The 144,179-nt window shown below is 53.0% G+C and overlaps 2 protein-coding genes across 6 annotated transcripts; both read left to right on the top strand.

Annotated features, from left to right (window-relative positions):
- The first annotated feature begins 22,685 nt into the window (after positions 1-22,685).
- On the top strand, positions 22,686-113,865 carry LOC132836107 (EH domain-binding protein 1-like). Of its 3 annotated transcripts, none has more exons than XM_060855381.1 (19): positions 22,686-23,037; positions 47,918-47,975; positions 50,855-50,950; positions 53,902-53,955; positions 59,057-59,235; positions 60,199-60,341; positions 70,090-70,167; positions 71,365-71,800; positions 81,883-82,297; positions 83,449-83,612; positions 85,184-85,232; positions 87,090-88,976; positions 91,855-91,957; positions 94,184-94,269; positions 99,973-100,093; positions 102,210-102,309; positions 103,312-103,385; positions 112,317-112,431; positions 113,724-113,865. In XM_060855381.1, exons 1-19 carry the CDS (start codon positions 22,934-22,936, stop codon positions 113,809-113,811), a joined length of 4,350 nt encoding a protein of 1,449 aa, XP_060711364.1. In that variant the 5' UTR covers positions 22,686-22,933; the 3' UTR covers positions 113,812-113,865. The 3 variants fall into 3 exon arrangements, with proteins under 3 accessions (XP_060711364.1, XP_060711363.1, XP_060711361.1); XM_060855380.1 differs by having other exon boundaries at positions 22,687-23,037; positions 83,452-83,612; positions 87,090-89,000; XM_060855378.1 differs by having other exon boundaries at positions 22,687-23,037; positions 87,090-89,000.
- A 2,090-nt stretch (positions 113,866-115,955) lies between these two features.
- LOC132836145 (malate dehydrogenase, cytoplasmic-like) lies at positions 115,956-143,690 on the top strand. Of its 3 annotated transcripts, none has more exons than XM_060855463.1 (10): positions 115,957-116,067; positions 123,075-123,173; positions 124,156-124,252; positions 125,932-126,107; positions 127,096-127,218; positions 128,948-129,106; positions 133,558-133,662; positions 138,203-138,292; positions 139,582-139,702; positions 141,237-143,690. In XM_060855463.1, exons 1-10 carry the CDS (start codon positions 116,065-116,067, stop codon positions 141,245-141,247), a joined length of 984 nt encoding a protein of 327 aa, XP_060711446.1. In that variant the 5' UTR covers positions 115,957-116,064; the 3' UTR covers positions 141,248-143,690. The 3 variants fall into 3 exon arrangements, with proteins under 3 accessions (XP_060711448.1, XP_060711446.1, XP_060711447.1); XM_060855464.1 differs by lacking the exon at positions 115,957-116,067 and adding an exon at positions 116,354-116,402; XM_060855465.1 differs by lacking the exon at positions 128,948-129,106 and having other exon boundaries at positions 115,956-116,067.
- Positions 143,691-144,179: the final 489 nt, after the last annotated feature.

Below are 144,179 nucleotides of genomic sequence, written 5' to 3'. Positions count from 1 at the left end.
TGATGTCCAGCACAGAAACAGACCCTTCGGTCCAACCCATCCATGCCGACCAGATATCCCTACCCAATCTAGTCCCACCTGCCAGCACCCGGCCCATATCCCTCCAAACCCTTCCTATTCATATCCCCATCCAAATGCCTCTTAAATGTTGCAATTGTACCAGCCTCCACCACTTCCTCTGGCAGCTCATTCCACACACGTACCACCCTCTTGGTGAAAAAGTTGCCCCTTAGGTCTCTTTTATATCTTTCCCCTCTCACCCTAAACCTATGCCCCTCTAGTTCTGGACTCCCCGACCCCAGGGAAAAGACTTTGTCTATTCACTCTACCCATGACCCTCATAATTTTGTAAACCTCTATACGGTCACCCCTCAGCCTCCGACGCTCCAGGGAAAACAGCCCCAGCCTGTTCTGCCTCTCCCTGTAGCTCAGTTCCTCCAACCCTGGCAACGCCCTCGTAAATCTTTTCTGAACCCTTTCAAGTTTCACAACATCTTTCCGATAGGAAGGAGACCAGAATTGCACGCAATATTCCAACAGTGGCCTAACCAATGTCCTGTACAGCCGCAACATGACCTCCCAACTCCTGTACTCAATACTCTGACCAATAAAGGAATGCATACCAAACGCTGCCTTCACTATCCTATCTACCTGCGACTCCACTTTCATGGAGCTATGTTGGAGCAACACACAGTGAATATCTTGTCAGTTTGAAATATACGTGCTCTCAGCATTGTCAATTTCACCAAGACACTGTCAACTTTTCATCAATTTGAACACACAATGTCTTGTCAGTTTCAGAAGACAAAAGGGTAACTAGGGAGAGAATAGGGCCCCTCAAAGATCAGCAAGGCGGTCTTTGTGTGGGGCCACAGAAAATGGGGGAGAACTAATGAATATTTTGCATCAGTATTTACTGTGGAAAAGGAGATGGAAGGTATAGACTGTAGGGAAATAGATGGTGACATCTTGCAAAATGTCCAGATTACAGAGGAGGAAGTGCTGGATGTCTTGAAACATATAAAGGTGGATAAATCCCCAGGACCTGATCAGGTGTACCCGAGAACTCTGTGGGAAGCCAGAGAAGTGATTGCTGGGTCTCTTGCTGAGATATTTGTATCATCGATAGTCACAGGTGAGGTGCTGGAAGACTGAAGGTTGGCAAACGTGGTGCCACTGTTTAAGAAGGGCAGTAAAGACAAGCCAGGGAACTATAGACCAGTGAGCCTGACCTCGGTGGTGGGCAAGTTGTTGGAGGGAATCCTGAGGGACAGGATGGACATGTATTTGGAAAGGCAAGGACTGATTAGGGATAGTCAACATGGCTTTGTGTGTGGGAAATCATGTCTCACAAACTTGATTGAGTTTTTTGAAGAATTAACAAAGAGGATTGATGAGGGCAGAGCAGTAGATGTGATCCATATGGACTTCAGTAGGGCATTCGCCAAGCTTCCCCATGGGAGACTGGTTAGCAAGGTTAGATTTCATAGAATACAGGGAGAACTAGCCATTTGGATACAGAACTGGCTCAAAGGTAGAAGACAGAGGGTGGTGGTGGAGGGTTGTTTTTCAGACTGGAGGCCTGTGACCAGTGGAGTGCCACAACGATCGGTGCTGGGCCCTCTACTTTTTGTCATTTATATAAATGATTTGGGTGTGAGCATAAGAGGTAGAGTTAGTAAGTTTGCAGATGACACCAAAATTGGAGGGGTAGTGGACAGCGAGGAAGGTTACCTCAGATTACAACGGGATCTGGACCAGATGGGCCAATGGGCTGAAAAGTGGCAGATGGAGTTTAATTTAGATAAATACAAGGTGCTGCATTTTGGGAAAACAAATCTTAGCGGGACTTATACACTTAATGGTAAGGTCCTGGGGAGGGTTGCTGAACAAAGAGACCTTGGAGTGCAGGTTCATAGCTCCTTGAAAGTGGAGTCACAGGTAGATAGGATAGTGAAGGCAGCGTTTAGTATGCTTTCCTTTATTGGTCAGAGTATTGAGTACAGGAGTTGGGAGGCCATGTTACGGCTGTACAGGACATTGGTTAGGCCACTGTTGGAATATTGCGTGCAATTTTGGTCTCCTTCCTATCGGAAAGATGTTGTGAAACTTGAAAGGGTTCAGAAAAGATTTACAAGGATGTTGCCAGGATTGGAGGGTTTGAGCGACAGGGAGAGGCTGAACAGGCTGGGGCTGTTTTCCCTGGAGCGTCGGAGGCTGAGGGGTGACCTTATACAAGTTTATAAAATTATGAGGGGCATGGATAGAATAAATAAACAAAGTCTTTTCCCTGGGGTCGGGGAGTCCAGAACTAGAGGGGCATAGGTTTAGGGTGAGGGGGGAAAGATATAAAAGAGACCTAAGGGGCAACTTTTTCACCCAGAGGGTGGTACGTGTATGGAATGAGCTGCCAGAGGAAGTGGTGGAGGCTGGTACAATGACAACATTTAAAAGGCATCTGGATGGGGATATGAATAGGAAGGGTTTGGGGGGATATGGGCCGGGTGCTGGCAGGTGGGACTAGATTGGGTTGGGATATCTGGTCGGCATGGACGGGTTGGGCCGAAGGGTCTGTTTCTGTGCTGTACATCTCTATGACTCTATGGTCAGTATGGAGGGGTTGTGCCGAAGGGTCTGTTTCCATGCTGTACATCTCTGTGACTCTATGGTCAGTATGGAGGGGTTGGGCCGAAGGGTCTGTTTCCGTGCTGTACATCTTGATGACTCCATGACTGTGCGCTGTTGAAATTGACGAGGGGTTGGGTGCGGGTTGTCGAAACTGACACGACACTGACTGGGTGCTGTAAAATTAACAAGGAGTGTGTGTGTTGTTCAAATGCTGTGAGCTTCGAAACTGACAAAACATTGACTGTGTGTTGTCGCAACTGACGAGGGGTTGGGTGTGGAGTCGCTCACACGTCCCTACCCCCCAGGGCCTCCGACTCTGCAGGGGGCGATATATCTGCCCATGCGGAGGCCGGAGCGTCAACTTATCGAAAGCACGGACCTCCACCCAGGGTCAGGGACCCCTTCCTCGACGCCAGTTTGAATACCAGGGGAGGAATTTGTCTCCCGGAGAGAGAGAGAGAGGTGGAGTGGTGCGAGGGGGGAAACGGAGGGAAGAGGGAGCGAGGAACGCTGGGAGGAGGTGGAGGGCGCACGAGGAAAGGTCAAAGGTGAAAGGACAGAGAGAGAGAGGCGTGGGGAGGACAGAGAGAGGGGAGGAAGGTGGGCAGCGAGAGGGAGAGACGAGGAGGAGAGGGGGACGGGGATGGGGGGAGGAGTGAACGAGATACAAAGGCAAATGGAGGAATACGGGAGGAACGAAAGGTTATTCAGTGAGAGGCGGGAAATGTGCCTGGGGAAGTGGTCATCATGATCAGTACCAAGGGAGTGCAGCACTGTCGGAGGGTCAGTGCTGAGGGAGCGCCGCACTGTCGGAGGGTCAGTACTGAGGGAGTGCCGCACTGTCAGAGGGTCAGTGCTGAGGGAGCGCCGCACTGTCGGAGGGTCAGTACTGAGGGAGCGCCGCACTGTCGGAGGGTCAGTGCTGAGGGAGCGCCGCACTGTCGGAGGGTCAGTGCTGAGGGAGCGCCGCACTGTCGGAGGGTCAGTGCTGAGGGAGCGCCGCACTGTCGGAGGGTCAGTGCTGAGGGAGCGCCGCACTGTCGGAGGGTCAGTACTGAGGGAGAGCCGCACTGTCGGAGGGTCAGTACTGAGGGAGTGCCGCACTGTCGGAGGGTCAGTACTGAGGGAGCGTTGCACTGTCGGAGGGTCAGTGCCGAGGGAGCGTTGCACTGTCGGAGGGTCAGTGCCGAGGGAGCGTTGCACTGTCGGAGGGTCAGTACCGAGGGAGCGTTGCACTGTCGGAGGGTCAGTACCGAGGGAGTGCCGCACTGTCGGAGGGTCAGTACCGAGGGAGTGCCGCACTGTCGGAGGGTCAGTGCCGAGGGAGTGCCGCACTGTCGGAGGGTCAGTACCGAGGGAGTGCCGCACTGTCGGAGGGTCAGTGCCGAGGGTGTGCTGCACTGTCGGAGGGTCAGTACCAAAGGAGTGCCGCACTGTCAGAGGGTCAGTACCGAGGGAGTGCAGCACTGTCGGAGGGTCAGTACTGAGGAAGTGCAGCACTGTCGGAGGGTCAGTACTGAGGGAGTGCCGCACTGTCGGAGGGTCAGTACTGAGGGAGCGTTGCACTGTCGGAGGGTCAGTGCCGAGGGAGCGTTGCACTGTCGGAGGGTCAGTACCGAGGGAGCGTTGCACTGTCGGAGGGTCAGTACCGAGGGAGTGCCGCACTGTCGGAGGGTCAGTACCGAGGGAGTGCCGCACTGTCGGAGGGTCAGTGCCGAGGGAGTGCCGCACTGTCGGAGGGTCAGTACCGAGGGAGTGCCGCACTGTCGGAGGGTCAGTGCCGAGGGTGTGCTGCACTGTCGGAGGGTCAGTACCAAAGGAGTGCCGCACTGTCAGAGGGTCAGTACCGAGGGAGTGCAGCACTGTCGGAGGGTCAGTACTGAGGAAGTGCAGCACTGTCGGAGGGTCAGTACTGAGGGAGTGCCGCACTGTCGGAGGGTCAGTACTGAGGGAGTGCCGCACTGTCGGAGGGTCAGTACTGAGGGAGTGTTGCACTGTCGGAGGGTCAGTACCGAGGGAGTGCAGCACTGTCGGAGGGTCAGTACCGAGGGAGTGCAGCACTGTCGGAGGGTCAGTACCGAGGGAGTGCCGCACTGTCGGAGGGTCAGTACCGAGGGAGTGTTGCACTGTCGGAGGGTCAGTACTGAGGGAGTGCTGCACTGTCGGAGGGTCAGAACTGAGGGAGTGCTGCACTGTCGGAGGGTCAGTACTGAGGGAGTGCCGCACTGTCGGAGGGTCAGTACCGAGGGAGTGCAGCACTGTCGGAGGGTCAGTACTGAGGGAGTGCCGCACTGTCGGAGGGTCAGTACTGAGGCAGCGCCGCACTGTCAGAGGGTCACATGTTGTTAATGTTCCCACCTCAACCACTTCCTCTGACAGCTCATTCCATCTGCGTACCACCCTCTGGGTAAAATGGTGCCCCTCAGGTTCCCTTTTATTCTTTCCCCTCTCACCTTAAACTGATGCCACACTGTCGGAGGGTCAGTAATGAGGGAGTGCTGCACTGTCTGGGAAACGTGTCCCACACACACGTACTGACTGTCACTGGAAAAAATATTTTGGAAAGTCAAATCAAGGCAGGAGTTTCCTGGTGAACGTTCGGGCCTTAAGGAGTGTAGTGGGACAGAGGAACCTTGGAGTTCAGGTGCAGGGTTCTCTGAGAATGGAGTCCCAGGTAGACAGGGCAGTGAGGAAGGCTTTTGGTACACTGACCTTCATCAGTCAGGACCTTGAGGATAGACGTTGGGGAGGTATGTTGCAGTTGTACAGGAGGTTGGTGAGGCCGCACTTGGAGTATTGTGTTCAGTTGTGGTCCCCGTGTGATTGGAAGGATGTTATTAAACTGGAAAGGGTGCGGGAGGAATTTACAAGGATGTTGGCAGGACTCCAGGGTCTGAGTTATAGGGAGAGGTTGGACAAGCGAGGGCTGTTTCCGTTAGAGCGTAGGAGGCTGAAGGGGGGTCCTTATAGAGGTGTATAAGATCATGAGAGGCATGGACAGGGTGACCGCACTCAGTCTTTTCCCCAGGGTCGGGGAATCGAGGACTAGAGGGCATCAGTTTAAGGTGAGAGGGGAAAGAATAAAAGGGAACCTGAGGGGCACCATTTTACCCAGAGGGTGGTACACAGATGGAATGAGCTGTCAGAGGAAGTGGTTGAGGTGGGAACATTAACAACATTGAAAAGGCATCGGGACAAATCCATGGGTAGGAAAGGGTTAGAAGGATATGGGCCAAGTGCAGGGACATGGGGTTAGTGTGGACGACCATTTTGGTCAGCATGGACCAGTTTGGGCTGAAAGGCCTGTCACTGAGCTGGAGGACTCTGTGACTCTCTGACTCTGTTCGATACAAACATTGACCCTCACTGGGTTACAGTCACACACACTGACCCTCACTGGGGTACAGCTCCCACACACACACTGACCCTCACCGGGGTACAGTCCCACACACACACTGACTCTCCCTGGGGTACAGTCCCACACACACAGTGACCCACACTGGCGTACAGCTCCCACACACACACTGACCCTCACTGGGGTACAGTCCCACACACACACTGACCCTCACTGGGGTACAGTTCCCACACACACACTGACTCTCCCTGGGGTACAGTCCCACACACACACTGACCCTCACTGGGGTACAGCTCACCTACGTACACACAGTGACTCTCACTGGGACTGTACCCCAGTGAGGGTCAGTGTGTGTGTGGGACTGTACCCCAGTGAGAGTCAGTGTGTGTGTGTGGGACTGTACCCCAGTGAGGGTCAGTGTGTGTGTGGGGGCTGTACCCCAGTGAGAGTCAGTGTGTGTGTGGGACTGTACCCCAGCGAGAGTCAGTGTGTGTGTGTGGGAGCTATACCCCAGTGAGAGTCAGTGTGTGTGTGGGAGCTATACCCCGGTGTGGGTAAGTGTGTGTGTGGGAGCTGTACCCCAGTGAGAGTCAGTGTGTGTGTGGGACTGTACCCCAGTGAGGGTCAGTGTGTGTGTGGGAGCTGTACCCCAGTGAGAGTCAGTGTGTGTGTGGGACTGTACCCAGTGAGGGTCAGTGTGTGTGTGGGACTGTACCCCAGTGTGGGTCAGTGTGTGTGTGGGAGCTGTACCCCAGTGAGGGTCAGTGTGTGTGTGGGACTGTACCCCAGTGAGAGTCAGTGTGTGTGTGGGGGGCTGTACTCCAGTGAGAGTCAGTGTGTGTGTGGGACTGTACCCCAGTGAGAGTCAGTGTGTGTGTGGGACTGTACCCCAGTGAGGGTCAGTGTGTGTGGGGGGGGCTGTACCCCAGTGAGAGTCAGTGTGTGTGTGGGACTGTACCCCAGTGAGGGTCAGTGTGTGTGTGGGACTGTACCCCAGGGAGGGTCAGTGTGTGTGTGGGACTGTACCCCAGGGAGGGTCAGTGTGTGTGGGACTGTACCCCAGTGAGAGTCGGTGTGTGTGTGGGACTGTACCCCAGTGAGAGTCAGTGTGTGTGTGGGACTGTACCCCAGTGTGGGTCTGTGTGTGTGTGTGTGTGTGGGAGCTATACACCAGTGAGAGTCAGTGTGTGTGTGTGGGAGCTGTACCCCAGTGAGAGTCAGTGTGTGTGTGTGGGACTGTACCCCAGTGAGAGTCAGTGTGTGTGTGGGAGCTATACCCCGGTGTGGGTCAGTGTGTGTGTGGGAGCTGTACCCCAGTGAGAGTCAGTGTGTGTGTGGGACTGTACCCCAGTGAGAGTCAGTGTGTGTGTGGGAGCTATACCCCAGTGAGAGTCAGTGTGTGTGTGGGACTGTACCCCAGCGAGAGTCAGTGTGTGTGTGTGGGAGCTGTACCCCAGTGAGAGTCAGTGTGTGTGTGTGGGAGCTGTACCCCAGTGAGAGTCAGTGTGTGTGTGTGGGACTGTACCCCAGTGAGAGTCAGTGTGTGTGTGGGAGCTATACCCCGGTGTGGGTCAGTGTGTGTGTGGGAGCTGTACCCCAGTGAGAGTCAGTGTGTGTGTGGGACTGTACCCCAGTGAGAGTCAGTGTGTGTGTGGGAGCTGTACCCCAGTGAGAGTCAGTGTGTGTGTGGGACTGTACCCCAGCGAGAGTCAGTGTGTGTGTGTGGGAGCTGTACCCCAGTGAGAGTCAGTGTGTGTGTGGGAGCTATACACCAGTGAGAGCCAGTGTGTGTGTGTGGGACTGTACCCCAGCGAGAGTCAGTGTGTGTGTGTGGGACTGTACCCCAGTGAGGGTCAGTGTGTGTGTGGGGGCTGTACCCCAGTGAGAGTCAGTGTGTGTGTGGGACTGTACCCCAGCGAGCGTCAGTGTGTGTGTGTGGGACTGTACCCCAGTGAGGGTCAGTGTGTGTGTGGGGGCTGTACCCCAGTGAGAGTCAGTGTGTGTGTGGGACTGTACCCCAGCGAGCGTCAGTGTGTGTGTGTGGGACTGTACCCCAGTGAGGGTCAGTGTGTGTGTGGGAGCTATACCCCGGTGTGGGTCAGTGTGTGTGGGGGGATGGTGGGGGGAGATATCAGAGTATGTTCCAGTGAGGAGTGTGGTGTATACCAGTCTGTGTTACAGTGAGGGGTGTGGCATATATCAGAGAGTGTTACAGTGAGGGGTGTGGTGTATATCAGAGAGTGTTACAGTGAGGGGTGTGGGATATATCAGAGAGTGTTACACTGAGGGGTGTGGGGTATATCAGAGAGTGTTACAGTGAGTGGTGTGGGGTATATCAGAGAATGTTACAGTGAGGGGTGTGGGGTATATCAGAGAGTGTTACAGTGAGGGGTGTGGGATATATCAGAGAGTGTTACACTGAGGGGTGTGGGGTATATCAGAGAGTGTTACAGTGAGTGGTGTAGGGTATATCAGAGAATGTTACAGTGAGGGGTGTGGGGTATATCAGAGAATGTTACAGGGAGGGGTATATCAGAAAGTGTTACAGTGAGGGGTGTGGGGTATATCAGAGAGTGTTACAGTGAGGGGTGTGGGATATATCAGAGAGTGTTACACTGAGGGGTGTGGGGTATATCAGAGAGTGTTACAGTGAGTGGTGTAGGGTATATCAGAGAATGTTACAGTGAGGGGTGTGGGGTATATCAGAGAGTGTTACAGTGAGGGGTGTGGGATATATCAGAGAGTGTTACACTGAGGGGTGTGGGGTATATCAGAGAGTGTTACAGTGAGGGGTGTAGGGTATATCAGAGAATGTTACAGTGAGGGGTGTGGAGTATATCAGAGAGTGTTACAGTGAGGAGTACGACCTCAGTACTGACCCTCTAGTTTACCCACGTTTAGCCAAATCCATATGTCTGCGTGCCAGCCCTCTGCCCGCTCACCTTTGTGAATTGCTTTACCATCAGACAGTGCCCAGGACTGAAGTGAAGGAGGAAGACTGTGGGAATTGCCTGTGATGAAGGAGACCATTTGAGGCCCTGAAGGGATTATCTCCAAGGGGCAGAGCGCGGTCATTGCCATTCACTGTGGACAGCTGTTTGGGAGCAACAGGTCAGGGGAGTACTCCATGAATGGCAGGACTGAAGGAAGCTGTTTGGAACAGAGAGATCCTTGGTCCTGGCCCACAGGTCACTGAAGGCTGAAGCACCCATTACTCAGGTATTTACAAAGGCTTACAAGATTTTATCAGGTCACAGCAATGGGTAGTGAAGCCATTGTTTGACACACTTGCCTACATTGGTCAGAGCATTGAGGATAGGGGTTGGGAGGTCACGTTGGAGCTGTTCAGGACCTTGGTGAGGACACTTTTAGAATACTGCATTCAATTCTGTTTGTACTCCTACAGCAAGGATGGTGTAACTCCTGAAGGGGGGTCACAAAAGATTAACCAGGGTGTTGCCAGGATTGGGCTGTTTCAGCTATAGAGAGGGGCTGAATACGTTGGGACTGTTTTCCCCTGGAGTATCGGAGGCTGAGGGCTGACCTTATAGAAGTATCTCAAAGGGACATGAATAGGGCGAATAGGCAATGTCTTTTCCCTGGGGTGGGGGAGTCCAGAACTAGAGGGGCATAGGTTTAGGGTGAGAGGGGAAAGATATAAAAGAGACATAAGGGGCAACTTTTTCACCCAGAGGGTGGTACCTGTATGGAATGAGCTGCCAGAGGAAGTGGTGGAGGCTGGTACAATGACAACATTTAAGAGGCATCTGGATGGGGATATGAATAGGAAGGGTTTGGAGGGATATGGGCCGGGTGCTGGCAGGTGGGACTAGATTAGGTTGGGATATCTGGTCGGCATGGACGAGTTGGGCCGAAGGGTCTGTTTCTGTGACGTACATCTCTATGACTCTGTGATTCTCAGTCAGAACAGGGTCTCATGCAGTCAGAGCTGGTCAGAGTCTTGGTCCAGTTGCTGGGAAATGTGTTGATGTCCAATACTGTGCAGCTATTAATGACTGGGTTACTTGAGACAACATTTATGAACGGCATGATGGCACATTTTTGGCAGAAATGATCATGGGCCTGATATAGCACCAACTGATCTCACACATCACAGGCAGCACCAGGTGTCACAGCACCAGGTGTCGCAGCACCAGGTGTCGCAGCACCAGCGTACATCAGCTGGTAACCGGGGTTGGGAACAACAGTGCATACTGTAACACTCTCTGATATACCCCACACCCCTCACTGTAACACTCTCTGATATACCCCACACCCCTCACTGTAACACTCTCTGATATACCCCACACCCCTCACTGTAACACTCCCCGATATACCCCACACCCCTCACTGTAACACTCCCCGATATACCCCACACCCCTCACTGTAACACTCTCTGATATACCCCACACCCCTCACTGTAACACTCTCTGATATACCCCACACCCCTCACTGTAACACTCTCTGATATACCCCACACCCCTCACTGTAACACTCTCTGATATACCCCACACCCCTCACTGTAACACTCTCTGATATACCCCACACCCCTCACTGTAACACTCTCTGATATACCCCACACCCCCCACTGTAACACTCTCTGATATACCCCACACCCCTCACTGTAACACTCTCTGATATACCCCACACCCCTCACTGTAACACTCTCTGATATACCCCACACCCCTCACTGTAACACTCCCCGATATACCCCACACCCCTCACTGTAACACTCCCCGATATACCCCACACCCCTCACTGTAACACTCCCCGATATACCCCACACCCCTCACTGTAACACTCCCCGATATACCCCACACCCCTCACTGTAACACTCCCCGATATACCCCACACCCCTCACTGTAACACTCCCCGATATACCCCACACCCCTCACTGTAACACTCCCCGATATACCCCACACCCCTCACTGTAACACTCCCCGATATACCCCACACCCCTCACTGTAACACTCCCCGATATACCCCACACCCCTCACTGTAACACTCCCCGATATACCCCACACCCCTCACTGTAACACTCCCCGATATACCCCACACCCCTCACTGTAACACTCCCCGATATACCCCACACCCCTCACTGTAACACTCCCCGATATACCCCACACCCCTCACTGTAACACTCCCCGATATACCCCACACCCCTCACTGTAACACTCCCCGATATACCCCACACCCCTCACTGTAACACTCCCCGATATACCCCACACCCCTCACTGTAACACTCCCCGATATACCCCACACCCCTCACTGTAACACTCCCCGATATACCCCACACCCCTCACTGTAACACTCCCCGATATACCCCACACCCCTCACTGTAACACTCCCCGATATACCCCACACCCCTCACTGTAACACTCCCCGATATACCCCACACCCCTCACTGTAACACTCCCCGATATACCCCACACCCCTCACTGTAACACTCCCCGATATACCCCACACCCCTCACTGTAACACTCCCCGATATACCCCACACCCCTCACTGTAACACTCCCCGATATACCCCACACCCCTCACTGTAACACTCCCCGATATACCCCACACCCCTCACTGTAACACTCCCCGATATACCCCACACCCCTCACTGTAACACTCTCTGATATACCCCACACCCCTCACTGTAACACTCCCCGATATACCCCACACCCCTCACTGTAACACTCCCCGATATACCCCACACCCCTCACTGTAACACTCCCCGATATACCCCACACCCCTCACTGTAACACTCCCCGATATACCCCACACCCCTCACTGTAACACTCCCCGATATACCCCACACCCCTCACTGTAACACTCTCTGATATACCCCACACCCCTCACTGTAACACTCTCTGATATACCCCACACCCCTCACTGTAACACTCTCTGATATACCCCACACCCCTCACTGTAACACTCCCCGATATACCCCACACCCCTCACTGTAACACTCCCCGATATACCCCACACCCCTCACTGTAACACTCTCTGATATACCCCACACTCCTCACTGTAACACTCCCCGATATACCCCACACCCCTCACTGTAACACTCTCTGATATACCCCACACCCCTCACTGTAACACTCCCCGATATACCCTACACCCCTCACTGTAACACTCTCTGATATACCCCACACCCCTCACTGTAACACTCCCCGATATACCCCACACCCCTCACTGTAACACTCTCTGATATACCCCACACCCCTCACTGTAACACTCCCCGATATACCCCACACCCCTCACTGTAACACTCTCTGATATACCCCACACCCCTCACTGTAACACTCTCTGATATACCCCACACCCCTCACTGTCACACTCCCCGATATACCCCACACCCCTCACTGTAACACTCCCGATATACCCCACACCCCTCACTGTAACACTCCCGATATACCCCACACCCCTCACTGTAACACTCCCGATATACCCCACACCCCTCACTGTAACACTCTCTGATATACCCCACACCCCCCACTGTAACACTCTCTGATATACCCCACACCCCTCACTGTAACACTCCTGATATACCCCACACCCCTCACTGTAACACTCTCCGATATACCCCACACCCCTCACTGTAACACTCTCTGTTATACACCACACCCCTCACTGCAGCATACTCTGATATACCCCACACTCCTTAATGTAACACTCTCTGATATACCCCATGCCCCTCACTGTAACACTCTCTGATATACCCCTCACTGTAACACTCTCTGATATACCCCACACCCCTCACTGTAACACTTTCTGACATACCCCACACCCCTCACTGTAACACTCTCTGATATACCCCTCACTGTAACACTCTCTGATATACCCCACACCCCTCACTGTAACACTCTCTGATATACCCCTCACTGTAACACTCTCTGATATACCCCACACCCCTCACTGTAACACTTTCTGATATACCCCTCACTGTAACACTCTCTAATATACCCCACACCCCTCACTGTAACACTTTCTGATATAACCCTCACTTTAACACTCTCTGTTATACCCCAAGCCCTTCACTGTAACACTCTCTGATATACAACACACCCCTCACTGTAACACTCTCTGATATACCCCTCACTGTAACACTCTCTGATATACCCCAGCGCCCCACGTTAACTCTCTCTGAAATTTCCCAACCCCCTCTCTGTACCAGGTTTCTCTGATCCTGTGTTTGTCTGCCTGAGCATGTGGGGAAGAGAGGGCACAGCTGATGTGTCATGTGGGTTAAATTAGCATCCTGTATCCTGAACACAAACATACTGAGGTCATTGTGAATGTTAAATAGAAATTACTCCATAGTCCTATTGGAATTATCTTTTTCCTGTTTCCCACATTGGAATATTTCCAAAGAATGTAAACCCTTCTCCCTTATCCCCATTGTGCACAATCCCAATGGACTCAAATCCCTTCCCACTCACACCCATTGTACACAACCCCAATGGACTCAAAACCCTTCCCATTCACTCCCATTGTACACAATCCCCAATGGACCCAAACCCCTTCCCATTCCCTCCCATTGTACACAATCCCCAATGGACCCAAACCCCTTCCCATTCCCTCCCATTGTACACAATCCCAATGGACCCAAACCCCTTCCCATTCCCTCCCATTGTACACAATCCCCAATGGACCCAAACCCCTTCCCATTCACTCCCATCGTACACAATCCCAATGGACCCAAACCCCTTCCCGTTCCCTCCCATTGGACACAATCCCAATGGACCCAAACCCCTTCCCATTCACTCCCATTGGACACAATCCCAATGGACCCAAACCCCTTCCCGTTCCCTCCCATTGGACACAATCCCAATGGACCCAAACCCCTTCCCATTCACTCCCATTGTACACAATCCCCAATGGACCCAAACCCCTTCCCGTTCCCTCCCTTTGTACACAATCCCCAATGGACCCAAACCCCTTCCCGTTCCCTCCCATTGGACACAATCCCAATGGATAAAACCCCATTCCTGTTCTGTCCTGCCTAAATAATCTTGACGAAAGAAGAGGTGTGGATGAGGCTGACCATTCACCTCAGGGCTAGCAGGTCAGATTAGCATTGACTGAGCCGGATGTAGGCCCGGCTTTCCCATGACCACAATAGACCCTTTCATCCACTTTCCTCATTAGCACACCATGTGATGACCCCTGACCCACATCACAAAGAGTGTGGAGGAGGCACTCTGATTGGGCAGAAGATTTAATTGACCAGCGACAGGAGGAGGACATCGCTCACAGTCTGCCTGACCTGGAGCTCACTGGCTGAGTATCAATTACTACTGGGAGGGCAGAGAGAGGGAGCTTTACTCAGTGTCCTGTTGTTGGTCTCCCAGACACAGCAGCCCCACTGTAACACACGCCTTCCATACAAAATATGACCACACTGGAGTAACCCCTTTCCACTGCTGTACAGTGAACGAGCAGGCACTGGGACATACACACACACACGGTCAGTAATGAGGGAGGGCCGCACTGTCGGAGGGTCAGTACTGAGGGAGTGCCGCATGTCGGAGGGTCACTACTGAGGGAGTGCCGCACTGTCGGAGTGTCAGTGCTGAGGGAGTGCCACACTGTCGGAGGGTCAGTGCTGAGGGTGTGCCGCACTGTCGGAGAGTCAGTACTGAGGGAGTGCCGCACTGTTGGAGTGTCAGTACTGAGGGAGTGCCGCACTGTTGGAGTGTCAGTACTGAGGGAGTACCGCACTGTTGGAGTGTCAGTACTGAGGGAGTACCGCACTGTTGGAGTGTCAGTACTGAGGGAGTACCGCACTGTTGGAGTGTCAGTACTGAGGGAGTACCGCACTGTTGGAGTGTCAGTACTGAGGGAGTACCGCACTGTTGGAGTGTCAGTACTGAGGGAGTACCGCACTGTTGGAGTGTCAGTACTGAGGGAGTACCGCACTGTTGGAGTGTCAGTACTGAGGGAGCACTGCACTGTTGGAGTGTCAGTACTGAGGGAGTACTGCACTGTTGGAGTGTCAGTACTGAGGGAGTACCGCACTGTTGGAGTGTCAGTACTGAGGGAGTGCTGCACTGTCGGAGGGTCAGTACTGAGGGAGCGCCGCACTGTCGGAGGGTCAGTACTGAGGGAGTGCCGCACTGTCGGAGGGTCAGTACTGAGGGAGTGCTGTACTGTTCAAATCTAGAATTAAAAGCCAGCCTAAAGGTAACCATTGTTGACGACTGTGAAAACCCATCTGCTTCACCAAAGGTGGGTGGGGGGGACATCTGCTATATCCACCTGGACTGGACCTATATGAGACTCCTGACCCACAGTGAGACCGACAGCGCGCTGTCCTTGAGCCAATAGGGGAATGGACAGTTACTCTCACAATTGATGAACTAAGAATTAATAGCCACTAGTTGGATGAAAAAGATCTGAAAGCCTATTGAAACATTGAGTCTCTGGCTCCCCAGAACTTTCCAAATCTGGGGAACCAGGCCCCAATGTGTCCCCTATGCTTCAGGAAGGCGACACTGCAGCTGGTAACAATCCCGGGACCGAAGGGGTTAAATTAAACGACGGGGTGAGGTGGGGGTTCTACCCCCATGAGTGGGAGACATTAAGGAGGCGAACACTGGCCTGGTGAATGTCAAACCCCACCCGCTTCCTGGCTTGGCCTCACCCCCAACAACTCGAACCCAATATCTCAGCCTGGGGGCCAACTTGGACAGGGATCCCATCAGCCACTTGGTTGGGGGGAGGGGGTTTGGGGCTGGCGGGGTGTGTGTCCTGACCACGGCCGCCTCCACCCATCCCCACACACACCCCCCCCCACCCTCTCCAACTTTCCAGCTGTGTAAACACAGGTCAGTGTGTGTTTGAGAGAGGGAGAGAGAATGAGACAGAGAAGTAGAGAGAGAGAGAGAGAGAGAATGCTAAAGAAGTGATGTCCACACGTGGCTGGGGTGGATAGGTGCTGCACTGTTCAGAAGAGCTGGTCACACACACACACACACACAGATACACACACACAGACACACACACACAGACACACACAAACAGATACACACACACACACACACAGACACACACAGACACACACAGACACACACAGACACACACACACAGACACACACAAACAGGCAGACACACACACACAGACACATAGACACACAGACAGACAGACACACACACCCACAGAGACACGCACAGACACACACAAACACACAAACACACACAGACATACTCACACAGAATAACACACACACAAACACACACAGACACATACAAACACACAAACACACATACACAGATAAAAACACACACAGACACAGACTGACACACACACACAGACACAGACATGCACACACACACACACATAGACACACAAACACCCTCCCCCCCACACACACATACAGAGACACAGACAGACACGCACACACAGACATAAACACAGACACGGACCCGCACAGGGAGTATTTACACAGACAGGGAGGGTATTTACACTGACAGGGAGGGCATTTACACAGACAGGGAGGGTATGTACACAGACAGGGAGGGTATGTACACAGACAGGGAGGGTATGTACACTGACAGGGAGGGTATGTACACAGACAGGGAGGGTATTTACACTGACAGGGAGGGTATGTACACTGACAGGGAGGGTATTTACACTGACAGGGAGGGTATGTACACTGACAGGGAGGGTATGTACACAGACCGGGAGGGTATGTACACAGACAGTGAGGATATGTACACTGACAGGGAGGGTATGTACACAGACAGTGAGGGTATGTACACTGACAGGGAGGGTATGTACACTGACAGGGAGGGTAAGTACACTGACAGGGAGGGTATGTACACAGACAGTGAGGATATGTACACTGACAGGGAGGGTAAGTACACTGACAGGGAGGGTATGTACACTGACAGGGAGGGTAAGTACACTGACAGGGAGTGAATGTACACTGACAGGGAGTGAATGTACACTGACAGGGAGTGAATGTACACTGACAGGGAGGGTATTTACACTGACAGGGAGGGTATTTACACTGACAGGGAGGGTATGTACTCAGACAGGCAGGTTATATACACTGACAGGGAGGGTATTTACACTGACAGGGAGGGTATTTACACTGACAGGGAGGGCATGTACACTGACAGGGAGGGTATGCACACAGACAGGGAGGGTATTTACACAGACAAGGAGGGTATTTACACTGACAGGGAGGGTATATACTCAGACAGGGAGGTTATATACACAGTTGAAAATGTGTTGCTGGTTAAAGCACAGCAGGTCAGACAGCATCCAAGGAACAGGAAATTCGACGTTTCGGGCATAAGCCCTTCATCAGGAATGAGGAAAGTGTGTCCAGCAGACTAAAATAAAAGGTAGGGAGGAGGGACTTGGGTGAGGGGCGATGGAGATGTGATAGGTGGAAGGAAGTCAAGGTGAGGGTGATAGGCCGGAGTGGGGTGAGGGCGGAGAGGTCAGGAAGAGGATTGCAGGTTAGGAGGGCGGTGCTGAGTTGAGGGAACCGACTGAGACAAGGTGGGGGGAGGGGAAATGAGGAAGCTGGAGAAATCTGAGTTCATCCCTTGTGGTTGGAGGGTTCCCAGGCGGAAGATGAGGCGCTCCTCCTCCAGCCGTCGTGTTGTTACGTTCTGCCGGTGGAGGAGTCCAAGGACCTGCATGTCTTCGGTGGAGTGGGAGGGAGAGTTAAAGTGTTGAGCCACGGGGTGGTTGGGTTGGTTGGTTCGGGCGGCCCAGAGGAGTTCTCTGAAGCGTTCCGCAAGTAAGCGGCCCGTCTCCCCAATATAGAGGAGGCCACATCGGGTGCAGCGGATGCAATAGATGATGTGTGTGGAGGTACAGGTGAACTTGTGGCGGATATGGAAGGATCCCTTGGGGCCTTGGAGGGAAGTGAGGGAGGAGGTGTGGGCGCAAGTTTTACATTTCTTGCGGTTGCAGGGGAAGGTGCCAGGAGTGGAGGTTGGGTTGGTGGGGGGTGTGGACCTGACGAGGGAGTCACGGAGGGAGTGGTGTTTTCGGAATGCTGACAGGGGAGGGGAGGGAAATATATCGCTGGTGGTGGGGTCCGTTTGGAGGTGGCGGAAATGACGGTGGATAATACGTTGTATGCGGAGGTTGGTGGGGTGGTAGGTGAGAACCAGTGGGGTTCTGTCTTGGTGGCGGTTGGAGGAGCGGGGCTCAAGGGCAGAGGAGCGGGAAGTGGAGGAGATGCGGTGGAGGGCATCGTCGATCACGTCTGGGAAGAATCTGCGGTCCTTGAAGAAGGAGGCCATCTGGGCTGTACGGTATTGGAACTGGTCCTCCTGGGAGCAGATGCGGCGGAGACGAAGGAATTGGGAATATGGGATGGCGTTTTTACAGGGGGCAGGGTGGGAGGAGGTGTAGTCCAGGTAGCTGTGGGAGTCAGTCGGTTTATAGTAGATGTCTGTGTTGAGTCGGTCGCCTGAGATAGAAATGGAAAGGCGTGTTGCTGGTTAAAGCACAGCAGGTTAGGCAGCATCCAAGGAACAGGAAATTCGACGCTTCGGGCATAAGCCCTTCATCAGGAATGAGGAGAGTGTGCCAAGCAGGCTAAGATAAAAGGTAGGGAGGAGGGACTTGGGGGAGCAGACAGGGAGGGTATGTACACTGACATGGAGGGTATTTACACTGACAGAAGGGTATTCACACTGACAGGGAGGGTATGTACACTGACAGGGAGGGCATGTACACAGACAGGAAGGGCATGTACACAGACAGGAAGGGCGTGTACACAGACAGGAAGGGTATGTACACTGACAGGGAGGGTATGTAGACAGACAGGGAAGGTATTTACACTGACAGGGAGGGCATGTACACAGACCGTGAGGGTATGTACACTGACAGGAGGGTATATACACTGACAGGGAGGGCATGTACACAGACAGGGAGGGTATTTACACAGACAGGGAGGGTATGTACACAGACAGGGAGGGTATTTACACAGACAGAGAGCTTATGTATATAGACAGGGAGGATATTTACACAGTGAGGGAGGGTATTTACACAGACAGGGAGGGTATGTAAACATACAGGGCATGTATGTACACAGACATGGAGGGGCCTTACACTGATAGGGAGGGTATTTACACCGAAAGGGAGTGTATGTACACAGACAGGGAGGGTATGTACACAGACAGGGAGGGTATGTACACTGACAGGGAGGGTATTTACACTGATATGGAGGGTATTTACACTGATATGGAGGGTATGTACACTGACAGGGAGGGCATTTTATACAGAGAGGGAGGGTATTCACACTGACAGGGAGGGTATGTACACAGACAGGGAGGGTATTTACACTGACAGGAGGGAATGTACACTGACAGGGAGGGTATTTACACTGACAGGGAGGGTATATACACGGACAGTGAGGGTATGTACACTGACAGGGAGGGCATGTACACTGACAGGGAGGGTATGTACACTGACAGGAGGGTATATACACTGACAGGGAGGGCATGTACACAGACAGGGAGGGTATTTACACAGATTGGGAGGGTATTTACACTGACAGGAGGGAATGTACACTGACAGGGAGGGTATTTACACTGACAGGGAGGGTATATACACGGACAGTGAGGGTATGTACACGGACAGGGAGGGCATGTACACGGACAGGGAGGGCATGTACACAGACCGGGAGGGTATGTACACTGACAGGAGGGTATATACACTGACAGGGAGGGTATGTACACAGACAGGGAAAGTATTTACACAGACAGAGAGCTTATGTATATAGACAGGGAGGATATTTACACAGTGAGGGAGGGTATTTACACAGACAGGGAGGGTATGTAAACATACAGGGCATATATGTACACAGACATGGAGGGGCCTTACACTGATAGGGAGGGTATTTACACCGAAAGGGAGTGTATGTACACAGACAGGGAGGGTTTGTACACAGACAGGTAGGGAATTTACACTGACAGGGAGGGTATTTACACAGACAGGGAGGGTATTTACACTGACAGGGAGGGTATTCACACTGACAGGGAGGGAATGTACACTGACAGGGAGAGTATGTACACAGACAGGGAGGGTATTCACACTGACAGGGATGATATGTACTCAGATATGGAGGGTATGTACACTGACAGGGAGGGTATTTACACAGACAGGGAGGGTATTTACACTGATATGGAGGGTATGTACACTGACAGGGAGGGCATTTTATACAGAGAGGGAGGGTATGTACGCTGACAGGGAGGGTATTTACACTGACAGGGAGGGTATGTACTCAGACAGGGAGGGTATGTACTCAGACAGGGAGGGTCTGTACACAGACAGGGTGGGTATTTAAACAGACAGGAGGGTATTTACACAGATTGGGAGGGTATTTACACTGACAGGGAGGGTATGTACACTGACAGGGAGGGTATTTACACTGACAGGGAGGGTATATACACGGACAGTGAGGGTATGTACACTGACTGGGAGCGTATTTACACAGATTGGGAGGGTATTTACACTGACAGGGAGAGTATGTACACTGATAGGGAGGGTATTTACTCTGACAGGTAGGGTATGTATGCAGACAGTGAGGGTATTTACACTGACAGGGAAGATATATACACGGACAGTGAGGGTATGTACACTGACTGGGAGTGTATTTACACAGGCAAGGAGGGTATGTACACTGACAGGCAGGGTATTCACACTGACAAGGAGGGTATTTACACTGACAAGGAGGGTATTTACACTGACAGGGAGGGTATTTATACTGACAGGGAGGGTATGTACACTGACAGGGAGGGTATTTACACTGACAGGGAGGGTATGTACACTGACAGGGAGGGTATTTACACTGACAGGGAGGGTATTTACACTGACAGAAGGGTATGTACGCTGACAGGGAGGGTATTTACACTGACAGGGAAGATATATACACGGACAGTGAGGGTATGTACACTGATAGGGAGGGTATTTACATAGACAGGGAGGGTATATACACAGACAGGGTGGGTATTTAAACAGACAGGAGGGTATTTACACAGATTGGGAGGGTATTTACACTGACAGGAGGGAATGTACACTGACAGGGAGGGTATTTACACTGACAGGGAGGGTATATACACGGACAGTGAGGGTATGTACACTGACTGGGAGCGTATTTACACAGATTGGGAGGGTATTTACACTGACAGGGAGAGTATGTACACTGATAGGGAGGGTATTTACTCTGACAGGTAGGGTATGTATGCAGACAGTGAGGGTATTTACACTGACAGGGAAGATATATACACGGACAGTGAGGGTATGTACACTGACTGGGAGTGTATTTACACAGGCAAGGAGGGTATGTACACTGACAGGCAGGGTATTCACACTGACAAGGAGGGTATTTACACTGACAAGGAGGGTATTTACACTGACAGGGAGGGTATTTACACAGACAGGGAGGGTATTTACACTGATATGGAGGGTATGTACACTGACAGGGAGGGCATTTTATACAGAGAGGGAGGGTATGTACGCTGACAGGGAGGGTATTTACACTGACAGGGAGGGTATGTACTCAGACAGGGAGGGTATGTACTCAGACAGGGAGGGTCTGTACACAGACAGGGTGGGTATTTAAACAGACAGGAGGGTATTTACACAGATTGGGAGGGTATTTACACTGACAGGAGGGAATGTACACTGACAGGGAGGGTATTTACACTGACAGGGAGGGTATATACACGGACAGTGAGGGTATGTACACTGACTGGGAGCGTATTTACACAGATTGGGAGGGTATTTACACTGACAGGGAGAGTATGTACACTGATAGGGAGGGTATTTACACTGACAGGGAGGGTATTCACACTGACAAGGAGGGTATTTACACTGACAAGGAGGGTATTTACACTGACAGGGAGGGTATTTATACTGACAGGGAGGGTATGTACACTGACAGGGAGGGTATGTACACTGACAGGGAGGGTATTTACACTGACAGAAGGGTATGTACACTGACAGGGAGGGTATTTACACTGACAGGGAAGATATATACACGGACAGTGAGGGTATGTACACTGATAGGGAGGGTATTTACATAGACAGGGAGGGTATGTACACAGACAGGGAGGGTATGTACACTGGTAGGGAGGGTATTTATACTGATAGGGAGGGTATGTACACTGACAGGGACGGTGTTTACACTGATGGGAGGGTATGTACGCAGACAGTGAGAGTATTTGCACTGACAGGGAGGATATATACACGGACAGTGAGGGCATGTACACTGACTGGGAGTGTATTTACACAGACAGGGAGGGTATGTACACTGACAGGGAGGGTATTTACACAGACAGGGAGGGTATGTACACAGACAGGGAGGGTATGTACACAGACAGGGAGGGTATGTACACAGACAGGGAGGGTATGTACACAGACAGGGAGGGTATTTATACCAACAGGGAGGGTATGTACACTGACAGGGAGGGTAAGTACACTGACAGGAGGGTATTTACACAGACAGGGAGGGTATTTACACAGACAGGGAGGGTATGTACACAGACAGGGAGGGCATGTACACTGACAAGGAGGGTAAGTACACTGACAGGGAGGTGATTTACACAGACAGGGAGGTGATTTACACAGACAGGGAGGGTATGTACACAGACAGGGAGGGTATATACACTGACAGGGAGGGTATTTACAGCGACAGGGAGGGTATTTACAGCGACAGGGAGGGTATTTACACTGACAGGGAGGAGCACTGACAGCTGACAGGAGGCAGGCCGATGTAGAATTTCATTTCCTGAAAATGTGCAGTTGCCAGTGTTGGATCACAGCGAGAAGTTCTCTAGGCAGTCTGCCGCTCTCCTGTGTCCTGGGGGTGGGGTGAGAGCAAGTAACACTCTTTGCCTCTGTCTGTCTCCCCTCCCTCCCACCCCGGTGGGGGTAAACCCCACACCTTCAGGGATTTACCAGCCAAGGCGACTCCTGCAGAAATGACCTCGGTGTGGAAGAGGCTCCAACGCGTGGGGAAGCGAGCTTCCAAGTTTCAGTTCGTCGCCTCTTACCAGGAGCTGGTGATCGAATGCACTCAGAAATGGTGAGGACCCTCTCTCTCTTTCTCAGGGGTTTGTCTGTCCGCGGCTGGGGAGGGGGAAGGGGGTGGATATTGTAGGAAACAGCGAGTGGCTGCAGCCCGGGAGCTTGACACAAAGTTTGAGGAAGTGAGATTTTCTCTTTTTATAGCATTTGACACAAGCTCAATATCCCCGTCTCTCTCTCTCTCTCTCTCCCTCCCAGGAACCCTTATCTCTCTCTCTCTCTCCCCAAAAACTCTTCTCTCTCTCTCTCTCTCCCCATAACCCCTTCTCTCTCTCTCCCCAAAAACCCTTCTCTCTCTCTCTCTCTCCCCATAACCCCTTCTCTCTCTCTCTCCAAAAACCCTTCTCTCTCTCTCTCTCCCCCCATAACCCCTTCTCTCTCTCTCTCTCCAAAAACCCTTCTCTCTCTCTCTCTCTCTCCCCATAACCCCTTCTCTCTCTCGCTCTTCCCCTTCTCCAAAAAGCCACTTCTCTCCCCCCCCTCCAAAAATCCCCTCTCCCACTTCTCCAAAAAACCCCTTCTGTCTGTCTGTCTGCCTCTCTCTCCCCCCCACTCCCTGAAACCCCCCCTTCTCTCTTCCACTTCTCCAAAAACACCCCTTTTCTCCCTCCCTCTCTCTCTGCAATCCCACATCTATCCTTATCTATGTACCAGCTCCCCGACCTGCAGGCTGGAAGGGAAAATATCTCAAATTTCACCCCCCCACATACACCCCCCCGCTGCACTGTCAGTCCCTAACCCCCCCCCCACACCCCCCTGCACTGTCAGTCCCTAACCCCCCACACCCCCCTGCACTGTCAGTCCCTACCCCCCCCACACACCCCCCTGCACTGTCAGTCCCTAACCCCCCACACACCCCCCTGCACTGTCAGTCCCTAACCCCCCACACCCCCCTGCACTGTCAGTCCCTACCCCCCCCACACCCCCCTGCACTGTCAGTCCCTACCCCCCCACACACCCCCTGCACTTTCAGTCCCTACCACCCCCACACACCCCTGCACTGTCAGTCCCTACCCCCCCACACACCCCCCTGCACTTTCAGTCCCTACCCCCACACGCACCTCCCCTGCACTGTCATACCCTGCCCCCACACACCCCCCTGCACTGTCAGTCCCTAACCCCACACACACACCCCTGCACTGTCAGTCCCTACCCCCACACACACCCCCCCTGCACTGTCAGTCCCGACCCCACCACACCCCCCCTGCACTGTCAGTCCCTACCCCCACACACACCCCCCCTGCACTGTCAGTCCCGACCCCACCACACCCCCCCTGCACTGTCAGTCCCTACCCCCCCACACCCCCCTCTGCACTGTCAGTCCCCACCCCCGCACCCCCCCTGCACTGTCAATCTCCACCCCCACACACACCCCCCTGCACTGTCAGTCCCTACCCCCCCACACACCCCCCTGCACTGTCAGTCCCTACCCTCACACCCCCCTGCACTGTCAGTCCCTACCCCCACACACACCCCCCTGCACTGTCAGTCCCTACCCCCACACACACCCCCCTGCACTGTCATACCCTGCCCCCACACACCCCCCTGCACTGTCAGTCCCTAACCACCCCCCACACCCCCCTGCACTGTCAGTCCCTACCCCCCCCACACACACCCCTGCACTGTCAGTCCCTAACCCCCCCCCACACACCCCCCTGCACTGTCAGTCCCTACCCCCCCCACACACCCCCTGCACTGTCAGTCCCCACCCCCCGCTCCCCCCTGCACTGTCAGTCTCCACCCCCACACACACCCCCCTGCACTGTCAGTCCCTACCCCCCCCACACACCCCCCTGCACTGTCAGTCCCTACCCCCACACACACCCCCCTGCACTGTCAGTCCCTACCCCCACACGCACCCCCCCTGCACTGTCATACCCTGCCCCCACACACCCCCCTGCACTGTCAGTCCCTAACCCCCCCACACCCCCCTGCACTGTCAGTCCCTACCCCCCACACACACCCCCCTGCACTGTCAGTCCCTAACCCCACACACACCCCCCTGCACTGTCAGTCCCTACCCCCACACACACCCCCCCGCACTGTCAGTCCCGACCCCACCACACCCCCCCTGCACTGTCAGTCCCTACCCCCCCACACCCCCCTCTGCACTGTCAGTCCCCACCCCCGCACCCCCCCTGCACTGTCAATCTCCACCCCCACACACACCCCCCTGCACTGTCAGTCCCTACCCCCCCACACACCCCCCTGCACTGTCAGTCCCTACCCTCACACCCCCCTGCACTGTCAGTCCCTACCCCCACACACACCCCCCTGCACTGTCAGTCCCTACCCCCACACACACCCCCCCTGCACTGTCATACCCTGCCCCCACACACCCCCCTGCACTGTCAGTCCCTAACCACCCCCCACACCCCCCCGCACTGTCAGTCCCTACCCCCCACACACACCCCCCTGCACTGTCAGTCCCTAACCCCCCCACACACACCCCCCTGCACTGTCAGTCCCTACCCCCACACACACCCCCCTGCACTGTCAGTCCCTACCCCCACACGCACTCCCCCTGCACTGTCATACCCTGCCCCCACACACCCCCCTGCACTGTCAGTCCCTAACCCCCCCCACACCCCCCTGCACTGTCAGTCCCCACCCCCCGCACCCCCCTGCACTGTCAGTCTCCACCCCCACACACACACCCCTGCACTGTCAGTCCCTACCCCCCCACACACCCCCCTGCACTGTCAGTCCCTACCCCCACACACACCCCCCTGCACTGTCAGTCCCTACCCCCACACGCACTCCCCCTGCACTGTCATACCCTGCCCCCACACACCCCCCTGCACTGTCAGTCCCTAACCCCCCCCACACCCCCCTGCACTGTCAGTCCCTACCCCCCACACACACACCCCTGCACTGTCAGTCCCTAACCCCCCCACACCCCCCTGCACTGTCAGTCCCTACCCCCCCACACACCCCCCTGCACTGTCAGTCCCTACCCCCCCACACACACCCCTGCACTGTCAGTCCCTACCCCCCCCACACACACCCCTCCACTGTCAGTCCCTACCCCCCACACACACACCCCTGCACTGTCAGTCCCTAACCCCCCCACACCCCCCTGCACTGTCAGTCCCTACCCCCCCACACACCCCCCTGCACTGTCAGTCCCTACCCCCCCACACACACCCCTGCACTGTCAGTCCCTACCCCCACACACACCCCCCTGCACTGTCAGTCCCTACCCCCACACGCACCCCCCCTGCACTGTCATACCCTGCCCCCACACACCCCCCTGCACTGTCAGTCCCTAACCCCCCCCACACCCCCCTGCACTGTCAGTCCCTACCCCCCACACACACCCCCCTGCACTGTCAGTCCCTAACCCCCCCCACACACCCCTGCACTGTCAGTCCCTACCCCCCCACACACCCCCCTGCACTGTCAGTCCCTACCCCCCCACACACACCCCTGCACTGTCAGTCCCTACCCCCCCCACACCCCCCTGCACTGTCAGTCCCTACCCCCCCACACACCCCCCTGCACTTTCAGTCCCTACCCCCCCCACACCCCCCTGCACTGTCAGTCCCTACCCCCCCCACACCCCCCTGCACTGTCAGTCCCTAACCCCCCCACACCCCCCTGCACTGTCAGTCCCTACCCCCCCCCACACACCCCTGCACTGTCAGTCCCTGCCCCCACACACCCCCCTGCACTGTCAGTCCCTACCCCCCCCACACCCCCCTGCACTGTCAGTCCCCACCCCCCCACACACCCCCCTCTGCACTGTCAGTCCCTACCACCACACACACCCCCCCTGCACTGTCAGTCCCTACCCCCCACACACACCCCTGCACTGTCATACCCTGCCCCCCCACACACCCCCCTGCACTGTCAGTCCCTACCCCAACACACCCCCCTGCACTGTCAGTCCCTACCCCCACACACACCCCTGCACTGTCAGTCCCCACCCCCCCCGCACCCCCCCTGCACTGTCAGTCCCTGCCTCTGTGTAAATGCTTTCATAGTGTGTGAGAGAGAGAGAGATAGGGGTAGATGTGTTACCCCTCCCCAGGCTGTGCTCGTCTGGGGTGGTGTTGGGAAAGGGGTTTATCAGGGCAGCTCGCTTCTTGTTCTCCAGCGGTGCCGCTCACTGGCTGATCGACTGCAGGAGCTTCACGAGCCTGCCTCTTAGCAGTAGGGTGTTGGACCGGCCCCCCCGACTCCGACACACTGATGGTTCCCCACCTCCCCCCTGACTGGATGCCCCTTCCCCGCCACGGCCATGCTCTGGCCAAAGCCGACGTCACTCCAATCCCACCCCAACCAGCCTTGTCCGCTCGCCACAACCTCACCCCTCGCCCACCTACCACTCCTCTGGCCCCAACAGCTTGGGGTGTGAGGGAACTGGCTTGTTGAGTTTACAATTCATGTTGGGCTGTGTAGAGGAAGCTTTACTCTGTATCTAACCCCGTGCTGACTCTGCCCTGGGGAGTGTTTGATGGGGGACAGTGTAGAGGGAGCTTTACTCTGTATCTAACCCCATACTGTCCCAGTCCTGGGAGTGTTTGATGGGGGTACAGTGTAGAGGGAACTTTACTCTGTATCTAACCCCGTGCTGTCCCTGTCCTGGGGAGTGTTTGATGGGGGGACAGTGTAGAGGGAGCTTTACTCTGTATCTAACCCTGTGCTGTCCCTGTTCTGGGGAGTGTTTGATGGGGGACAGTGTAGAGAGAGCTTTACTCTGTATCTAACCCCGTGTTGTCCCTGTTCTGGGGAGTGTTTGATGGGGGACAGTGTAGAGAGAGCTTTACTCATTACCAAACCCGTGCTGTCCCTGTTCTGGGGAGTGTGTGATGGGGAACAGTGTAGAGGGAGCTTTACTCTGTATCTAACCCCGTGCTGACTCTGCCCTGGGGAGTGTTTGAAGGAGGACAGTGTAGAGGGAGCTTTATTCTGTATCTAACCCCATACTGTCCCAGTCCTGGGAGTGTTTGATGGGGGTACAGTGTAGAGGGAACTGTACTCTGTATCTAACCCCGTGCTGTCCCTGTCCTGGGGAGTGTTTGATGGAGGGAGTGTAGAGGGAGCTTTACTCTGTATCTAACCCCGTGCTGTCCCTGTCCTGGGGAGTGTTTGATGGGGGACAGTGTAGAGGGAGCTTTACTCTGTATCTAACCCCGTGCTGTCCCTGTCCTGGGGAGTGTTTGATGGGGGACAGTGTAGAGGGAGCTTTACACTGTATCTAACCCTGTGCTGTCCCTGTCCTGGGGAGTGTTTGACGGGGAGGACAGTGACGTTGCACAGCGAGGAATGAGAATGGTGCTTTCTTTGAGAGGATGGTGGGCTGATTATTGACTGAGACTTTGCTGGGTATGGTCACCATCTGTGGGTCTAACGGATTGTCAGGTATTTCCAAATCCTGATGCTGAGTGAAACAGGATGGCAAGCAATCGGAGGTTTCTCGCATTCTCTACCTAACAATCCTCTCGCTGTCCCTTTCAGGGACAGTGTGTGCTGGTTACAGTCAGTGTTGTACCTCAGATGTCCTTCAGAAGTGGTTGACGAAAACAAGGAGGCTTCAACCTCCCAGGGAAAAGGGGAATTGAGAAACTGTTGATTAACAAGCAGAAGCTGGCCAGTGGGGAAGTGGGATTGGAACAGCTTGCTTCAGTTCACCACTTCCTGGGTTTTAGGCTTTGCGTGTGTTTTGCAGGTCCTCATTGTCCCATCCATTATCGCTGGGCCCTCAGTCCTCCCTTTGTTATCATTGGGCCCTTAGTCCTCCCCCTGTTATCATTGGGCACTCAGTCCTCCCTTTGTTATCATTGGGCCCTCAGTCCTCCCTTTGTTATCATTGGGCCCTCAGTCCTCCCTTTGTTATCACTGGGCCCTCAGTCCTCACTCTGATATCATTGGGCCCTCAGTCTTCCCTTTGTTATCACTGGGCCCTCAGTCCTCCCTCTGTTATCATTGGGCCCTCAGTCCTCCCTTTGTTATCACTGGGCCCTCAGTCCTCCCTTTGTTATCACTGGGCCCTCAGTCCTCCCTTTGTTATCACTGGGCCCTCTGTCCTCCCTCCATTATCACTGGGCTCTCAGTCCTCCCTTTGTTATCACTGGGCCCTCAGTCCTCCCTCCATTATCACTGGGACCTCATGCCTCCCTCTGTTATCACTGGGCCCTCAGTCCTCCCTCCATTATCACTGGGCCCTCAGGCCTCCCTTTGTTATCACTGGGCCCTCAGTCCTCCCTCCATTATCACTGGGCCCTCAGTCCTCCCTTTGTTATCACTGGGCCCTCAGTCCTCCCTCCATTATCATTGAGCCCTCAGTCCTCCCTCTGTTATCACTGGGCCCTCAGTCCTCCCTTTGTTATCACTGGGCCCTCAGACCTCCTTCCTTTATCACTGGGCCCTCAGACCTCCCTCTGCTATCACTGGGCCCTCATGCCTCCCTTTGTTATCACTTGGCCCTCAGTCCTCCCTTTGTTATCACTGGGCCCTCAGACCTCCTTCCATTATCACTGGGCCCTCAGACCTCCTTCCATTATCACTGGGCCCTCAGACCTCCCTCCGTTATCACTGGGCCCTCAGACCTCCTTCCATTATCACTGGGCCCTCAGACCTCCCTCTGTTATCACTGGGCCCTCATGCCTCCCTCTGTTATCACTGGGCCCTCATGCCTCCCTTTGTTATCACTTGGCCCTCAGTCCTCCCTTTGTTATCACTGGGCCTTCAGTCCTCCCTTTGTTATCACTGGGCCCTCAGACCTCCTTCCATTATCACTGGGCCCTAAGTCCTCCCTCTGTTATCACTGGGCCCTCAGTCCTCCCTTTGTTATCACTTGGCCCTCAGTCCTCCCTTTGTTATCACTGGGCCCTCAGACCTCCTTCCATTATCACTGGGCCCTCAGACCTCCCTCTGTTATCACTGGGCCCTCAGACCTCCCTCTGTTATCACTGGGCCCTCAGTCCTCCCTCTGTTATCACTGGGCCCTCAGTCCTCCCTTTGTTATCACTTGGCCCTCAGTCCTCCCTTTGTTATCACTGGGCCCTCAGACCTCCTTCCATTATCACTGGGCCCTCAGACCTCCCACTGTTATCACTGGGCCCTCAGACCTCCCACTGTTATCACTGGGCCCTCAGTCCTCCCTTTGTTATCACTGGGCCCTCAGGCCTCCCTCCATTATCACTGGGCCCTCAGGCCTCCCTCCGTTATCACTGGGCCCTCAGGCCTCCCTTTGTTATCATTGGGCCCTCAGTCCTCCCTTTGTTATCACTGGGCCCTCAGTCCTCCCTCCATTATCATTGAGCCCTCAGTCCTCCCTTTGTTATCACTGGGCCCTCAGTCCTCCCTCCATTATCATTGAGCCCTCAGTCCTCCCTTTGTTATCATTGGGCCCTCAGTCCTCCCTCCATTATCATTGAGCCCTCAGGCCTCCCTTTGTTATCATTGGGCCCTCAGTCCTCCCTTTGTTATCACTGGGCCCTCAGTCCTCCCTCCATTATCATTGAGCCCTCAGGCCTCCCTTTGTTATCATTGGGCCCTCAGTCCTCCCTTTGTTATCACTGGGCCCTCAGTCCTCCCTCCATTATCATTGGGCCCTCAGTCCTCCCTTTGTTATCACTGGGCCCTCAGTCCTCCCTCCATTATCATTGAGCCCTCAGTCCTCCCTTTGTTATCACTGGGCCCTCAGTCCTCCCTCCATTATCATTGAGCCCTCAGTCCTCCCTTTGTTATCATTGGGCCCTCAGTCCTCCCTCCATTATCATTGAGCCCTCAGGCCTCCTTTTGTTATCATTGGGCCCTCAGTCCTCCCTTTGTTATCACTGGGCCCTCAGTCCTCCCTCCATTATCATTGAGCCCTCAGGCCTCCCTTTGTTATCATTGGGCCCTCAGTCCTCCCTTTGTTATCACTGGGCCCTCAGTCCTCCCTCCATTATCATTGAGCCCTCAGTCCTCCCTTTGTTATCATTGAGCCCTCAGGTCTCCCTCCATTATCACTGGGCCGTCAGTCCTCCCTCTGTTATCACTGGGCCGTCAGTCCTCCCTTTGTTGTCACTGGGCCCTCAGGCCTCCCTCTGTTATCACTGGGCCCTCAGTCCTCACTCTGTTATCACTGGGCCGTCAGTCCTCCCTTTGTTATCACTGGGCCCTCAGACCTCCCTCCATTATCACTGGGCCCTCAGTCCTCCCTTTGTTATCACTGGGCCCTCAGACCTCCCTCCATTATCACTGGGCCCTCAGTCCTTCCTCTGCTATCACTGGGCCCTCAGTCCTCCCTCTGCTATCACTGGGCCCTCAGGCCTCCCTTTGTTATCACTTGGCCCTCAGTCCTCCCTTTGTTATCACTGGGCCCTCAGGCCTCCCTCTGTTATCACTGGGCCCTCACACATTCTTCCATTATTGCTGGGACCTTAGGCCACCCTCCATTATCACTGGACCCTCAGGCTTCCCTCCATTCACTAGGCCCTCAGGTCTCCTCCTCCCTCATTATCACCCGGCCCTCCTATTACGACGGAACCTGCAGACGAGGCCCTGAGCTTCCCCTCTGACCACTGGCTGCTTGGGGGCTTCTTCTCTGGCTGCAGGGCCTCCCTGATTAACAGGCCTCCCACTGTGCCGCCACGTGTGAGGAAGGGGTCGGTCAGTGAGAGCTTGCTGTTCACAAAATGGCTGCCGATTTCCTGCATGACGACCCCTTCGCTAGCCCTCTGTTTGGCAGTGACGTCAACTTGGGACATCAGTTGCCTTGTGGGAGATTATGCAGGCGCTCTGTTCCTCCTCCTTCGGTCCGAAGGGGTGACTGAATCGGGTAGGCCCCGTATCCAGGGAGACACCAGATGGGATGGCCTGACGAGGTGGTGTTTCACCGGCTTGGATCCCAGTCCTGGGCCACTCCTCTGGGCTGGGTGACCATCTAGTCAACCCACCATCCTGCCAATTGCACTGTCTTGTTGTGAAAAGAACTTGGGAGGGAGGAATTGCATTTATGTAGCGTCTTTTACCATTTCGCTGGTGGGGAAGCGCCGTAAATTTGTTTTGCGATGGAGGAAGCGCCAATGCAGCTGATCAGGCACACATAAAGATCACAACCCAGTTTGCCAGGGGATGGGGAGGGAGCATTAGGCCTGGGATTTCAGGCTGGCTGGGATCCGCTCGCTTCCCAGGCTGAGAAACAGGAATAACTGAGCTGGAGCAGAAAGGGAATTGAGCAGGCACTGGTTCTGAGTTTACATTTCACAAATTCCCCACTGATTCAGACAAAGGCCAAGTGACCAAAACAGGCCAACTGAGGGAACGCTGCCAACGATCAGATGATCTCACTGGGATTCTGCGTCTCTGTGTTACTTCTCTTTTCATCCCAGTCCTGCGATCCGAAATCACTTCCAGAGGTGGAAGGCAGGATTGGGAGAGAACATTAGGCCAACCTACCCTCTGAGCCAGCACTACCTCATTCATATAGGAATGTGCTCAGTTAGACACAACGCACTGTCGGAGGGTCAATATTGAGGGAGTGCCGCGCTGTCGGAGGGTCAGTATTGAAGGAGTGCCGCACTGTCACAGGGTCAGTGCTGAGGGAGTGTTGCACTGTCAGAGGGTCAGTACTGAGGGAGTGCCGCACTGTCGGAGCGTCAGGACTGAGGGAGTATAGCACTGTCGGAGGGTCAGGACTGAGGGAGTATAGCACTGTCGGAGGGTCAGTACTGAGGGAGTGCCGCACTGTCAGAGGGACAGTACTGAGGGAGTGCCACATTGTCAGAGGGTCAGTACAGAGGGAGTGCCGCAGTATCGGAGGGTCAGCGCTGAGGGAATGCCGCACTGTTGGAGGGTCAGCTCTGAGAGAGTGCCGCACTGTCGGAGAGTCAGTACTGAGGGAGTGCCGCACTGTCGGAGAGTCAGTACTGAGGGAGTGCCACACTGTCGGAGGGTCAGCACTGAAGGAGTGCCGCAGTGAATGCAGGGTCCTTCAGGTGAGGTATTTATCTCCGGGTTCTGAGTGGCTGTGTCAGCAAGAATGGTTGATCTTGGCGACAGTGAGTGTGAGTTCTTCCCTTAATGCCTTGGGGCCAGTACTGAACGCTCAACAGCACCGTGGGTGGGTGAGTCAATGCCTCTAACCACTTGACAACGTTTCACAATTTCCAGCCCCTCACCCCAGTCACTGAGAGAGAAAGTGAACATCAGGCTTTGTTTTCAGTTTGACTGGAGCACAGAGTTGCCTTCCCGGCTCGTGGCAACGATGCCAAGGATTACCAAATCACGGAGAAAGTGTTTGGGAGTCCTTTCGGACGGTTGCCCAGAACGGGAAAGCCAGTCAAACGTGGCCATTGGGAAAACCTGGTCCGACCTGCGTATCGGTAAAATCTGTTGTGAAAATCCGAGAGGGGACAGAAACGCTATAATCAGGATGTTGCCTGGTTCGGAGGGGATGAGCTACATGGAGAGATATGACTAACTCGGAGGGAGCATCACTCAACCTGAAACGCAAACTCAGATTTCCCTCACCAGAGGCTGCTCCAGAACCGCTGAGGAATTCCAGCTAAATTGTCCCATAGTGCTCAGGGATGTGCAGGTTAGGGTGGATTGGCCATACTAAATTGTCCCATAGTGCCCAGGGATGTGCAGGTTAGGGTGGATTGGCCGTGCTAAATTGTCCCATAGTGCCCAGGGATGTGCAGGTTAGGGTGGATAGGCCGTGCTAAATTGTCCCACAGTGCTCAGGGATGTGCAGGTTAGGGTGGATTGGCCGTGCTAAATTGTCCCATAGTGCCCAGGGATGTGCAGGTTAGGGTGGATTGGCCGTGCTAAATTGTCCCATAGTGCCCAGGGATGTGCAGGTTAGGGTGGATAGGCCGTGCTAAATTGTCCCATAGTGCCCAGGGATGTGCAGGTTAGGGTGGATTGGCTGTGCTAAATTGTCCCACAGTGCCCAGGGATGTGCAGGTTAGGGTGGATTGGCTGTGCTAAATTGTCCCATAATGTCCAGGGATGTGCAGGTTAGGGTGGATTGGCCGTGCTAAATTGTCCCACAGTGCCCAGGGATGTGCAGGTTAGGGTGGATTGGCCGTGCTAAATTGTCCCATAGTGCCCAGGGATGTGCAGGTTAGGGTGGATTGGCTGTGCTAAATTGTCCCACAGTGCCCAGGGATGTGCAGGTTAGGGTGGATTGGCTGTGCTAAATTGTCCCATAATGTCCAGGGATGTGCAGGTTAGGGTGGATTGGCCGTGCTAAATTGTCCCATAGTGCCCAGGGATGTGCAGGTTAGGGTGGATTGGCCGTGCTAAATTGTCCCATAATGTCCAGGGATGTGCAGGTTAGGGTGGATTGGCCGTGCTAAATTGTCCCATAGTGCCCAGGGATGTGCAGGTTAGGGTGGATTGGCCGTGCTAAATTGTCCCATAGTGTCCGGTGATGTGCAGATTAGGATTGATTGGCCGTGCTAAATTGTCCCATAGTGTCCAGGGATGTGCAGGTTAGGGTGGATTGGTCGTGCTAAATTGTCCCGTTGTGCCCAGGGGTGTGCAGGTTAGGGTGGATTGGCCGTGATAAATTGTCCCGTAGTGCCCAGGGATGTGCAGGTTAGGATTGATTGGCCGTGCTAAATTGTCCCATAGTGTCTAGGGATGTGCAGGTTAGGGTGGATTGGCCGTGCTAAATTGTCCCATAGTGCCCAGGGATGTGCAGGTTAGGGTGGATTGGCCGTGCTAAATTGTCCCATAGTGCCCAGGGATGTGCAGGTTAGGGTGGATTGGCCGTGCTAAATTGTCCCATAGTGTCCAGGGATGTGCAGGTTAGGATGGATTGGCTGTGCTAAATTGTCCCATAGTGCCCAGGGCTGTGCAGGTTAGGGTGGACTGGCCATTTCAGAGGGACAGTTTTGACCCGATCGGCCAAACAGCCTGCTTCCACACTGGGGGGACTCTGGGCGGGGGGACAGCGAGACACAGACAGTGCAGAGGCAAAGGGTATTCCAGCCTTGAAATGCCCCCATGGGTCAACACAGGCTGGATGGGCTGAAGGGCCTGATGGTCTCGATGTCCTGGGTTTCTCGCGCGTGGCGTGGGTTGGTGGGATCTTGCTGTGCGCACACCTGTTCTCCCGCGTTACGAAAGCGTACGTTCAGATCGACACCAGCTCCTTCCCCTCGCTGAGGAGGGAGGTGGGTGGCGGAGGAGGAGCGGGGGTGATGGAGAGAACATTGACCCCGCGCCAAACCCGCAACACCCCCTTCCCCCCACTTCCTCACGGCTGGGATTTAACATCAGCGCACACCCCACACCCCCCCACCCCTAGCCCCATCTCTGCCGCAACACTCCGCAAACGTCACATGTCGGAGAGAGAGGGAGAGATCGCTCCCCCAACCCGACCTGACCTTAACATTTCCAAAAGAAAACGGAGAGAGTTGTTTTTCCAGCCGGGAAGGTGTCCCTACAGTATGAGATTCTGGGAATCGCTCCCCGGAGCTGCTAGATGGTTTTCCCAGGGGTCAGAGTTCGAGAGTGCCAGTGGCATAATCCCCCAGCCACCCCCCTCACCACTTCTCTCTGTGAGTGATGAGCTGAATGCCCCATAGCCCCAGAGAGAGAGAGAGAGATGGTTGTAGCAATCACTTGAGAAGACAAGGAGCCATAACTCAACAAAGGGCAATGTACAAGTGGGTTGGCAGCTTTAATCTGTCGAAGGTTAATTGTTTGTCAAGTGCGATATCATTCCAGCTGTCGCCTGTCCAAAATGCGCGCTCTCTCTCTCTCTCCCTTCCTCTGTTTTCCCCACACTGCCATCCTGTTCTGTCCATCCCACTCCACCCCCTCGTCCCACTCTCTCTCTCCCCATCCGTCTCTTCACCTGTCTTTCAGTCCCTTGCTTTCTCTTCCTCTGTACCCCAGGGAGACCCGCGCTGTTCAGAGGGTCAGTACTGAGGGAGTGCTGCACTGTGGGAGGGTGAGTGCTGAGGGAGTGCCGCACTGTCGGAGGGTCAGTACTGAGGGAGCGGGCACTGTCGGAGAGTCAGTACTGAGGGAGTGCCGCACTGTTGGTGGGTCAGTGCTGAGGGAGTGCCGCACTGTTGGTGGGTCAGTACTGAGGGAGTGCCGCACTGTTGGAGGATCAGTACTGAGGGAGTGCCCTACTGTCGGAGGGTCAGTACTGAGGGAGTGCCCTACTGTCGGAGGGTCAGTACTGAGGGAGTGCCGCACTGACAGAGGATAGCGCTGAAGGAGCACCGCAGTGAATGCAGGGTCCTTCAGGTGATGGTTTGGAGAGACCGGTGTTGGATTGGGGTGTACACAGTTAAAAATCACACAGCACCAGGTTATAGTCCAACAGGTTTAATTGGAAGCACACTAGCTTTTGGAGCAACACTCCTTCATCAGGTGATTGTGGAGGGCTCGATGCTAAAACATAATTTATAGCATAAATTTGCAGTGTGATGTAACTGAAATTATACATTGAAAGATTGATTGTCTGTTAAGCCTTTCATCTGTTAGAATACAGTGATAGTTTCACTTCTTTCATGTGTAAATCACAAAACCCTTCTTTTTAAAGTTGCATTCTCGGGTTAGCTGTTAACAATGGTGATAGCTAGACAATATGTTGAAGGTGTTAGCCCCCTGTGTTCCCTGTCTATGACCTGATGTTTAGATTGATTCTAATCTAAAAAGTGAGATAACAAAGTTTTACATAAATTCCTGCAGTGTTTGAGCTCAGAGTTCTACATGAATGTGTGCAGTTTTTGAGCAAAGTGGAACGTAACTCTGCAAGTACAAATTCATCCCACAAAATAGGTGTGTGTGTGTGTGTGTGTGATGAGTCTGTGAGGGGGTGCATGTGTGAGTGTGGGAGTGTGTGTGTCTATAAGGGTGTGTGGGGGGTGTCTGTGTGCGCATCTGTGTGTACCTGTGTCCGTGTGTATGTGAGAGTGTGTGCGTGTGTGTGTGTGGTGCAATGGTGATCACCTGTAATGTGACATGAACCCAAGGTACCCTATGGGTACCGAACTTAGCTATCAGCCTCTGCTCGGCCACTTTCCTCTGCTGCCTGTCCTGAAGTCCACCTTGGAGGATGGTCACCCGAAGGTCCGAGGTTGAATGTCTTGGAGCACTGAAGTGTTCCCCAACTGGGAGAGAACCCTCCTGTCTGTTGATTGTTGTGCGGTGCCCATTCATCCGTTGTCGTAGCCTTTGCTCGGTTTCCCCAATGTACCATGCCTCCGGGCATCCTTGCCTGCAACATATAAGATAGACAACGTTGGCTGAGTCACATGAGTACCAGCCATGTACAGGGTGGGAGGTGTTCCCACGCGTAATAGTGGTATCTATGTCCACAATCTGACACGTCTTGCAGCGTCCACCGTGACAGGGTTGTGTGGAGTTGTCCTGAGAGCCGGGCAGTTTGCTACGAACAATGATCTGTTTGAGGTTGGCGGGTTGTTTAAAGGCAAGTAGTGGAGGTGTGGGGCAGGTCTTGCTGAGGTCCTTCAGGTGAGGTATTTATCTCCGGGTTCTGAGTGGCTGTGTCAGCGAGAATGGTTAGTCTTGGCGACAGTGAGTGCGAGTTCTTCCCTTAATGCCTTGGGGCCAGTACTGAACCCTCAACAGCACCGTGGGTGGGTGAGTCAATGCCTCTAACCACTTGACAACGTTTCACAATTTCCAGCACCTCACCCAATTAATGAAAGAGAAAGTGAACATCAGGCTTTGTTTTCAGTTTGACTGGAGCACAGAGGCAGCTTCACGGCTCATGGCAACGATGCCAAAGATTACCAAGTCACGGAGAAAGTGTTTGGGAGTCCTTTCGGACGGTTGCCCAGAACGGGAAAGCCAGTCAAACGTGGCCATTGGGAAAACCTGGTCCGACCTGCGTATCGGTAAAATCTGTTGTGAAAATCCGAGAGGGGACAGAAACGCTATAATCAGGATGTTGCCTGGTTCGGAGGGGATGAGCTACATGGAGAGATATGGCTAACTCGGAGGGAGCATCACTCAACCTGAAACGCAAACTCAGATTTCCCTCACCAAAGGCTGCTCCAGAACCGCTGAGGAATTCCAGCTAAATTGCCCCATAGTGCCCAGGGATGTGCAGGTTAGGGTGGATTGGCTGTGCTAAATTGTCCCATAGTGCCCAGGGATGTGCAGGTTAGGGTGGATTGGCTGTGCTAAATTGTCCCATAGTGCCCAGGGATGTGCAGGTTAGGGTGGATTGGCCGTGCTAAATTGTCCCATACTGTCCAGGGATGTGCAGATTAGGGTGGATTGGCCGTGCTAAATTGTCCCATAGTGCCCAGGGATGTGCAGGTTAGGGTGGATTGGCCGTGCTAAATTGTCCCATAGTGCCCAGGGATGTGCAGGTTAGGGTGGATTGGCTGTGCTAAATTGTCCCATAGTGCCCAGGGCTGTACAGGGTAGGGTGGATTAGCTGTGCTAAATTGTCCCATAGTGCCCAGGGCTGTACAGGGTAGGGTGGATTAGCTGTGCTAAATTGTCCCATAGTGCCCAGGGATGTGCAGGTTAGGGTGGATTGGCCGTGCTAAATTGTCCCATACTGTCCAGGGATGTGCAGGTTAGGGTGGATTGGCCGTGCTAAATTGTCCCATCGTATCCAGGGATGTGCAGATTAGGGTGGATTGGCTGTGCTAAATTGTCCCATAGTGCCCAGGGATGTGCAGGTTAGGGTGGATTGGCCGTGCTAAATTGTCCCATAGTGCCCAGGGATGTGCAGGTTCGGGTGGATTGGCCGTGCTAAATTGTCCCATAGTGCCCAGGGATGTGCAGGTTAGGGTGGATTGGCCATTTCAGAGGGCCAGTTTTGACCCGATCGGCCAAACAGCCTGCTTCCACACTGGGAGGACTCTGGGCGGGGGGACAGCGAGACACAGACAGTGTGGAGGCAAAGGGTATTCCAGCCTTGAAATGCCCCCATGGGTCAACACAGGCTGGATGGGCTGAAGGGCCTGACAGTCTCGATGTCCTGGGTTACTCGCACGTGGCGTGGGTTGGCGGGATCTCGTGTGCGCACACCTCAGCAACCCCATTCTCCCGCGTTATGAAAGCGTACGTTCAGATCGACACCAGCTCCTTCCCCTCGCTGAGGAGGGAGGTGGGTGGCGGAGGAGGAGCGGGGGTGATGGAGAGAACATTGACCGCGCGCCAAACCCGCAACACCCTCCCCCCACTTCCTCACGGCTGGGATTTAACATCAGCGCACACCCCACACCCCAGCCAGCCCCAGAGAGAGAGAGAGAGAGAGAGAGATGGTTGTAGCAATCACTTGAGAAGACAAGGAGCCATAACTCCACAAAGGCCAATGTACAAGTGGGTTGGCAGCTTTAATCTGTCGAAGGTTAATTGTTTGTCAAGTGAGATATCATTCCAGCTGTCGCCTGTCCAAAATGCGCTCTCTCTCTCTCTCTCTTTCTCTCTCTCTCTCTCTCTCTTCCTCCCTTCCTCCCTTCCTCCCTTTTCCCCACACTGCCGTCCTGTTCTGTCCAATCCCCACCCCACCCCCCCGTCCCACTCTCTCTCTCCCCCCCATCCGTCTCTTCACCTGTCTTTCAGTCTCTTGCTTTCTCTTCCTCTGTCCCCCAGGGAGACCCGCGCTGTTCAGAGGGTCTGTACTGAGGGAGTGCCGCACTGTCGGAGGGTCAGTGCTGAGGGAGTGCCGCACTGTCGGAGGGTCAGTGCTGAGGGAGTGCCGCACTGTCGGAGGGTCAGTGCTGAGGGAGTGCCGCACTGTCGGAGGGTCAGTGCTGAGGGAGTGCCGCACTGTCGGAGGGTCAGTACTGAGGGAGTGCCACACTGTCGGAGGGTCAGTACTGAGGGAGTGCAGCACTGTCGGAGGGTCAGTACTGAGGGAGCGCCAGTCAGAGAATGAGGGTCCCTTGAGACCTTCGTGTCTGGAATTTGATACCCCGTTGAATCCTGCCTGGGCGTAGGAACAGTGTAATCTGAAAATATCCTGTCGTCAGTTGTGCATATCCTTGTTGCGAAATCTGGGCTTGTCAATTTGAAAACTCTCATCTGGGCAGGGACAGCACGAGGTTAGATACAGAGTAAAGCTCCCTCTACACTGTCCCCCCATCAAACACTCCCCAGGACAGGGACAGCACGGGGTTAGATACAGAGTAAAGTTCCCTCTACACTGTCCCCCATCAAACACTCCCCAGGACAGGGACAGCACGGGGTTAGATACAGAGTAAAGCTCCCTCTACACTGTCTCCCCATCAAACACTCCCCAGGACAGGGACAGCACAGGGCTGGATACAGAGTAAAGTTCCCTCTACTTTTTAAGTCTAAAGACAGCACTGCAATTAAATGGTGCTAGGCATTTCAACAACTCCCATGAGGAGGGGGCTCCACAAATCTCCCCATCCTCCATGATGGAGGAACCCAGAACATCAGGGCGAAAGAGAAGACTGGACCTTTCGATCTTCAGTCAGAATTGCCCAGTGGATGATCCACCTCAGCTCCCTCCAGCTGTCCCCACCATCGCAGAGATCAGTGTCCATCCAATTCCACTCACTCCCACGTGATATCAGGGAATGGTTGAAGGCACGTGATACTGCAAAGGCTGTGGGCCCTGATCCCATTCCTGCAAGAGTACTGGAGACCTGTTCTCCAGATCCTGCTGTTCCTGTCCAGTTCCAACACTGGCGCCCACCCGACACTGTGGAACACTGCCCAGGCACGTCCTGGACATAAAAAGCAGGATAAATCCAACCTGGCCAATTACCACCCCATCGGTCTCCTCTCCATCATCACCGGCAGTGCCAACAACTCAGTGATACCCAGTTTGGGATCCCCCTCCCCCAGGGTCACTCACCTCCTGACCTCATCACAGCCTCGGTTCAAACATGGACCGAACATGGATTCCAGAGGGGAGGGAGGGGAGAGGGGCAACCCTTGGCATCGAGGAGCCCCTGGCAAATCCGGAATCGGTGGGCATCGGGGGCAAACTCTCTGCTGGTTGGAGACGCAGGTGGTGGTTGTTGGAGGGTCAGTCATCTCAGCTCCAGGAGATCTCTGCAGGAGTCCCTCAGGGGTGTGTCCTCAGCCCATCAGCTGCTTCAACGATGACCTTCCCCTTGTCATGAGGTCAGACGTGGGGATGTACCCCAAGGATAGGCCCAATGGTCAGCACCACTCGCCACTCCTCAGAGACTGTGTTCAAGCCTTGAAGAGGTGCCAAGGGGGAGGTCTCAGTCTCCTGGGGTCAGTAATTAACATCAGAAGAAAGCTGAAGATAGGGTGACCATTGTATTAGAACTTGGATTGTTGGTGTTGCTGGCTGGGCAAGCCCCTAGCCCTAATTGTCCCCTTTGAGAAGGTGGTGAGCTGTTGGTTTGAACCACTTCAGTCCCTGGTCAGTGGGTCGATGCCCTGAGGGAGGGAGTTCCAGTGACACTAAAGGAACGGCCGCTATGTTTCCAAGTCGGGATGGGGAGTGGGAACTTGCAGGGGGTGATGTTCCCACTGGCCCCTGTCCTTCTGGATAAAAGGTGCTGTCTGAGGAGCCTCCGGGAGTTGCTGCAGTGCGTCTTGTAGATGGTACACACTGCTGCTACTGAGGGGGGTGGAGGGAGGGGGTGTGGTGCCAATCGAGGGGGGCCTGGATTGTCCCTGGATGGTGTGGAGCTTCTCGAATGTTGTTGGAGCTGCCCCCCCACCCCCCATCCAGGGGCAAGTGGGGAGTATTCCCTCACCCTCCAGACTTGTCCCTCATCGACGGTGGACAGGAAGCCACTGGGAATGCAAACCGCAAAGCAGGTAACCGCAGAGAGAAATCGAGAGTCAGCGTTTCGGGTCCAGCGACCCTCCCTTCAGAACTTGGTGGACTGGGGCATGGGGGGTGGGGTGGGGGGAGGGGTTTGGAGTCAGGAGGTGAGTTCCTCACCCTGAACTCTTGATTGAGGGGGGGGCGTTTCGAGTGCAGGAGTCCTGCTCTGAATCCTCCAGCCTTTTGACGAGACCGCGCCAGGGGATATTGGGCGTGGGATTTCGGAATCCACACTCGAGGAAGGATAGGGCTGAATTGGAGGCAGATTAATCCCGCCCCGTGATGGGGAAGCTGAGGAAACTGGGATCGGTAGTCTTCGGATTTGGAAGCATGAGCGTTGGAATGTACGAGATTCTGAAGGGATTGAGGGGGTCAGCGCCGCGAGATTGGTTCCCCTATTGGCGTCCAGAACTCGGGGGCCCAGTTTTGGGCTAAAGGCCCAATCGTTTAGGACCGAGATGAGGGGAAATTGGTTTTCACTTGGAGTGTGTGAAACTCCCCAGAGAGCTCCATCATTGAAAATATTAGAACAATACAGCACAGAACAGGCCCTTCGGCCCACGATGTTGTGCCGAACATTTCTCCTAGCTTAAGCACCTATCCATGTACCTATCCAATTGCCGCTTAAAGGTCGCCAATGATTCTGACTCTGCCACTCCCACAGGCAGCACATTCCATGCCCCCACCACTCTCTGGGTAAAGAACCTACCCCTGACATCCCCCCCTATACCTTCCATCCTTCACCTTAAATTTATGTCCCCTTGTAACACTCTGTTGTACCCGTGGAAAAAGTCTCTGTCTATACTATCTATTCCCCTGATCATCTTATAAACCTCTATCAAGTCACCCCTCATCCTTCGCCGTTCCAATGAGAAAAGGCCGAGAACTCTCAATCTATCCTCGTACGACCTATTCTCCATTCCAGGCAACATCCTGGTAAATCTCCTCTGCACCCTCTCCAAAGCTTCCACATCTTTCCTAAAGTGAGGCGACCAGAACTGCACACAGTACTCCAAATGTGGCCTTACCAAGGTCCTGTACAGCTGCAACATCACCTCACGACTCTTGAATTCAATCCCTCTGCTAATGAACGCTAATACACCATAGGCCTTCTTACAAGCTCTATCCACCTGAGTGGCAACTTTCAAAGAGCTATGAACGTAGACCCCAAGATCCCTCTGCTCCTCCACCTTACTAAGAACCCTACCGTTAACCCTGTATTCCGCATTCTTATTTGTCCATCCAAAATGGACGACCTCACACTTGACAGGGTTGAACTCCATCTGCCACTCCTCAGCCCAGCTCTGCATCATATCTAAAACGTAGATATCTATTATCAAAGAACATAGAACAATACAGCGCAGAACAGGCCCTTCGGCCCTCGATGTTGCGCTGACCTGTGAACTATTCTCAGCTCGTCCCCCTACACTATCCCATCATCATCCATTGTTTAAATCTCCCTAATGTGGCTGAGTTAACTACATTAGCAGGTAGGGTATTCCACACCCTTACCATTCTGTGCAAAGAACCTACCTCTGACATTTCCTTTTTTTAGTTATTCCCCCTTGTACAAGCTGACATCATCATCTTAGGGTAGACAGAGAAAGTCCTTTTCCTATCTAATCCTCTGATCATCTTAATGTCTCTATTAAATCCCCCCCTTAGCCACCTTCTTTCCAATGAAAACAGGTTAAAGTCCCTCAGCGTTTCCTCATAAGACCTTCCCTCCAGACCAGGCAACATCCTGGTAAAGCTCCTCTGCACCTTTTTCCAACGCATCCATATCCTTCCTGAAATATGGGGACCAGAACTGTACACAATATTCCAAGTGCGGCCGCACCAGGAACATTGTTAATCCAGGACCCAGTTCCTGGGTTCAAATGGCGAATAGTGGAATTTGGTTTTTATTTTTAAAAAAGTAGAATTAAGAACCTGATGGTGACCGTGAATCCATTGATGGGAAGAATGTGGCTGGGTTCACGAAAGCAAAAATAGGTCCCAAAGCCTGTCCCACCCTAAACTCTGAAGAAGGAGGACCCACAATGTCAACTCTGCTTTCTCTCTGCAGATTTGCTGAGTTTTTCGCAGCAGTTTTTCTGTTTTTAATCTCCTCAAGGGCAGGAGACTGCCCGATCCTTACACACAGCATAGAACACTCCAGCGCAGTCCAGGCCCTCTGGCCTTCGATGTTGCGCCGACCTGTGAAACCGATCTGAAGCCCGTCTAACCTACACTATGTTCCGTTTTCATCCATATGTTTATCCAAATGCCTTTAAAGATGGTGAGCCTACTACTACCCTGGTCTGGGCCTACGTTATACACCCACAGCAATGCCTTCTGGGTAATAAACACTGGCCTGGCCAGCCTGCCCCTCATCCTGTGAACGGACAGCACGAGAAAGGAAAAGGGAGGGGTGGAGTGACAAAGATTTGGGGTGGGGGAGGGGTGATCAAGGGGATGCGGGGCTGAAAACCGGTAACCGAGGTCCGAGATTAGTCGCGGTCATATTGAAAGGGGCAGCCGGCTGAGGGGGTGCGTGGGCTCCACCCACGCCCCGATCTGGTTTAGCGTTGGCCGGGTGAAGTGGGTCGTGACAGAGACATACTCAGCTGTCATAGAGAAGCAACAAAGTAGGTGTGGTGGGGTGGGAGTGGCCTACAACCACAGGCCGGAATGCTGTCCTTGAGTGTCAGGGGTGGGATAGGGGTTGTTAGCTGAGCTGCTCGGCTATGAGATACGCCCTTGTGGCCTGAGAGGAAAGAGATAAGCAGCCGGCTGGGTAAAGTGACGGAGAACGTAGCTAATTCCGGGAAGCCTGACTCAGGAGGGCTGAGCTCCATTGACATGCAAGGGCGAGAGAGCCAAGGGCTCATTGTTTCCGACTAAAATAGGCCGGACTCGAGGGAGATAGATAGATAGAGAGAGAGAGAGAGAGAGACAGAGCTGAACTGAGGCAGCTAGCTGACCGGTGAAGAATCTCCCTTTAATCCTCACACCCGCATTCCCGCCCTGTCGCATGATCCTGTGTCTGCCTGTGGGTGACGCCAGTGTTGCCAGGGCAACAAAACCACGAGCTAGGCCCTGCTTGAAGCCTGCTCTGTGGGCTCATGCCAAGCCGTGCTGTTGTCCTCTGACAGGGCCTCCGGACTTCCAATAATGGAGTCATCCAGCACGGAAACAGGCCCTTCAGCCCAACTCGTCCATGCCAGCCAAGTATCCTAAATTAATCTAGTCCCAATTAGAGTCATAGAGATGTACAGCACGGAGACAGACCCTTCGGCCCATCTTGTCCATATCCTCCATTAATCCAGTCCCATTTGCCAGCACTTGGCCCATATCCCTCTAAACCCTTCCTATTCATATACCCATCCATTTTCAATGTTGTCATTGTACCAGCCTCCACCACTTCCTCTGGCAGCTCATTCCACATACGCACCACCCTCTGTGTGAAAACATTGCCCCTTAGGTCCCTTTTAAATCTTTCCCCTCTCACCCTAAACCTATGCCTTCTAGTTCCGGACTCCCATACCCAGGGAAAATGACCTTGTCTATTTACCCTATCCCTGCCCCTCATGGTGTTATAAACCTCTATAAGGTCACCCCCCAGCCTCTGACCCTCCAGGGAAAACTGCTCCAGTCTCTTCCTATAGATCAAACCCTCCAACCCTGGCAACTTCTTTGAAGGGAGCGGTTGTGTTAATTCCCGTAACACAGGAACCAGCTACCGAGAGTTTAGGGGCACAACAGACATTTCTCATTGCTCCTGGTAACCACTTCCATGAAAACCCATGTGGCCAACACGGTCGCTCACTTCCCTCAGCACGCCACACTTTAAGTGGCCCCAGTTAGGAGAGATTCTGAGACTTTTAACCCCTTATTTCACATGCTCTGATACCGTGACAATACGCTGCAAGTTATATTGGCAATCAAATGTATGACACAGTGCGACATATACCCATCATTCCTTGGCGCCACATCCCCCATCTCAGCTCCTATCCCTCCAGTAGACAAAGCCATGCTGTGCAGAGGACAGGCCTCAGGCTCTTCAAAAACACTAGGCCCGTCTTCATGACAACATGTCCCATGATCAGCCAGCACCCTGACACACCCACCAAGTGAGAAAATTGACCGTACTGACCACAGTGAGAGTCAACGGCCTTCAGGAAGTTAATTACATCCCAGAGGCCAGGCCAACAGGCCAGTCATCCACGAACTTATGGTGTGCATGGCTATGACCCATCCCTAATTCCAGACGGGCAGTTCAGACTCATCCACATCACAATTGGTCTGGAGTTATGTGCAGGCCAGACCAGGTAAGGAAGGCAGATTTCCGACACGCAAAGGCATGAGAGACACATATGGGCTGTTCCTGATAATGAGCAATGGTTCTCGGTGACCATTACACTCTTAATTCCATGTTTTTACTGAATCCAAAGTCCACCTTCTGCAGGGTTGGAATTCAAATCCTGTCCCCAGAGATTTACCTGGTTCTCTGGGTTAACAGTCCAGCGATTATACCACAAGACTACCACATTCCCTTTTGGAGGGTCAGTACTGAAGGAGTGCCGCACTGTCAGAGGGTCAGTACTGAGGGAGTGCCGCACTGTCGGAGGGTCAGTACTGAGGGAGTGCCGCACTGTCGGAGGGTCAGTGCTGAGGGAGTGCAGCACTGTCGGAGGGTCAGTACTGAGGGAGTGCCGCACTGTCAGAGGGTCAGTAATGAGGGGGTGCCGCACTCTCGGAGGGTCAGTACTGAGGGAGTGCCGCACTGTTGGAGGGTCAGTGCTGAGGAAGTGGGCACTGTCGGAGGGTCAGTGCTGAGGGAGTGCCGCACTGTCGGAGGGTCAGTGCTGAGGGAGTGCCGCACTGTCGGAGGGTCAGTACTGAGGGAGTGCCGCACTGTCGGAGGGTCAGTACTGAGGGAGTGCCGCACTGTCAGAGGGTCAGTAATGAGGGGGTGCCGCACTGTCAGAGGGTCAGTAATGAGGGGGTGCTGCACTCTCGGAGGGTCAGTACTGAGGGAGTGCCGCACTGTTGGAGGGTCAGTGCTGAGGAAGTGTCACTCTGTCTGAGGGTCAGTAATGAGGCATTGCCGCACTGTCGGAGGGTCAGTACTGAGGGAGTGTCACTCTGTCTGAGGGTCAGTACTGAGGCATTGCCGCACTGTCGGAGGGTCAGTACTGAGGGAGTGGGCACTGTCGGAGGGTCAGTACTGAGGGAGTGTCACTCTGTCTGAGGGTCAGTACTGAGGGAGGGCCACACTGTCGGAGGGTCAGTACTGAGGGAGTGCCGCACTGTCAGAGGGTCAGTACTGAGGGAGTGCTGCATTGTCGGAGGGTCAGTACTGCGAGTGTACTGTACTGTTGGTTTCAGTTGAGTAGTTAACCTGAGGACCCTCCTTGAGGGTGTAACTGATGTTAACAGCTGGATTCGGTAGATGTGATGGGGAGTGTCACAGTGCAGAGACCTTCTCTCTGTGATCAATAACTCTCAGTCTTATAGAATAGAATAGATGTCCTACAGTGTGGAAACAGGCCCTTCAGCCCCACAAGTCCACACCGACCCTCCGCAGAGTATCCTAACCAAATTCTTTCCTCTGCCCTATTACTGTACATTTACCCCTGAATAATCCACCCTAACCTGCACATCCCTGGGCACTATGGGACAATTTAGCACGGCCAATCCACCCTAACCTGCACATCCCTGGACACTATGGGACAATTTAGCACGGCCAATCCACCCTAACCTGCACATCCCTGGACACTATGGGACAATTTAGCATGGCCAATCCACCCTAACCTGCACATCTCTGGGCACTATGGGACAATTTAGCACGGCCAATCCACCCTAACCTGCACATCCCTGGACACTATGGGACAATTTAGCACGGCCAATCCACCCTAACCTGCACATCCGTGGGTAAATGCAGGTCTGCGGTGTTGTGCCATTACGAGGTGGAAGAGGGACAAGGTGACAGCGGTGGCGAGCAAGACGGGCTGGTGGTCTGTCACTCGGGAAGGGTTGGGGGTTGGCTGGAGGGTGTGAGGGGAGCGCGGTGCCCATCGTGGCTGGGCGGTGGGGGGAGGGTGCTGGTCCGGGCCGGAAGATCCTGAGGGCACTGACGCCTTTCCTATCCTTGTTGCAGGCAACCGGACAAACTGATTGTGGTGTGGACCCGAAGGAACAGGAGAATTTGTTCGAAGGTACGGTGGAAGTGAGCTCCCGTCACCGCCCCCCCACCCATCCCACCCAACCTCCGTCTGCGTGGTGCAACGACAGAGAGCTGCCTTTCACTAGCGCCTTTTGACACAATCGACAAGAGCAGGAGGAGGCCATTCGGCCCCTGCTCCGCCAGCCAATGGGATCATGGCTGACCATCCGACTCCTTCCTCCCTGTTCCCCGCTGTCTCCCTGTTTGCCCCAAGAACTCAATCCAACTCCTTCCTGAAAACATTCAATATTTTGGCCCCAGACTCCCCCCACCTACTCTCTGGGGAAGACATTTCTCCCCATCTCAGTCTGAACCCCACCCTTCCCACCCCATAATCCTTAGACTGTGACCCCCCACCCGGTTCTGGGCTCCCCGGGTCAACATCCTTGGCCCAGTCTGGTCCTATTGGAATTTTATCGGTTTCTCTGAGATCCCCCCTCCTCATTCTCCCCCAACCCACCCTTCCCTGCTCCCCCTCCCTTGTCAGAACATCCGTCCTCAGATACGGAGACCCCCAAACTGCTCACAATACTCCGGGGGGGGGGGTGGTCTCACCCTGCCCAATGGCTCCTGATACCCCAACTCTCTCGCTGTGGAGGGCAACGTACCATTTACCTTCTTCCCCACCTCCAATGCTCACTCTCAGTGACTGGTGTACAGGGGCAGGCAGGTCTCCATAAGACCGTAAGATGTAGGAGTTGAAGGAAGGCCATTCGGCCCATCCACTCCGCCACTCAGTCATGGCTGATGGGCATTTCAACCCCACTTACACACACTCTTCCCCCGTAGCCCTTAATTCCTTGCCAGATCAAGAATTTATCAATCTCTGCCTTGAAGATATTTAACGTTCCGGCCTCTGTGGTAATGAATTCCACAGGCCCTCTGGCTGAAGAAATGTCTCCTCATTTCTGTTCTAAATTGACCCCCTGGAATTCTAAGGCTGTGCCCATGGGTCCTAGTCTACCCGTCTAACAGAAACAAATCCACCCTTTCTAAGCCATGCGTTATCTTGCAAGTTTCTGTTAGATCTCCCCATAACCTTCTAAACTCTAACGAATACAATCCCACGATCCTCACACCCCCCCCCCCCCTCCAGCTTTCCCCAATCTATCGCCGTCCGGATAATAATCCACCTTCGTGCGTTTGCTCCCAACGTGGATTTGCCTCAACGTTACACTGCATCTGCTGTTGCTCTTGCCCGTCCACTCAAGCCTGTCCAAATCACACTGCACCCACCCCACTGCTCACCCTCCCACTCAGCTCTGTGTCAAACCTGGGAGATATTGCAAAAATATCCGAAATTAGAATCCTCAGGATATATTGGGAATAATCGGAGTCCGAGCACCGAAGGTGGAAAAAGATGGTTTTATTGCTGCTCTGTGTTTCCTGCCAACTCTCCATCGGAGCCAGGACGCTAACCCCAGTCCCACGTGCTTTAATTTTACCAATTCATCTCCAAAGTCGGGCCTTAGTGGAAGCCTCCTGAAAGTCCAAAGAGACCACATCGGCCTTGTCAACTCCCGCAGTTCCATCCTCAAAACGTCCCAGGCGAATGTGGCTTCCCTTTGGCTGACCCCGTCACGTTTTGGCCAAGGGCTCTGCATTGCAATCTCTCCGAGGCGATGGCCTGGTGATTGTGAATCCAGAGACTCGGGGAATGTTCCAGGGAGGCTGGGTTCGATTCCCGCCCAGGGCGGCTGCTGGGACTTGAGTTAAAAACAACACAATCTGGGAATTAATGATGATCGTGAATCCATTGTTGGAAAGAGAAACCCACTCGGTTCGTTTATATCCCTTCCCGGAAGGAAACTGTCTGGTCTGGGCCTACACGTGACTCCAGACCCCACAGCGGTGTGGTTGACTCTCAACTGCCCCTCTGGGTAATTAGGGACAGGACAATAAATCATACAATCCCTACAGTGTGGAAACTGGCCATTGGGTCCAACATGTCCACACCGACCCTCCGAAGAGTAACCCACCCAGACCCATTCCCTTACCCCATTACTCTACGGTTACCCCTGACTAATGCCCCACACCTTCATATCCCTGGACACTATGGGACAATTTAGCACGGCCAATCCACCCTAACCTGCACATCCCTGGGCACTATGGGACAATTTAGCACGGCTAATCCACCCTAACCTGCACATCCCTGAGGACTATGGGACAATTTAGCATGGCCAATCCACCCTAACCTGCACATCCCTGGGCACCATGGGACAATTTAGCGTGGCCAATCCACCCTAACCTGCACATCCCTGGGCACCATGGGACAATTTAGCGTGGCCAATCCACCCTAACCTGCACACACTCACAGACACGCACACTCTCTCTCTCTCCCAATCCCCCAAAAACATTCACACACATCCACTCTCACACTCACCCACACACCCTCACATCTTTGAGACACACACTTACATACACATTCCCCCCCACACCCCCACCACTCTCAGTCACACCCATATGCACAACTCATACACACTAACAGATACACACTCCCTCACACTCTCTCAACACTGGACTCGCTCCTCAGTCCAAGATGGCCAATCTCTGTGTGGCCCTGACTCCACTCACCCACTTCGGAGAACCCCCCAGCCTTGCTCCCTCCCTCCATCTTGACAGGCCCTGAACTCCACTCCCTCACCACCCTCTGAATGAAAAATAAAACCCTTGTTCATCTCTGTCTTCACGTACGAGGGGAGAGGTGGTCTCAAAGTTCAGTCTGTATGTCCCCTCGAGGATATCACAGTTCTAGGTTGTGCGGAAGGCCTCGTTGTCCAGCTTCCGGACGGTTCGGAGACGTTTTTGCCGGGGAATTTGGCCTGTGCCTTCGTGTGTTTCCGATCAGTCCCTATTTCTGTTCTCTTTCAGCCTCACAGCTGGCAGCCGGGCATCAATAACCCGTACCGGGGCATGGTGCTGTGGCCTGTACCGGAAAACGTCGACATCTCCGTAACCTTCTACAAGGTAGGCAGGGTCAACCCCTACAACACTCCCTCAGCACTGACCCTCCGACAGTGTGGCACTCCCTCAGCACTGACCCTCCGACAGTGCGGCACTCCCTCAGCACTGACCCTCCGACAGTGCGGCACTCCCTCAGTACTGACCCTCCGACAGTGCGGCACTCCCTCAGCACTGACCCTCCGACAGTGCGGCACTCCCTCAGCACTGACCCTCCGACAGTGCGGCACTCCCTCAGCACTGACCCTCCGACAGTGCGGCACTCCCTCAGCACTGACCCTCCGACAGTGCGGCACTCCCTCAGTACTGACCCTCCGACAGTGCGGCACTCCCTCAGTACTGACCCTCCGACAGTGCGGCACTCCCTCAGCACTGACCCTCTGACAGTGCGGCACTCCCTCAGTACTGACCCTCTGACAGTGCGGCACTCCCTCAGCACTGACCCTCTGACAGTGCGGCACTCCCTCAGCACTGACCCTCCGACAGTGCGGCACTCCCTCAGCACTGACCCACCGACAGTGCGGCACTTATTCAGCACTGACCCTCCGACAGTGCGGCACTCCCTCAGCACTGACCCTCCGACAGTGCGGCACTCCCTCAGCACTGACCCTCCGACAGTGCGGCACTCCCTCAGCACTGACCCTCCGACAGTGCGGCACTCCCTCAGTACTGACCCTCCGACAGTGCGGCACTCCCTCAGTACTGACCCTCCGACAGTGCGGCACTCCCTCAGCACTGACCCTCTGACAGTGCAGGACTCCCTCAGTACTGACCCTCCAACAGGTCAGCACTCCCTCAGCACTGACCCTCCCACACTGTGTAGCTCCTTCAGCACTGACCCTCTGACAGTGCGGCACTCCCTCAGTACTGACCCTCCGACAGTACAGCACTCCCTCAGCACTGACCCTCCCACACTGCATAGCTCCCTCAGCACTGACCTTCCGACAGTGCGGCACTCCCTCAGCACTGACCCTCTGACAGTGCGGCACTCCCTCAGCACTGACACTCCCACACTGCGGAGCTCCCTCAGCACTGACCTTCCGACAGTGCGGCACTCCCTCAGCACTGATCCCCCGACAATGCGGCACTCCCTCAGCACTGACCCTCTGACAGTGCGGCACTCCCTCAGCACTGACACTCCCACACTGCGGAGCTCCCTCAGCACTGACCCTCCGACAGTGCGGCACTCCCTCAGCACTGACCCCCCGACAATGCGGCACTCCCTCAGCACTGACCCCCCGACAATGCGGCACTCCCTCAGCACTGACCTTCTGACAATGCGGCACTCCCTCAGCACTGACACTCCCACACTGCGGAGCTCCCTCAGTACTGACCCTCCCACAGTGCGGAGCTCCCTCAGTACTGACCCTCCCACAGTGCGGCACTCCCTCAGCACTGACCCTCCCACACTGCGGAGCTCCCGCACAGTTGGCAAGTTGAAGGATGGGCTGGGTAATGTGATCTAAATTTGGTCTCTCCCAGTGAGGGAACTGGGCAAGATCTGGCATGCCCCATTGGTTGCCAGTCCCCTGCCTAGCTTCGCGTGCAGATTCCAAACTGGCATCCAGGGTAATCGGGAGACTGGCGAAGGCAGCGTTTGGCCTGCCTGTTTATATCTGCAACTCTGTGCCTGTGCTGAAAGCACAGTGACACATTTGTCACAACCATTTCAAACCCTTTGCTCCATTCTGCCTTGACTTCCAGGCCGTGGTATGTGCAGAGTATTTGCATGTAAACAAAGATTTGTTTTAGTTTTCACTGTCCTCCTGCGAGGGGAGATTTCATGGGTCTCTGCCTGTACAAACGCAGGGCATTAATATTATCCACAGTGTCCATCAGACCAAGGGGTTGGCACAGCCTATTCAGCCTCTCCCTGCAGCGCCAACCCTCCAACCCCTGGCAACATCCTTGTCAATCCTACAGCTACACTTTCCCGAGACCGTTTCGAATGCCAACAGGGTACCCCTCTGAACTACTCGCCACCCCACCCCCACTCCAATTTAACTGCAGCTTGGTGACCTTTCACCTGTCCGAGGGAGGGGCTCTCTCTACACTTGCAAATGGAATGTAAGGCTCCCTCTACGCTGTCCCCCATCAAACACTCCCCAGGACAGGGACAGCATGGGGTTAGATACAGAGAAAAGCTCCCTCTACACTGTCCCCCAAACACTCCCCAGGATAGGGACAGCACGGAGTTAGATACAGAGTAAAGCTCCCTCTACACTGTCCCCCATCAAACACTCCCCAGGACAGGGACAGCACGGGGTTAGATACAGAGTAAAGCTCCCTTGACATGTCACCCATCAAACACTCTCCAGGACAGGGACAGCACAGGGTTAGATACAGAGTAAAGCTCCCTCTACACTGTCCCCCATCAAACATTCACGGGACAGGGACAGCACGGGGTTAGATACAGAGTAAAGCTCCCTCTACACTGTCCCCCATCAAACATTCACGGGACAGGGACAGCACGGGGTTAGATACAGAGTAAAGCTCCCTCTACACTGTCCCCCATCAAACACTCTCCAGGACAGGGACAGCACGGGGTTAGATACAGAGTAAAGCTTCCTCTACACTGTCCCCCATCAAACACTCTCCAGGACAGGGACAGCACAGGGTTAGATACAGAGTAGAGTTCTGAGGCCTAGCTCTCCAGGCCTATAGCAGTGACCACCTCTCTGCTCGTGTGTGTGCTCACGGAGAGTGGTGTTGGTGTGCCCTCCACCTTTCTCTCATCTCCTCCCCCCATCCCCACCAGCCCAGCCCTGTGAGCGTCTGAGGGTCTCAGCTGACGCTCGGATTTTGAGCCCTGGTGGACGCCAACCCTCCAGCCTCGCGCCCCTTGACCCCGAGAGGTCAAAGGTCGGGTGGCCATTTCCTTGTTCCCAAACCGGAAACGTGGCAGGGAATTGTGGGCCGCCCTGACCCTGAACATGTCCCTTTTTGTTTTCTGACAGGACCCCCTCGCTGAAGAATTTGAAGATAAGGAATGGACCTTCGTTATCGAAAACGTAAAGCCAGCCTTAACCGTGTTAACGGCGACCAAACTCACGCGGGGTTTCGATCGAGCCAACGCTGGGGGTGGGACAGTGTTTCCGGTGTTGGGAGGGTGGCGCTGGGGTGGAGCAGGAAAGGCCCAGAGGTGTGCGGGAGGGCACCCACGACAGGGCGAGAGATCAGGAGGGTGGAGAGGCGCTGGAATCGGGCAGCTCTTTCGCAACGACAGCGCTGCACCAACGGGCCAGATAAGAACGTCAAGAACCCGGAACAGGAGTAGGCCATTTGGCCCATCGAGCTTGTTCCGCCATTCAATGAGATCATGGCTGACCTTTTCCTGGCCTTAGCCCCAACTTCCCTGCCCTCTCACCTTCACTCTTAGTTCCTTCAATGTTCAACAAATATCTCCCTTTAGCTTTAAAAACATTGACTGAAGTGGCGTCAACTATTTCACTGGGCAGGGAATTCCAAAGATTCAAAACCCTCTGGTCGAAAAAGTTCCTTCTTATATCAGTCCTAAATCTGCTCCCCCTAATCTTGAGGCTATGCCCTCTTGTCCTAGTTTCACCCTGCAGTGGAAACATCCTCTCTACGTCTATCTTATCTATTCCCTTCATAACTGTATACATTACTAGGGCAGCACGGTGGCGCAGTGGTTAGCACTGCTGCCTCACAGCGCCAGGGTCCCAGCTTCGATTCCAACTGCCTGTGTGGCGTTAGCACATTCTGCGCGTGAGGTTTTTTCTCCCACAGTCTGAAGATGTGCAGGTTAGGGTGCATTGGCCATGATATATTGTCTACAGTGTTAGGTGTTGGGGTGGGTTACTCTTTGCAGGGTCAGTGTGGACCTGTTGGGCCGAAGGGCCTGTTTCCATACTGTAGGGAATCTAATCAAAGTTACCCCACCCCCACCTTCATTCTTCTGATATCCAATGAATATAATCCCAGTCTCTCCCCATAAGCCATCCCCCTCAACTCCGCCATCAACTGAGTGAACCCCCTCTAGTGCCTTTCTCAAGTAAGGAGACCAAAGCTGCATGAGTATTTATAGCCATAGAGTCACACGGCACGGAAACAGACCCTTCGGTCCAACCAGTCCGTGCCGTAAAGAATAACTCCAGGTGGGCCCTCACCAGCACCCCACACAGCCGCAACATAACCTCTCTACTCTTAAACTCAATCCCTTTAGCGATGAAGGACAAAATTCCCTTGGCCTTCCTAAATTACCTGCTGTACCTGCACACCAACCTTCTGGGACTCATGCACAAGGGCACCCAGGGCCCTCTCTGGATCAGTGGTGCTGGAAGAGCACAGCAGGTCAGGCAGCATCCAACGAGCAGCGAAATCGACGTTTCGGGCAAAAGCCCTTCATCAGGAATAAAGGCAGTGAGCCGGAAGGGTGGAGAGATAAGCTCCAGGAGGGTGGGGGTGGGGAGAGAGTAGCATAGAGTACAATGGGTGAGTGGGGGAGGAGATGAAGGTGATAGGTCAGGGAGGAGAGGGTGGAGGGGATAGGTGGAAAAGGAGCTACAAAGTCCGGACAAGTCGTGGGGACAGTGCTGAGCTGGGAGTTTGGAACTCGGGTGAGGTGGGGGAAGGGGAAATGAGGAAACACCCAGGGGCTCTCTGCATAGCGGAGGAGAAGGTCACGCTGGAGTCGAGAGTGTGTGGTGCTGGAAAAGCACAGCCGGTCGGTGCAGCAACCGAGGAGCAGGAGAATCGCCGAATCAGATGAAGGGCTTCTGCCCGAAACGTCGACTCCTCAGATGCTGTCCGGCCGGCTGTGCGTTTCCAACCCCCCACACACTCTCAACTCTGCTGCAATCATTTACCATTCAAGTAATAGTCCTCTTTGCTGTATTTCCTCCCAACATGGATTCATTAACATTGTCATCCGTCTGCCAGGCCTTTGCCCACACACTCAAAGGATGGGTGTCCCTCTCCAGAGATTGGCCTCCGTCTACCCCAAATGATGCCCTGACAGGAACAAACTCCAAGTGTTGAATGTCCAAGCAGCGTTTTCAGAAACTGAAGCTTCCGAAAGGAACACGATATCATGGGGTGGCTCAGTGGTTAGCACCGCAGCCTCCCAGTACCTGGGTCCCAGGTTCGATTCCAACCTCGGGTGACTGTCTGTGTGTGGTTTGCACATTCTCTCCGGGTCCTCCCAAAGATCTGCAGGTTAGGGTGGATTGGCCGTGCTAAATTGCCCATCGTGTTAGGTGCATCAGTCAGAGGGAAATGGGTCTGGGTGGGTTACTCTTCGTTGGACTAAAGGGCCTGTTCCCCACACTGTAAGGAATCTAATCTAACCAGTGCTTGGAATGATCAGGACCGAATCACAAGAATGCCGAATCACGAAGGGAACGGGAATCTCCAGCGGGTGAAAAATGCACTGAGCATAAGGGCTAGGAGCACAAGTAGGCCACTCAAGTCCCTCCAGCCTGCTTCCCCCATTCAACGGCTGATCTTATCTCGGCCCCGCTCCCTTTAACCCGGCACTGATTAAACATCTGTCCTGAAATTTATTCAGCGGCTCCTGTGTGTTAGAACATGGAAAAGTACAGCACAGAACAGGCCCTTCAGCCCATGATGTTGTGACGAGGTTAAATCCTAATGTAAAATATAACAACCTAACCTACCCACCCCTCCCTCAACTCCCTGCTGTCCATGTGCATGTCCAGCAGTCGCTTAAATATCCCCAATGACTCTGCTTCCACCACCACCACTGGCAACACATTCCATGCATTCACAACTCTCTGGGTAAAGAACCTACCCCTGATGTCTCCTTTATAACTTCCTCATAATATCTTCAAACTATGACCCCTCGTCCCAGTCAATCCTGCCCTGGGGAAAAGTCTCTGGCTATTTACTCTATCTATTCCTCTCATTACCTTGTACACCTCGATCAGGTCTCCTCTCTTCCTCCTTCTCACAAGAGAGAAAAGTCCAAGCTTATTCTTCATAAGGCAAGGCCCTCCAGTCCAGGCAGCATCCTGGTAAACCTGCTTTGCACCCTCTCCAAAGCCTCTGTATCTTTCCTATAGTAGGGCGACCAGATCTGGACACAATACTCCAAGTGCGGTCTCACCAGGGACTTGTAGAGCTGCAGCAAAACCTCGCGGCTCTTAAACTCGATTCCCCTGTTAATGAAAGCCAAAACACCATATACTTTCTTAACAATGTTCGGGGTAGAGGGGTGGGCAGTGCGTTCCACAGTTTTGCCACTCACTCCCTTATCCTGAAACGATACCCTCCATTCTCAATTGCCCCCCACCCCAACAAGAGGAAACATCCTCTCTACTTGTCAGTCCCTCCCTCTTCAGCGTCGCACAGGGCTCGATTGGATCTCCTCCTGTTCATCTCAACACCAGCGGGTCTCGGCCCGAGCTGCTCCATCTCTCTACAAAACTTTTCATGTGTAGGTTAGCCGCGTTTCTCAGGGGTTAATGTCAAGTAATAGGGGAGGGGAAAGGGGTCTGGGAGGGCTACTTTCCGGAGGGTTGGTGTTGACTTGTTGGGCTGAATGGCCTGCTTCCACACTGTTTTGATTCAACGAAAATCCCCATCTCTCGAAGTACAGGTGGCTGGGGCATTGCAACATTTAAGAGGCATCTGGATGGGTATATGAATAGGAAGGGTTTGGAGGGATATGCTGGCAGGTGGAAGTAGATTGGGTTGGAGGTGCCGGTTAGGGTGGATTGGCCATGCTAAATTGTCCCATAGTGCCCAGGGATGTGCAGGTTAGGGTGGATTGGCCGTGCTAAATTGTCCCATAGTGCCCAGGGATGTGCAGGTTAGGGTGGATTGGCCGTGCTAAATTGTCCCATAGTGCCCAGGGATGTGCAGGTTAGGGTGGATTGGCCGTGCTAAATTGTCCCATAGTCAAAAGTGCATTAATCAGGGGTAAATATAGGGTAAGGGTAAGGGAAAGGGTCTGGGTGGGTTACTCTTCAGAGTGTGGACTTGTTGGCCTGTTTCCTCACTGTAGGGAATCTAATCATAAAAACATAGGCAGGGACACCAACTGGCATATCACAAAAATGAAACTACTTCTGACAACACAGCACTCCCTCAGTCCTGACCCTCCGACAGTGCGGCACTCCCTCAGTCCTGACCCTCCGACAGTGCGGCACTCCCTCAGCACTGACCCAGAGGTGAGTTTTCCTGTTTGTGATAGCCTTCAGACTGTGGCCCATTAACCTGCACTCTGCCCTGAGTCACTGCGCTGACTCACTGTGGGGAGGGTAAACATTGTGCAAATCTATTATAGCACTGCCGCTGAGTACCGGATGTGTGATTTGAGTCACATGTCAGTGTCATCCTTGTACAGGGGGAGACACTCCCTCCTAGAAACAATACTCATGAACCTGTCACCCAAGCATCATCAATCAACACTGTTGCAGATTACTTAACCAGTTATTCACTTGACTAATGTGTTCTACTTGGGATAAAGCAGCTCGCCCCTCCTTGCTTGGCCCCCCACCCACAACCAGCCACCCCCCCCCCCCCCCCCCCCCCACATCCCCCCCTCTCAGGAGCAGCAGTGTGTACCATCTACAAGACACACTGCAGCAACTCCCCGAGGCTCCTCAGGCAGCACCTTCCAAACCCACCACCATCTTAGAAGGACAAGGGGCAGCAGATACATGGGGACACCACCCCCCCCGCACGTTCCCACCGCTCCCCATCCCGACTTGGGAATATATCGGCCGTTCCTTGGGTCAGAATCCTGGAACGCCCTCCCCCAGTGCATTGTGGGTCTAACCCAGAACACACGGACTGCAGTGGTTCAAGATGGCCGCTCACCACCCAACCCCCCACCACCTTCTGAAGGGGGGCAATTAGGGATAGGAGGGGGCGATGAATGCTGGACCCTGCCAGGGTTTAGTGATGGGCACTGGATGTTAGTTCAGCCAGTGAGAGCCACATTGCAGGAATATATGAAACTTGCTCTGTCAACTGCGTTCGAAACAGTTCATTTGTGGCTAGGTATCTCCTCTCTCGGACATAAGCTTTCTTTTGGAGGAGAGAAATTGAGATACTTAGAAATAGGTTGTGTGTGGGTTTGAGGCATGAATCATGAAAACTCCGTCTGTTTTTCGTCCTCCTTAGGAACGAAAAGGGCATCGAAAGGTGCTGGCATCTGCCGATATCAACATGAAGAAATACGCCAGTCCAATGCCCACCATGACAGACGTCAAGCTCAAACTCAAACCCCTCTCCGTCAAGGTCATCTGTGCCACACTGCAGTTCTCCCTCTCCTGTGTCTTCCTCCGAGAAGGACGGGCGACGTGAGTGACAATATGGCACTCCCTCAGCACTGACCCTCCGACAGTGTGGCGCTCCCTCAGTACTGACCCTCCGACAGTGTGGCACTCCCTCTGTACTGAGCCTCCGACAGTGTGGCGCTCCCTCAGTACTGACCCTCTGACAGTGCAGCACTCCCTCAGTACTAACCCTCTGACAGTGCGGCACTCCCTCAGTACTGACCCTCTGACAGTGCGGCACTCCCTCAGTACTGACTCACTGACAAAGTGGCACTCCCTCAGTACTGACCCTCTGACAGTGCAGCGCTCCCTCAGTACTGACCCTCCGACATTGTGACACTCCCTCAGTACTGACCCTCCGACAGTGCAGCACTCCCTCAGTACTGACCCTCTGACAGTGCAGCACTCCCTCAGTACTGACCCTCTGACAGTGTGGCACTCCCTCAGTACTGACCCTCTGACAGTGCGATGCTCTCTCAGTACTGACGCTCCGACAGTGCGGCACTCCCTCAGTACTGACTGTCAGAAGTGCGGCACTCCCTCAGTACTGACCGTCAGAAGTGCGGCACTCCCTCAGTACTGACCCTCTGACAGTGCGGCACTCCCTCAGTACTGACCCTCTGACAGTGCGGCACTCCCTCAGTACTGACCCTCCGACAGTGCGGCGCTCCCTCAGCACTGACCCTCCGACAGTGCGGCGCTCCCTCAGTACTGACCCTCTGACAGTGCGGCACTCGCTCAGTACTGATCCTCTGACAGTGCTGCACTCCCTCAGTACTGAAGCATCTGGCCTGAGATGTGTACCTCTGGGTCTGAGCTGAGGGTGGTGTGCCCTTGTAAGCACTGCTCGTGGTGAGGGAGTCCCGTTGGCTGGTGTGACAGGATCGTGTATCCCGAGATGGGCGTGTCAGAGTCTGCTCACTCCTGCGTTAACCGTCATCTCAGCGTAGGCCGCCCCTGAGCCCCTGCCTCTCCTTGTGGTTGCAGGGACGAAGACATGCAGAGCCTGGCTAGCCTGATGAGCGTGAAGCAGGCTGACATCGGGAATTTGGACGATTTTGCCGAGGAGAGTGACGAGGAGGGGGATGATCGCCGGGTGCATCAGGAAGACAAGGCTAGCAGGACGAAAGGTGAGTGCGCGTGTTCGCGCGGCGCTGTCCCACTCTCTCTACAAACCCAGCAGCGTTCGACTGAAGACGTTTGGTGTCCCCGAGGGTCCCCCTAGTTTGTCAACCGTTTAGCTGTCAAGTTTTTTGGCTTTCTGGCAATCGGCCAACTGCAGGTCATCATCCCCCTGGATTGGAACCCCCGTCCTTTCCCTCCAATGGTAGCCGCGTGTGCTATCCACTAGCTCCCCCGTGGAAATTCATCTTGAATCAGCACCTTCCAAACCCGTCACCTATCCAAAAGGACATGTCACTACGTGGGCACACCATCTCCACCCACACCGCGCAAAATCCCTCGCGAGCCACCCACCCACCCACCCTGACTTGGAAATATATCCTCTCTCGGTCAAAATCCTCCCTCCCTCCCAGCACCGCTCTAATCTTGACTCTGATCTCTGCAGTCCTCACCTTTCACCTCCCTCCCTAAGGGTCTACCTACAGCACACAGACTGCGGCAGTTCAAGGAGGCAGCTCACCCCCCCCCTCCCCACCTTCGCAAGGGGTAATTAGAGACAGAGAAATCATGTTGACCCCAGCCAGCGATGCCCACGTCTATCCTGTGACCAACATTTCACAATGAATAATTGACTGAGTTTGTCTGAATGTTGAATGACAGACTAGAGTCTGCAGACTCTATCAAGACAGTCATCAACAGAAACATTCGATGTAGTCTATTTAAGAAGTTAGTGCCAGCAGACAGTCCATTTAACCACTGAACGAAAGCAGCCCACAGAATCGATCTAACTGCTAATCGACGATCTGCAGAATCTAAGCAGAGTCTCTGCTAACTACAGCAAACAACACTCTTAAATAAAACTTACGCAACTCCTTCCTACAAACATTGCAGGGGATTTTTTGGCAAATTGCGGGCTGTCAGATTTTTTTTTGAAAAATCCCCCTGTGGGTAATTTTGATCCTAGCCTCTTCCTGCACTCCAAGGTCTCTTTGTTCAGCAACACTCCCCAGGACCTTACCATTAAGTGTATAAGTCCTGCTAAGATTTGCTTTTCCCACAATACAACACCTCACATTCATCTGAATTAAACTCCATCTGCCACTTCTCAGCCCATTGGCCCACCTGGTCCAGATCCTGTTGTAATCTGAGGTAACCTTCTTCACTGTCCACTACACCTCCAATTTCGGTGTCATCTGCAAACTTACTAACTGTACCCCCCTGTTCATATCCAAATTATTGATATTTATGACATAAAGCACAGATCCTTGTGGCGCTCCACTGGTCACAGGCCTCCAGTCTGAAAAACAACCCTCCACCACCACCCTCTGTCTTTTACCTTTGAGCCAGTTCTGTATCCAAATGGCTACTTGCCCCTGTATTCCATGAGATCTTCACCAGTCTGCCATGAGGAACGCCTCACTGAAGTCCGTTTGAATTATGTCCACCGCTCTGCCCTCATCAATCCTCTTTGTTGCTTCTTCAAAAAAACTCAATTAGATAAAATTTCCTACAGTATGGAAACAGGCCCTTCGGCCCAACTTGTCCACACCGACCCTCCAAAGAGTAACCCAACCAGACCCATTTTCCCTCTGACTAATGCACCGAACACTATGGGCAATTTAGCACGGCCAATCCACCCTAACCTGCACATCCCTGGGCACTATGGGACAATTTAGCACGGCCAATCCACCCTAACCTGCACATCCCTGGGCACTATGGGACAATTTACGAAGTTAGGTGGACAGGCAGGTAGTACTGAGGAAGTGGGGAGGCTACAGAAGGATCTAGACAGTTTGGGAGAGTGGTCCAGGAAATGGCTGATGGAATTTAACGTGAGCAAGTGCGAGGTCTTGCACTTTGGCAAAAAGAATAAAAGCATAGACTACTTTCTAAATGGTGAGAAAATTTGTAAAGCCAAAGTACAAAGGGATCTGGGAGTGCTAGTCGAGGATTCTCTAAAGGTAAACATGCAGGTTGAGTCCGTGATTAAGAAAGTGAATGCAATGTCTCTTATCTCAAAAGGGTTGGAATATAAAAGCAGAGATGTGCTTTTGAGACTTTATAAACCTCTGGTTAGGCCCCATTTGGAGTACTGTATGCAGTTTTGGTCCCCACACCTCAGGAAGGACATACTGGCACTGGAACGTGTCCAGCGGAGATTCACACGGATGATCCCTGGAATGGTAGGTCTAACATATGAGGAACGGCTGAGGATCCTGGGATTGTATTCATTGGAGTTTAGAAGATTAAGGGGAGACTTAATAGAGACGTACAAGATAATACATGGCTTGGAAAGGGTGGACGCTAGGAAATTGTTTCCGTTAGGCGAGGAGACTAGGACCCGTGGACACAGCCTTAGAATTAGAGGGGGTCAATTCAGAACAGAAATGCGGAGACATTTCTTCAGCCAGAGAGTGGTGGGCCTGTGGAATTCATTGCCGCAGAGTGCAGTGGAGGCCGGGACACTAAATGCCTTCAGGGCCGAGATTGATAGATTCTTGTTGTCTCGAGGAATTAAGGGCTATGGGGAGAACGCTGGTAAGTGGAGTTGAAATGCCCATCAGCCATGATTGAATGGCGGAGTGGACTCAATGGGCCGAATGGCCTTACTTCCACTCCTATGTCTTATGGTCTTAATTTAGCACGGTCAATCCACCCTAACCTGCACATCCCTGGGCACTATGGGACAATTTAGCACAGCCAATCCACCCTAACCTTCACATCCCTGGGCACTATGGGACAATTTAGCACGGCCAATCCACCCTAACCTTCACATCCCTGGGCACTATGGGACAATTTAGCACGGCCAATCCACCCTGACCCGCACATCTTTGGACTGTGGGAGGACCCGGAGGAAACCCACGCAGACACGGGGAGAACGCGCAAACTCCACACAGACAGTCGCCTGCGTCAGGAATTGAACCCGGATCTCAGGCGCTGTGAGGCAGCAGTGCTAACCCACTGTGCCACCGTGCCACCCACGATATTGTCCCCGAGCAAGGGGTAGATTTGCGATTATGATGGCAAAAAGACATGAAGGATAATTGTTTTACACAGAATGTGTGGAAAAAATGTCCAGATGGATGCTGATAGAGTTAGAACCTTCAATAGACATCTCGATGACTACGTGACTAAGAAATGTCTGGACGGTCATGGGCCTAACACGGGTGGGTGGGACGGGTTTAGATTGGGATAATGGTTGACATGCTGGTTAAAGCACAGCAGGTCAGGCAGCATCCAAGGAATAGGAAATTCGACGTTTCGGGCATAAGCCCTTCATCAGGATTCCTGATGAAGGCCTTATGCCCGAAACATCGAATTTCCTATTCCTTGGATGCTGCCTGACCTGCTGTGCTTTAACCAGCAACACATTTTCAACTGTGATCTCCAGCATCTGCAGACCTCATTTTTTACCCTAATGGTTGACATGGGCTGGTTGGACCAAAGAGTCTGATTCCGTGCTGTATGACTCTGAAACCCCACCACAAAATAATGCAACAGCACACACAATAGTACATTTCTGAGGGTTCGGAGGGATATGGACCAAGTGCTGGCAAATGGATCGAGATTAGACCGGGATATCTGGTCGGCACAGATGTGTTGTGACCGGAAGGGTCTATTTTCGTGCTGTGCACCTCTATGTCTCAAGCTCCCCACTTTTGTCGATTACTTTGGTTGGAGGTTGGAATTAGCGATGACTCCTGCCTGCAAGATGGGCTGACCTGCTGCTATTTCTGCCTGTTCTCTGAAAGCTCCCTCTCCATTCCACCCCAGGTTTTAAGTTCCTCTTGCGCACGGAGCAGCTGAGAGGTGGGTGACTGAGGCGACAGGGATTGCTGTGTGTGTGTGTTGAGTGCCGCTAACACCTCCTCCAGTCCCACCAGCCCTGCATCCACACCGGGTTTTCATACAGCACCCCCGCACTGCGTGATTGAGTCCAGTGCCGGAGATTGAAATAGCTCCCTGGCTCAGTTTGCACAAGGATGCCCCACCCAGGCGGGTGAACTCATGTCCTTGTTACCGTAATCCGTGGATTACTGCACCATCTAAAACTGACGCCGTTACCGTAATCCGTGGATTACTGCACCATCTAAAACTGACGCCAATACCGTAATCTGTGGATTACTGCACCACCTAAAACTGATGCCGTTACCGTAATCTGTGGATTACTGCACCATCTAAAACTTATGCTGTCACCGTAATCCATGGATTACTGCACCATCTAAACCTGATGTCGTTACCGTAACCCGTGGATTAATGCACCATCTAAAACTGACGGTGTTACTGTAATCCGTGGATTAATGCACCACCTAAAACTGACGCCGTTACTGTAATCCGTGGATTACTGCACCATCGAAAACTGACACGGTTACCGTAATCTGTGGATTACTGCACCATCTAAAACTGACGCTGTTACCATAATCCGTGGATTAATGCACCATCTAAAACTGACACTGTTACCGTAACCTGTGGAATACTGCACCATCTAAAACTGATGCTGTTACCGTAATCTGTGGATTACTGCACCATCTAAAACTGACACTGTTACCGTAACCTGTGGAATACTGCACCATCTAAAACTGATGCTGTTACCGTAATCTGTGGAATCCTGCACCATCTAAAACTGACACGGTCACCGTAATCCTGGATTACTCCACCATCCAAAACTGATGCACTTATCGTAACCCGTGGATTACGGCACCAGCTAAAACTGATGCTGTTACCATAATCCGTGGATTACTGCACCATCTAAAACTGACACTGTTACCGTAATCCGTGGATTACAGCACCATTTAAACTGACTGAAGTGATGCCCCTCTGTAATCCCACTCCATTACCTTATTCTCCAGAGTGCTGCCCCTCTGTAATCCCACTCCACTACCTTATTCTCTGGAGTGCTGCCCCTCTGTAATCCCACTCCATTACCTTATTCTCTGGAGTGATGCCCCTCTGTAATCCCACTCTATTACCTTATTCTCTGAAGTGATGCCCCTCTGTAATCCCACTCCATTACCTTATTCTCTGGAGTGCTGCCCCTCTGTAATCCCACTCCATTACCTTATTCTCTGGAGTGCTGCCCCTTTGTAATCCCACTCTATTACCTTATTCTCTGAAGTGATGCCCCTGTGTAATCCCACTCCATTACCTTATTCTCTGGAGTGCTGCTCCTCTGTAATCCCACTCCATTACCTTATTCTCTGGAGTGCTGCCCCTGTGTAATCCCACTCCATTACCTTATTCTCTGGAGTGCTGCCCCTGTGTAATCCCACTCCATTACCTTATTCTCTGGAGTGCTGCCCCTCTGTAATCCCACTCCATTACCTTATTCTCTGGAGTGCTGCCCCTCTGTAATCCCACTCCATTACCTTATTCTCTGGAGTGCTGCCCCTCTGTAATCCCACTCTATTACCTTATTCTCTGGAGTGTTGCCCCTCTGTAATCCCACTCTATTACCTTATTCTCTGGAGTGTTGCCCCTCTGTAATCCCACTCTATTACCTTATTCTCTGGAGTGTTGCCCCTCTGTAATCCCACTCTATTACCTTATTCTCTGGAGTGCTGCCCCTCTGTAATCCCACTCTATTACCTTATTCTCTAGAGTGCTGCCCCCCTGTATTCACACGCCATTACCTTATTCTCTGGAGTGCTGCCACTGTGTAATCCCACTCCATTACCTTATTCTCTGGAGTGTTGCCCCTCTGTAATCCCACTCCATTACCTTATTCTCTGGAGTGCAGACCCTCTGTAATCCCACTCCATTACCTTATTCTGTGGAGTGCAGCCCCGCTCTGTTACCTTATTCTCTGGAGTGTAAGCCCTCTGTAAACCCATTCCATTACCTTATTTTCTGGAGTGCAGCTCCTCTGTAAACCTTTACTGCATTACCTTATTCTCTGGAGTGCAGCCCCTGCCTAAGTATTCCCTGGCACCCTTTTCTGCTCCTAATGTTCTCTGAGGTGCTATGGTGCTGCTGTAAATGGGTGGGCCTTGTATCTCACCCAGCCAGCTACCTCTCAGGTGGATCTCAGCCCGACCAACTATTCAACCATGGTGGCATCACCCCAACGCATGTGTCTCACACTCTGCAGGAATGCTTTGTTAATGATCAGGGGAATGGTGTGCAGGCTGGTGTGTCTAATATTGGAGAGAATACCCATGGGGGTGACAAGCAGGGGTGAACGCTACTCTTAGTAAAGAAGCGACTCCAGCATCCGGGAGCTGTGACTGTACATATCCTCTTCCCTCTTCCTTCCCTTATCGAACATGGGCCCGTCAGTGTGTGTTGCTAATGCAGTGTGCATGCTCGTTCAAGGTGTGGTTTGTTTCTTGCATGTGGACCACCCCTTCCTGATGCCCCATTGATGGGCACAAGTGAGGTGGCATTGCAAATCCGGCGTGTGGGATAACAGATTGTCTAATTAATTTATGTTTGAACGCAAAGCCCTTTGTCATGATTGTTGACCAGTAAGATGCTCTAATCAGCTGTTTCCCAAAGCCAAATGTTTGCATTAATTGGAGGCGGTTGTTTGAGGGTAAATCCACATTGGACCTACGGGAGTATTTCAAATGGCAGTTGTTGAAGAGTTGAGGTGCAGCACGTTCTTGTGAGTATGAAGCATAGGTCAGGCAAGTTACTTGAACCGTGGGTGACCCAGAGATGCTTGGACCTTGATCAAATAGGAAAAGGAAGCTGATGTAAGGTCTAGGAGGATGGGAACAGTCTTGAAGTCGAGGGAAAGTAGGAAAGCACTGAAACGAGGAATTAGAAAGGCTTCATGAAAAGTCATCAGCACACAGGATTAAGGAGAATGTCACACATAAATTAAAAAGCGAGAGGGTAGCCAGACCCATTCTAGGGCACGTATGTCCAGAGGCGGAAGAGTAGGTGAGGTCTGAAAGGAATATTTTGTGAATATATTCACCAAGGAGAAGGAATTGGTGGAGCATGATCTTAGGGAAGGCAGTTTCGAAGCCAAGTTGCTATTAAAAAGGAAGAGTTTTTCTATAGATTAGATGAGATTACTTACAGTGTGGAAACAGGCCCTTCGGCCCAACAAGTCCACACAGACCCACCGAAATGCGACCCACCCAGACCCATTCCCCTACATTTACCCCTTCACCTAACACTACGGGCAATTTAGCACGGCCAATTCACCTGACCTGCACGTTTTTTGGATTGTGGGAGGAAACCGGAGCACCCGGAGGAAACCCACGCAGACACAGGGAGAATGTGCAAACTCCACACAGACAGTACCCTGAGGCGGGAATTGACATGGCGCTGGGAGACAGCAGTGCTAACCACTATATCACCATGCCGCCCACTAAATCAATGTTTTGCGCAGGAGCCCTTCATCCAGCACCACTCTAACCTTAACCCATTTACATTTGATTAGATTAGATTCCCAACAGTGTGGAAACAGGCCGTTCGGCCCAACAAGTCCACACCGACCCTCTGAAGCGCAACCCACCCAGACCCATTTCCCTCTAACTAATGCACCTAACACTATGGACAGTTTAGCATGGCCAATCCACCCTAACCTGCACATCCCTGGACACTATGGGACAATTTAGCACGGCCAATCCACCCTAACCTGCACATCCCTGGACACTATGGGACAATTTAGCACGGCCAATCCACCCTAACCTGCACATCCCTGGGCACCATGGGACAATTTAGCACGGCCAATCCACCCTAACCTGCACATCCCTGGGCACTGTGGGACAATTTAGCACAGCCAATCCACCCTAACCTGCACATCCCTGGGCACCATGGGACAATTTAGCACGGCCAATCCACCCTAACCTGCACATCCCTGGGCACTATGGGGCAATTTAGCACAGCCAATCCACCCTAACCTGCGCAGGTGTTGTCCAACTTAAAAAGTGTTAAGCAAGATAAGTCCCGATCCTAATGGGATCTATCCCAGCAGATTCAGGGAGGCAAGAACACAAATTGCTGGAGTATTGACGGACATCCTTGTATCCTCTTTGACCACAGGTGAGGTCCCAGAGGTCTGAAGAATAGCTAGTGTTGTCCTATTGTTTAAGAAGGGTAACGGATAATCCAGGGAATTCCAGGCCTGTGAGCCCTGTGTCAGTCGTAGGGAAATAATTGGAAAAGATTCTCAGGGACAAGATCGATAAGCATTTTGGAGCAAATGGACCGATTAGCGATAGACAGCATGATTTTGTGTGGGGGAGGTCGTGCCTCACTAACTTGAGTTTTTTTGAGGAGGTGATGAAGATGATTGAGGGAAAGGCGGTTGGTATTGTCCACATGGTCTTCAGTAAAGTCTCTGACAAGATCTCTCTCTGTCGCAGCCCTATTCTCTCTCACTCACCCACTTTTTTGGTGCCATCTCTGTCTCACTGCTCTGTCTCTCTATCCCATGCTGTCTCTTTCAATTCCATGTTTTCTTGTTCATATCCTCTCTCAATCTAATTTGCCCTCTTTTACTCTCTCCCTGTGTCCTCTCTCTTTGTCTCTCTCTGTCTCTCATTTTCTCTGTCTGATACCCCCTCTCTTTGTCTCTCTTTTTTTCTCCTCTCTTTTTCTCTTTCTTGCATGCACCATCTCTCTCGCAGCCCCCACGTTTCTTGTCCCCTTCACTGTCGGCCCTTTTTTTTTGCTCTCTCTTTACTACCTGAGAGGGCTTACGAAACAGAGAGAGTAAAAATGACCCAGAGGCATCAATGGAAGCCAGGTCATCCCAGTATGCACTGCAGTGTTGAAAGTTCCCTATCGAACCTCAGTGTCTTCAGAGTTACTTCTCATTTAGTGCTATGGATCAGGGATCACAACGTATGCATGTTCCTTGATTAAAACTCTACTAAAGCTTACCTCTCCTGCACCACCTATCACAAACTTTCTCCCATCTGTCTTCTCCCTTGTCCTCCCCGTCTGTCTCTCTCTCGTGATCATCCCTCTGTCATATCTGTTCTGTTCTGTCTTTCTCTCTGATGCCCTCTATCTTTTTCCTGCCTTCTCTCTCTCTCTCTCTTGTTCTCTCTCTCCTTATTTTCTAGTGCCATGCTCCCCTTTCCTCTTTCTTGCATGCTCTCTCTTTCATCTGCTCTCCCTCACAGCACCCCTCTCTCTCACCCTCTTCTTCTCCAGTCTATTTTGTCCTGTCTTCATAGCCCAAGAGGGTTAGAGAGAGAGAGAGAAAGCAAACAAAGAGGGAGAGGCATCAATGGGGGCTAGAGTATCCCAGCATACACTGCAGTGTTGAAAGCTCCCTATCCAATCTCCAGGGTCTCTTGAGAGACCGTTCAGCTTTTGACATTGATCTGGGTTGACATTGATGCGTTTTTCTTTCTCTCTCTCTTTGTCTCATGACTCTCTCTCTCTCTCTCTCTCTGTCATGTGACCTTTTCTCTCATGAACCCCTTTTCTCTGTCTCTCTCCTGAGTCTTTGTCTCTCTTGTAACTCTCTCGTTTGCACTCTCTGTTTCTCTCTCTCTCTCTCTCACGTACATCGTCCTTCTCACTCTCAAGCCTTCTGTCTCTCATTCCATCTCATCTCCTTTTCCCTCTCTTGTATCCCTCTCTCTCTCTCTCTTTCTCACTCACACACTCTCCCTCTCTCAGCCACAGACTTGGAGGGGTTTGTGTAAGAGGGGGAAGAGAGAGAGAGAGAAAGAGAAAGAGACAGCGAACAAGGAATGAGAGACAGTGATGAGCTTTCCCAAACTCAGGTGCTGATGTCTCCCCAGCCCTCACTGCAGCAATAACTCTCTGGCTGTTGTGTTGTAGACATCAGTGAACCTCTCAGCACACTTCAAGAGGAGGAGGAAGACGCTGGAGTAGCCGGAAGCAGTTGGGACACAGCAGGTGAGTTTCTGTGAACACCTTCAGCCTCCGATGACCCTGCCTTGTTCTGCTTCCTCCTGCACCTTGTGATGATTCCAATACCTAACCCAACAGACTTAGGCTGGACACTCTGAGGCAGCATTGGTGTAACCAGGACAGTCATCTCTCACAGACACACACACACATACACTGTCACTCTCTCGCACACACGTTACTCACACATGCTCTCTCACTGTAACACATACACCACATACACACTCTCTCACACACACACACGCACACACACACACTGTCACTCTCTCACACACACGTTACTCACACATGCTCTCTCACTGTAACACATACACCACATACACACTCTCTCTCACACACACACATACACTGTCACTCTCACACACACGTTACTCAGACATGCTCTCTCACTGTAACACATACACCACATACACACACTCACACACACACACACACACTCTGTCTCTCTCAAACTCACTCACTCACATACACAGTCACTCACTCTCATACACACGTAATCTCACACACTCACCCACATACGCTGTCACTCTCTCTCTCACACACACACAACTCATACACACACACACTCTCACTCTCATACATGCTCTCACTCTAACCACACACACTCACTCTTATGCACACACTTACTCTCTCACACACACATGCCCACTCTCTCACACACACACGCTCACTCACTCTCATACGCACACACTCACACACATACACTGTCACTCTATCACACACACAACCGTCTCACATATGCTCTCTCACTCCAACACACTCTCACGCACACGCACACAGACACAGACACATGCACTCTCACTCTCACACATTTTCATTCACTCTCATTGACACACACTCTCCCACACACAGACACTGCCACTCTCACACACACGCTCACTCTCATACAGAAGTTAAGATGGGGGGGAGGGCAGAGTAGAGGGAGCTTTACTCTGTATTTTACCCCAAGCTGTCCCTGTCCTGGGTGTGTTTGGTGGGTGAACAGGGTAGAGGGAGCTTTAATCTCTGTCTAACTCTGGGCTGTCCCTGTCCTGAGCTTGTTTGATGGGGCAGCAGTGTAGAGGGAGCATTATTCTGTATCTAATGCCATGTTGTCCCTGCCTTGGGGGTATCTGAAGGGGGGGAAAACAGTGTGGAGAAGGCTTGCTCTGTATCTAACCCTGTGGAGGACATTTTGACACACAGCAACGCTGCCAGCTGGATGGAAGATGGATGCCAAGGCCCAGTATGGTTCAGAGGTCATGGAGACCAGTTTGAGCCCCTTCAGCCCAGCCCGTCAGGCTCAGACTGGACACGAGAGATCTGTCAGCAAAAATCACCTCTCATCAGGAGGCCCAGACCAGGGTCAGAGCCGCAAGCAAGGAGGTGTCGCACGTCAGCCTCCCGATGTCGCCATGGTGACCCCGGTCAGCCTGCCTGGGGACCGCGGGTCTGGGGCCAAACCGACCTGCGACGGAGAGGGGCCAGGCCTCGGTGGGACCCGGCCACTCGTCCCTGAGGCAGCCCAGCCTAGGAACCCCTTCGAAGAGGCATCCACCCCCTTACCCCAGCCCCACAAGCCTGTGGAACCAGGCCGCAGTGACGTTGCCAAGCAACCACAGACAGGCACGATGGATGATGGGTAAGTGAGTGAGAGGAGTTTGGGGACGTTGCAAATGAGCCTTTTCCATTTGAGACAGGGACGTAGCTGAGGCTGGTCAGACCGCACTTGGAATATTGAGAGCAGTTTTGGGCTCCATATCTTAGGAAAGATGTTGCTGGTCTGGGAGGGGGTCATAGCGGGAACAGACCCTTCGGTCCAACTCATCCATGCTAGCCAGATGTCCTAAATTATTCTAGGCCCATTTACCAGCACTTGGCCCACATCCGTCTAAACCCTTCCTATTCATATCCCCATCCAGTTGCCTACTTAATTGTACCAGCCTCCACCCACTTCCTCTTTCAGCTCGTTCCACACACACACTGCTTCCCTCAGGTCCCTTTTATATCTTTCCCGTGCCCTCTAGTTTTGGACTCTCCTACCCCGGGGACAAAATCCCTGTCTATTTACCCTATCCCTGCCCCTCGTGATTTTGTAAACCTCTATAAGGTCACCCCTCAGCCTCCGACGCTCCAGGGAAAACAGCCCCAGCCTGTTCAGCCTCTCCCTGTAGCTCACACCTATTGGTCCAGTGGAGATTCACTAGAACGATCCCAGGGATGAGGGGCTGGTCGTGTGGGGAGCGGGTGAGGACTCTGGGCCTGTACTCGATGGGGTTTAGAAGGATGGGGGGGTGGGGGAGGGGGATCTGATTGAAACGTCCAGAATACTGAGGGGCCTGGGTAGAGTGGACGTGGAGATGATGTTTAGGAAGGACATGGACCCCAGGGCACAGCCTTAGGAGGTGGTGAACCTATGGGACTCATTGTCACAGAGGGCCATGGAGGGGGAGTCACTGAGGGCAGAGAGAGATGTGTTCCTCATTGGGAAGGAGATAAAAGCTCGTTTTATTCATTCACAGGATGAGGGTGTAGCTAACTAGGCAGCATTTATTGCCCATCCCTAATTGCCCCAGAGGGGTAGTTAAGCGTCAACCCCATTGCTGTGGGTCTGGAGTCACGTGTAGGCCCAGACCAGGTAAGGATGGCAGTTTCCTTCCCTGAAGGGACATTAACAAACCAGATGGATTTTCCCAACAATCCGCAATGGATTCACGGTCATCATTAGACTCTTCATTCCTGGAATTTATTGAATTCAAATTCCACCATCTATCTTGATGGGATTCAAATCCGGGTCCCCGGAACATAATCTCGGTCTCTGGGTTACCAGGGAAGGGGAGAAGGCGGGAGAATGGGGTTCGAGAAACATACCAATCCTGATAGAATGGCAGGGTGTGGGCCGAATGGCCTAATTGTGCACCTCCTATCTCACGGTATTGTTATAGGCCTCAACCCTCCCACTTCTCTCTGTGTCGCCAGTCCCATCCTTCAGCCTACAGAGTTGCCCATCACAGGAGGTCCTTTGGCCCATCAAATATCCCTGCTGACCGTCTGAAGGAAGAACGCAGTCACTTCCATCCCCCATCACCCTCCTGTCTCATCTTTCCTGTCCAGATGACGTTGAGGTTTTAATACAGGAAATGGTAAGCAAGGCAGTGACAGGAAGGGGCCGTGAGTTCAAATCAACCACCCTGTCAGACTCAGAGAGTGGTGAAAGGGTCCGTATCTGAATGCACGGGTGGTGGTGTTGGTCTTCATTATAGTGGGAAAAGTGAGTTTGTGGAGTTAATAACAGAAAATAATGTCTGGAAGGGGCATTTTACATCACTCATCACCATAGGGAATACAAGTAACATCGCAGAATCAGTGGTAGATTAGGAAATGGAAGAGATTGAGGAATTCAAGAACGTCACAAAATGACAGCCAGACTACTCAGACCCCTTAGCATCATGGTAGCCCACCCTCACACTAAAATAGCAGCTAATGAACTTGAAAGACCCTAAACAGACAACAAGCAAAACTAATCTCATTTACAAAATACCGTGCAAGGACTGTAACAAACACTACATTGGACAAACAGGCAGAAAACTAGCCACCAGGATACATGAACACCAACTGGCCACAAAACGACATGACCCTCTCTCACTAGTGTCCTTACATACAGATCAGGAAGGACATCACTCCGACTGGGACAACACATCCAACCGAGGACAAGCCAAACAGAGACACGCACGAGAATTCCTAGAAGCATGGCATTCCAACCGGAACTGTATCAACAAACACATCGACTTGGATCCCATTTACCACCCCTCCTGAGAAAAAGGAACAGGAAGCGACTTCACCACAGGAAATGACATCACCAACCTAAAGAAACCCAAACAAAAAAAATAGAAAGCAGGAATTATCAGCAGTGCTTTGTCTGAGGCCAACTGAAAATGTTGAAAATGTGTTGCTGGAAAAGCGCAGCAGGTCAGGCAGCATCCAAGGAGCAGGAGGGTCAACGTTTCGGGCATGAGCCCTTCTTCAGGAATGAGGAGAGGGTGCCAGGCAGGCTAAGATAAAAGGTAGGGAGGAGGGACTTGGAGGAGGGGCGTTGGAAATGTGATAGGTGGAAGGAGGTCAAGGTGAGGGTGATAGGCCGGAGTGGGGTGGGGGGGCGGAGAGGTCAGGAAGAAGATTGCAGGTTAGGAGGGCGGTACTGAGTTCGAGGGATTTGACTGAGGCAAGGTGGGGGGAGGGGAAATGAGGAAACTGGAAGAATCTGAGTTCATCCCTTGTGGTTGGAGGGTTCCCAGGCGGAAGATGAGGTGCTCTTCCTCCAGCCGTCTCATCTTCCGCCTGGGAACCCTCCAACCACAAGGGATGAACTCAGATTCCTCCAGTTTCCTCATTTCCCCTCCCCCCACCTTGCCTCAGTCAAATCCCTCGAACTCAGCACCGCCCTCCTAACCTGCAATCTTCTTCCTGACCTCTCCGCCCCCATTCCACTCCGGCCTATCACCCTCACCTTGACTTCCTTCCACCTATCACATCTCCATCGCCCCTCCCCCAAGTCCCTCCTCCCTACCTTTTATTTTAGCCTGCTGGACACACTTTCCTCATTCCTGATGAAGGGCTCATGCCCGAAACGTCGAATCTCCTGTTCCTTTGCTGTCTGACCTGCTGCGCTTTTCCAGCAACACATTTCTCAGCTCTGATCTCCAGCATCTGCAGTCCTCACTTTCTCCACTGAAGATGTTACCTAGTAGGATGACGAAACATCTGGAAATGAACCTTCCAGCTCAGTGAGCGAACCGACATCCAGAGCATCACAATTACCAGAGAAAGGTTGGGACTGTGAGGTGACAAGTTGCAAGTCGATTTAATCGTAGGATCTTAAAAGAAGCGTGACAGTGGATGTATTGGTTTTAATTTTTAGAGTCAGGGAAGACTGGACGGTAATGAATACAGTGTTTTTATTTGAAACAGGGAGAGAACGAGACAGGAAACAACAAGGTACCTTTATCACTCGCTACCAATACCTTTATTGCTACCTTCTCATGTCCTGTTCAGAGAAAACGTTCAGCCGCGCAATTCGTAATTTTTCAGAATCGGCGGAGTTGCTGATAGCGAGGAGGATTGTCAAAGGGATATGGATAGATTGCGGATTAGGGCAGAGAAATGGCAGATAGACAAATGCAAGACGATGTGTTTTGGGAGATCAAATTTGGGGGTGATTTATACAATGAACGGCAGAGCCCCTAGGAGCGTTGACATCCAGAGGGATCTGGGTGGACTTTCCTGAAGAAGGGCTTATGCCCGAAACGTCGAATCTCCTGCTCCTTGGATGCTGCCTGACCTGCTGCGCTTTTTCAGCAACACATTGTCAGCTCTGATCTCCAGCATCTGCAGACCTCGCTTTCTCCAGGTCCCTGAAAGTGGCCACATTGGTGGTCAGGAAGGTATCCAACGTGCTCGTGTTCATCGTGCAGGCCAGCGAATATAAAAGTTGGCAAGTTACGTTACAGGTGTACAAAATACATTTGGAATATTGCGTGCAGTTCTGATCGCCACGTGACCAGGAGGAGGCTTTGGAGAGGGTGTGGAGGGACCTGGGTGTCCTACTTTATTAGCGTGCCATAAACTATTAGTAGGAGTCATAGAGGAGGTTTACCAGCATGTTGGCCTGGTCTGGAGGGTTTTTGGCTACGGGGTGAGGTTTTAAAACTCGGATTGCATTCGCTGGAAAGACGGAGGCTGGGGGGGTGCGGGGAGAGTGACCTGATAGAGGTCAGCAAACTTATGAGAGAGGGCAGATAGGCAGAGGCTTCGCCCCCCCCCCCCACCTCCCCAGGGTAGAAAGCTCGACCACAAGAGGGTGAGGTGAGGGGGGTGGGGGAGGTTGAGGGGAGCAGGGCAGGGAAAATCGTTCACACAGAGGGTGCGGGAGGCGGTGGGAACCAGCGCCGTTAGCATGATTTTGAGGTGTATCTCGACGGACACGTGAACGGGAGGCGAACGAGAGGGTTAGAAATTGGACAGTCAGAAGCGTGTCTAAATGAGGACCAGGATACAGCGCCAGTGGGCCAAAGGGCCGGTTCCCGTGCACGTGAAAGGGCGAGTTGACCAATCCTTTGGCATTTTCTCGGGAAGTAGCGTAACCTGTGTTGTGGATAGTGGGGAGCAGCTGGATGTAATGTACTTAGCTTTCCAGGTGGGCAGCAGATCAGATTCACATCAAAGATCCCTGCAGCAAATACCGCGATGGGGTGGAGGGCGGTAATGTACTGATAAGGCTAGCGAACAGGAAGTCGACAGTCGGTATAAACTGACCGTCTGAAGTGGAGTGGAGAACAGTAACGGGCTTACAATTTATGGTAAAGGTGACAGCCATTATGACTGGACGGTTAATCCCGGTACTGTTTTAGGGATCTTTCCCACCAGGATAGATGGTGCTATTTGAATGCAATCTGAAAGCAAATGAGCGTGAGGCCATTGTCGATTGTCAGGAAAACCCGACTCAGTCACCGCTGTCCTTCGGGAAAGGAAACAGCCACCCTTACCTGTGCTGCCTCTGTCGGTGACTCCCTCTGGGCAAGGATAGCGAGGCAAGAAATGTTGGCTGAGCCAGCAACCATCATCCTGTGATTTTATCTTTAAATAGCGGAACTTTTGGTGGCCAAATTCGCACGAGAGTGCGGGTGCTGGAAAAGCGCAGCAGGTCAGGCAGCACATCCGAGGAGCAGGAGAATCGACGTTTCGGGCATGAGCCCTTCCTCAGGAATTTGAGCCCCAAACCCACAGGGTAGCTTCGTAAGTTGTGAGGAGTAAACTTGGGAGTTGCACACTGGGCCTGAAACGTTAACTGCGTTTCTCTTTCTCCACACTGCTGGAGCTGCTGAGTTTCTCCAACGCTTTCTGCTCTTAGAGTTATAGAGATGTACAGCACCCTTCGGCCCAACTCCTCCATACTGACCATAGAGTCATAGAGATGTACAGCAGGGAAACAGACCCTTCGGCCCAACCCCTCCATACTGACCATAGAGTCATAGATATGTACAGCACGGAAACAGACCCTTCGGCCCAACCCCTCCATACTGACCACAGAGTTATAGAGATGTACAGCACAGAAACAGACCCTTCGGCCCAACCACTCCATAGTGACCATAGAGTAATAGAGATATACAGCACAGAAGCAGACCCTTTGGCCCAACCCCTCCATACTGACCATAGAGATGTACAGCATGGAAACAGACCCTTCATCCATGCCAACCAGATATTCTAGCCTAATCTAGTCCCATTTGCCAGCACGCGGCCCATATCCCTCTAAACCCTTCCCATTCTATACCCATCCAGATGCCTCTTAAATGTTGCTATTGTACCAGCCTCCACCACTTCCTCTGGCAGCTCATTCCACACACGTACCACCCTCTAGCTTCTGCAAGCTATGGTTGTTTGTATTATTTCAGTGTGCACAGGTACGGATCAGTAAGGTGAATGGATAACGACGCGGGGAAAGTGGGAAATTGTCTGAAGACGGACAATTTAAGCGGATTAGCAAAGGGTGAGAGGTTACGCAGCTCTGAGATGCAGAGGGACCTGGGTGTCCTACTTTGAGCCATAAACTATTAGTCGGGGAAAGTGAGGACTGCAGAGGCTGGAGATCAGATTCGAAGAGTGTGGGGCTGGAAAAGCGCGGCAGGTCAAGGCAGCATCCGAGGAGCAGGAGAATCGACGTTTCGGGCATAAGCCCTTCATCAGGAAGGCCTTTCTGTTAACAGATTATGAGTATGCAGGTGCGGCAAGTAATGAAGAAAACTAACGGACTGTTCTGTTTTACTGAGAGGGGAATTGAATGCAAGAGTTATGCTTCAGCTATACAGGGCGTTGATGAGACCACATCTGGAGTACCGTGCATAATATTGGTCCCTTTATTTAAGGAAATGCAACTGGAGGTAGTTTGGAAAAGTGTTTGCCAGACTCATCCCCGGAATGGATTATCAGGAAAGGTTGGGTAGTAGTGGTTCTGTTTGCCGAGCTGGGAATTTGTGTTGCAGACGTTTCGTCCCCTGTCTCGGTGACAGCCTCAGTGCTTGGGAGCCTCCTGTGAAGCACTTCTGTGATGTTTCCTTCGGCATTTATAGTGGCTTGTCTCTGCCGCTTCCGGTTGTCAGTTGCTGTCCGCAGCAGTGGCCGGTATATTGGGTCCAGGTCGATGTGTTTGTTGATAGAATCCGTGGATGAGTGCCATGCCTCTAGGAATTCCCTGGCTGTTCTCTGTTTGGCTTGCCCTATAATAGTAGTGTTGTCCCAGTCGAATTCATGTTGTTTGTCGTCTGTGTTGGGTAGGCTTTCACTGGAGTTTGGGAAGTCAGAGGTGACTTGATTTAAAGCAGATAAGATCCTGAGGTGGGTGTGGAGAGGGTGTATCCCCTGCTAGGAAGCTAGAATGAGGGGTCATTGTTTCAAAGCAAGGGACCGCCCATTTAAGATAAAGATGGGCATTTATTTTCTCTTTTGCATGAAATTCCCGGCTCCTTCCTATCGGAAAGATGTTGTGAAACTTGAAAGGGTTCAGAAAAGATTTACAAGGATGTTGCCAGGATTGGAGGATTTGAGCTATAGGGAGAGGCTGAACAGGCTGGGGCTGTTTTCCCTGGAGCGTCGGAGGCTGAGGGGTGACCTTATAGAGGTTTAAAAAATTATGAGGGGGCATGGATAGGATAAATAAACAAAGTCTTTTCCCTGGGGTGGGGGAGTCCAGAACTAGAGGGGCATAGGTTTAGGGTGAGAGGGGAAAGATACAAAAGAGACCTAAGGGGCAACTTTTTCACACAGAGGGTGGTACGGGTATGGAATGAGCTGCCAGAGGAAGTGGTGGAGGCTGGTACAATGAGAACATTTAAAAGGCATCTGGATGGGGACATGAATAGGAAGGGTTTGGAGGGATATGGGCAGGGTGCTGGAAGGTGGGACTACATCTCTATGACCCTTTAATGGTTGAGAGTCCATGGAACTCAAAGGGTAGTGGAAGAAGTGTTCCACTGTGACACTGAGGTCTCGTTACACCCCACCTTGTCCTAATCTGCCACTGTTCAGATCATAATGACCCAAGTAGATAGCCTCACATTTATCCACATGGTAGTGCATTTGCCAAGTATTTGCCCTCTCAGCCAGCCTGTCCAAGTCCCCCTGCAGCCTCTGAGCATCCTCCTCGTAGTAAATACGCTAACACCCCAGCTAATGTCGTCTACGCATTTGGAGATAGTCCGTTCAAATCCTTCATCCAAATAGTTAATGTATACTGAGAACAGCTGGGGTCCCAGCACTGAACCCCTGCCACACTCCACTCGTCTCTGAAAAGGACCCGTTTATTTCCAACTCTCTGCTTCCTGCCTACCACCAAGTTCTCTCTCTGTGTCAACACATTACCCTCTGATACTGCGAGCTTTAATTTTCCTCCCTGATCTCTTGTGTGGGACCTTTCAAAAGCTTTTTGAAAGATCAGATACACAATATTCCCGCCTCAGGTGACTGTCTGTGTGGAATTTGCACATTCTCCCCGTGTCTGCGTGGGTTTCCTCCCACAGTCCAAAGATGTTCAGGTTAGGGTGGATTGGCCATGCTAAATTGTCCCATAGTGCCCAGGGATGTGCAGGTTAGGGTGGATTGGCCATGCTACATTGTCCCATAGTGCCCAGGGATGTGGAGGTTAGGGTGGATTGGCCGTGCTAAATTGTCCCATAGTGCCCAGGGATGTGCAGGTTAGGGTGGATTGGCCGTGCTAAATTGTCCCATAGTGCCCAGGGATGTGCAGGTTAGTGTGGATAGGCCATGCTAAATTGTCCCCATAGTGCCCAGGGATGTACAGGTTAGGTTGGATTGGCCGTGCTAAATTGTCCCATAGTGCCCAGGGATGTGCAGGTTAGGGTGGATTGGCCGTGCTAAATTGCCCGTAGTGTTAGGTAGGGGTAGATGTAGGGGTATGGGTGGGTTGCGCTTCGGCGGGTCGGTGTGGACTTGTTGGGCTGAAGGGCCTGATTCCACACTGTAAACAATCTAATCTAAAAAAGAAATATTGACCGATGCCCCCTTGCCTACTCTACTGATTACATCCTCAAGAAACTGCAGAAGATTTGTCAAGCACGATTTCCCTTTAGTGAATCTGTGCTGATCCTCTCACTGCTTTCCAAATAATCAGTTATTATGTCCTTCACGGCAGACCCCAGCGCTTTCCCCAATTTGTTCACGTTCAGGAAGGGAACCTGCCTTCTCAGTCCAACCTGTAAGGGCGTCCAGTCCCACGATTGCCCTGCCTTTTGGTGGACTGCTGCAATGAGCCACCATCTTCTGTCGGATCATTTTAAAGATGTGGCTTCCTGCAACCGCTCACCTCGCCCAGTCCAACAGCACCATCCCCCTCACAAACCCCCCGACCCCCTGCCCTGCCTCTGGATCCAAATCCTCTCAGGAAGGACTCAACACAACTGTCTAAAAACAAAGAAGAAATGGGCATTTCAGAACCAGCCGGGATTGTGGGTTGACTCCAACACAGTCTCCCTCAGGCTGAGCTGGTCCTGAGTATTAAAACTCCAGCTGTAGCTGGGTTCCACTCAGTCATCGCGTGTTGGGTTCCAGTGTTGCTTGTTGGCCTGCAGTGTTGGGTTCCAGTCGTGTGTTGGGTGACAGTCATCACATGTTGGATTACAGTCATCACGTTGGATTATAATCATCATGTGTTGGGTTCCAGTCGTGTGTTGGGTGACAGTCATCACATGTTGGATTACAGTCATCACGTTGGATTATAATCATCATGTGTTGGGTTCCAGTCATCGCATGTTGGGTTACAGTTATTGTGTGTTGGTTTACCGTCAATGCGTGTGGGGTTACAGTCATCATGTGTGGGGTTACAATCATCGCATGTTGCGTTATAGTCATTGCGTGTTGGGATACAGCAATCACGATCTGGGTCACAGTCATCGCATGTTGGGTTACAGTCATCGTGTGTTGAATTAGTCATCACGTGTTCGGTTACAGTCATCACATGTTGGGTCACAGTCATCGCATGTTGGGTTCCAGTCATGATGTGTTGGGGTACAGTCATCATGTGTCGAGGTATGGTCAGGGCGTGTTGGGTTACACTCATCACATCAGTTATCGTGTGTTGGGAGACAGTCATCACATGTTGGGGTACAGTCATCGCATGTTGGGTTCCAGTCATGATGTGTTGGGGTACAGTCATCATGTGTCGAGGTATGGTCAGGGCGTGTTGGGTTACACTCATCACATCAGTTATCGTGTGTTGGGAGACAGTCATCACATGTTGGGGTACAGTCATCGCGTGTTGGGGTACAGTCATTGCGAGTTGAAAGTTAAAAATCACACAACACCAGGTTATAGTCCAATAAGTTTTATATATTGAAAAAGACCAGGATTTTCAGTATATAATTTTAGTTACATCACAGTGTAATCTTTTGCGATAAATTCTGTGTGTTATGACCTTATTCTCCACAACCACCTGATGAAGGAGCAGCGCTCCGAAAGCTAGTGCTTCCAAATAAACCTGTTGGACCTGGTGTGGTATGATTTTTAATTTTGTACACCCCAGTCCATCAGTGGCATCTTCAAATCATTGTGTGTTGAGTTCCAGGCATTGCGTGCTGGGCATTATTCACTCATCGCGTGTTGAACTAGATCTACTGTACGTTGACGGTCATTCATTCTGTGCCACCCTCACTGTTTCAGCTCAGTGAAGCCCGTGGAGGCCGGAGGACAGAAGCCTTTGCCCGCTCCACGTCTAAAGAAACGACAGCACAGTTTGACCCTGCCCACCGACGCTGTGGCACCGCCCAATGGAGCAGGGGTCACCTCCACAGGAGCTCCTGATACGACGGGCACATCCACGTTGCCAGCGCCACGGCCGGACCGGGGTTCGGAGCCCAGCCGCAAGGCGGAAGGGTCAATCTCAACTGCCAATGGGCAGGATGGCACAGCTGGCAATAGAAGGTCCACGCCCGGGGACTCCACAGCCAATCAGAACGAAGGCAAAACCAAGCGGAAAGCCCCGCCCCCGCCGATCGTGCTCAACAGCAACGCGCAAATGGCGGAATCCAACGTGGGAGCCCGGGACCCGGAGGAAACAGCAGCAGGACCTGCTTTAGTAAGGCCTGATCATGCACGCTCAATCTCACCAACAACTCACACTGTTAGCTGCACTGAGGGGTTAACTCGTGAAGGCTAGGGTGCCCCAGCCGACACTGTGCTTCAGATGAATGACAGGGATTCTTGTAGAAGATTCTTGTATGAGGGGCTTTGTAAAGGCTGGATGTTGAGGATACATCCCCTTCGACTAGATCCTCCGACAGTGTGGCACTCCCTCAGTACTGACCCTCCCACAGTGCGGCGCTCCCTCAGTACTGACCCTCCGACAGTGCGGCGCTCCCTCAGTGCTGACCCTCCGACAGTGCGGCACTCCCTCTGTACTGACCCTCTGACAGTGCGGCACTCCCTCAGCACTGACCCTCTGACAGTGCGGCGCTCCCTCAGCACTGACCCTCCGACAGTGCGGCGCTCCCTCAGCACTGACCCTGTGACAGTGCGGCGCTCCCTCAGCACTGACCCTCCGACAGTGCGGCACTCCCTCAGCACTGACCCTCTGACAGTGCGGCGCTCCCTCAGTACTGACCCTCTGACAGTACCCTCCGATAGTGCGGCGCTCCCTCAGTACTGACCCTCTGACAGTGCGGCGCTCCCTCAGTACTGACCCTCTGACAGTGCGGCATTCCCTCAGTACTGACCCTCCGACAGTGCGGCACTCCCTCAGCACTGACCCTCCGACAGTGCGGCACTCCCTCAGCACTGACCCTCCGACAGTGCGGCACTCCTTCAGCACTGACCCTCCGACTGTGCGGCACTCCCTCAGCACTGACCCTCCGACAGTGCGGCACTCCCTCAGCACTGACCCTCCGACAGTGTGGCACTCCCTCAGTACTGACCTTCCGACAGTGTAGCACTCCCTCAGTTTGTTATATGAGCTGAAATTCCGGTTCTGGACTTGTGACTTGGAGAATGGTAGACAGTGTTTGATAGAGAGCTTTGACAGTTCTATCATTGGGGCTCATCAGGTGCCGGCCTACTCTGGGAACCGGCGTCGGAATCCTGCTCTGTCGTGTTTGGAAGTAAATTTATCTGGGATACAATGAGTGAGTCTGGATGGACGTTGGGTCTATTTTGAAGTTGTCAGGCGAATCTGACGGTGTTCTCTCCCTTTCTCTGCTCCTCCCCCCCCCCCCCCCCGTTGCCTTTTTCCAGCAGAGCCCGGTCCAGAGTCTGGCCAATACCAGCCGCAACCTGCTGGACTGGTGCAGGACGGTAACGCGGGATTACCAGCGGCTGAAGATCACCAATTTCACCACCTCCTGGAGGAACGGCCTCGCCTTCTGCGCCATCCTGCACCACTTCCACCCGGAACTCATGTATGTCCTGCTGCATTGGGTTAGCGCCGCTGGCCAGGTTCACGCTCCTCCCTCCCTCCCTCCCCTTGCCATGAACGGCGGACAGAACGCTCCCACCAGCTCAGCTCGTCTCCATTGCCGTCGCAAACCTGTGCTCTGCTTGTTCTCTCCTGCTGAGTCGCTTTTCTGTGAATTGTTACAGTGTTGGTGGAGGCCATTGGGCCCACCCTACCTGCCCCAGTTCTATCCCCCAATGCCAGTCCCCTGCCCTTTTCCTCTGTATCCCTGCCCACAATTTCTGTCCAATGCCCCCCTCCCTCTTGAATCCCTCCATTGACCCTGCTCCCTCCCCTATATTTCCAGGCAGGGTACCCCACCCCCTCACCGCTCGCTTGGGTGGAAATGTTTTCCCCTCACATCGCCCTCGCTTTGTCTGTCCCTCACTCTAAATCCACGCCCCCTCTCCCTCCCGTTCCCTTTTCCATGTGGGATCACCTCCTCCCTATCCACTCTGTCCACACCACCCCCCACTCCCCGCTCCATGATTTTGAAAACCTCTCCCTCTCTCGGCCTTTCCCCTCTCTGAGGGGGAACGGCCCCCAGCTTCTTCACTCTCTCCCCGTCCCTGAGGTTTCTCATCCCCCGGAACCCTTCATGTAAATCACTTCTGTACTCTCTCTTGCTCTCTCTCCCCCTCTCTGTCTCCCCCGTCTCTCACTTTCCCTCTCTCTCTGCCTCTCTCTCTCTCTCTGCCTCCCCCATTTTCTCTCTCCCTCCCCTATTTTTCTCTATCTCGCCCCCCACTCTCCCTCCCTCCCTCTCTCACTCCCCCACTCTCTCCCCCCCTCTCCGTCTCTCTTTCCCTCCCCCACTCTCTCTCCCCACTCTCTCCCTGTCCCCCTCTCTCTCCCTCTCTCTGCCTCTCTTTCTCGCCCCCCCGTCTCTCCCCTCTCTCTTCCCCCCCCCTCTGCCTCTCTCTCTCTCCCTCTCTCTCACTCCCTTACTCTCTCTCACCACACTCTGTCTCCCTCCCTCTCTCTCTCGTCCCCTCTCAATCCCCCACTCTCTGCCTTTCTCTCTCCCCCCCATCTCTCTCCATCTCTCTTCCTCTCTCTCATTCCCCTACTCTCTTTCTCACCACACTCTCTCTCCCCCCCTCTCTCTCTCTCCCTCCCCCCCATATATCTTTCTCTCTTTCCCTATCTATCTCTCTCACATCGTTCCTATAATTTGGCGCCCACAACTGGACACATTACTCCAGCTGAGGTCTGACCTGGGCCTTGTCCAAGTTCCCCATCCCCTCCCTACTCTTGGACTCTCTGTCCCTGTGAATGAAGCTGAGGGCACTGCCTGCTTGAGTAACTGCTCTCTCTCCACCCGCCAGGGACACGTACACCCACTCCCTCTGCTCCTGCACCCCCTTTTTTGAATTTGTTATCACCTTGTCTGGCCCACAAACACAGATTGACGTGGAAATGGCCAACTGAGGCGCTCAGGTGTATCGGAAAGGGAGCGGGAGGGGAGGGTCTTTAGTCTTCTCGTTCTTGTCTACTCATCATTCCGTCTTCCTCTCTCCTCTTTCCTCTCCTCAGAGATTACTCCTCCCTGGACCCTCACGATATCAAGACCAACAACAAGAAGGTGAGCAGAAGACCAGCCCTCAGGTTTTTGTGAGAGCTAGGCCTTGAGCCTTCACAAGCACTAGGCCCCGAGCCTTTGGGACCACTACGCCCGAGTCTTCCCGAATACTAGGCCTTAAGCCTTTGCTAGAGTTAGGCCTTGAGCCACCTCAGGCCCTTGCGAGAAAGTGGCCCCGAGCCCAGAATTAGTCCTTTGCAAGAACTAGACCCTTGGCCTTTGTGTGAACAAGGCCTCCAGCCTCGGGGAGAACTAGGCCGGAGCCCTCCCGATAACTAGGCCTGAGCCTTCCTGAGAATGAGGCCTTGAGCTTTCCAGAACCAAGCCTGAGCTTTCCTGAGAACCAGGCTTCGGGCCTTCCTGAGAACCAGGACTTGAGCCGTCCCGAGAATGAGGCTCCGAGCCTTTGCAAGAACTAGGCCTCGAGCCTTTGTGAGAGGGTCATTTGGTTAAAGTGTGAGGTTGGCACTGGTTGTGGGGGGAGGGGATAACGCCAGTGGGGGGGGTCATTGATTGGGCCAATACACCAAGTTTCCATCACCCAGGGAGGCCTGGCAGTAACATCATTGGATTTTATAATGCAGCGGCTCTGGTCTAAAGGGCCAGGGAACGATGGTTCAAATCCTACCTGGTCGATCTTTGGTAATCCCATTTTCCAGGAATTGTCCCATAGCCTTCGGGAAAGGGAACCGTCTTTACTCCGGTCTGGACCTATGTGTGACTCCAGGCCCGCCATGACGTATTTAGCGGCAGGTTCACTTGTGTGGAGGGATTGTTGGAGGGCAGGAGAGGAGACTCACTTGGAGGGTTGGACCAGAACAACCCCGGGGCGTGAGAAGGTGAAACGACGGGGAGAGTTTGTACAGACTTGGGCTCAAGTGGAGGAGGTTAAGGGGTGCAAGAGAACCATTGGCAGTTATTGCCCATGGAGCGGAAGAATACAACGGGGTGACAGGAACCTTGCAAATAGAGAGCGAGAGGGGGGCTGTTTGGCCCCGTGAGCCTGCTCCTCCATTAATGGATGATCATCCAACTCAGTCCCCAATCCTGTTTTCTCCCCATCACCCTAAGAAGGATGGCGCGGTGACTCAGTGGTTAGCACGGCTGCCTCACGGCGCCAGGGACCCGGGTTCGATCCCACCCTCGGGTGACTGTGTGGAGTTTGCACATTCTCCCCCCCGTGTCTGTGTGGGGTTTCCTCCGGGTGCTCCGGTTTCCTCCCACAGTCCAAAGATGTGCAGGTTAGGGTGGATTGGCCGTGCTAAATTATCCCATAGTGCCCAGGGATGTTCAGGTTAGGGTGGATTGGCCGTGCTAAATTGTCCCATAGTGCCCAGGGATGTACAGGTTAGGGTGGATTGGCCATGCAAAATTGCCCCATACTGCCCAGGGATGTGCAGGTTAGGGTGGATTGGCCGCGTGAAATTGTCCCATAGTGCCAGGGATGTGCAGGTTAGGGTGGATTGGCCGTGCTAAATTGTCCCACAGTGCCCAGGGATGTGCAGGTTAGGGTGGATTGGCCGTGCTAAATTGTCCCATAGTGCCCAGGGATGTACAGGTTAGGGTGGATTGGCCGTGGGAAATGTTGAGATATGGGATGTGATATTATGAGGGGGGTGGTGGGGTTGGAGTCTGGCCTCTTTGGAATGTCAGTGCAGCCTCGATGGGCTGAATGGTTGCTGTTGGGATTCTACTGGGACAAGGGCAGGTGGGAATGGTATCCGAGCGGGTGCTACCCTATTCTCCACATCCCACCTACCCATTGTGTTGGGTTGGAGGGGGAGGGGGTGGGGGGTGGAAACACTGAATAACTTTGCTGTCGTCCCTTCTAACATCCTCTCAACCCCCGACCCTCTGCAGGCCTTCGACGGATTCGCCAGCCTCGGCATCTCCCGGCTCCTGGAGCCGGCGGACATGGTACTCCTCGCCATTCCCGACAAGCTCATCGTCATGACCTACCTGTGCCAGATCCGGGCCCACTTCACCGGGCAGGAGCTCAACGTGGTGCACATCGAGGAGAACAGCAGCGAGAGCACCTACAAGGTAGGCAACTTTGACTCGGACTCGCACAGCTCCCTCGACCCCGTCCAGTTTTACTCGGAGAGAATGGAGGCCCAACAGGCAGCCCCAGTACCACAGAGGCCTTCCAGGCCTAAGAAGGAGGCCCTGAAGAGGGCCAGCAAAGGCCCGGCCAGCGGCAGCGATGACCTAGATTCTCCCAGGCCGAGTATGGGCTCCCCCGCGGCGGTTACCCCCGGTTACCAACCCCAGGCTTCGGTCGCCGTGCTAGGCCCCCAAGCCACGGAGGCCAGGCCGGCCGCAGGGGCGGGGCCCCCTGCTCCCAGTCCTGCTCCCTTGACACCGGCCGACCCACACGAGGGTCCAGCGACGTCTGGGGATTCCCCGGCCTCCAAGGGCCTGGCAGGTGCCCAGGGGGCGCCTGTGCCCATGACTCGCAGGAAGCACCGGGGAGCGGCCGTGGCAGAGGTGGAGGGGGGACCCACGGGGCCGCCAGCCTTGGAGGATCATGGGAAGAACAGCCAAGTGGTCATCACCGAGGATGTTGGGACACCTGTGGGGTCAAGAGCCTCAGAGGACCATGCGAAGAGTGGCCAACTGGTTATTACAGAGGATGATGACATACCCATGAGGGCAAGAGCCTCAGAGGATTATGGGAAGAATAACCACCTGGTCATTACAGAGGATGATGGAATATCCATGGGGGCAAGCACCTTGGAGGACCATGGGAAGACTAGCCAACTGGTCATTACAGAGTATGATGGGAAATCCATGGTGGCAAGCACCAAGGACCATGGGAAGAGTAGCCCACTAGTCATTACTGAGGATGATAGTTTACCCATGGAAGCAAGACCTTCAGAGGACCATTTGGAAAGTGGCCAACTGGTCATCACAGAGGATGATGAAATACCCATGGGGGCAAGAGTCTTGGAGGACCATGGGAAGGGAGGCCAACTGGTCATTAGAGAGGATGATGGAGCACCCATTGGGACATCAGCGTTGGATGATCTTGCAAAGGCCAAAGAGCCTTGCTCTGCTGAGGATACGGGGTCATTGGCACCCCCAGAGCTCCGGGAGAAGTCTGGGGCTCTTCCTATCACAGTCGGCGATGAGGAACCGCCTGACCCCGAGGCTGATGGGAGGACAGCTGCCCAGGGGTATGATGGGAAGGCCCTGGAGCAGGCCAGTGTGGGGCTGGGCAGCAAACCACAGGCGCAGACGGCGGCGGTGACCAATGAGCAGCTGGAAGCGGAGAGGCTGGGCGATGGGAACGCCGTGGAATTGCCCAACAGGGAAGATGCCCCAGCGTCAGCCTTGGCCACCTCAGAGGATGGAGCAAGGCCCAAAGTGGCGACTCTCCCCGAGGGCCCAAAACATGGCATGACGACGCCTCCCGTCGCCGAAGAGTCTGGGATGAGAGCCGGCCCCGGGGAGCAGGAAACCTCACGGGAGGCTCCTCAGCAGATGGGAAGGGCAGCAGACACGGACAGGATGGACCAGGCAAGGCCGGGGGAGCCCAGCGGCGGAACCTCACCCCCAGGAGGGCACGGGAGTGGCCGGCCGGAACGGATGCAGCGCTCCCTGTCGTCGGAGAGCAGGTCCCCAGGAAGGATGGGCAAGTCCGGCTTCTCCCACATCCGGGACGCTGACCTGGTCAGGAAGAGACGCTCCCGGAGGCGCAGCAACTCGGTGGAGGAGGCTGATGCCACTCACTGCCAGACCGACGTGGTGAGCAGTGGGTCAAGGCCAGAGGTAAACAGGAGCAGGAGGGCTCCTGGTTCAGAGTGAGGGGCAGGGTGACAGCCTGGAGGGACTGTGTGTGTCTGTGAGAGACAGAGACAGAGAGAGAGATAGAGATAGAGGGAGAGAGAGAGTGGGTGTGGGTGTGTGAGAGAGAGAGAGAGAGAGTATACACACACACATACACACACTCACTCACACTCTCACACACACACGCACACACACACACACACTCTCTCTCTCTCTCTCTCTCTCTCACTCACACACACACACACACTCTCTCACACACACAGACACACCCACATTCTCTCTCACACACACCCCAACACTCTCTCTCTCACACACACACAGACACACCCACACTCTCTCTCTCACACACACACACTCTCAGACACACATCCACTCTCTCTCTCACACACACACACACACACACACACACACACACACTCACTCACTCACTCACTGTCTCTCTCTCTCTCTCTCTCTTTCTCTCTCTCTCACACACACACACATACTCTCTCTCACACACACAGACACACCCACATTCTCTCTCACACACACCCCCACACTCTCTCTCTCACACACACACAGACACACCCACACTCTCTCTCACACACACACACTCTCAGACACACATCCACTCTCTCTCTCACACACACACATACACATCCACTCTCTCTCTCTCTCTCTCTCTCACACACACACACACACACACCTCTCTCTCTCTCACACACACACTCTCTCTCAGACACATATTCACACACGCACACACTCTCTCTCTCTATCTCACACACAAACATTCACAGGCACACACACACCTTCTCTCTCTCTCACTCACTCACACGCACACAGATGCACACATGCCCACTGACACACATGATCACACACACAGACACATACATGATCACAGACACAGACACACTCTCTCTCACACAGGCACACACACACACACACACACACAATTACACACAGATATACAAAAATGAACATACACATTGTATAATACCCAGTTTGTTGACTATACAGGACAGGAGCTGACACTGAAACACAGACAGGGGCTGGACAGTCAGCAGAAAAATCCCACACACAGTAACCCGGCACCCATCAGCTAAACCCGAACCTCAGGACGCCTTTCACTATTGACAGGACCTGAGCTGAGTTGTTTTCAGAACCAGAAGACAGAGACCAGGAAACCACAGACAAATTTGAAACAACATAAACATCAAATACAATCCTTTTCTGCAGTTTGAAAGCACAAAATTTGTGTCAGGACAGGGACAGCACAGGGTTAGATACAAAATAAAGCTCCCTCTACACTGTCCCCCATCAAACACTCTCCAGGACAGGGACAGCACGGGGTTAGATACAGAGTAAAGCTCCCTCTACACTGTCACCCATCAAACACTCCCCAAGACAGGGACAGCACAGGGTTAGATACAGAGTAAAGCTCCCTCTACACTGTATCCCAATCAAACACTCCCCAGGACAGGGACAGCACGGGGTTGGATACAGGGTAAAGCTCCCTCTACACTGTCCCCCATGAAACACTCCCCAGGACAGGGTCAGCACGGGCTTAGATACAGAGTAAAACTCCCTCTACACTGTCCCTCATCAAACACTCCCCAGGACAGGGACAGCACAGGGTTAGATACAGAGTAAAGCTCACTCTACACTGTCCCCCATCAAACACTCCCCAGGACAGGGACAGCATGGGGTTAGATACAGAGTAAAGCATCCTCTACACTATCCCCCATCAAACACTCCCCAGGACAGGGACGGTACTTACCCTCTGACAGTGCGGCACTCCCTCAGCACTGACCCTCTGACAGTGCAGCACTCCCTCAGTACTGACCCTCCGACAGTGCAGCACTCCTTCAGTACTGACCCTCTGACAGTGTGGCGCTCCCTCAGTACTGACCCTCCGACAGTGCATTCCTCCCTCAGTACTGACCCTCCAACAGTGCGGCACTCCCTCAGTACTGTACCTCCGACAGTGCTGCACTCCTTCAGCACTGATCCTCCGACAGTGCGGCACTCCCTCAGTATTGACCCTCCGACAGTGCAGCACTCCCTCATATTGACCTTCTGACAGTGCGGCACTCCCTCAGCACTGACACTCCGACAGTGCGGCACTCCCTCAGTACTGACCCTCCGACAATGTGGCACTCCCTCAGTACTGACCCTCCGACAGTGCGACATTCCTCAGTACTGATCCTCCGACAGTGCGGAACTCCCTCAGTCCTGACCCTCCGACAGTGCGGCACTCCCTCAGCACTGACCCTCCGACAGTGCGGCACTCCCTCAGCCCTGACCCTCCGACAGTGCAGCCCTCCCTCAGCACTGACCCTCCGACAGTGCGGCCCTCCCTCAGTACTGACCCTCCGACAGTGCGGCCCTCCCTCAGTATTGACCCTTCGACAGTGCGGAACTCCCCCAGTACTGACCCTCTGACAGTGCGGCCCTCCCTCAGCACTGACCCTATGACAATGTGGCACTCCCTCAGTACTGACCCTCCGACAGTGTGGCACTCCCTCAGTATTGACCCTCCGACAATGTGGCACTCCCTCAGTACTGAACCTCCGACAATGTGGTGCTCCCTCAGTCCTGACCCTCCGACAGTGCGGCACTCCCTCAGTCCTGACCCTCCGACAGTGCGACGCTCCTCAGTACTGATCCTCCGACAGTTCGGCACTCCCTCAGTCCTGACCCTCCGACAGTGCGGCACTCCCTCAGTCCTGACCCTCCGACAGTGCGGCACTCCCTCATTACTGACCCTCCGACAGTGTTGAGTGGGTTCTGCTTGGAGACCCCTTCTCCGTCCTGCGGTGGATTGGGCTGTTACATTTGACACGGTTTCTTTTGGCAGGTGGATGTCACTGAAGTCCAGGTGGAAATCTGTTCCGAGTCTCACCCCAGGGTGACTTCGCCCCATCAGGCTGGAGTCCAACATGGCGCTGACCATCGCCCAGGTATGACCTTCTCTGGGCCAACCATCAGGCACCTGGGTGAATCCGAGACAGTCGGGGATGTTTTGCAACCCCTTCCCTCCATCATCCTTCCCCTTCTCCATCCAGCGACACTCTCTTCCTCAGGAATTGACCGTGGACGCTGAGTTTAATGGTACCATTTTGAGGGTGTGTGATAGGAGGGAGCGCACGCGGAAGTTACCTCAGCAGGGAGGACATACTCTGAAACCTGTGTGACCTCAGAGTTACGTCTCCTGTGTTGGCACCTTCCGGCCATTGGCAGAGGGGCGGTTCTGTCTGAGAACCCATCCCCAGAGGAGAGGCCATTCAGCCAATCAAGCCCGTGCTAACTGCCTACAGGTTGGCCAATCACCTTTGCTCCCTGTGCTCAGAGTACGTCCTCCCTGCTGAGGTAACTCCCATGTGCGCTCCCTCCTATCACACACAGCCGAGGGTTAGTGAACAGACTTTGTTGAAGCTCATCTCAACTGTGTTGACCGATATATTTACCGTCCGGGTATCCTGTTGCAGGATACAGTGTTGCGCAGTCTCACCGCTCTCCGCACCATCTTACAAAACCCCCGAGAATGACCCGGACCGTGGAAGACAAAGGCAGAGGCGTGAGCAAGGCAAGGAAGTGTCCAACGTCACACTCCCTTCTTGCTGAGTGCTCCGTCACATGGGCCTGGAGGGGTGGTGGCTATGTACGAGATCCCTTTGCCACCGCCTCCAGGACAAATGTCACCAGCCTTGGTGCCATCTTCCCCTCCCCTGATGCCCTTGGCACTGTGGGCCTCACCAGTGCAGACACTCCAAGTCAAACATGGATTCCCTCCAGTGTGGAAACAGGCCCTTCGGCCCAACAGGCCCACACTGACCCCTCTGAAACGTAACCCACCCAGAACCGTTCACCTACCCTGTTACTCTACATTTGCCCCTGGCTAATACAGCTAACCTGCACACCCCTGGGCACTATGGGGCAATTTAACATGGCCAATCCACCCTAACCTGCACATCCCTGGGAACTATGGGACAATTTAGCACGGCCAATCCACCCTAACCTGCACATCCCTGGGCACTATGGGACAATTTAGCACGGCCAATCCACCCTAACCTGCACATCCCTGGGCACTATGGGACAATTTAGCACGGCCAATCCACCCTAACCTGCACATCCCTGGGTACTATGGGACAATTTAGCACGGCCAATCCACCCTAACCTGCACATCCCTGGGCACTATGGGACAATTTAGCACGGCCAATCCACCCTAACCTGCACATCCCTGGGCACTATGGGACAATTTAGCACGGCCATTCCACCCTAACCTGCACATCCCTGGACACTATGGGGCAATTTAGCATGTCCAATCCACCCTAACCTGCACATCCCTGGGCACTATGGGACAATTTAGCACGTCCAATCCACCCTAACCTGCACATCCCTGGGCACTATGGGACAATTTAGCACGGCCAATCCACCCTAACCTGCACATCCCTGGACACTATGGGACAATTTAGCACGTCCAATCCACCCTAACCTGCACATCCCTGGGCACTATGGGACAATTTAGCACGGCCAATCCACCCTAACCTGCACATCCCTGGGCACTATGGGACAATTTAGCACGGCCAATCCACCCTAACCTGCACATCTTTGGACTGTGGGAGGAAACCGGAGCACCCGGAGGAAACCCCACACAGACACGGGGAGAATGTGCAAACTCAACACAGACACTCTCCTGAGGGTGGAATCGAACCTGGGTCCCTGGCGCCGTGAGGCAGCAGCGCTAACCCACTGAGCCACTGTATAGCCCTCAAAGCGGGAGTGAGTTCTACATTTGTCCCGCCGTCAGAGTGAGGGAAGCCTTTCCGAAATTCCCAACTGGATTTATAAGTGGCTCCTGTATTGGTGGCCTCCATTTGAGCTCTCAATCAAAGTTCATTCACTGAGTGCACCCATCCCTAATTGCCCTCAGAGTGAGACTATTTCCCACATCTACCCCAACAACAAAAAAAAAGACCCTTCATAATTTTAAAGCCGTGGAATACAGTTCCTGCGGACGAACACCCACAGCCACTCCAGTGATACCTCCCAGTTTTGCAACTCGACCCTGACTTTACCATCGGTCCCTTTCTCCAATCGTCGGCTCCCAGACCATTTCAGCTCCTCCGTGCGGGAAATGGAGATGGGGGCGGATTCTGTCTAATCTGCCTCGTTCTGCTCCGCAGAGATGAGGAGGCAGAGGTCGCTCCAGGAGGACAGAGGCCAGGAGAAAGAGAATGTGCCGGAAAAAAAGACCGAGGAAGACAACCCGGTAGGTACCGCCTCCCTCCTACTCCGGACGGCAAAGACACGCACTTAGTTTAAATACGCCACACTACCGCAGTGACTACAATTCAGCCCGCAAGCTCACGCAATGTTCGACTAATGTCCAAATCACTGAGCTGGGCAACAATAAAGGCTCAAGCAGTGGGAGAACTGGTGGGATCCAGTCTCTCACCGTATAACACTGAGGTACAGTACTGGTGGGGACAGGTCTGTCTCTGTATAACACTGGGGTACAGTACTGGTGGGGACAGGTCTGTCTCTGTATAACACTGGGGTACAGTGCTGGTGGGGACAGGTCTGTCTCTGTATAACACTGGGGTACAGTACTGGTGGGGACAGGTCTGTCACTGTATAACACTGAGGTACAGTACGGGTGGGGACAGGTCTGTCACTGTATAACACTGGGGTACAGTACTGGTGGGGACAGGTCTGTCACTGTATAACACTGAGGTACAGTACGGGTGGGGACAGGTCTGTCACTGTATAACACTGGGGTACAGTACTGGTGGGGACAGGTCTGTCTCTGTGTAACACCGGGGTACAGTACGGGTGGGGACAGGTCTGTCACTGTATAACACCGGGGTACAGTACTGGTGGGGACAGGTCTGTCTCTGCATAACACTGGGGTACAGTACTGGTGGGGACAGGTCTGTCTCTGCATAACACTGGGGTACAGTACTGGTGGGGACAGGTCTGTCTCTGCATAACACTGGGGTACAGTACTGGTGGGGACAGGTCTGTCACTGTATAACACTGAGGTACAGTACGGGTGGGGACAGGTCTGTCACTGTATAACACTGGGGTACAGTACTGGTGGGGTCAGGCCTGTCACTGTATAACACTGGGGTACAGTACGGGTGGGGACAGGTCTGTCTCTGTATAACACTGGGGTACAGTACTGGTGGGGACAGGCCTGTCACTGTATAACACTGGGGTACAGTACGGGTGGGGACAGGTCTGTCTCTGTATAACACTGGGGTACAGTACTGGTGGGGACAGGTCTGTCTCTGTATAACACCGGGGTACAGTACTGGTGGGGACAGGTCTGTCACTGTATAACACTGGGGTACAGTACCGGTGGGGACTGGTCTGTCCCTGTATAACACTGGGGTACAGTACTGGTGGGGTCAGGTCTGTCACTGTATAACACTGAGGTACAGTTCTGGTGGGGACAGGTCTGTCTCTGTATAACACTGGGGTACAGTACTGGTGGGGACTGGTCTGTCTCTGTATAACACTGGGGTACAGTACTGGTGGGGACAGGTCTGTCACTGTATAACACTGGGGTACAGTACTGGTGGGGACAGGTCTGTCGCTGTATAACACTGGCAAGTCCCGTTCATGACACACAGGTGGCAGGCAATGACCATCTCCAACAAAACTAACCTAACCCCAGCCCCATCACCTTCATGGGTTAACACTAGCCTGAAACTCAGTTAGACTTGCCATATCAACACAATGGCTACAAGAGCAGGTCAGAAGTGAGAAATACTGCAGGGAGTATCTCACCTCCTGACAAAGGCAATCCGCCATCCACAAGCTTCGTGTCACTGAACCTGGTCTGCAGTGGTTCAAGATGGCAGCTCATCCCCACCTTCTCAAGGGAGCAACCAGGGATGGGCAACTAATGTGGGCCCAGTCAACAATGCCCATCGCGAGTGACCGTCTAAATCCTTCTTCAATGTGAGGAGTGGGGAGGGGGGGTTTCTGCCTCTCCCATCCCTCACAGACGTCACATTCCAGACTCCCACCACCCTCTGGGTGAAAAAGTTACCCCTCACGTCCCCCTCGAAAGCACCTGCTCCTTCCCTGAAACTGATGCCCGCCCCCTCCCCCGGTCACTGATCCCCCCACCAAGGGGGTAACGTTCCTTCCTGTCTATCTAAGCCCACCCCCATCATCTTATCCATCTCAGTCACACACCACCCCCCCCCCACGCCACCTCTCAGTCTCCTCTGCGGTAAGGAACGTGACCCCAGTCTGTCCAATCTCTCTCCATCGCTGAAACTCTCCAGCCCCGGGTAACATCCCGGGAAATCTCCCTCTGCCCCCTCTCCCAGCGCTATCCCTTTGAGATAGTGTGCATTCAGGAACTGCACACAGTGTTGTAGCTGTGGCCTCACCCACAGTCCCATCTCCTTGCTCGAAAAGCTGTGCCTCAGCTTATAAAAGCAAATGTCCCATATACCTACGCAGCCACTTTATCGACCAGTCCAAATACCTTAAGGGACTACTGTATCATGGCGGGGTCAAAACTGTGGGTTGTGCAAATCCCCAGACCCATTTCATTCAGCCTCCTGTACACAGTATAACACACACTGACCCTCCTGTACACAGTATCACACACACTGACCCTCCTGTACACTGTATCACACACACTGACCCTCCTGTACACAGTATCACACACACTGACCCTCCTGTACACTGTATCACACACACTGACCCTCCTGTACACAGTATAACACACACTGACCCTCCTGTACACAGTATCACACACACTGACCCTCCTGTACACTATATCACACATACTGACCCTCCTGTATTCTGTATCACACACACTTACCCTCCTGTACACAGTATTTCACACACTGAGCCTCCTGTACACAGTATCACACACACTGAGCCTCCTGTACACAGTATCACACACACTGACCCTCCTGTACACAGTATTTCACACACTGACCCTCCTGTACACTGTATCACACATACTGACCCTCCTGTATTCTGTATCACACACACTTACCCTCCTGTACACAGTTTTTCACACACTGACCCTCCTGTACACAGTATCACACACACTGAGCCTCCTGTACACAGTATCACACACACTGACCCTCCTGTACACAGTATCACACACACTGAGCCTCCTGTACACAGTATCACACACACTGAGCATCCTGTACACAGTATCTCACACACTGAGCCTCCTGTACACAGTATCTCACACACTGAGCCCCCTGTACACAGTATCAAACACACTGACCCTCCTGTATTCAGTATCTCACACACAGACCCTCCTGTACACAGTATCTCACACACTGACCCTCCTGTACACAGTATCACACACACTGACCCTCCTGTATTCAGTATCTCACACACTGACCCTACTGTACACAGTATCTCACACACTGACCCTCCTGTACACAGTATTTCACACACTGACCCTCCTGTACACAGTATCTCACACACTGAGCCTCCTGTACACAGTATCTCACACACTGAGCCCCCTGTACACAGTATCAAACACACTGACCCTCCTGTATTCAGTATCTCACACACAGACCCTCCTGTACACAGTATCACACACACTGACCCTCCAGTAGTCAGTATCTCACACACAGACCCTCCTGTACACAGTATCTCACACACTGACCCTCCAGTAGTCAGTATCTCACACACAGACCCTCCTGTACACAGTATCTCACACACTGACCCTCCTGTACACAGTATTTCACACACTGACCCTCCTGTACATAGTATCTCACACACTGAGCCTCCTGTACACAGTATAACACACACTGACCCTCCTGTACACAGTATCACACACACTGAGCCTCCTGTACACAGTATCACACACACTGACCCTCCTGTACACAGTATCACACACACTGACCCTCCTGTACACAGTATTTCACACACTGAGCCTCCTGTACACAGTATGACACACACTGACCCTCCTGTACACAGTATCACACACACTGACCCTCCTGTACACAGTATCACACACACTGAGCATCCTGTACACAGTATCTCACACACTGACCCTCCTGTACACAGTATCACACACACTGACCCTCCTGTATTCAGTATCTCACACACTGACCCTCCTGTACACAGTATTTCACACACTGACCCTCCTATACACAGTATCTCACACACTGAGCCTCCTGTACACAGTATCTCACACACTGACCCTCCTGTACACAGTATTTCACACACTGACCGTCCTGTACACAGTATCACACACACTGACCCTCCTGTACACAGTATCACACACACTGAGCCTCCTGTACACAGTATTTCACACACTGACCCTCCTGTACACAGTATCACACACACTGACCCTCCTGTATTCAGTATCTCACACACTGACCCTCCTGTATTCTGTATCTCAAACACTGACCCTCCTGTACACAGTATTTCACACACCGACCCTCCTGTACACAGTATCACAAACACTGAGCCTCCTGTATTCAGTATCTCACACACAGAGCCTCCTGTATTCAGTATCTCACACACTGACCCTCCTGTACACAGTATTTCACACACTGAGCCTCCTGTACACAGTATCCTCACACACTGAGCCTCCTGTACACAGTATCACACACTGACCCTCCTGTATTCAGTATCTCACACACAGAGCCTCCTGTATTCAGTATCTCACACACTGACCCTCCTGTACACAGTATCATACACACTGACCCTCCTGTACACAGTATCACACACACTGACCCTCCTGTACACAGTATCTCACACACTGACCCTCCTGTACACAGTATCTCACACACTGACCCTCCTGTACACAGTATCACACACACCGAGCCCCCTGTATTCAGTATCACACCCCCTGCTCATGCCCACACCGAGCCCCCTGTATTCAGTATCACACCCCCTGCCCATGCCCACACCGAGCCCCCTGTATTCAGTATCACACCCCCTGCCCATGTCCACACCGAGCCCCCTGTATTCAGTATCACACCCCCGCCCATGCCCACACCGAGCCCGCTGTATTCAGTATCACACCCCCTGCCCATGCCCACACCGAGCCCGCTGTATTCAGTATCACACCCCCTGCCCATGTCCACACCGAGCCCCCTGTATTCAGTATCACACCCCCTGCCCATGTCCACACCGAGCCCCCTGTATTCAGTATCACACCCCCTGCCCATGTCCACACCGAGCCCCCTGTATTCAGTATCACACCCCCTGCCCATGCCCACACCGAGCCCCCTGTATTCAGTATCACACACACCGAGCCCCCTGTATTCAGTATCACACCCCCTGCCCATGTCCACACCGAGCCCCCTGTATTCAGTATCACACCCCCTGCCCATGTCCACACCGAGCCCCCTGTATTCAGTATCACACCCCCTGCCCATGTCCACACCGAGCCCCCTGTATTCAGTATCACACACCCTGCCCATGTCCACACCGAGCCCCCTGTATTCAGTATCACACCCCCTGCCCATGTCCACACCGAGCCCCCTGTATTCAGTATCACACCCCCTGCCCATGTCCACACCGTGCCCCCTGTATTCAGTATCACACCCCCTGCCCATGTCCACACCGAGCCCCCTGTATTCAGTATCACACCCCCTGCCCATGTCCACACCGAGCCTCCTGTATTCAGTATCACACCCCCTGCCCATGTCCACACCGAGCCCCCTGTATTCAGTATCACACCCCCTGCCCATGTCCACACCGAGCCCCCTGTATTCAGTATCACACCCCCTGCCCATGTCCACACCGAGCCTCCTGTATTCAGTATCACACCCCCTGCCCATGTCCACACCGAGCCCCCTGTATTCAGTATCACACCCCCTGCCCATGTCCACACCGAGCCCCCTGTATTCAGTATCTCACCCCCTGCCCATGTCCACACCGAGCCCCCTGTCTTCAGTATCACACCCCCTGCCCATGTCCACACCGAGCCTACGATGCCGACTAGCTCACACTGGTTTTTTGACAGCGCCTGCGAGACACCAGTCAGTACGTCCTTGGGGAGCTGACCGCGTTGGAGAGTGAACAGAGGCAGATAGACTCTCGGGCGGCTGTTGTTGAGAAGAAACTACGCAGGATCATGGAAACAGGCAAGTAACGTCCTCAGGGGAGGGGCGTGGGGGAGGAGTGCCAGTATGGGGAGGGTCGAAGGATTGTTGGATGGGGGTAAGGAGGTGAACCTGATGGAGGCTTGATAAGGAGGAAGTGTTGGGAATTGGGGAGAAAAGTAGAATTCAGGTGCAGGAGGGGGTAAAATGTCACTGTGATGCAACTGACAATCAGTTACAGTACAAATGTTTAACAGTCTGAACCTAATCAGCCCCTGGGCACTATGGGACAATTTAGCACGGCCAATCCACCCTAACCTGCACATCCCTGGACACTATGGGACAATTTAGCACGGCCAATCCACCCTAACCTGCACATCCCTGGGCACTATGGGACAATTTAGCACGGCCAATCCACCCTAACCTGCACATCCCTGGACACTATGGGACAATTCAGCATGGCCAATCCACCCTAACCTGCACATCCCTGGGCACTATGGGACAATTTAGCACAGCCAATTCACCCTAACCTGCATATCCCTGGACACTATGGGACAATTTAGCACGGCCAATCCACCCTAACCTGCACATCCCTGGGCACTATGGGACAATTTAGCACGGCTAATCCACCCTAACCTGCACATCCCTGGGCACTATGGGACAATTTAGCACGGCCAATCCACCCTAACCTGCACATCCCTGGACACTATGGGACAATTCAGCATGGCCAATCCACCCTAACCTGCACATCCCTGGGCACTATGGGACAATTTAGCACAGCCAATTCACCCTAACCTGCATATCCCTGGACACTATGGGACAATTTAGCACGGCCAATCCACCCTAACCTGCATATCCCTGGGCACTATGGGACAATTTAGTACGGCCAATCCACCCTAACCTGCACATCCCTGGGCACTATGGGACAATTTAGCACGGCTAATCCACCCTAACCTGCACATCCCTGGGCACTATGGGACAATTTAGCACGGCTAATCCACCCTAACCTGCACATCCCTGGACACTATGGGACAATTCAGCATGGCCAATCCACCCTAACCTGCACATCCCTGGACACTATGGGACAATTCAGCATGGTCAATCCACCCTAACCTGCACATCCCTGGGCACTATGGGACAATTTAGCACAGCCAATTCACCCTAACCTGCACATCCCTGGACACTATGGGACAATTTAGCACGGCCAATCCACCCTAACCTGCATATCCCTGGACACTATGGGACAATTTAGCACGGCCAATCCACCCTAACCTGCATATCCCTGGGCACTATGGGACAATTTAGCACGGCCAATCCACCCTAACCTGCACATCCCTGGGCACTATGGGACAATTTAGCACGGCCAATCCACCCTAACCTGCATATCCCTGGACACTATGGGACAATTTAGCACGGCCAATCCACCCTAACCTGCATATCCCTGGGCACTATGGGACAATTTAGCACGGCCAATCCACCCTAACCTGCACATCCCTGGGCACTATGGGACAATTTAGCACGGCTAATCCACCCTAACCTGCACATCCCTGGACACTATGGGACAATTCAGCACGGCCAATCCACCCTAACCTGCACATCCCTGGGCACTATGGGACAATTTAGCACGGCCAATTCACCCTAACCTGCACATCCCTGGGCACTATGGGACAATTTAGCATGGCCAATTCACCCTAACCCGCACATCTTTGGACTGTGGGAGGAAACTGGAGCACCCGGAGGAAACTCCACGCAGACACGGGGAGAATGTGCAAATTCCACACAGACAGTCGCCTGAGGGTGGGGATCGAACCTGGGTCCCTGGTGCTAACCCACTGAGCCCTAGCTTTGCTGAAAGTGCAGTCAGTGGTAGCCAGACAATGCACATCACTGGAAACTGGGGTGTGGGAGGGGGGGGGGTAGAATGTGGAATGGGAAAGGGGAGTGGGGGGAGAAGAGAGAAGCGAGGCTGGGGGGTGGTGGTGTGTGGAGAGAGGCCTATGAAGATGAGTGTGTGGAAAAATCTGACGATCCGGGTGACGGGACGGTGAAATTGCAGTGTCCTCGGAACACACCAATGCCAAAGGCCCACTGTTTCATATGTTTGGGATTGACATTCCTTGAAGTGCTTGGCTTCAGTGACAATGACTGATGGTTCCAGGTCGAGACAGGGTGGAGGAGGAGGATCTGATCCAGGAATGGTTCGTGCTGGTTAATAAGAAAAACGCACTGATTCGGAGACAGGACCAACTGCAGCTTCTGTGAGTCTGGAATCCTCGACCATTCCCAGTGTGCGACCGGTTCCGATTTTCATCTGGCCACCACACCCCTCCCCTCCCAGCACACCTCCCACAGATTCCACCCTCTCTTCCCGAGTTTATTTTAATCACACGTGAATCTCACAAGTGCACAATGTCAGGGCTGGCAACTTAAGGCTACCAGTGTCCATCCTCCCACACTCCCCAGGATAGGGGCAGCACGGCGTCAGACACAGAGTAAAGCTCCCTCTACACTGTCCCCCCATCAAACACTCCCCAGGACAGGGACAGCACAGGGTTAGATACAGAGTAAAGCTCCCTCTACACTGTCCCCCATCAAACACTCCCTAGGTCAGGGGCAGCACGGGGTTAGATACAGAGTAAAGCTCCCTCTACACTGTCCCCCCCATCAAACACTTCCCAGGACAGAGACAGCACGGGGTTAGATACAGAGTAAAGCTCCTTCTACACTGTCCCTCCTCCCACACTCCCCAGGACAGTGGCAGCACAGGGTTAGATACAGAGTAAAGCTCCCTCTACACTGTCCCCCATCAAACACTTCCCAGGACAGGGACAGCACGGGGTTAGATACAGAGTAAAGCTATCTCTACACTGCCCCCCATCAAACACCCCCCCAGGACAGGGACAGCATGGGGTTAGTTAGATACAAAGTAAAGCTCCCTCTACACTTTCCCTCCATCAAACACTCCCCAGGACAGGAACAGCACGGGGTTAGATACAGAGTAAAGTTCCCTCTACACTGTCCCCCATTGTTCTATGTTCTATGTTCTATATAAACACTCCCCAGGACAGGGACAGCAGGGGGTTAGATACAGAGTAAAGCTCCCTCTACACTGTCCCCCCATCAAACACTCTCCAGGACAGGGATAGCATGGGGTTGGATACCGACAGAAGTGTCGAATCCCTCCAGGAAGTCTGCATAACCTGCTGAAGAAGTCTGTCACCCTCACCAAACCTCACTTGTTTGTTACTTCTTCCTTGCAGAGAGGAGGAACATAATCTCGAGAGGAGGTTTGAGTTACTGAACCGGGAGTTGCGGGCAATGATGGGCATCGAAGGTAGGCTATCGCTCTGAAGGATCAATAACCTTTGACCTCTGTCATAGATACACAATCCCGATCGACAATGGGAACACCACCCCCTGTAAGTTCCCCTCCTGGTCACTCCCCATCCCGACCTGGGAATATATCGGCCGTTCCTTCAGTGTCCTGGGTCAGAATCCTGGAACTCCCTCCCTCAGGTGCATTGTGGGTCTAACCCATGGACTGCAGCGGTTCAAGATGGCCGCTCGCTCCCACCTTCTCCAGGGGTAACTGGGGAAGGGGCAATAAATGCTGGGCCCAGCCAGCCACACCCGCATCCCACGAGCGAATGAACATGAAAACCGTGGAACGCTGCCTGTCTCGTCACACTGTGCACAGTTCCTGTAAACTTTATTGCTGTTGAAGTCAAACTCACAGGAGAAAAATCATAACGGTTTCCTGCTTTTTGAATTGTTTCCTGAGTGTTTGCGCCAACTTCCTGCGTTCATTGTGCCAGCGTAGTCAAGTGTCTCGGAATATCATGATGTTCGTGAGCCTCGGCAGATTGTCATGCAGAGTTAGCAGAGAGTGATAGCCTGTGAATCTATCTCACATTGATATACGCCGCCATTGAGAGACTAAAAGCAAATTATTGATGTATACAGGGTTTTTTTAATAATCCTATTCATTCATGGGATGTGGGCATTGCTGTCCGGGTCACCTTTATAGCCCGTCCCTAACTGTCCCCTTCAGAAGGAGGTGGTGAGCTGTCCTTCTTGAGTTGATACAATCCATAGCAGGACTTATACACTTAATGGTAAGGTCCTGGGGTGTGTTGCTGAACAAAGAGACCTTGGAGTGCAGGTTCATAGCTCCTTGAAAGTGGAGTCGCAGGTAGATAGGATAGTGAAGAAGGCGTTTGGTATGCTTTCCTTTATTGGTCAGAGTATTGAGTACAGGAGTTGGGAGGTCATGTTGCAGCTGTACAGGACATTGGTTAGGCCACTGTTGGAATATTGCAAGCAATTCTGGTCTCCTTCCTATCGGAAAGATGTGAAACTTGAAAGGGTTCAGAAAAGATTTACAAGGATGTTGCCAGAGTTGGAGGGTTTGAGCTATAGGGAGAGACTGAACAGGCTGGGGCTGTTTTCCCTGGAGCGTCAGAGGCTGAGGGGTGACCTTATAGAGGTTTATAAAATCATGAGGGGGCATGGATAGGGTAAATAGACAAAGTCTTTTCCCTGGGGTGGGGGAGTCCAGAACTAGAGGGGCATAGGTTTAGGGTGAGAGGGGGAAGATGTAAGAGACCTAAGGGGCAACTTTTTCACACAGAGGGTGGTACGTGTATGGAATGAGCTGCCAGAGGAAGTGGTGGAGGCTGGTACAATGACAACATTTAAGAGGCATTTGGATGGGGATATGAATAGGAAGGGTTTGGAGGGATATGGGCCGGGTGCTGGCAGGTGGGATTAGATTGGGTTGGGATATCTGGTTGGATCAAAGGGTCTGTTTCCATGCTGTGTGACTCCATGACTCTAGGTGCTGTAGGCAGACCCACAATGCCATAGAGTCATACAGCAGGAATACAGACCCTTTGGCCCAACCAGTCCATGCTGACCACAATCCCAAACAGAATTAGTCCCAACTGCCCATAACCCTCCAAACATTTCTTAATTAGGTTTTTGTCCAAATGTCTTTGAAATGCTGTAACTGTACCTCCATTCCACATGTTTATTCCACACACGAACCACTCTCTGTATAAAAATAAGTTGCCCCTCATGTCTTTTTTAAATCTTTCTCCTCTCACCTTAATATGCCCTCAAATCTTGAAATCCCCCACCCAAGGGAAAAGGCACCTGCCATTCCCCTCATGATTTTATAAACCTCTAGAAGGTCACCCCTCAACCTCCTACGCTCCAGTGAATAAAGTCCCGGCCTATCCTGCCTCTCCTTCTAACTCAAACCCTGAATTCCTGGTAACCCTCTTCCGAACCCTCTCACTGAGATATATTCACACGAGTCTTCTTTTAACAGCAGAACAGATGCTGATCATACTGAAGAATAGATTTAAAAACAACCAATATAAGTTGTATTTGACAATTAGGATGATCTCAAAACATGTGGCAAAACAAAGTCCTGATCTTTGGGTGGCACGGTGGTTAGCACTGCTGCCTCACAGCACCAGGGACCCGGGTTCAATTCCCGCCTCAGGCGACTGTCTGGGTAGAGTTTGCACATTCTCCCCGTGTCTGCATGGGTTTCCTCCCACAGTCCAAAGATGTGCAGGTTAGGGTGGATTGGCTGTGCTAAATTGTCCGTCGTGTTAGGTGAAGGGGTAAGTGTAGGGGAATGGGTCAGTGTGGGCTTGTTGGGCCGAACGGCCTGTTTCCACACTGTAATCACTTGTCCTGACACTATCTATTAAGGAGACACAAGTGAGATTATCCCCAAGGATTGGACTTAGCTGACAGTTTCCTTGAAATGAACATTTAATGAGACATTTCCCAATCTGCTGACACTCATTTTTCATAAATCTGAGAGCTTAAACGTTCCCCGTTCTAATATCCTGCAGATTTGTCACCGACCTCCCCCAGTTTAGTAACTTTGCAATCTCCTGAAATAATGTACTCATTCATCTGTCCCAAATCCTTCTTCTGAAGAGAGACAGTAAAGTGGCTTCTGAACTCCACACTGGTATTTTGTGAACTGAACTGAAAAATCTGCTTCAGAGCTGCACTTAAAGGGGGCGCTTGCTTGTCTGAAAACAAACCTAATGTTCATTCTGCCTGTCATAATGCAAACAGTGGAAACACCTTCAGGAAGCCTGGTGCTGGAAAAGCATAGCCAACCAAGCAGCATCCGAGGAGCAGGCAGAGTAGACATTCCTGATGAAGGGCTTATGCCCGAAATGTTGACGCTCCTGCTCCTCGGATGTTGCCTGACTGCCTGCGCTTTTCCAGCGGCACATGTTTTGACTCTGATCTCCAGCATCTGCAGTCCTCGCGTTCTCCTAACCAGCCTACCATTGACAACACAGAGGTTAGCAGGCTCTCTGACACATATTGGATTCGCTCACTGTTCCAGAAGGACTTTCTGACCTTGTTTTTTTTTATTGACAGCAAAACCCTTCACAAACGGAACCAACACCTGTATGCCACTATTTTTAAATCTAAACTCTAAAAATGATATGAACACCCGGTACACATTACACACCTTCCAATGTATTGCATACCACAGTGTGCTAACATCGACAGAGGGATATAGTGCACAGATGGAGACTGACAACACACATACCGCTGCGACTGACTAAAGCCATGCAAGGCATCTGTGGGCACCCCCAGAGCCTTTTTTTAAGCAGTAACGCTACTGATGACCACTGATGGGTGGCACGGTGGTTCAATGGTTGGCACTGCTGCCTCACAGCCCCATGGACCCGGGTTTGAACCCATCCTCGGGTGACTGCGTGGGTTTCCTCTGGGTGCTCCATTTCCTCCCACAGTCCAAACATGCTAAGGTTAGGGTGGATTGGCCGTGCTAAATTGTCCCATAGTGCCCAGGGATGTGCAGGTTAGGGTGGATTGGCCGTGCTAAATTGTCCCATAGTGCCCAGGGATGTGCAGGTTAGGGTGGATTGGCCGTGCTAAATTGTCCCATAGTGCCCAGGGATGTGCAGGTTAGGGTGGATTGGCCGTGCTAAATTGTCCCATAGTGTCCAGGATGTGCAGGTTAGGGTGGATTGGCCGTGCTAAATTGTCCCATAGTGCCCAGGGATGTGCAGGTTAGGGTGGATTGGCCATGCGAAATTGTCCCATAGTGCCCAGGGATGTGCAGGTTAGGGTGGATTGGCCATGCTAAATTGTCCCATAGTGCCCAGGGATGTGCAGGTTAGGGTGGATTGGCCGTGCTAAATTGTCCCATAGTGTCCAGGGATGTGCAGGTTAGGGTGGATTGGCCGTGCTAAATTGTCCCATAGTGCCCAGGGATGTGCAGGTTAGGGTGGATTGGCCATGCTAAATTGTCCCATAGTGCCCAGGGATGTGCAGGTTAGGGTGGATTGGCCGTGCTAAATTGTCCCATAGTACCCAGAGATGTGCAGGTTAGGGTGGATTGGCCGTGCTAAATTGTCCCATAGTGTCCAGGGATGTGCAGGTTAGGGTGGATTGGCCGTGCTAAATTGTCCCATAGTGCCCAGGGATGTGCAGGTTAGGGTGGATTGGCCATGCGAAATTGTCCCATAGTGCCCAGGGATGTGCAGGTTAGGTTGGATTGGCCATGCTAAATTGTCCCATAGTGCCCAGGGATGTGCAGGTTAGGGTGGATTGGCCGTGCTAAATTGTCCCATAGTACCCAGAGATGTGCAGGTTAGGGTGGATTGGCCGTGCTAAATTGTCCCATAGTCCCAGGGATGTGCAGGTTAGAGTGGATTGATTGTGCTAAATTGTCCCATAGTGCCCAGGGATGTGCAGGTTAGGGTGGATTGGCCGTGCTAAATTGTCCCATAGTGCCAGTGATGTGCAGGTTAGGGTGGATTGGCTGTGCTAAATTGTCCCATAGTGTCCAGTGATGTGCAAGTTAGGGTGGAATGGCCGTGCTAAATTGTCCCATAGTGCCCAGGGATGTGCAGGTTAGGGTGGATTGGCCGTGCTAAATTGTCCCATAGTGCCCAGGGATGTGCAGGTTAGGGTGGATTGGCCGTGCTAAATTGTCCCATAGTGTCCAGGGATGTGCAGGTTAGGGTGGATTGGCCGTGCTAAATTGTCCCATAGTGCCCAGGGATAGAACATAGAACATAGAACATAGAAAGATACAGCGCAGTACAGGCCCTTCGGCCCTCGATGTTGCGCCGACCGAATCCTACCTAACCTACACTAGCCCAATAACTTCCATATGCCTATCCAATGCCCGCTTAAATGACCATAAAGAAGGAGAGTTCACCACTGCTACTGGCAGGGCATTCCATGAACTCACAACCCGCTGTGTAAAGAATCTACCCCTAACATCTGTCCTATACCTACCACCCCTTAATTTAAAGCTGTGTCCCCTAGTAACACCTGACTCCATTAGCGGTAAAAGGTTCTCAGTGTCGACCCTATCTAAACCCCTAATCATTTTATACACCTCTATCAAATCTCCCCTAAACCTTCTCTTCTCCAATGAGAACAGCCCCAAGTGGCTCAGCCTTTCCTCATAAGATTTTCCTACCATTCCAGGCAACATCCTGGTAAACCTCCTCTGCACTCGTTCCAATGCCTCCACATCCTTCCTATAGTATGGCGACCAAAACTGCACACAATACTCCAGATGAGGCCGCACCAGAGTCTTATACAGTTGCAACATGACCTCAGGACTCCGGAACTCAATTCCTCTACCAATAAAGCCCAGTACGCCATATGCCTTCCTCACAGCACTATTTACCTGGGTGGCAACTTTCAGAGATCTGTGTACATGGACACCAAGATCCCTCTGCTCATCCACACTACCAAGTAGCCTACCATTAGCCCAGTAATCCATCTTCTTGTTACTCCTACCAAAGTGAATGACTTCACACTTAGCTACATTGAATTCCATTTGCCACATTTCTGCCCAGCTCTGCAACTTATCTATATCCCGCTGTAACCTACCACTTCCTTCCTCACTATCCACAACTCCACCGACTTTTGTGTCATCCGCAAACTTGCTTACCCAGCTTTCAAGCCCTTCCTCTAGATCATTTATAAAGATAACAAAAAGCAATGGTCCCAAAACAGATCCTTGTGGTACACCGCTAGTAACTGCACTCCAAGATGAACATAGTCCATCAACTACTACCCTCTGTCTCCTTCCAGCCAGCCAATTCCTAATCCAAACCTCTAATGTATCCTCAATGCCATACCTCCGTAGTTTTAGCATTAGCCTACCATGGGGAACCTTATCGAACGCCTTACTAAAATCCATATACACAACATCTACTGCTTTATCCTCGTCCACTTCCTTAGTCACCTTCTCAAAGAACTCAATAAGGTTTGTGAGGCACGACCTGCCCTTCACAAAACCATGCTGGCTATCCTTGATCACGTTATTCCTATCCAGATGTTCATAAATCTTATCCCTTACCATTCTCTCTAAGACTTTGCCCACCACTGAAGTCAGACTCACTGGCCTATAGTTACTAGGGCTATCCCTACTCCCTTTCTTGAACAAGGGGACCACATTCGCTATCCTCCAGTCCTCTGGTACTATTCCCGTTGACAATGACGACATAAAAATCCAGGCCAATGGCTCTGCTATCTCCTCCCTAGCTTCCCATAGGATCCTATGGTAAATGCCATCAGGCCCAGGAGACTTATCTATTTTCATCCTCTCCAATATTCCCAGAACCTCTTCCCTGCATATTTCCAGGCCATCCATTCTAATCATTTGTGACTCCATATTCACATCAGCAACAGTGTCCTGTTCCTGAGTGAATACTGATGAAAAGTATTGATTTAGTGTCTCTCCAATCTCCTCCGCCTCCACACACAACTTCCCACTACTATCCTTGACTGGACCGATACCTACCCTAGTCATCCTTTTATTCCTGACATACCTATAGAAAGCCTTTGGGTTTTCCCTAATCCTACCAGCTAAAGACTTTTCATGTCCCCTTCTCGCTTCTCTTAGCTCTCTCTTTAGATCCTTCCTGGCTACCTTATAACTCTCTATCGCCCCAACTGAACCTTCACGCCTCATCTTTACATATGCCGCCTTCTTCCCTTTCACAAGGGATTCCAATTCCTTACTAAACCACGGCTGCCTCACAAGGCCCTTTGCACCATGCCTGACTGGTACATACTTATCGAGGACACGTAGTAGCTGCTCCTTGAACAATCCCCACATCTCATTAGTGTTCTTCTCTTGAAGCCTGTTTTTCCAATCCACACATCCTAAGTCATGCCTCACCGCATCATAATTTCCCTGCCCCCAGCTATAACTCTTGCCCTGCGGCGCACACTTATCCCTCTCCATCACTAAAGTAAAAGTCACCGAGTTGTGGTCACTGTCCCCGAAGTGCTCACCTACCTCCAAGTCTAACACCTGGCCTGGTTCATTACCTAGAACCAAATCCAGTATAGCCTCACCTCTTGTTGGCCTGTCTACATATTGTGTCAGGAAACCCTCCTGCACACATTGTACAAACACCGACCCATCTAATGAACTCGAGCTATAGCTCTCCCAGTCAATATCTGGGAAGTTAAAGTCCCCCATAACAACCACCCTGCTACCTTCACTCTTTTCCTGAATCATCCTCGCAATATTATCCTCTACTTCTCTAGGACTATTAGGAGGCCTGTAGAAAACACCTAACAGGGTGACCTCACCTTTCCTATTTCTAACCTCAGCCCAAACTACCTCAGATGGCAAGTCCTCTTCCAGCGTCCATTCCACTGCTGTAATACTATCTTTGACAAGTAATGCCACACCTCCCCCTTTTTTACCCCCATGTCTGATCCTACTAAAACATTTAAACCCTGGAACCTGCAACAGCCATTCTTGTCCCTGTTCTACCCACGTCTCTGTAATGGCCACAACATCGAAGTCCCAGGTACCAACCCACGCTGCAAGTTCACCTACCTTATTTCTTATACTTCTGGCATTGAAGTATACACACTTCAATCCACCCTTCTGTTTACAGGCACCCTCCTTCGAGATCGCTGCATTATTCATAACCTCCCTACACTCAAGGTCCTGTACCCTAAAGCTACAGTCCAGGTTCCCATGCCCCGGCGGAGTTAGTTTAAACCCTCCCAAAGAGCACTAGCAAACCTCCCCCCAAGTATACTGGTGCCCCTCAGGTTCAGGTGTAGACCATCCTTTTTATAGAGGTCCCACCTTCCCCAGAAAGAACCCCAGTTGTCCAGAAACCGGAATCCCTCCCTCCTGCACCATCCCTGTAGCCACGCATTTAACTGCTCTCTCTCCCTATTCCTCGACTCTCTATCACGTGGCACGGGTAACAAACCAGAGACTACAACTCTGTTTGTTCTAACTCTGAGCTTCCAACCTAGCTCCCTGAAAGCCTGTCTGACATCCTCACCCCTTCTTCCTACCTATATCGTTGGTGCCAACGTGGACCACGATCTGGGGCTGCTCCCCCTCCCCCTTAAGGACCCGGAAAACACGATCAGCGACATCACGTACCCTTGCACCTGGGAGGCAACATACCAAACGTGAGTCACTGTCGCCCCCACAAAACCGTCTGTCTGTACCCCTCACTATCGAGTCCCCAAGAACTATCGCTCTACCTTTCTCCACTCTTCCCTTCTGAGCAACGGGGCCAGGCTCCGTGCCAGAGGCCCGAACCTCGTTGCTTGCCCCTGGTAAGTCATCCCCCCCACAAGTATCCAAAACGGTATACTTGTTCTTGAGGGGAATGACCGCAGGGGGTCCCTGCACTGGCTTCCTCCTCCCACTCCCCCTCACTGTCACCCATCTATCTTGAACTTTCGGTTAGGGTGCAGGTTAGGGTGGATTGGCCGTGCTAAATTGTCCCATAGTGTCCAGGGATGTGCAGGTTAGGGTGGATTGGCCGTGCTAAATTGTCCCATAGTGTCCAGGGATGTGCAGGTTAGGGTGCATTAGTCAGGAGTAAATGTAGAGTAATGGGGAAAGGGTCTGGGTGGGTTACTCTTTGGAGGGTCGGTGTGGACCTGTTGGGCCGAAGGGCCTGTTTCCACACCGTCGGGATTCTATGAGTAAACGATTGTTTTACCCGCTGCTACCACATCTGAAGCCCAGAATCGATTCCGGCCTCCATATTTACCCTTGACTGTCACTTGCTCAGAAATTAAAAAGCAGATGCTTGGGATGGCAAGGGTGTCTTGGCGAGGTCGCTGTGCAGAGCGTGCCTGTCCGTTGTCCCCTACCTGAACCCAGCTACCGCTTTCAGAGGCTTCCTGGGGTGGCGACAGGTGCTAGAGAATTGTAACCTCCTCTCTCTTCCTTGCGTAGAGTGGAAAAAGACGGATGCCCAGCAGCGGCGAGAGCGATTGTTACTGGAGGAACTCATCTCCCTGGTCAATAAGAGGGACAGCCTGGTTCGAGACCTGGACACCAAGGAGCGATTGTGAGTTTAATGGCAGCTCCCTCCCCCCCACCCAGACCATCTCAGGGAACCGCGGCTAGCCCAGGGGCAGGGACGAAAAGCATCTGTGATTTCCCATTTTCAAGCACTTTGCACACTGGGTCTTGCGCCAGGGTTTGACAGATGGGTCAACAGCGCACGGGGGTTCACTGACTGGGAGGTAAGGGCATCAGGAGACGAGAGTGCAAAAGCCATGGCGGTCCCTTTGGGTCTCAAATAACTCTGGTCGGGGAACGCGGGAGAGTGGGGGCTCACCCGGGAGAGTAGGGACAATCTGGAACTCGCTCCCACAGGGAGCCGGGAGTCTCGCCTAGCAATGGCCTAGTGGTGTTACCGCTGGACTGTTAATCCAGAGACCCGAGCGATATTCCGGGGGACCCAGGTTCGAATCTCCACCACGGCAGGATTTGAATTCAAGAAACATTTGGACTCGAGAGGCTAAAGATGGACCCGTCAATCGGAAAAACCCACCAAAGTCCCTGAGAGAAGGAATTCACATTCGGCCAATCACTTTAAATTATGCCCCAGTTTTATAAGGATGTCGCTGGGGTTGGAGGGTTTGAGCTACAGGGAGACGCTGACTTGGCTGGGGCTGTTTTCCCTGGAGGCTGAGGGGTGACCCTGTAGAGAATTATAAAACCATGAGGGGTAATGAACAGGGTAAATAGACAAGGTCTTTTTCCTGGGGTGGGGGAGTCCAGAACTAGAGGGCATAGGTTTAAGGTGAGAGGGGAAAGATATAAAAGAGGCCTAAGGGGCAACTTTTTCACACAGAGGGTGGTGCGTGTGTGGAATGAGCTGCCAGAGGAAGTGGTGGAGGCTGGTACAATGACAACATTTAAAAGGCATCTGGATGGGGACATTGATAGGAAGGGTTTGGAGGGATATGGGCCAAGTGCTGGGGAATGGGACTAGATTGGGTTGGGGTATCTGGTTGGTATGGACGGTTGGGCCGAAGGGTCTGTTTCCGTGCTGTACGTCTCTATGACTCTAACGTAACCGCTGAAATCCGCGGATCGTCCTTGTCTTTGTCCAATGGTGGAGCAGTTCCAATTCCGACTTGCTGTTTTGCGTGGGTGTGTTATGTGAGTAACTGAGGCTGACACAGGCACAAAGGGGCCTAGTGGGGGCCTGCTGCTGGTGAGCTCTGGAGTAGCGCGAGTAATAATCCTGTGCTTGTTTTCTGCCCCTTCCACCCCCATCCCCACCACCCCATTCCCCAACCCGCACCCCCACCCCTTGTCCCGTCCCCCACCCCCGTCCTCTTACCCTAGGGCTGAGGAGGAAGACGCCCGTCTGGAGCGAGGCTTGCAACACAGGCGTCAGAAGTATAGCCGCCGGGAGAAATGCGTGATAAACTGAGCAAGAGAGGCAGAGAAGGAGAGAGAGAGAGAGAGAGAGAGAGAGAGAGAGAGACGGAGAGAAAAAATGGCGACAACTAGGGGGCTGAGGCAGCCCAGTGAGAGCCGGCGCCATCTTGAGGGTGACAATTTGGTGCTTGACGACGCTATTTCAGTTCTTCGCCCCTGCTGGAAGGCCGGGACTATTCGGTCAGGAGTGCGTCGCTCGCCAGGGAGGAGAGAGCGAGCAACGGGGTGGCCAGAAAGGTCCAGGATGGGAGGGGGGAGGGGTGGCTAGCGCTGCGTTGGTCGGAGTTGGACCTGTTTGTCCCGGGACTTGGACACGCTCCCCAGGCTCATATCTACCCAAACTCTTCCCTGCTCCCCCCCACCCTCACTCCTTCCCACAACCGCCCCCACAGTCTCTGGTCCCCCAGCTCCCAGTTCCTGCTGCTCCCACCCCTGCCCCTCCCAAATCGGTGAAGCTTGAAGTTAGGCAGGCCTCCTGGCTGGGGGAGGGTGGCAGACAGAGTTGTGTCTGAGGAGGTTTAGTCGAGGGGTGGGGGAGAGTGGCCAGTTGGGGGAGGAGGAGGAGAAAGGGATGATAACTCTATTGACTCCTAAACGTCCCCTCTTCTGAGCAAAGAGAGATGCCTTACCGCCCAGATCGGGGGAGGGGGGATGGGGGGGTGGTGTGGTGGTGTTTCACGTGCGACATTGGGCTCTGGGGGGAGGCTGGTCGGCTGTGGGGGGGGGGGGGGGCGACCTCATGGGCCAGTCAAGCCCAGTGCCGGCCTCCAATGTTCATGCACCGCCTGTGACCCAGGGTTGTGGGTGGGGTTCTCTGTGGGGGAGGGGGGGGTGGGGTGGGGTTGAGTATTGGAACGATGCCCCTGATGGGAGGAGGCCACCCTCTTGACCTCAGGGTCTCCCGTTCCTCCCTTGGATCCTCTCCTTTCTCGGACTCCCGACTCATTCTGTGAAGAGCACTCCCCGCCACCCCACCGCCCCCCCTCCTCCACCCAGGGATGTTTGTGGGGCAACTGGGCGCCAGCGTGCACGTGTGGTCTTTATTACTTTTGGTTAAAGGAAGTGGGATCTTGTTTCGAGTAAACGACCCTTCCTTTACATCGTTGCACTTTCTGTAATTTGCTGTTTGGAATTAAAGCCATGTTGACAAAGCCCGCTTCCCCTTGCCATCTATCCGGCACTGCGGCAAAGCTAAAGTTTGCTGGTAATCTGAAACTGGTATGGTGGCAGCGTCCCTACCTACTGGATCAGGAGGTCAGGTTCAAGCCCTCGTCGCCGTGTGTAATATTGATTAGGAAAATAGGTTTAGCGGGAAACAGAAAGTGCTGGAGAAACTCGGCGGGTCTGGCAGCAGAGGGGAAACGGAGTTAACGTTTCAGATACGGCGCCAAGACAAAAGAGTTGTTGGAGCAACGGAGTGTTAATGGAGGGATATAGGAGGGACGCACGGTGTTAATAGCAGGCTCTCACGAGAGGGAGTAGGCCAGGCCCGCTGAGGAGACCCGATGGGTGAAGGGAGGGGAGCCGGGGTGGAGGGTGGTGCTCCTGGGCTGAAGGTGTGTGTCCTGGAGGCTGCAAGGTGAGCTGCAGCCAGGGGCTAGCACCAGCCTGCTGCCCTGAGTGGCCTTGTTGGTGGGTGGGCGGAGCCTGAGCCACTGGATTCTGTGAAGGCGGGGCTTGTAGCCAAGGGGCGTGGCTGCCAGGCAGGGCGTCGCTACAAAACAGGGGGCGGGGCTTGAGGCGGGATTGAACTGGGAATAAGGGCTGGTTATCAGTGGGCGGGGTTTGTTACCGAGGTAACGCTCCCGTGGTAAAAGGGGCGGGGCTTGTTCCTGGGTGATGGACGGCGAGCTAAGGGGCGGGGCCTGTTGGGCCGGGACGCACCGGACTCCTTGGGCGCGTCGGGTCCTTTTGTCTGGGGGGCGGGGTTTGCTGTCAGGGGGCGTGAGCTGACACACGTGTGGGCGGGGACCCGTTTGGGAGCCCGTCCAATTGCAAGCTCGCTTCATCGCTGTCGCTAAGGGGCGGGGCTTGTTGTCGGGGGGCGCGGTTGAAACCCAGACGTCAGCATCCATTGTTAGGTTTGTCCAATGGAAAGATGAATCGGTCCCAGAGGGGCTGGAGCCGACGCGGGGCTCGTCCAATTCGATAATGGTCCCGCCTCGCGGGGGCGGGCCAAAGCGACGGTTGGCCGTTGACCCTGTAGTGACCCCGTCCTGCGCTCACAGCGAGGCCGAGCGTCGCCATGGTGAGTCGCTTCATTCGGAGCCGGGGCCGTTGTCCAGCTGCCGGTCTGCCATCCCCGGATGTGGGGGGTGGGGGCTGCACGAGGCGCCGCGCCACCTGTTGATAACCCAATGGTGGGAAATCACCGTCTGATCGGCTTACCGCGGCCTTGATTGGGCCTTCGCCTTTCCGCCACGTGATTGGTTGGAATCGCATGCGTGGGGGGAAGGAGGCGTGATGGAGAATCCTCATTGGCTGCTGCGGCGTGGGGGGGTGGTCCGCTGGTGACATACTCCGGATTGGCTGCGCGCGCATGCGCACTCTGGAGGCAGCACGTGACCGCAGAAACCTTGAGCTGTGAGTAGATGGAACCCCAGCCAATCAGAGGGAGGGGTGGGATGTGTGAGGCCCCGCCCATGATGGGTTGGTGAGATGACATAGAGTCAATGGGCTGAATAGTCTCCATTGTGTTTTTTCGGGTGCCTTGACCCACTGTCCAGTTGCAGTTGCTTATCTTGAATGGTCAGTGGGTGCACTGAGGCCACGCCGTCGTTGACAACACGTTCACGGTCACCAGTCCTGTTCATCGTAAGGGGGCCCTGGGTGGGACCTGGTGCCTCCCTCACCAGGTTCACTCCTGCCCAGGGACCCTGTCGGGCCAATCCCTACCACCAGAGCTTTGGTACAAACCCCTTCTTCACGTCTGTCCTGCACGGCCCTGAGGAGTGTTCCCAACAGATAACACAGGAGCTGGAGTAGACCATTCGGCCCTTCTGGCTGGCTCTGCCATCCAACGTGATCATGGCTGATCATCCAACCCGGTTTCCTGTTCCTCCTTTCTTCCCTATAACTTTTGTTGCCTTTAATACAATACACATACGCAATTATATTATACCTAATTTATATCAGTCTCCTTCATAAATACACTCTGTCACTTGACCTCCGCTGCCTTGTGAGGTAGAGAATGCCATGTAATTCACTATCCTTGGAGTGGGGTAACCTTATAGAGGTTTATAAAATCATGAGGGGCATGGATAGGGTAAATAGAAAATGTCTTTTCCCTGGGTTGGGGGGAGTCCAAAACTAGAGGGGCATATGTTTAGGGTGAGAGGGGAGAGGTATAAAAGAAACATAAGGGGCAACTTTTTCACGCAGAGGGTGGTGCGTGTATGGAATGAGCTGCCAGAGGAAGTGGTGGAGGCTGGTACAATGACAACATTTAAGGAGGCATCTGGATGGGTATATGAATAGGAAGAGTTTGGAGGGACATGGGCCGGCTGCTGGCAGGTGGGACTAGATTGGGTTGGGATATCTGGTCGGCATGGAAAGGTTGGACCGAAGGGTCTGTTTCTGTGCTGTACATCTGTATGACTCTATGGTCAGTATAGAGGAGATGGGCCGAAGGGTCTGTTTCTGTGCTGAAAACCTCTATCACTCGATGAAGAAATGATTCCTCGTAAATGTTTTATCCCGTAATCTGAGACTGTGTCCTCTGTGTCTAGTGTGCTTGGCCTGGTTAGAATTTAATAGGTTTGAAACTGGCTCTCTCGGCTTTTTGGAGGTGGCAGCCTAACCATCGTAAGCTCAGCAAGTGGAGAAGCTGGCTGCTGGAATTCACATCCGTAACATGGAGAAAATGTTTCACATTAAGTGAATGCTTTCCAAGACAGTTATCAAACGATATAAGAAGATATTGAGGAGAGGGTAACGAGAGCTGGATTTTAAGGAGCATGGTAAAGGAAGATAGATAGAGAGAAAGCGAGAGATAGGTTTAGGGAGGGAATTTCAGAACTTACAGGCCCCCAGGATGCTGTTGCCATAGGCAACGAAATGAGTGGATTCTCAAGATGCCTGAATTAGGGAGCTCAGATTTTGGAGGATTGCTAACATGGTCATAATTGGCCGAATGACCTCTCCCTGTTGCTAAAGCCGTTACGATTCGACAGCTTGCCAGGCAGCAGGTGGTGAGAGATAAATGGAGGGAAGGAGGCTGGGAGCGATTTTTGGACACAGTTTTTAAATTTGACAGTGGGTGGAAAAGCAGATGCGGGGGATGACGGTTACCAGAGCATGGCGAGGATTGACAGTGTTGTCAATCCTGACTTAAACCCATCGAATGGGGAATCAGGAAATTAGCATTAGTTGGGAATTGGGATGCTTGAAGATGAAAATTGAGAGAGTAATTGCTGGAAGATTGAGAGAGGGCATGATCGGAGGCTAGGCGTGAGAAAAATCTTCCTGAATGTTGCTGGTAGAAACATGGGGATGGTCCACAGGCAATCAGTATAAGACAGTTGGGGAATGTACACATTGTAGCCCGGAGGTTATGGGTTTTTTACAGGATGTTGGCATTGCCAGCAGAGCCAGCAATTATTGCCCATCCCTAATTGCCCCAGAGAGCAGTTTATAGTCACCCACACTGCTGTGGATTTGCAGTCACCTGTAGTTCAGACCAGGTAAGGATTGCATTTTCCTTCCCTTAAGGACGTTGGTGAACCAGATAGGTTTTCCCCTCCTCTCCGACCTATCACCATTACCCCCCCCCACCTTTATCTATCTGTCGCACTCCCAGCTACCTTTCCCAGCCCTACCCCTTTCCATTTACCCCTCCATACTTCCCCTCCCACCTTGGCTCCCAGCCTCATTGCTGATGAAGGGCTTTTGCCCGAAACATCGATTCTCCTGCTCCTCGGATGCTGCCTGACCGGCTTTCCCAACACAACACTCTCGACTCCAATCTCCAGCATCACTTTGTCCTTTCCCCAACAATTGGCAATGGATTCATGGTCTTCATTAGACTCTTAATTTCATATTTTTTATCGAATTCAAATTCCACGATCTGACTTGGCGGGATCAGAACCCAGGACATGTACCTGTGTCTCTGGATTAACAGTCCAACAATGATATCATCAGGCTGTCATTCCCCCCCTTCCAGGGGTGGGACGGCAGAGAGACTAGCTTTCTCCACATGGCCCGGCCGATCTTGAATCAGCCCTCTTGCCTCTGGCGTAGGTGGGATTTCACCAGTTGATATGCAACCTTTCCTCGCTTTGTGAACGCACTTTCCTCATCCGTCAAGTCTCAGAGTGGCCCTTGAACCCGAGGCACCTGGCTCAGAGGCAGGAACGCTACCCACTGCACCTTGAAATCCTCTGCCAAGTTGGTCACGAATAGACCCAGTCAGCGTAGAGTCATACAGCGTGGCAACAGACTCTTCAGCCCAAATCGTCCACGTTGACCAGACCTCCCAATCTAAGCGAGTCAGCGCTTCGCCCCTGCTCCTCAGATACTGCCTGCGCTTTTCCAACCTTTTCAACTCTAGTCCCGTTTGTCAACATTTGGCCCATATCCCTCCAAACCCTTCCTATTCATATACCCATCCAGATGCCTTTTAAATGTTGTCATTGTACCAGCCTCCACCAACTCCTCTACCATCTCGTTCCATTCAGTCACCACCCTCTATGTGAAAAAGTTACACCTCAAGTCCTTTTTAAAATGTTCTTCTCTCACTTTGAAGCTGTGCCCTTAATTTTGGGCTCCCACACCCTAGGAAAAAAGACCTCGGTTAGTCACCCTATCCATTGCTCCCCATGATTTTATAAACCTCTATAAGGTCACCCCTCAGCCTCCGACGCTCCAGGGAAAACAGCCCCAGCCTGTTCAGCCTCTCCCTGTAGCTCGAACCCTCCAACCCTGGCAACATCCTTGTCAATCTTTTCTGCACCTTCTCAAGTTTAATATCTTCGTATAGAAGAGGGACCAGAATTGAAGAAGATGCTGAATCAATGTCCTGTACAGCTTCAATATGACATTCCAACTCCCAAACTCAATTAGGTTAGATTCTCTACAGTGTGGAAACAGGCCCTTCAGCCCTACCAGTCCGCACTGACCCTCTGAAGAGTAACCCACCCAGACCCATTTCCCTCTGACTATCACACCTAACACTACGGGCAATTTAGCACGGCCAGTTCACCCTGACCTGCACATCTTTGGACTGTGGGAGGAAACCGGAGCAAACCCGCACGGACACTGGGGGAGAATGTGCAAACTCCACCCAGACAGTCGCCCGAGGTTGGAATTGAACCCTGGTACTGCAAGGCAGCAGTGCTAACCACTCAGCCCCTGGGCAAGTCAGCCAAGAGCCTTCTTCGCCACCCTGTCTACCTCCGACTCCACTTTCAAGGATGTTTGTACCCGTACCTCCAGGTCTCTTTGTTCAGCGACACTCCCCAGCGATTTCAGGAGAAATCAGTTTACCCAGGGAGCAGTGAGAATGTGGCACTCACTCCAAACAGGGAGTGGCTGAGCTGAGTGATGTGGGTGTGTTTAGGGGGATATTGGATAAGCACACGAAGGACAAAGAGATGGTGACGGGTAGATTGGAGGAGACTCATGTAAATGGGCCGAGTGGCCTATTTCTATGCTGTAAATGCTCTCTAATTAAGCCCGGGAATAGAGCAGAAAAACAGGAGGGTCTTGCTAAATCGTACAAGGCAGCAGTCAGACCACAGCTGGAGTACAGTGAACAGTTATATCGGCATAGGAGGTATTCCAGAGAAGGTACACGGTCCTGGGTATGGACGGACTGTGACTGAATAGGTTAGGTCCGTACTCGTTGGAGTGGAGAAGAATGAGAGAAGACTTTATTGAAACGTCTAGGATTCTGAGGGGACCTGATGGAGTCGATGCAGAGAGATTCCACCACAGAACACACCAGATGGCCTCCTTCTTTAAAGACCGCAGTTTCCCCTCCCACGTGGTTGGTGATGCCCTCCAGCGCATCTCATCCACTTCCTGCACCTTGAACTCCCCCACCACTCTCCAACTGCAACAGGGACAGAACCCCCCCACCCAGGTCCTCACCTTCCATCCCACTAACCTCTATATACGTCCCATCTTCCGCTGACATTTCCGCCACCTTCAAATGGACCCCACCACCAGGGATATATTTCCCTCTCCACCCCTTTCCACCTTCCACAAAGACCGTTCCCTCCGTGACTATCTGGTCAGGTCCACGCCCCCCAACAACCCGCCCTCCCGTCCTGGCACCTTCCCCTGCCACCACAGGAATTGCAAAATCTGCGCCCGCACCTCCTCCCTCACCTCCATCCAAGGCCCCAAAGGAGCCTTCCACATCCATCAAAGGTTTACCTGCACATCCACCAATATCATTTATTGTATCCGTTGCTCCCGATGCGGTCTCCTCTACATTGGGGAGACTGAACACCTCCTTGCAGAGCGCTTTAGGGAACGTCTCTGGGACACCCGCACCAATCAACCACACCGCCCCGTGGCCCAACATTTCAACTCCCCCTCCCACTCTGCCGAGGACATGCAGGTCCTGGGCCTCCTTCACCGCCGCTCCCTCACCACCAGACACCTGGAGGAAGAACGTCTCATCTTCCGCCTCGGAACCCTTCAACCCCAGGGCATCAATGTGGACCTCACCAGTTTCCTCATTTCCCCTTCCCCCACCTCACCCCAGTTCCAACCTTCCAGCTCAGCACTGTCCCCATGACCTGTCCTACCTGTCCATCTTCCTTCCCACCTATCCACTCCACCCTCCTCTCCCACCTATCACCTTTACCCCCAGCTCCATCCACCTACTGCACTCTCAGCTACCTTGCCCTCAGCCCCACCCCCTTCCCATTTATCCCTCCACCCCCAAGTCTCCCAGCCTCATTCCTAATGAAGGGCTTTTGCCCGTAACGTCGATTCTCCTGCTCCTCGGATGCTGCCTGACCTGCTGTGCTTTTCCAGCAACACATTCTCAACTCCCCTTGTGGGACAGTCCAGGATCAAAGCGCATCATCTCAGAATAAGGGGGTCACTCATTTTTTTTTTGAGTTTACTCGTTCTCAAGAACGTCACTAGCTAGGCCAGCATTAATTGCCCTAATGGCGCAGAGGGCAGTTAAAAGTCAACAGCACTGCTGTAGGCCGACCGGGTAAGGATGGCAGATTTCCTTCCCCAAAGGAACCAGATAGTTCCTGACAGTCAGCAGTGACTTCATGATCACCATTCAACTCCTAGTTCCCAGATTATTATTGAATTCAAATTCCACCATTTACCACGGTGGGATTCGAACCCAGGTCCCCAGAACATTACATGGGTCTCTGGATTCATAGTTTATCAATGACACCAACCCCTACCCTTGAGACAGAGATGAGGAAGAATTTTTCTGTCAGAGGTGAGCGAATATAAAGGACAAAGAAAATGTCCAGCCTGGGAACAGGCCCTTCGGCCCTCCAAGCCTGAGCCTATCCAAACGTACTGTCTAAACCTGTCGTCCAATTCCTAAGCATCTGTATCCCTCTGCTCCCCACCTACTCGTGCATTTATCCAGACGCATCTTAAATGAATCCACCGTGCCTGCCTCTACCACCTCTGCTGGCAACGCGTTCCAGACGCCCACCACCCTCTGTGTGAGGTACTTACCACGTGTATCCCTCTTAAACTGTTCACCTCTCACCTTGAATGCGTGATCTTTCGTTATTGAACCCCTCACTCTGGGGAAAAAGCTTCTCTCTACCCACCCTGTCTATACCCTTCATCATTTTGTAAACCTCAATCAGGTCCCCCCCTCAATCTCCTTTTCTCTAATGAAAATAAACCTAAACCTACTAGAATCTGTAGAATTCGTTACCGCAGAGGACTGCCGAGTGTGGAGCCATGAGGCGATATTCCAGGCCGAGATAGTTTATTAATCGGGAAGAGGAATGGAAGGGAAAACTCAGGAGAGTGGGGCTGAGGATTGTCGGATCGGTCATGAATTCAAAGAACAGCAGAGCAGGACCCAGTGGGCTGAGTGGCCGACGTCTGCTCCAAGGCCTTAGGGTGTGATCAAAAAGTGGTCCCAGATTGGAGAGGGAAGCCAATGAGAAGGGGCAGCGAAGGTGCCATGGAGGACGAGAAGGTCGGTGCTGCTGAAAGGGTGGCGAGTGAGGGAGGGCAGACTAAGACTCGGGTGACCGTTGCTATGGCCTCACCGGTAATGATACACTACCTCTTCTCCACACCTCATTGTAGGCCCTCCCGCTGAAGGTGTCGGTGACAGGGGCTGCTGGTCCGATTGCCTACTCCCTGCTCGACAGGATAGCCAACGGAGAGGTGTTCGGGAATCAGCAGGTACACCACAACCAGCACAGGCCACTCTCCACGGTGTGGAAACAGGCCCTTCGCCTCCACACCAACCCTCCGAAGAGGAACCCACCCAGAGCCATTCCTCCGCATTTCCCCTGACTGAGCACCTACCCTGCACATCCCTGGGCACTATGGGACAATTTAGCACGGCCAATCCACCCTAACCTGCACATCCCTGGGCACTATGGGACAATTTAGCACGGCCAATCCACCCTAACCTGCACATCCCTGGGCACTATGGGACAATTTAGCACGGCCAATCCACCCTAACCTGCACATCCCTGGGCACTATGGGACAATTTAGCACGGCCAATCCACCCTAACCTGCACATCCCTGGGCACTATGGGACAATTTAGCACGGCCTATCCACCCTAACCTGCACATCCCTGGGCACTATGGGACAATTTAGCACGGCCAATCCCCCCCTAACCTGCACATCCCTGGGCACTATGAGACAATTTAGCACGGCCAATCCACCCTAACCTGGGCACCTTTGGATTGTGGGAGGAACCCCCACGCAGACACGGGACGGGGAGAACATGCACCCTCCACACAGACAGTCCCCCGAGACCAGAATCGAACCCTGGTCCCTGGCGCTGTGAGGCTGCAGTGCTAACCACTGAGCCACTGCCCCAGATTCTGTGTGGGGAGCTGAGAGGAGATCTCATCAAGGTATTCAAATCATGGTCAAGCAGATCCACTGGACAGGGAGAGGCTCCGACCTGTAAGTGATCAACAAGTTTAAAGTTTTCAGTAGAACAATAAAAGCAAAAGTAAGAAGAAAATGTTTCGTAGTTGGGGCTAACCTTGGGGTAAAATGTCAGTTGGATTCTGGCAGGAACGTGGCCCAATCAGACCAGCCCTTAAATGGGGATGCAGTCTCAAAGGCCCAAGTCCCCTCATCTTGTTTTGGGTTTGCCTGTTCGTTCCGCCTGCCCGAATGTCGCACTCTTGTTTCTCTTGTAGCCGGTTTTTCTGGTTCTGATGGACATCCCCTCGATGTTGGCGGTGCTGACCGGGGTCGCCATGGAGCTACAGGACTGTGCTTTCGAGCTTCTTCAAGGTAACAAAACAACGACCGGTGCTGAAATATCGAAACACAAGGTGTAGGTATTGAAAACAATCTGTCGATTCACGGACTGGGTGTGGACAGTGCACTAACAGGTCATGAGGTACATTGGCTCAGTGCAGGAGATTCTACACCACACAAGATTCCTCACACTGTCCATCCCACCTCATCCCAAGATATCCCCTCCCCCTTATCCAGTTCTTGACCTTGTTCAAAAGCAACAGAGGGAAGGGAGCATATGTTTGGACTGTTTTTAAATCGAGTGCCAGGCCAACACAGGTAGTGTCAGTACTGAGGGAGCGCCGCACAATTGGAGGGTCAGTACTGAGGGATGTGCCCAGAGATATGCAGGTTAGGGTGGGTTGGCCGTGCTAAATTGTCCCATAGTGCCCAGGGATGTGCAGGTTCGGGTGGATTGGCCGTGCTAAATTGTCCCATAGTGCCCAGGGATGTGCAGGTTAGGGTGGATTGGCTGTGCTATATTGTCTCATAGTGTCTGGGGATGTGCAGGTTAGGGTGGATTGGCCATGCTAAATTGTCCCATAGTGTCCAGGGATGTGCAGTTTAGGGTGGATTGGCCGTGCTAAATTGTCCCATAGTGTCCGGGGATGTGCAGGTTAGAGTGGATTGGCCGTGCTAAATTGTCCCATAGTGTCCAGGGATGTGCAGTTTAGGGTGGATTGGCCATGCTAAATTGTCCCATAGTGTCCGGGGATGTGCAGGTTAGGGTGGATAGGCCGTGCTAAATTGTTCCATAGTGCCCATGGATGTGCAGGTTAGGGTGGATTGGCCGTGCTAAATTGTCCCATAGTGCCCAGGGATGTGCAGGTTAGGGTGGATTGGCCATGCTAAATTATCCAATAGTGCCCAGGGATGTGCAGGTTAGGGTGGATTGGCTGTGCTAAATTGTCTCATAGTGTCCAGGGCTGTACAGGTTAGGGTGGATTGGCCATGCTAAATTGTCCCATAGCGTCCAGGGATGTGTAGGTTAAGGATTGGCCATGCTAAATTGTCCCATAGTGCCCAGGGATGTGCAGATAAGGGTGGATTGGCCGTTCTAAATTGTCCCATAGTGCCCAGGGATGTGCAGGTTAGGGTGGATTGGCCGTGCTAAATTGTCCCGTAGTGCCCAGGGATTTGCAGGTTAGGGTGGATTGGCCCTGCTAAATTGTCCCATAGTGCCTGGGGATGTGCAGGTTCGGGTGGATTGGCCGTGCTATATTGTCCCATAGTGTCCGGGGACATGCCGGTTAGGGTGGATTGGCCATGCTAAATTGTCCCATAGTGTCCAGGGATGTGCAGGTTAGGGTGGATTGGCTGTGCTAAATTGTCCCATAGTGCCCAGGGATGTGCAGGTTAGGGTGGATTGGCCGTGCTAAATTGTCCCATAGTGCCCAGGGATGTGCAGGTTAGGGTGGATTGGCCGTGCTAAATTGTCCCGTAGTGTCCAGGAATGTGCAGAGTTACAGGATTAGAGTAGGGGAGTGGGTAGGATGATCTCCAGAGGGTTGTTGTCAAACCGAGGTGACAGCTGGCCTGCTCGCACTGTCGGGGTCTCTCTAAGACCTGCTGAGTTTCTCCAGCAGTCTCTGTTTGTGTTTCATTCTTGTCTCGCTGTTTGTTGGGTCTGGCGGTGGGCAAATCAAACTAACCAGCCGGCCTGTTTCCTGCAGGAGTGACAGTGACAGACCGTGCCGAGGTGGCCTTTCGGGATGTGGATGTTGCGATTCTGCTTGGAGCAACTCCCAGGGCAGAGGACATGCGGTGTGACGACCAATTCAAGTATAATGTTCGAATATTCAGATCCCAGGGGATGGCCTTAGACACCTATGCCAAGAAGACTGTCAAGGTAAAGAGCTGAAATTCCTCATAGTTTATCACCCCCTTCCTCACTCAGCTGCAGCTGACTGGGTTACAGCATGACATGTTGAATTATTTAATTATCAGTGAGGGGTGTCACCCAGGCTAGCCCAACCCTGTTCCTGCTGGACAGTGGTGTCAGCCTTGGATGAATCGTACAGCGCTCTCATCTACGGGAACAGCTGTTTGTCGGATGGGTATCAATGCAAACAGTTCAACCTTAACCCAGGCTGACAATGTTAGCGTGAGTGCTGAGGGAGTGCCACAATGTCGGAGGGTCAGTACTGAGGGAGTGCTGCACTGTTGGAGGGTCAGTACTGAGGGAGTGCCGCACTGTCGGAGGGTCAGTACTGAGGGAGTGCTGCACTGTGGGAGGGTCAGTACTGAGGGACTGGACACTGTCGGAGGGTCAGTGTTGAGGGAGTGCCGCACTGTCGGAGGGTCAGTGTTGAGGGAGTGCGGCACTGTCGGAGGGTCAGTACTGAGGGAGTGCTGCATTATCGGAGGGTCAGTGCTGAGGGAGTGCCACACTGTCGGAGGGTCAGTACTGAGGGAGTGCCGCACTGTCGGAGGGTCAGTACTGAGGGAGTGCCGCACTGTCGGAGGGTCAGTACTGTGAGGGAGTGCCACACTGTTGGAGGGTCAGTACTGAGGGAGAGCAGCACTGTCAGAGAGCCTGTGCCGAGGCAGTGCTGTTCTGTCAGAGGGCCAGTGCTGAGAGAGCACCAATCCTTCCCAAACACATTCTTCACTGTCCAGTGGTAGTGATCCCACAGCACAGGAAAAAGGCTGTTCAGCCCGTCCTACCCCTGCTGGCCAAAAGCGAGGAGCTAACCGTTTGAATCCTGGTCAGTCTAGCTGGGTCAGGTGGAACCTCTCGGGCAGAATGTGAACAGGACAGGACAGTGTTCACCGCCTGTTTGTTCAAGAGAGCCCATCACCCAAGCTGCCACTCTCTCTCTCTCTCGTTGCTGCAGGTTCTGGTGGTGGGCAGCTCAGCCAACACCAACTGCCTCGTCGCCATGACATCGGCACCCTCCATCCCACCGGAGAACTTCTCCTGCCTGACGCGGCTGGGTCAGAACCGAGCTCAGGCCCAGGTAGGTACCATCGGGAGAGGGGGCTCACGTGAGGAGCCTTTTCCTGTTTCCCTTTTTTCCCTCCTTCACCCTCCCCCTCCTCTCTGACCCCGGTGCAACGCCAACCCTGACCCCTAAACATGAACAAGCCTTCGCCTGCACGTTCTACCAGCTCAGGGGATGTTTCCCACAGAAGTGGGGACAGGCAGAGACCGAGACAGCCTCGGGACCTATTAGGGACAGTTGCCCTAAAGCCCAGATGAAGGGATCGCTCTGCAGAAAGGTTAAAAGAGGACGGAGAGAGGGTGGGAGAGAGGGAAATGGAGGAGAGATAGAGAGAGAGAGAGAGAGAGAGAGAGTTGGGGGAGGGATTTGAGAGAGAGGGAGAGGCAAAGGGCAAGAGAGAGGAAAGGGAGAAACGAGAGGGAGGACGAGGGAGAAGGATGGACAGTGGGGGGGGAGGGGAAGAGGTGGGGAGGGAGGGAGGGTGAAGGGGAGAGAGAGGAGGGTCAGGAGGGAGAGAGAAAGTTGGGGGGAGTGGGAGAGAGAGGGAGGGGGAAGGAGGGGAGAGGGAGGAGAGACTGATGAGAGAGAGGGGGGCCGGGAGGAGGTGGGAGGGGGAGAGAGAGAGAGAGGGAGTGGAGAGAGGGGAGGGAGGAGGGAGGGATGAAAGAGAGATGGAGGAAGAGGGAGGGGCAAGAGAGATGGAGGAGGAACGAGGGAGGGCGGGGAGGGAGGTGGGAGGGGAGAGAGAGAGGATGGAGACGTTTCGGAGGGGAATTCCAGAGCTTGAGGGCTCAGGGAGCCGGAGCGATAGGAATCGGGATGCTCAAGAGACTGGGAGCATGGAGATCTTGGTGGAGGTGGGGTTTTGGTTTGTAGGGATCGAAGGGGTCCAGTGATTAGGAGGGGGTGGAGGCTAAGATTGTGCTGTTGGTGGGCTGTGGGGTGTATTCTTCAGATTCCTGAAGAAGGGCTTATGCCCAAAACGTCGATTCTCCTGTTCCTTTGATGGCTGTCTGATCTGCTGCGCTTTTCCAGCAACACAGTTTTCAGCTCTGATCTGCAGCATCTGCAGTCCTCACTTTCTCCTGTGGGGTGTATTATACGATTAGAGAGAGGCGCGAGCTATCAGAGAGAAGGATTTCTCAGGGGTTATAAAGATTGGCAAGTACTGAGGTCTGGTATGTCCACAGGGTTGCTGCGGGTTACAGAGGTAGCATGTTGGGGGTGTATGGGAGGGCTGGAGGAAGCTCTGAGAGATAGGGAGGATGTTTGGCAGGTTGCCGGGTTAGGGCTATGTAGGTGGAAGCCTGTAAAATTCCAGAGGGATGTTCTGAGAGCTGGGGGGTGGGTCTCATGGAGAGGGAAGGGGACGCGGGACATCCAGGGTTGGAGAAGGTGACAGAGATAAGGGAGCGTGGGATCTGGCTGATCGTAGGGCGACGAGGGGGCGAGGGATGCTGGTGAGATCTCAGGGTTTCAGGGAAAGCGCCAGTGGTGACATTATCACAGTTGGGGATTTTCTTCGTCAGAGCAACTTACAAAGAAAGGATGGGAGGGGGGAGACACAGGGCAGACCAGGTCAGGAATATGCCTGGAGGGTTAGCGAGGGTTTGAGATCTCCAGGAGGCTGATCGGGGGGGTGGTGAGGATTGGGGTGGGAGGTGGAGTTTGATTGTACCAGTCTCAGCTCCCCCCCCCTTCCAGGTTCATACGCTGACCGTATTGTCTCACTCCCCGGTTGCAGCTGGCTCTCACCCTGGGGATGGGCGCAGGATCTGTGCGCAACGTGATCGTCTGGGGCACCCCTTCCAGCACGCAGCTCCCCGACATCGAGCATGCCTCGGTCACGCGTGACTCCCGTCCGGCTGGGCTGCAGCAGGCCCTGAGGGGCGCCGACAGGCTGGTGAGTGAGGTTTCCTTCCCCAGTTCATGGCTCCAGAGGCCTCCCTCGATAACTGACCTGTGCCTACTTCGGAGAGTCAGAGATTCCCGACAGTGGGAAACCAGGCCCTCCAAGCCAACAACTCCACACTGACCCTCCGAAGAGTAACCCACCCAAACCCATTCCCCCTACCCTCCAAGCCTCTAATTACCTGTGATTAATGCACCAAACCTACACATCCCTGGGCACTATGGGACAATTTAGCACGGCCAATCCACCCCAACCTGCACATCCCTGGGCACTATGGGACAATTTAGCACGGCCAATCCACCCTAACCTGCACATCCCTGGACACTATGGGACAATTTAGCACGGCCAATCCACCCTAACCTGCACATCCCTGGGCACTATGGGACAATTTAACATGGCCAATCCACCCTAACCTGCACATCCCAGGGCACTATGGGACAATTTAGCATGGCCAATCCACCCTAACCTGCACATCCCTGGACATTATGGGACAATTTAGCATGGCCAATCCACCCTAACCTGCACATCCCAGGGCACTATGGGACAATTTAGCATGGCCAATCCACCCTAACCTGCACATCCCTGGACATTATGGGACAATTTAGCACGGCCAATCCACCCTAACCTGCACATCCCTGGGCACTATGGGACAATTTAGCACGGTCAATCCACCCTAACCTGCACATCCCTGGGCACTATGGGACAATTTAGCACGGTCAATCCACCCTAACCTGCACATCCCTGGGCACTATGGGACAATTTAGCACGGCCAATCCACCCTAACCTGCACATCCCTGGGCACTATGGGACAATTTAGCACGGCCAATCCACCCTAACCTGCACATCCCTGGGCACTATGGGACAATTTAGCACGGCCAATCCACCCTAACCTGCACATCCCTGGGCACTATGGGACAATTTAGCACGGCCAATCCACCCTAACCTGCACATCCCTGGGCACTATGGGACAATTTAGCACGGCCAATTTACCCTAATCTGGACATCCTGGATTAGTACCTGGGAGTTTGATGTTATTGCTATTACTGAGACTTGGTCGAGGGGAGGGCATGATTGGCATCCCAGATTATCGATGCTTCAGACGGGATAGAGAGGGAGGTACAAGTGATGGAGGAGTTGCGTTACTAGTCAGGGAGGATATCACAGCTGTGCTGAAGGGGGGCATGATGGAGGACCCGAGCAGTGAGGCAATATGGGCAGAGCTCAGAAACAGGAAGGGTGTGGTAACAATGTTGGGGCAGGCCTCCCATCAGCGAGTGAGATAGAGGCACAAATATGTAGAGAGATCACAGCAAGATGGAGGAGCAACAGGGTGGCGGTGATGGGAGATTTTAATTTTCCCAACATGGACTGGGATCACTGAGTGGTCGAGGTCTGGGTGGAGCAGAATTTGTAAGGAGCATCCAGGAGGGTTTTCTGGAGCATTATGTAGGTACTGCAACTGTGGAAGGGACCATCCTGGACCCGGTGTTGGGGAGTGGGCCCGGCCAGGTGGGTCAAGTTTCAGTGGGGGATTACTTTGGGAATAGTGATCACAATTCCATAAGTTTTAGAATACTCATGGACAAAGACGAGAATGGTCCTAAAGGAAGAGGGCTAAACTGGGGGGGGAAGGCCGATTATAGCAAAATTCGTCAGGAGCTGGGGAATGTGGATTGGGAGCAGGCCTTTAAAGGGAATTCCACATTCAGTATGAGGGAGGCTTTTAAAGAGAGGCTGATTAGAGTTCAGGAGAAAGATGTTCCCGTGAAAATGAGAGGTAGAAATGGCAAGATTAGGGAACCAACGACGACAGGTGAAATTGTGAGAGTGGCTAAGAGGAAAAAGAATGTATACATAAGGGCTAAGTGACTGAAGGCAGACGAAGCTATGGAAGAATATCGGGAATGTCGGATCAATCTGAAACGAGGAATTAAGGCGGCTAAAAGGGGTCATGAAATATCTTTAGCAAACAGGGTTAAGGAAAACCCCAAAGTGTATTATTAATATATAAGGAGCAAGAGGGTAACTCGAGAAAGGGTTGGCCCACTCAAGGACAAAGGCGGAAAGTTATGTGAGGACTCAGAGGGAATGGGTGAGATTCTTTAACGAGTACTTTGCATAGGTATTCACCCGAGGTGAGGGACATGGCGGATGTTGAGGTTAGGGATAGATGTTTGATTACTCGCGGTCATGACGGCACAAGGAGAGAGGAATTGTTGGGTATCTAAAAGGAATTAAGGTGGACAAGTCCCCAGGTCCGGATGGGATCTATCCCAGGTTACTGAGGGAAAAGAGAGAGAAGAAAGAACAGATGTTTTTGCAGCATCCTTGAACATGGTGGAGGTCCCAGAGGACTGGGGAATTGCTAATGTTGTCCCCGTGTTAAAGAAGGGTAGCAGGGATAATCCAGTAATTACAGACCAGTGAGCCTGATCTCAGTGATAGGGAAGCTACTGGAGAAGATACTAAGGAAAAGGATATTTAGCAATTTGGAAGCAAATGGGCTTATCAGTGATTGGCAGCAGGGAAGGTCATGTCTTACAAACCTAATAGAATTCTTTGAAGAGGTGACAAAGTTGATTGATGAGGGAAGGGCTGTAGATGTCATATGCTTGGACTTTAGTAAGGCATTTAATAAGGTTCCCCATGGGAGGCTGATGGAGAAACTGAAGTTGCATAGGATCCAGGGTGTACTAGCTAAACGCATAGAGAACAGGCTGGGCAGCAGGAGACCGTGTAGTAGTCTCACGGAGTTTCTCAAAATGGAGACTTGTTCCACAGGGATCTGTGCTGGGACCACTGCTATTTGTGATATACATCAATGATCTGGAGGAAGGTCTAGTTGGTCTGATTGGCAAGTTTGCAGATGACACTAAAGATTGGTGGAGGAGCAGACAGTGAAGGGCTCTGCCAGAGAATACAGCAGAATATAGACAGATTGGAGAGTTGGGCAGAGAAATGGCAGATGCAGTTCAATCCAGACAAATTCGAGGTGATGCATTTTGGAAGATCCGATTCAAGAGCGAACATTACAGTAAATGGAAAAGCCCTGGGGGAAGATTGATGTTCACAGAGATCTGGGTGTTCAAGTCCATTGTTCTCTAAATATGGCGACGCAGGTCAGTAGAGTGGTCTAGAAGGCATGCTTTTCTTTGTCGGACGGGGTATTGAGTACAAGAGTTGGCAGGTCAGGTTACAGGTGTATAGGACTTCGGTATGGCCACATTTGGAATACTGCGTACAGTTCTGGTCGCCACATTACCAAATGTGGAGGCTTTGGAGAGGGTGCAGAGGGGGTTCACCAGGATGTTGCCTGGTCGGGAAGGTGCTGGCTATGATGAGAGGTTGAGTAGATTAGGATTGCTTTCATTGGAAAGAAGGAGGTTGAGGGGGGACCTGATTGAGGGCGACAAAACCATGAGAGGTACAGACAGGGTGGGTAGCAAGAAGACTTTTCACAGAGTGGGGGGGGGGGCTCAATTACTAGGGGTCACGAGTTGAAAGTGAGAGGGGAAAAGTTTAGGGGAGATAAGTGTGGAATGTTGTTTACACAGAGGGTGGTGGGTGCCTGGAACGTGTTGCCAGTGGAGGTGGTAGAGGCAGGCACAATAGCTTCATTTAACATGTATCCGGACAGGTAGGTGAATGGGCAGGGAGCAGGGGGATACAGACCCTGAGAAAATAAGCAGCAGGTTCAGGTAGAGGATCTGGATTGGCACAGGCTTGGAGGGCCGAAGGGCCTGTTCCTGTTCTGTAATGTTCTTTGTTCTATCCCTGGGCACTATGGGACAATTTAGCACGGCCAATCCATCCTAACCTGCACATCCCTGGACACTATGGGACAATTTAGCACGGCCAATCCACCCTAACCTGCACATCCCTGGACACTATGGGACAATTTAGCACGGCCAATCCACCCTAACCTGCACATCCCTGGGCCCTATGGGACAATTTAGCACGGCCAATCCACCCTAACCTGCACATCCCTGGGCCCTATGGGACAATTTAGCACGGCCAATCCACCCTAACCTGCACATCCCTGGGCACTGTGGGACAATTTAGCACGGCCAATCCACCCTAACCTGCACATCCCTGGGCCCTATGGGACAATTTAGCACGGCCAATCCACCCTAACCTGCACATCCCTGGACACTACGGGCAATTTAGCACGGCCAATCCATCCTAACCTGCACATCCCTGGGCACTACGGGCAATTTAGCATGGCCAATCCACCCTAACCTGCACACCTTTGGTACTGTGGGAGGAAACCGGAGCACCCGGAGGAGACCCCACACAGACACAGGGGGAGAATGTGCAAACTCCACCCAGTCTGTCTGAAGGTGGAATCGAACCTGGGTTCCTGGCAGCTGTGCTAACCACTGAGCCACCGTGCTGCCTCTCTGTCTATCTATCACTCTTTCTCTTTCATTCTCCCTCCTCAGGCGTTCCAGCAGCGAAGGGAAACCGTGGTACGGACAGGCTGTACTATGTCGGTCGCCTGTGCCATCTGTGACCACCTGCGGGCGCTGTGGTCTGGGACATCCGAGGTAAGTTGCGTAGAGGGGGATGATGTTGATGGTATAGAGGAAGGGGTGGGGGTAAGGGGGAATCAGAGACCAGTAGATGTGATGACCAGTGACTTCCTCCCTTGGATTGCCCTTGCGTGCAATCAGAGTCGAAGAGTGTGTTGCTGGAAAAGCACAGCCGGTCAGGCGGCATCCAAGGACCAGGTGCGTCGGCGTTTCGGGCATAAGCCCTTCATCAGGAATGTGGCTTGTGGGCCAATGGCGACTCTGGATCCATCGATGTGCCCTCCAAGGCCTGAGCTCGTCCCCCTCACTTTCCCCGTCTCCCCCCTCACTTTCCCCGTCTCCCCCCTCACTTTCCCCGTCTCGTGAAGTTTCACAACACACATGCGGCAAGGCTCAAGAGAGCCAAAGGGGTGACGGCGGGGTGGGGGGGGGGGGGGGGGGGGGGGGTCGGGGTGTGTGGGTGTCTGAGGGTTGGGGAGGGTGGGGGGGGCAAGGTCTGCTGACTCGACATTCCATGTGAGAGCATCGCTTGGTCAACTGCAGGAGGACGCGGTAGGGAGCGGGGAGCGGTCAGAGCACAATATGTGGGGTCAGTGATGCCACCGATGATGGGATTTGGGTAACACGAGTAGTGGTAATACCGACCTATATACGGGGAATTTCGGTGGCCATCTGCTGGCATTCACCCCGTGATCTGAGAAGCAGGAGGTGCTCCTCATAAATAATTGTCCCTCTTACAGCAGCCAACACTATGTGCCAATGCTAGTGCATCACTGGCCCATACCCATTCACTATTGGCCCACATTCACTTGTGTGCCATGCATACTGACTATACATCCACACCTGCTCACTACGTGCCCGCACTTGTTCACCACTGGCACACATTCTCCCCCTGTTCCCACTGTTGAGCCACACTCTTCCCCCTGTCAGTAATTGCTCATTCTCACCCACTTCGACCTAAACCCATTCCCTGTTGACCCACATTCACTCCCTGTTAACCCACACTCACTCCCTGTTGACTCACACTCTCTCTGTTGATCCACACTCACTCCCTGTTGACCCACACTGTCTCTGTTGACCCACACTCACTCCCTGTTGACCCACACTCACTCTGTTGATCCACACTCACTCCCTGTTGACCCACACTGTCTCTGTTGATCCACACTCACTCCCTGTTGACCCACATTCACTCCCTATTGACCCACACTCACTCCCTCTTAACCCATACGCACTCCTTGTTAACCCACACTCACTCTCTGTTGACCCACACTCACTCCCTATTGACCCACACTCCCTCTCTGTTGACCCACACGCACTTCCTGTTGACTCACACTCTCTCTGTTGATCCACACTCACTCTCTGTTGACTCACACTCACTCCCTGTTGACTCACACTCACTCTGTTGATCCACACTCACTCCCTGTTGACCCACACTGTCTCTGTTGACCCACACTCACTCCCTGTTGACCCACACTCACTGTCTGTTGACCCACATTCACTCCCTATTGACCCACACTCACTCCCTCTTAACCCACACGCACTCGTTGTTAACCCACATTCACTCCCTATTGACCTACACTCACTCTCTGTTGACCCACACGCACTTCCTGTTGACTCACACTCTCTCTGTTGATCCACACTCACTCCCTGTTGACTCACACTCTCTGTTGATCCACACTCACTCCCTGTTGACTCACACTCACTCCCTGTTGACTCACACTCACTCCCTGTTGACTCACACTCACTCTGTTGATCCACACTCACTCCCTGTTGACCCACACTGTCTCTGTTGATCCACACTCACTCCCTGTTGACCCACACTCTCTCTGTTGACCCACACTCACTGTCTGTTGAACCACACTCACTCCCTGTTATCCCACACTCACTCCCTGTTGACCCACACTCACTCCCTGTTGACCCACACTGTCTCTGTTGACCCACACTCACTCCCTGTTATCCCACACTCACTCCCTGTTATCCCACACTCACTCCCTGTTGATCCATACTCACTCCCTGTTGATCCATGCTCACTCCCTGTTGACCCACACTGTCTCTGTTGACCCACACTCACTCCCTGTTGACCCACGCTCACGCTCTGTTGATCCACACTCACTCCCTATTGACCCACACTCACTCCCTCTTAACCCACACGCACTCGTTGTTAACCCACATTCACTCCCTATTGACCTACACTCACTCTCTGTTGACCCACACGCACTTCCTGTTGACTCACACTCTCTCTGTTGATCCACACTCACTCCCTGTTGACTCACACTCTCTGTTGATCCACACTCACTCCCTGTTGATCCACACTCACTCCCTGTTGACTCACACTCACTCCCTGTTGACTCACACTCACTCTGTTGATCCACACTCACTCCCTGTTGACCCACACTGTCTCTGTTGATCCACACTCACTCCCTGTTGACCCACACTCTCTCTGTTGACCCACACTCACTGTCTGTTGAACCACACTCACTCCCTGTTATCCCACACTCACTCCCTGTTGACCCACACTCACTCCCTGTTGACCCACACTGTCTCTGTTGACCCACACTCACTCCCTGTTATCCCACACTCACTCCCTGTTATCCCACACTCACTCCCTGTTGATCCATACTCACTCCCTGTTGATCCATGCTCACTCCCTGTTGACCCACACTGTCTCTGTTGACCCACACTCACTCCCTGTTGACCCACGCTCACGCTCTGTTGATCCACACTCACTCTGTGTTGACCCACACTCACTCTGTGTTGACCAACACTCACTCTCGGTTGACCCATACTCACTCCCTGTTGACCCACACTCACTCCCTGTTGACCCACACTGTCTCTTTTGACTCTCACACACACTCTGTTGACTCACACTCACTCTCTGTTGATCCATACTCACTCCCTGTTGACTCTCACTCTCTCTGTTGACCCACACTCGCTCTGTGTTGATCAACGCTCACTCTCTGTTGACTCTCACACACTCTCTGTTGACTCATACTCACTCCGTGTTGAACCACACTCACTCTCTGTTGAACCACACTCACTCTCTGTTGAACCACACTCACTCCCTGTTGACCCACACTCTCTCTGTTGATCTACACTCACTCCCTGTTGACCCACACTGCCTGTGTTGACCCACACTGTCTCTGTTGACCCACACTCACTCCCTGTTGACCCACAGTCACTCCCTGTTGACTCACACTCTCTCTGTTGATCCACACTCACTCCCTGTTGACCCACACTGTCTCTGTTGATCCACACTCATTCCCTGTTGACCCACACTGTCTCTGTTGACCCACGCTCACTCCCTGTTGACCCATACTCACTCCCTGTTGACCCACACTCACTCTGTGTTGACCCACACACACTCCCTGTTGACCCACACTCACTCCCTGTTGACCCACACACTCTCTCTGTTGACCCACACTCACTCTGTGTCGACCCACACTCACTCTGTGTCGACCCACACTCACTCTGTGTCGACCCACACTCACTCGCTGTCGACCCACACTCACTCTCTGTCGACCCACACACTCTCTCTGTCGACCCACACACTCTCTCTGTTGACCCACACTCACTCTGTGTTGACCAACACTCACTCCCTGTTGACTCTCTCACACTCTCTGTTGACTCATACTCACTCCGTGTTGAACCACACTCACTCTGTGTTGACCCACACTGTCTCTGTTGACCCCCACTCACTCTCTGTTTAACCACACTCACTCCCTGTTGACTCACACTCTCTCTGTTGACCCACACTCACTCCCTGTTGAGCCACACTCACTCTCTGCTGAGCCACACTCACTCTCTGTTTACCCACACTCACTCCCTCTTGACCAACACTGACTGTGTTGACTCACTGTCTGTTAATCCCTCCACTTTACTCTCTGTTGACCCACACGCAGTCACTGCTGCCCAACTCTTAATCACTGTTATTCACTATTTACTCTGTTGGAGGCTCTGTAGCTCAGTGGTTAGAGTACTGGTCTTGTAAGTTTGTGGTTGTGAGTTCAAATCGCACAGGGATCTCTTTTCATTTAGCTCTGTTGCCAAACCCCCCACTCAGTTTAAACACGTTGACGTTGCCAAGGGTTTGCGAATGGATGTCTGAAACAATAGGGTCATTACCCTGAAGTGACAGACACCTGACCCTGACTTTCTGGGGAAAGGGTCACCTGACCCGAAACCTTAACTCTGATTTTTCGTCTCAGACCTGAGTTTTTACGGTGGCTCAGCAGTTAGTGCCACTGCCTCACAGCGCCAGGGATTAGGGTTCGATTCCTGCCTCGGGCAACTGTCTGTGTGGAGTTTGCGCATTCTCTCCCCATGTCTGCGTGGGGTTTCCTCTGGGTGCTCCGGTTTCCTCACACAGTCTGAAGATGTGCAGGTTAGGGTGGATTGGCCGTGCTAAATTGCCCAAAGTGTCAGGGGTAAATACAGGCTGGGTTACTCTTCGGAGGGTCGGTGTGGACTTGTTGGGCCAAAGGGCCTGTTTCCACACTGAGGGGGATCTGATCAGACTCACTGTTATTCAATACTGACCCAATTCTGTACTTTGCAGGGTGAGCTGGTGTCAATGGGAGTCATCTCAAATGGAAATAGCTACGGAGTTCCTGAGCAGCTTATTTACTCTTTTCCAGTAACTGTAAAGGTACTTTCAACACCGTCAGACACGGAAGTTCATAATCCAGACTAACACTCCGAGAGCTATTTTAACTAAACACCGCACTGTAGGGGGGTCAGAACTGAGGGAGTGCCGCACTGTCACAGGGTCAGTACTGAGGGAACTCTGCACTGTCAGAGGGTCAGTGCCGAGGGAGTGCCGCACTGTCAGAGGGTCAATACTGAGGGAGTGCTGTAGATTCGGAGGGTCAGTACTGAGGGAGTGCCGCTCTGTCAGAGGGTCAGTCCTGAGGGAGTGCCGCACTGTCGTAGGATCAGTACTGAGGGAGTGCTGCACTGTCGTAGGATCAGTACTGAGGGAGTGCCGCACTGTCAGAGGGACAGTACTGAGGGAGTGCCGCATTGTCGGAGGGTCAGCGCTGAGGGAGTGCCGCACTGTCGGAGGGTCAGTGCTGAGGGAGTGCCGCACTGTGGGAGGGTCAGTACTGAGGGAGTGCCGCACTGTCAGAGGGTCAATACTGAGGGAGTGCGACACTGTCGGAGGGTCAGTACTGAGGGAGTGCCGCACTGTCAGAGGGACAGTACTGAGGGAGTGCCGCACTGTCAGAGGGACAGTACTGAGGGAGTGCCGCACTGTCGGAGGGTCACTACTGAGGGAGTGCCGCACTGTCGGAGGGTCAGTACTGAGGGAGTGCCGCATTGTCGGAGGGTCAGCGCTGAGGGAGTGCCACAGTGTCAGAGGGTCAGTACTGAGGGAGTGCTGCACTGTCAGAGAGTCAGTACTGAGGGAGTGCCGCACTGTGGGAGGGTCAATACTGAGGGAGTGCAACATTGTCGGAGGGTCAGTACTGCGGGAGTGCCGCTCTGTCAGAGGGTCAGTGCTGAGGGAGTGCCTCACTGTCAGAGGGTCAGTACTGAGGGAGCGCCGCACTGTGGGAGGGTCAGTACTGAGGGAGTGCTGCAGATTCGGAGGGTCAGTGGTCCGACCAGGATTTGTTACCTATCCCTACACGTCCTTGAAATTGTGTGTCTTGTTTAGCCATTTCCGAGGTCAGGTAAGAAGGTACTTGACCGTTAAAGTCTGTGGAGTTACGACCATATCGCAATGTACAGTGTTAGAATTCAGCACTGGCCAATTCATGCCAATCTCCTTCTGCTGCTGAAGAAGGGAGGCAGGCATGACTGTGAAGGCCGCAGGAGTAGAATTGCCTCCCTGAGGCTGCCAGTGGAATGGGTACTCAGTTCGGTTGCTCAGCCATAGCTATTAACGTGCCCAGTGTCCGAAACCGTCTACTCATGGATCGTCTCTGTTTCCAGGATGGAAGCTGGCAGATTGTGGCTGGCCTGAGGGTTTCCGAGATCTGCCGACTGAGGATGGCCCAGTCGGCTCAGGAGCTGCTGGAGGAGCGGAAGGGTGCCCTGACAGCGCTGGCAAGGAGTAAGTCCCGGTTCCTAAGTTCCCTGAACCCCCTCTGCCGCTCCAAGGGGAAACGGCAGCAGAGCTCAAAAGGAGGCTGACATCCTGATAGCCCTGACCCGAGACAGTGAGGGTTAGCCCCCCCTGCTCTCTCAGTGTGACAGCTAATGGTCTCCAGTGTCTTCACCCTGCTGTTTCTATGTAACAGTAATAGGCCGAGTTTGTGTGGAAACACAGGTTACACCAGTTGCCTGCCCACGCACAGTTTGAATTTTTCTCAAAGAAATCAGAGAATCACCACAGTGTGGAAACAGGAACTTCAATCCAACAATTCCATACCGACCCGCCAAAAAGTAAACCTCCCCGACCCATTACCCCTGACTAATGCACCTAACCTGCACATCCCTGGGCGCTATGGGACAATTTAGCACGGCTAATCCACCCTAACCTGCACATCCCTGGGCACTATGGGACAATTTAGCACGGCCAATCCACCCTAACCTGCACATCCCTGGGCACTATGGGACAATTTAGCACGGCTAATCCACCCTAACCTGCACATCCCTGGGCACTATGGGACAATTTAGCACGGCCAATCCACCCTAACCTGCACATCCCTGGGCACTATGGGACAATTTAACACGGCCAATCCATCCTAACCTGCACATCCCTGGGCACTATGGGACAATTTAGCACGGCCAATCCATCCTAACCTGCACATCCCTGGGCACTATGGGACAATTTAGCATGGCCAATCCACCCTAACCTGCACATCCCTGGGCACTGCGGGACAATTTAGCATGGCCAATCCACCCTAACCTGCACATCCCTGGGCAGTATGGGACAATTTAGCACAGCCAATCCACCCTAACCTGCACATCCCTGGGCAGTATGGGACAATTTAGCACGGCCAATCCACCCTAACCTGCACATCCCTGGACACTGTGGGACAATTTAGCATGGCCAATCCACCCTAACCTGCACATCCCTGGACACTGTGGGACAATTTAGCACGGCCAATCCACCCTAACCTGCACATCCCTGGGCACTATGGGACAATTTAGCACGGCCAATCCACCCTAACCTGCACATCCCTGGGCACTATGGGACAATTTAGCACGGCCAATCCACCCTAACCTGCACATCCCTGGACACTATGGGACAATTTAGCACGGCCAATCCACCCTAACCTGCACATCCCTGGACACTATGGGACAATTTAGCACGGCCAATCCACCCTAACCTGCATATTTTTGGATTGTGGGAGGAAACCGGAGCACCCGGAGGAAACTCATGCAGACACTGGGAGAACGTGTAACCTCCACACAGACAGTCACCCGAGGGTGGGGATCGAAGCCGGCTCCCTTGCGCCGTGCCGGCCCACTCTCCCCGTGCTTCCACTCCAGTTTCATGCCGTGGGTGTCACGAACAGTACAGAGGAACCTTTGCTGTGCATCGAACTCTCTAATGGGTGGTTGAAATTGAAATGAAGTCTCATCATGAATGCGATTAAAACCTGACGCAGTTTGTGACTGGAATCCTCTTCTGCTTGCAGGTAACCTCTGAGAGCTTCGTCTGGGACCCGTCACATTGACCGGAGGTGGGAGACGCTGGTGGGAGACACTGCTAATTCTGTTCACCATCTCCCACTTGCTCTGCCCTCACCTCGTCCTGACATGTAGACAATGGCTTCTGTTCACTGGGAGGACGTGGTGGTCTGTGGGCAATGAGCATTTCTTGCCTCTTCCTGGTTGTCCTGGAGAAGGTGGTGGTGGAGAGCTGCCTTCTGGAGCCCCTGTGGCTCGACCCACAGTATAGATTCTGACCCAGCTACAGGGACGTGAGACCTAAAACAGCCCCAGTAGGAATCACCGTGATGTTCAGTCCAAAGGCACTGTGTCTCTCTGTGGAGCTGCAGGCTCATGTTCCCCAGAGCAAGCGTCAGGAGCTGGCCTGGCACAACAGACAGACAATTAGGATCAATTCAGACTCTGGTGAGATGCAAATGCATTCCTCCTCCTTTAAACTCTCCCACAATCTCTCACTCTCTCTCTCTCTTACACACACACACTCACACTCACACGCACAGATACACACACACACTCTGTCAATCTCACACACACACTCTGTCAATCTCACACACACACACAGACACAGATACACACACACACACTCTTTCTCTCTCACACACACATACGTGCACAGATGCATACATACACTCTGTCACTCACACTCACACACACACCGATACAGGTACACACTCTCTCACACACACACACACAGTCTCTCTCACACACGCACAGATACACACACACACTGTCACTCACACACACACACACACACACACTCTGTGTGTGTGTCTCTCTCACACACACACAGACACAGATATACACACACACACACAGATACACACACACACTCTGTCACACACACACACACACACACACACACACACACACTCTCTCTCTCTCTCTCTCTCTCTCTCTCTCTCTCTCTCTCTCTCTCTCATATCAGAGTCATGCAGCATGGAAACAGACCCTTCGGTTCAACTCACCCCTGCTGACGAGGTTTCCCGACCTAATCTAGTGCCATTTCCCTGCTCCTGGCCCATATCCCTCTGAACTTTTTGTATTCATGTATTGAATGTCTTTTAAATGTTGTAACTGCACCTGCCCCAACCACTCTCTTTGACAATTCCTTCCACACATGCACCACTCTCTGTGTGGAAAACAGGCTCCTCAGGTCCATTTCATATCTATCCCCTCTCCTCATCTTAAACCCTGTGCCCTCCAGTTTTGAATTTCCCCCCTATCCTGGGAAAAAGACCTGTGTCTCCGTGCCCCTCCTGATTTTATAAATCTTATGCAAGGCCACCCCTGAGTTTCCAGGGAAAACAGCCCCGGCCCATCCAGCTTCCCCCTCGTGACGCATACCATCCGGTCTCGGTAACATCCTGGTTAGTCACCCAGCCCCAAAGAACTGGCTCCAGCCCTTCCCACTGTCCAATACATGACCTGGTTCAATGTACTGTTGGGAGTTTCACAGGAGGTTAATGGACAAATAGTGTTGGGGGGGTGGTGGGGGTGCGTGAGGCGGTGTCAGAGAGACCCTGCCGAACTCCCGCCAATCCAGGTCACCAATGATTCGGGAGCCGGTTGGCTATTTTCCAGCACCTTCCAAAGCACCGTAATAAACGTTGGCCTGCCTCTCTCATTGCTGTGACCATGGAGTTGGAGCTTGACTCTGATCTCCAGCATCTGGAGTACTCACCTTCACCTGGCTCGCACAGAGGCCGAGTCACGAGCTGAACTTTTCCGTCCTGTCCAGAAACAAAGACTTGGGAGTCCCCCAGCGTCTTCCGCGATCTCGGCACGCTCAGAAAACTTCAAGTCGGCTATGTTTCGAAATCTTTGTAAAGTTGCAAAGGCGGTGGCCGCGTTAGCACGCAGAAAGCACCCACAGGCCACCACGACCATCATGTTTTCCTGATCCTCAGGGATTGACAGATTCCCACTGGCTCCGGGACCTTAACGGGTTCGCCCTCATCCCCGTCCTCTGCTGGGGCTCAGGGCTGCTGCTACCTCCCGGCGCCAGGGACCTGGGTTCGATCCCATCCTCGGGCAACTGTGTGGAGTTTGCTCACAGTTAGGGTGGGTTGGCAGTGCTAAATTGTCCCATAGTGTCCCAGGGATGTGCAGGTTAGGGTGGATTGGCCATGCTAAATTGTCCCATAGTGCCCAGGGATGTGCAGGTTAGGGTGGATTGGCAGTGCTAAATTGTCCCATAGTGCCCAGGGATGTGCGGATTTGGGTGAATTGGCTGTGCCATGTCACCCATAGTGCCCAGGGGATGTGCAGGCCAGGAAAGTGCACAGTTACAGGGTTAGGGTAGAAGTGTGGGTCTGAGTGGGATGCTCCTCGGAGGGCTGGTGTGGACTTGGTGGGCCGAATGGCGTGTTTCCACACCGTTGGGATACGTTTGGACAAAAATACACTGCAAAAGAAAACTATACAGCCCATCAAGCCTGTGTGAGAACAATCCCTGTTTTCCAGAATTTGGTCCCGGACCCTGTCGGTTATGGCATTTTCCCAAGGTTTCTCCCCAGTGTGATGAGGGTTCTGGACAACGAAGTAAGTTGCCTTCCAGAGAATGGAGCTGCTGTCTCCTGAGAGAAAGAGAGAGAGCGAGATGGCTGGGGAGGGGGTTGATTTCACCCGAGGGTCATCCCATCTCAGGCAAGGGGTGAGGTTGAGAAGGCCATTCCTTCCTGGTAACCTCGGCATCTCACCTGAAAGATGGAACCTCCCACACAGCGGTACTTCCTCGGCACCGCGGAGGCCAGCATACCTTTTGCCAATTGCCCCGCCCGGCTGCCCCTGCACCCATCTCTCTTCCACTCTCCCATGATCATCCATATGCCTATCCAATGACCATGTAAATGCCCTTAACGTTGGCAAGTTCTCCTCCTCTCAGTTTCCCAATCTGCCGTTCACCCTCC

This window comes from Hemiscyllium ocellatum, chromosome 46 (genome assembly GCF_020745735.1).
Source record: "Hemiscyllium ocellatum isolate sHemOce1 chromosome 46, sHemOce1.pat.X.cur, whole genome shotgun sequence".
NCBI lineage: Eukaryota > Metazoa > Chordata > Chondrichthyes > Orectolobiformes > Hemiscylliidae > Hemiscyllium > Hemiscyllium ocellatum.
Note: the sequence above shows the minus strand (reverse complement) of the source record. Positions and strands in the feature narration are given on the sequence as shown.

What these genes read in the sequence shown, in the direction of transcription:
- LOC132836107 (XM_060855378.1), top strand. Translation starts at nt 22,934, where the DNA reads ATGACCTCGGTGTGGAAGAGGCTCCAACGCGTGGGGAAGCGAGCTTCC. An exon ending in ATCGAATGCACTCAGAAATG is followed by an intron (nt 23,038 to 47,917) that starts GTGAGGACCCTC and finishes TCCTTGTTGCAG; the next exon opens with GCAACCGGACAAACTGATTG. An exon ending in AGACCGAGGAAGACAACCCG is followed by an intron (nt 94,270 to 99,972) that starts GTAGGTACCGCC and finishes GTTTTTTGACAG; the next exon opens with CGCCTGCGAGACACCAGTCA.
- LOC132836145 (XM_060855463.1), top strand. An exon ending in TGCTTTCGAGCTTCTTCAAG is followed by an intron (nt 124,253 to 125,931) that starts GTAACAAAACAA and finishes TGTTTCCTGCAG; the next exon opens with GAGTGACAGTGACAGACCGT. An exon ending in ATGCCAAGAAGACTGTCAAG is followed by an intron (nt 126,108 to 127,095) that starts GTAAAGAGCTGA and finishes TCGTTGCTGCAG; the next exon opens with GTTCTGGTGGTGGGCAGCTC.